A 144,179-nucleotide genomic window follows, 5' to 3' on the forward strand; every position below is an offset into this window, starting at 1 on the left:
GTGTGTAAAATAGATTACCTGAATTTGATTCCTGATGAAGAGGAACTTATTCATTTTAGAGCCATTTATATTAGTTTGTAATTCTGTGTTAATCAGTAAGTGGCATTGAGCATAACGCTTTGGACAAAATTCACATATTCATATTGTAAATATAGTAATTTCCTATATTTTGCAAACTTTTTGCTTGAATGTATTTTCCAGAATACGGGTTCATCAAGAGAAAAAACTTTTTGTGAATTTTAAATCCTAAATTTTTCGTAAATCACAAAAAATGAACAAATGTTTTGATACAGAAAATTCGAAAACACTTAAAATAAAACATAAAAATTATAATGTGTATTTATAACAAGAAAAGCTTATTTAGAACTAAGTTTTTTTATCTAGAACATGGATTAGGAATCTAATTATTTATCAATTTAAAAAGAAGGAACTAATGATTGAAATAACTCTCAATGTTGTTAGACTGGCTCTCATTCTAATGTTTGGAAATGTCTTCATACGCCACTAAGGGCGTTTTCCTCTTATTAACTGTTTCTTTTTGTCAAGTTAGTTAACTGTTTCATCTGAACTGATCATAATAGGGAAGTAACCCCACATATATGGTCAGGAGATATAGAGTACATCATGAGGATTAAGACTGCATAAGATCACGTGTCCAGAAATATTAATTTACGTGGCAAGAGGCACTTTCCTATTATGACCTATTCAGAAGCAGACAAAGAAGCAGTTCATAATAGAAGAGCGCTTCTAGTGGCGTATGAAGACACTTCCGAGAATGGGTTCCTTTACACTTTTAATACTGCTGACGTACTCTAACTCTTCTAGAATATTGCCGCAACATTAACTCAACCCCTTGTTATATATAATGTTTTTAAACTTTTATATTTCAACAAAAAATTCCAAAAATGTCATTTCAAAATAAATTGAAGGCTGGAGAGAAGAGATATCAGATACGAAAGTATCTGATATCTGTTAAAAATATCTTATGCAATCAGAAAACAAAACAAAATGTTGTTTCCTAGTTTAGTTGCTGTGCCTAATTACCTAAGTAACTTTTCCACATAAAAAATCACTTTCAAATATTTAGAATTCAAATTATTTGGAAAACATTTTTAGGAAAACATTTTTAGGAAACAAAAGTTCGTGGTAGAACCAATGGAAAATTACTCCTTTAAATTTTTATCTTTTTTAAGTGGTTGCACATTTCTTTCATGATAAAATCAACAATTTTTACAAAAGTTGTATTTATTATTTCGTAAAAAAGTATTTAAACTTATTGAATTTAAAGTTTAGTTTATCAACAGCCAACACAATTTAAAATAAAAAAAACTGCAAATGTGTGCAATTTTTTATCACACTCATAGACATAATTTACTTTCCAAAAATTAAACTTGGTTTAAAATCATGAATATGAAATTAAAGAAATTATTAACTAATGAAAGTTTAATTGCATCTGTTCCACAAAAAATAACTTATTATAGAATAACAGTCTTCTTATGCTTCTTAGAAGCAGTGATAAGTATTAGAAACATCCTGAAAAAGCAATTTTAAAAATAGAAATCTTTGATTTAGGTTTCTCGGAAATAAAGTGAAAAACGGAAAAGCGATCATTGTTAACACCCTCTGTTGCTTCCACTTCGGATGATAATTTTATCGTAAGGACGGTTGAGCAAGAAGTTCCTTACAACTCCTATCATTTCCTCTTTTTCTTCCTTCTTTCTAAAGAGAGGAGCAATTCAGAACACCTGTTGTCCATCGTCTGGAAGTGATTGCTGAGTACCACCCTTTTCAAAACAAGTGACAGTGTCACAAAAATAACCTGATTAAGATTTTGTCAAGCTCTAAATCATGACATAAAGCCGCATTCTATCTGTTTTATAGCTTTTGTGAGCTCTTTGAGAACACTCAATAGCAGCAAAATGATAAATTCTTATTTTTAAAACATATCATTTGTTTGGTATCGGTTTTTAATCCTTGTATACGGGGTATTTTGAAAAGAAAGTCTTTAATTTGCAGCTTTAGATTCCTGATAAGAAACAGAAAAAAATTAAGAGAAATAAATACCGACAATTGTGGTTGCAAATAACTATTTATACACGGAAAATTCTAAAACGCTATCAAATTCTGACCGGTACAATTAAAAAGGGGTGAATAACACAGTGAAATTTTCGAAGAATTAGAAAAAAATTTAATTTTCGTTAGTTTATTCCTTTAAGATTATTGTGCTATACTGAATTGATTTTCGCAAAAATTTTAAAATTATAGCATAATGCGTCGAGGGCGGTTCATGACACTGGACGTGTTGTGACGTGTATGAACAGCTTAGCTTGCGTGCTAAGTTGGTTAATGAATTTGCTTACTCCTATCAAAACATTTTAATAAAATATTATCAATTTGATTTTTTATTGTAATAGTTCGTTTAAATTATGTAATGAAAAGAATAAAGGATACATTCAATGAAAATAGTTAAAACTGCAACTTATTTAGCTGTAATAGAGTTTTATCTGTTTTTAATGAAGATCGCAAAGGGTTAATGACAGTTTTGAAATAAATTTTTTTAGCTTAAATAAACTAGTAATATAAGACTTATTAATATTTTTTTAACTCATAAAATCAGAACTGAAAATTTTCTGAATAAATAGAGACTTTTTATTTATGTGTCTATTAATTTATTCATGTCGTAAAGTTTCGATTTCCGGTTAAATTTAAATAAATTTTCCGTGGAGGGGTCAGAAAATAATTGAAACTTGTTATGACACGTAGCATCGAATTCCAGTTTACGTTCGAGAACTTCAACTAGATCATAAGAGCTCAAAATTTTGATTGACAATGAAATCCATTTTATTTTATTTTTATTACCATCATTGAACAACCCACCCAATTTTTGGATTTACGACTACTAATTTTCAACTCCATAGCCTTGTAATTTTGAACCCAATCCGGAAGACAAAGGAACTTCTGAATCAAGCATTGGGAGAAATTTGCCTTTGTGGAGGACTTTTTGATGAAACTAACCAGCATTTGCGTTACATGTAGAGGAAGATTACGAGGAACTCCCACTGTTAGCCTCACGGCAAGGGAATTCCAACCCATGATCCGTCTACCACTGAGAATATTTCACGTCAGCACTGTGATCGGTACAAGCCGGATGCGGAATTCGTATCGGCCAGCCATTGCCAGGATCGAACCCCGGTTCACCTCATTGGAAGGCGAACGCTCTATCCCCTGAGCCATCGCGGCTCAATGAAATCCACTTGACGATGAAGTAGCAATAAATCTACTTATAACAATCAAAAAATCATTGAAACTAGAATTTTCCTCCAAAGTAAAGCTCAAAATAAGCGGAAAATAGTCGTAAATTTAATTAGCGATAAATCTTTTGTCGATAATATTACCAAAAAATCTTATCGTAGTGTGTAGAAAACAATTGAAATCTCCATTGTCATCAGTCACAGAATTCTGGCAAACTGTAAAATTTGCAGTGTACAGAAATGGCTGAAATTGCAGTGTAAAGTATCGCTAATTTGGATGCATCCTCCAAAAAATCCATTTGATCGTTAAATTCATTTTTTTTGGTAAAATGTTTCATCGTAGTTTTTACAGTAAAAATTATTTAATTAGAGTGATTCAAGGACTTTACTGTAACTATTACTGTAAAAATGACAGTATATCATATTTTTTGTTCTGAAACTTGATCAGGTGAAAATGTATTTTGTGATAAAAAGTACTAGCATCATGAGTGCAATTTTTACAGTAATCTGATGCCGGTACTTTTCGGAACTAATCAAAAAGGGGCCAACTTGGAAGATTCCATTCCCTCACACATAGAATCAAATTAATAAGAAAAGTGGAATAAAAGGAACTTAATTTTTAATTTGAATCTTCAATATTTGAATAATCTCAAAAATTTATGAATGTGTCCGAAAGTCAAACAGAATTCTTTTTAACAATTTTATAGCAGCCAAAAAAAATACCAGATCTTACTATTTGTTTGCGGATGCAAACTTCATAAAAAAATCGGAACTGAAAGTATACACTTTGAGCCCTGTCATATTCTCAAGGGAACAAAATATGTGAGAAATATTTTCCATGTGATATGAGGGCAAATTTTATTTTCCTGTTTTTTTTTCTTTTCTTTTCAAAAAGAAGTTTCTTCCACATATTTTGTGGCGGCGTGGCAGGAATTTTTATACCCTTTTCTAACCAGTGACTAGAGAATCAACAAAATATGAGAACTAAAGTCTTTCACGAAAAAGAGAAGTTTTCTTTTTCTCAAAACTTTTATATTCTACCTACGCGGACAGGAAAAATAAGTTATGGTAAATGTTAGAAAATAAGATTTTTCAACGCATTTTTGAACTCACATTTAAAGAAACACCTTTTAGATTAGTGAGTTAAAGTTTCAGAAAATTAAGGTAAAAGCTGTTTAACGATAAAAGGTTTTTTGAATTTATTAAAAATACAATTTACACACTCTTTTTACTTGATTCAAATATAATGCATTGTCTAGGGAAACAATTTTACAACTGTGACACGCAATAAATTTTTTTAAAAAATATATATATAAGGATTTCATAAATTTATCCTGCATTTTTTTTCAACTTTATCTGCTTTCGTACATTTCTTCACGTTGTTTTTTAGCCATAGTTTCTATGTGCACCAAAAAGGCTCTGTGGTTTATACCCACACTAAAAAAAAATGGATACTCAAATTTCAGGCAACTTTCGTCGTTTCAGATGAAACCGTTTCCTAATATATGCTCCGAGCAAAATTTCACTTCTTCAAGAAAATAAATTTCGTCAAAATAAAGAAAAATTTCATCAATCTATTTTTTTTTAAATTAAAAAAAAAACTCATAACGCCTGATGTATATAAATTTTCTAATAATCCTCTTAACGTTGGGCACCATATAGGTGGGTCAGTATCACCAGAGCAACACACGACAGGACTGAAAGATAAACCATACCCTCGTCCGAAGAGAGTTTCGAACCCGGGATCTTTCTGGTGCGAGGCCAACTCCTTCACTACCACACATGTCGTTTTGTTTTATCACCACGTAATTATTAATCGTCTAGTTTTCATTCTAGTTTCGTCATTCCAATTAACAATTTCCCACAATGCACCATAATGATTTTCTGATTTTGCAGAAACATTTTCCTCTTATATTTGAGAGAACTCTTTTCGTCAAAAATAAAGTGATTTCGTGACGAAATTATTTTTGAAATTAATGAAATGCAGTTCAAGGCAACTAAATTGTCAGATGCAGCTAAATCGTCAAATGTGAGAGTTTTTTTTTTCTTTCTGAGTGTGCAAGCGCTTTGGCAATAATTTTGGTGAAATTAGCAATAAAATATTGTTTTATAATGTCATAAAATTTGGTAGTTTTACCATGATACCTTACTCTGTAAAAAAATAATTGCCACCAGTTTTGGTGTTGAGATAAACCAAACTTTTAACAGTGCATGTAATCTTATTTTTTTACTTTCTTCGATCTCTCCTGTTATAGTTTTTATTTATTTATTTATTTATTTATTTATTTATTTATTTATTTATTTATTTATTCATATTTTGTGTGTTTGTTTTTGTCAACACTTATTTTCATGCACATTAAAATTAATTTAATAACTTCAGAGAAAAAAAATTTCGTTTAAAAAACAAGCACGTTTTTAATATTATATTCACATTAATTCTTCCAAGCAATTGTTATTTTGTGAATTTTATATATTTTTTTATTCATAAGTACCCCTGGGTGCTTAAAAAAGCATTTGAAAGTTTTTTATACGTGAATGTATGTGTAGTGGTTTTATATTCTAGCTAGTTATACATTTTTAAGCACTGAACGGCAGTTAATGCACAAAATTATCTAAAATTCACAAAATAACAATTGCTTGAAAGAATTAAAGCGAATATATCATTAACAAGTGCGTGTTTTTTAAAAGAAATATTTTTGCACTGAAGATATTAAAGTGATTTAAATGCTCATAAAAATAAATTATGTTAATAAAAAAACGCACAAAAAATGAATAAGTAATAAAATAAAACTAAGTAATAAAATATAACAAGGAAGAAGTTAGTAAATAATATTACTAAATACACTGCAAAAAACTTAAATTTATCTCTACACCTAAAGCGGTGGTAACTACTTTTTTCTATAGTGTAAAGCATGGTATTAAAACAATTATTCGCTTGAATTTAGTCTTCAGCTTTGTATTTTTTTACTAAATATTTAGTAATAAGAACTATAATTAAAAAAACAAGAATTTCCGGTAAACCGTTACCGTATAAAAGGCAAAATTACCAAATGAATTACTCAAATACCATATATTTTAGTTATAGTTAGTTAGCTAGTATAGTTAGTTTTGTTATATTAATAAACTAAAATTATGGTTTCCTTTACTAGAAATGTCATAACGATACAATACGGTAATTTTACCAATTTTTTTCTCTCCTTGCAGACTGACAGAAAAAATTTATTTGTTAATAACTCAAAAAAATTTTTATTCATTTTGATCATGAAGATCTGAAACAATGAATGCTAAGTTATTTAAACTGAAATTGTATTTTCAAGAGAAAAACAGTTTCTTATTTACTTTCAATGTCTTTATAAAAAAAATTGTTTATTAATACTTCGAGTAAGATAATTGCAGCACGTCCAACTTCTTCTTTTGAATTTTCAAAGCGTTCTTACATTTCTTCCTCAAATTAGACATTGTGTTCGTAATTTTAAAATCCTTCAAAAGAGTTTTAAAGGAAATATTAAAAAAAACATATGTATTTCAAAATATTTATGAATTTATTTAGTTAAAAGTAAAAAATAATTATTTCCTTCAAATTCTGAAACTAATGTTGAAGGTATTATCACGTTATTTCTATAAGATTGTCTTCTTTTGTTTAAATTTTTTTTACTTCTGATTGATATCAATGTAAGTTTTTAAAAAAAAGTCAAAAAATAATGAAATATAATAACAATAAAAGCCGTCCGAAAATCGTTCATTATATTAATCATAATTCATATTTAACCTAAAAATTTCATTAATTACTTATATTTTCCGAGCCGTTTTAATTTTGGCAGTCATGTATGAACAACTTCTGAAAATTCTTATCCCATTTACTTACGATCATGTTTAATAACAAAAAAAAAATTAAAAAGATTAATTTTGATGGTTTAATTTATCAATTAGAAAACAAAAACAATAAAAATAGTCTGGAATTTTTCATTCTTATTGTATACTTTGTGTATTTGATACTCTTTGTAGGCATCATTTATCCATATAAAAAAAATAGAAAATGCCGCTTCAACAGATAAAGATCAGGTGCTATAACATAACAAACCTTTTTTTTTCAGGTAATAGTTTCTTATTCTATAAAAATCTTAGTCCTATTTATATAATAATAATTAAGAAATTTCCACCCTAACAACCTCTCTAACTTACCGCACTTGATGTTGAGGGAAGGGTAACTTCAAAACCATAAATATAACCCCAATGCAGATTTGGATTCTTCTGAAGATTTATTGCACATTTGGATTCTTCAGTTTTACCGTCATGTTTTATTTACAAAAAGTACTATATGGAATATAAGCTGGCCATTCCCATGAGATGGATCTTAAAATTCCCATGAGATATCTTCAAAAATACACGTTATTTCAAAAGTCAGAAAGTGACAGGTTAATTTAGAAAAAAGAAATCTATTCTCTGACATCAAATTCAACCCCACCGTAACCCTGTCTCCCAAGTGTGGTAGAGATTATCATGTTTAATGTCCTTTAAATATACCTTTTTAAGATTTCAAAGTTGCTCTTACCCCAACCCAAGGAATATTTCTTATAATTGAATACTTATTCCCTACTTTATATTTTGTATCTAATGTGTATTTCTAAAATTTTAGACAGCTCAATATCTTTTGAACACCCTGTATTATGAATATTAGTTTTAAAATGGCACTTTTTTTCTCTTGAATGTACAACGAAAACAGAAATATAAGTATACATTTACAATAAAAACATTGACAAACTATTTACCACAAACCGCATTAAAGCGTTTACTTATATTAACTGCTACATATAACGTGATTGTCGGAAAGGACAAAATTTGAAAGAAAATACCATAAATACAGCATAACGTTGAATGCAAAGTATGTAAAGCTTTTTCTCTAAATATCAATTTTTGTTTATTTTTCTTAATATCCTTTCAAGATTCGCATTCAAAATATATATTAAATTCAAATTCAATCATAGTTGAAGTGGAAAAAGAAATTGAACTTTTTCAAAAAATCCAAGAAATACCACAAATAAATCCGATTTCATTGAAAAAACTCTACCTCTCGTCGTCTAATAAAAATTCTATTCATGACAACGTGAAATATTTGCTTCCGATATTAAAATTCCAAAAGCTATTCCAGCAACATTACATTCTCAACCTAAACATTTTCTTCACTACTGTATCTTCTTGACGGAAATATTTAAAGGCATTGCAAATAATATAGGTCAAGATGCATAGCCATAAAAAGACAAATTTTGACGTTAGACCGGTGTTCGAAATGAAATTCCGATGCAACCTTAGAATGACAGCTTGTCGGGATTCAGAGCAAAAGCCTCATTTGCACATAGTTTTATATCCATGACAACTTTTGTTTTTGCGTGCATGGTATTACGTTATTTCAGTTTTTGTTCGCATTGTATTCGAAAGATATTATGTAAGTTAAAATATATTTGTATTTCGTTTGATTTTTTATTTTCTGTTAATGTAATTTAAATAAAGCATTAAAAAAATTCAAATAGTTTTAAAAAATCTAAAAATTAATAAAAGTATTTCGAAAGCAAAAATCTATATTCCTTGCAAATATATCCAATAATAATCTATAAAAATATGTATAATAGTAATATATAATATATAAAATGTATCGGTCCTTTTCTGCATGCTTGGTTCAAAGGATATATAATCTGGTACATTCAACTAAAACTACTCCTCCTTAATTCAATACAACTCTGCTTTTTTTTCCTTTAAGATAACTAAACTTCTGTAAAATACCGTATTTAAATGTAATATTCACATAGTTTTTGCTTGTAAAACTGTTTTTCTTTTTCTTAATAAAGCGTTGGACATAAAATAGAGTAATTTAGTCTCAAAACTGAATGTTGTGATAAATTAAGAATTAGTGGAAAATAAAGAATAGTCGTAAAAGAGAGTAATTTAGTAAAATTGATTAAAGTAGATCATTGCTAGTAAATTAGAAGCTCTAAAAATCGATTGAAGTTGAACAAAAATGATACTTTTAGAGCAAAATTTTGATAACTATGTCTTTTTGTATAAGTTAGACATGATGTTAGATAAATCATTTTAACAATTAAATCAGAGATTTAAGTAATACAGACTAAAATGATCAAAGGAAGATGATTAAATGTAATTATAACACTGATTTTGTCCAAAATCTGAACTTTTGGGTAAAATTACTAATAAAATTTCCAAATTGAGTTCGTGCTTCGAAAAAGGATTACTTTAGAGAAAATAAAATGCAAAATTCTGTGGAGCACTCTATACAGTTCAGGAAAAAACTGTAAAAAACCAATGAGTTTTGAATTAATGAGCAATAGTGTAGAAAGTCTGGCCCAAAATTCTAAATGAAAGTGCGTAGCTAATTCATGTCAGTACTTAGAACAATAAAAAAACGAAATATTCTAATAACACTTATGTATCATTCTAGGTGCATAAAATATAATTTTCAAAAATTTAATATAATTATTTAATATTGACTTAATTATTAAAATGAATTTGCGCAAGTCCTCAAAATATTTATATTTCAAAAAATATTTCGTTGAAATATAAAAGATAAAAAAACTTTCTATTTTATTACTTAGAACAATAAAAAGAACAAAGTGTCCCAAAAACACTTAGGTATATACTATGTGCATAAAGTATAATTTTCAAATATTTACAGATTAAATATGTTACATAAAAAAAAATTAATTACTTTATTATTAAAACTAATATGGCGCAAGTCTTCAAAATATTTATATCTCAAAAAATATTTCGTTTAATTATAAATGATAAAAAAAAAAGATTTTAACTTAAGAAATAAAAAATAAGATCGAGATCAGCACTTTTTTTCTCTTCTTCATTTAGCGAAGAAAACCTTTCAAAATTAATCAAAGAGAGCTTATAGGTGTGATTCGCTCAGAAATTTATTGGTTGGGATTTCTCAGCGGATTTTGTTCATGAAGATTGATGAAAACTACTCAGTCAGAGCCGAAGTTTGCAGCAAACTTGATGATGATATATGAGCTAGATATCTTGTCGAACTAAACTTTCATAAAATGCCTTCGATTTCCAACTCATCAGTCGAATAAACACTCTTAGAACTTTCATTCTAAAATTACGGTAAAATAACTGTCAGCAGTCTGTCCATCCAATTAACAATAAAGTTTAAAGTGAAGAACATTTTTTACTTTTACGGTTTTGAAACCATGTATAACTAGTACATTTAAAAAGTCATGAATACAAAACTATATGGTTTTTTAACCGTTTACAACCAGCATAGTATCGAAGCCATAAAAAAGAAATTTAATTGGACATTGGGGCTACGCTTTCACTTAGGTAATGGCAATTGGAGTTATGTTGTGGTTGAGTTGTACTTTATCAAATGAACCGAAGAATGTGGTTTAATTACTTTATCTAGTTGCTTCATCTATCGTAAGAGAAGAGAATTATCAGACTTTTTGTGTCAAGCAGCTTTATAGTGCTGCCATCTATGTTTAAATGTTAGTAACGTATTCAAGTAGCCCAGGGAGTGCGGGACTCTGGTAATTCTTCGTATGTTGAGGGGAATGAAGATAATTTTATGGTGACAGCACTGGGACTTGAACCTGCGTTCTGTGTCTCATTGAGATTGAGAGATTTCCCCCCCCCCTCCTCCTGGGCTGTAATAAGTACCCAATTGCAAAGAGCTAAGTGGCTTCCTTAATTGGATCTAGTTGGTGCGATAAAATTCTGGCTGTTGAACTGTATTAGGTGAAATCAGTTAATAAACGATTTTTCTCGCAGTTAACTGTTTGAATATCATCTTATTTATGGTTATTAAACTGTTTTGTTTGAATATATTAAAATAACAATTAAATAAATTGTTATTTAATTTTTTTCCGAATGCAGATGTTTTTATTGTATTACACAAAAATAGTTATTATGAAAATGAAATTATTTTTAATAAGAAGGTTACTATTATGATTAATCAAACATCAATAGATATTTTACTGCAAAATTTATTTTGAAATTAACTTTTTTTCACTTGCGTTATATTAAGTATATGTTAAAAATGTTTTTCAAAAATAAATTACTTTTTCTTAATACTAGCGTGATTTTTACGTGATTATTTAATGTGTTATAGCAATGTTTTATGAAAATTACTTTCTAGTAGCTTTTAATTATATTTATTAAGTAAATTAATTGCGTACCTGAATATAATGATTTCATAATATTTTAAAAATTCAAAGCAATTGGAAATCAGTTTTTAATGTAAACCGAATAAACATTAGCGGCTATTTGAGTAAAACAAAATATATTAAGGGCGGTTATTACAAACAATCTGTTCATAATTGCTATTGGAAGAAATAGTATTATTAAAGTCTTGTTGTTTATTTTTTTTATTTTTTGAAAAGATTATGCCTCAAAATTCCCTTTAAGATATTAAATTTGTAAAAAAAATATTACTTTCGAGACATGCATTCGAAATGTTTGTCGTTCCAAATCTTTATTTAGAATTTTTCTTTCATTCCCTTCTTTCCATAGCTGTAAATCCGCATGAAGACATAATGAATTTCACGTATATTTACTTTCCCAAAACCATACTCTTTTCCCTTCCAGTCAGCTTTTCATAAATTGAAAAAAAAAGCTATTCCCTACAACCGCAATGAGTTCAGCTCTCAAAGAGAACACCATTTTATCCTCATTTTAAACATAGAACACATAAATATATATTAAGGGTGGTTATTACACACACCCTGCTTTTCATTGTCATTGGATGAAATAATATTGCAGAAGTCTTGTAATTTTTTTTATCGTTTTTGAAAAGACTATGTCTCAAAATTCACTTCAAAGATATTAAATTTGCACAAAAAAAATACTTTCAAGACATGCATTCGAAATGTTTGTTGTTCCAAATCCTTATTTAGAATTTTTCTTTCATTCCTCTCTTTCTCAGCTGTAAGTCCCCATGAAGCCATATTGAATTTCACGCACGTTTGCTTTTCCAAGTGCCTTACTCGTTTTCCCTCCAGTCAGCTTTTTTCCACAATTGGAAAAAAAAAGTCTTTCCCCACAGCTTCAAGAGAAATATGTTTGATCCCTCCAATAGTTCCAGAAAACAGTTTCAAATTTGGTAACTCTAGAGTGATTTTAAAACTGAATTTCTGCAAAGGCGTTTATGGGAAAAGAATACAAACTGCTGTTCAAGCCATAATTTTGTAGAATTTGCGAATTACATTCGACACAGAACACAGCAACGGAGATGGAATCATAAAAAATTGTAGAAAATGTTAATGTTTTGATTCTAGAAAGCTTTAGTTGGCTGCATGGAAACTAATGCGGTTTTAAAAGTGTTCAAACTTATTAAAATGCACGCTTCATCTTCTTCAGATCACACATCATTTTTATTATCTTGACATCTATTATCTCTTGAACTAATCATCAAATTTAAAAATTATATTTCTCACAAACCTGTCAGTTCTCTTAAAGCTATTCGTGATTTTTCTGTATTCCGTGTTATTATCGCAAGTTTCAAAATTATAACTTCTGTCAGTTTTGAAACAAAAACAGTGTGAGAAATATTTTCTTTAAAAAAATGCTTCCTCTTGAAATTTCCAAATCTGTTTTTATTTTGCTTTTAATCTTATTAGAAGGTTAATATTTCAAAGCAATAATAATAAGCAATTATAATTTTTTATATAAGGTTAAAATTAATCTTATAAGAAGGTTATTAATAATTGCCCATAAATTAAAATGTGAATGATTTCACATTTTCAAAGCTGGAATTTAATATTTATATTTTTTATATATAAATCCTTTCTATAAGATCTTACCGTATTTTTAGTTTACTTTAGCAATAATGATTGAACCCCAAAAGAAACTAAATGATAGTTTAATTACACAAAGAACCAATCATATTTTCTGATGAAATGTAACACCAGGAATCTTTTTCAATACTAGTGGGTGTAAGAAAGCTGCCACAATTTTCAGTTTTCAGAAACACTAACATTTATAATCACAGTAAGATATCGTGCACATAAAAATCAGTAATGAATCATTAATTTAGAATGCGCATATCCTCGATTTCTTCAAGTAGAATTAGTTTGTCAATTAATGTAAACCACACATAAGTGTAGCATAGAGTAAATATTAAAATGAATTTGAATTAGGCTTAGCAGAATAGAATTGGGCACTTTATACAATTGACAGATATTTAAAAATATAATTCTTCTTCACAACTAAAAACCTCCATACATTTTATAATGGGGAGCTTTTGCTTCTGTAGATGTATAGTAGAGTGCTGAACATCAACAATCTCCAGCCATTTCGTATTTTATCGTAAGCAATCTACTAAAAAATTCCAAATTGGTGTTTTCGTAAGTGGAAATAATTCATAAATGGTGGGAATGCGCGTGAGTATTATATTAGCATTCTCAACTATTAAAACTTAGAATTAATAACACTCTTTAAAATGTCGCTTATGGAATGTGTGATTAAACTTTAACTTGAAATGAAGTGGTCTTTCGTAAATTTTCAGGTTTGTTCAATACCAAAATTCAGAGAGCTATAATATATCAGTTTTTTCAATGTTGATGCATGTGGTCCATTACAGCTGTGTTAGTAACTTGAAAAGACTATTGAGTTGTAGAGAAATAAATAAAACAGAACACTGCTTTAAAATTATTTAAAAATATTACATTTTTATTTTACGCATTTTTCTAAAGTAAAACAACGGATAAAAAATTACTTGAGAACAGAAATGAAACAACTGAAAGGTATCTTTTTCTGTTTTCAGAAGTTAACAAAAATGCATGACGAATTTTTAATAAAATTTACCATTCAAAATAAATTACAAAAAATAGTGATAAATAATTTGTCTGCAAGTGAAATTAATGCCGTGAAATGTTTACAAAAACTACTGTAAAAGGAAGCTACCTAGCTTTGACAAGAAATAGCTTGGCGCTTTTGGTAGTAATCAATATCCTTTAAAATGTCACAATTAAATTTTTTCAAACATGCAACCATCGCTACTGTAACACATTTACAAAATAACAAATTAACGTAACGCAGAACAGTTTAAGTATAACAAAATTTTGTACAATGGGCCAGAACTCACCTACTTATTATTACATTATATCCTTTGCTAGAGAATTTTGAGGGTTATTAGAGATTAAGGTTATTAGAGTTTAAGGTTAGGGTTATCAAATTCTTATGTGGTTAAGAGCAAAACATTATGTTCTATCTTAGAGACATTATTATTACCATCTAACGAAAGGAAATAATAGAAAAATCCATGGGATTTAAGTCTGTTGAACATCGGGGCCATTCATATGCTATAAGAAAATAAAGAAAATGCTTAGTGCTTTTAGAATTTCTGGAGGAAAATCCTACTGGATGGTTCAATTTTAAAACACGTTTGTTTTCAAATTGCGTTTGAAATGTGTTGCAATAAAAGTATTTAGTTTTGAACTTTTTTTCGAAAAACTAAATATCAGATATTTGCTTAAAAAAAAGAACTTTACATTGTCAAAGTCTATTAATGTTCTGTATGAAAGTTTTTAAAGTTCAGTATTTAAGTTTGTTTGCAACTTTTAAAGTTGATGTGCTTAAAAATTGTAACCAAAATGCATTTTTACTAAGAATTAAAATGCGTTCAAATTTATTAAATTTCTTATAAAGTAGCTAATCAATAACAGAACACATAATAACGTTTTTTAGGAAACTAAATATCTGCTACAATAAAGAAAGAATTCTGTTGGTACACATCTTGACTTTTTTTTTCCAAAATTGATAGGGGTAAATAAAAGCCATTTCGAAAGACAAACCCTTCAGGGCTAAAGGTGGCGTGGACATTCCTTACTTTCTTTCCCTTATCGAAACTCTTATACGGAACTAAGTTTTGTGTCAAAGTTCTTCATGCAATCACTATTCGGGCGTAAAAGCAATCATCTAAGGCATCTGCTCTGTAATTGGTTGCTATGTGTCACGTGACTTCAGGGCAACGTTTGCATTTATCTTTAAGAATTTCTACGTTTTAACACTTTAAAACAAATTTTATCCAAGTGCCTTGAAATGTTAGTTTTCTTGTTATCAATGAAAAGTTAATTATAAAAATACAAAGCATTTTGCGTGAAATTTTCAGTTGCAAATTCAATTTATTTTTCTAGTATTGAATTCAAAATCAATTTTTATTGTGTTCCAGTTTTATAAAAAAAAATCATCTTTTTTGAACATCTAAAATTGGTTTGATTTCCCATTTCAAGATCGTAATTCTTATCAAGCATAGCATACATGCATACAAAAAAACTTTTCGATGATTTTTTAATTAGTTGTGTAGAATTCGAAAACAAACTTAAAATTATTAGTTGAAATATACAATATTAAGAGTAAAATATGAACTTAAAAGTTTCACCACATTACGAAATGGATAATAATTATGTTCAAATTATCGATAGTTTGAGTTACTTATGATAGTTATGATAGTTAGACATACTACTATTACTTGAATTAGTATTTATGAATAACTGAGAGAGAAATACATTGTTATAAATAAATTAATGAATTAAATTTTATTCTAGTAATAAAATTTATTTGTTAATATAACATACGGAAATTCGATTAATGTGTTGTAAATAAATTATATTCATGAAGAACATCTATAGACATTTATTAATATCATAATAAAAAGTAAATTTTAACAACTAATGATGCAAAAATAAATTCATTATGGGAGTAATAAATATTTTTTTTATTTTTAACAAATATAAAACTACGTTAAGGATGTACTAAATAAATTTTCTACCTTAATAATACATAGAAAATTTATTAACCATGCGCTAAGAATTTAATTTAATTCTTTAATGTTGCAATAATTCTGAAAAAAGTCATTAACGCATGAAAATGTGCAAATAAACCAATAACTGTAATAAATACAAATTTGTTGTCATCAGGAAACTAGATTTATCGAGAAAAAAATAATGCAAACCTAAGCGCAGTAGATCAAAAAAGAATTGTAAAAATTGATTGTTCTAAAATTGTTGTTTCAAAATTGAATTGAAATTAACTTCTAACTATATCGTTATTTAAAGTCAGCATTTATGATAATAAAGACATTGAATAATAGGAAAAAAAGTTTAAAACGGGGATTATACTTTATTTAGATTTTCTACCTAGAATTTTCTTATCATTTCCAAAAAATGTCTCGTCTCAAAAGCTCTAGAGTCAAACCCCTATAGAAGTTTGCACCCCATTCTTGAGCAATCCACCTATACGGACATTGATGGTGCCCACAATGAAGTAACTATTAGAAAAGTTTATAAAAAATTTAATAAAAAAATAAAAACATGACAAAATATTTCATTTATTTTGACGAAATTCATTTTCTTGAAGAAGTGACGATAGTTATTTCATCACTTTGATGAAATATTCGCTTGAGGCATACACCAGGAAATGGTTTCATCAATAGTGAAGAAAATTTCGCAATTTTTGAGTATTTTTTACAGTGTGATGAAACTTTAATTCATTCAATAACTAGCCATACTATAATTTAAATATGATCATGAAACAGGCAAGAAACAAATCGGACTTGATATGTAAGGTATACTTGTTTTTAATTTAGCTTTCAGTACTGAACAATCAAAAGCATCTTATAAAAAAATCAATCGAAACAAATGAATAATATATTGTGAAAAAAGTACCCATAAATAAGCTTAAATAATATTTCTTAAGCAATTAATTTAAGTTTAATGTCCATTGCTTGCTTTAACTTATATACTATCAGCTGCATACACCTTCTTCGCACAGCGTGAACAAAAGAAGAAAGAAAACAAAAAATAAATCAGAACTCAGCAACACTACGAAATCATACTCATCACAACTGAAAGAAATATGCCCACACAATTGAAGAGCTAAGTGAAAGAACGAACCATGTAAGAAATATTTTAGGGATATTAATAAATCAAAGATAATAACATAAAGTGGTTACATCAATATGGGTATACTAAATGTAACAGAATCGTTTTTGCTCTAACTTTGATCTCAAAATAACTAATCCACATTAATTTTTAGTATGCTTTCATGATTTTTATTTCAAATTGGGCAGTGGTAAATTAAATAAGGCAAAGAATTATTAGTCCCGTCTTCTAATAAATTGGTAACAAAATAGTTCAGATAACAATATTTTTTCTTACCCTGATTATAGTCTCTCGGAGAGTATCACTTACTTGGTTTTCCCATTAAGTTCTTCAATTAATAAAGCTTAAAATAATATCAATTTTTAGTTTTTTTGCCCTTTCCGGTGACTTTACGTTACTAAATTAAGCGAAACTCATTTTTTTGGATCATCCCATCTTAATAGACCATAACTGTATTTAATACTAATAACTGTATTTAACATCACTTGGCATGATGCTATTGCTCGAGGCCAACTTATAATAGCCAAAATTTACAACTATCGAGTAATTTTATCCGGTACAAAACCCTTTCGAGGGGTCGTAAACCATTTATTTTTACATTATCGGTATTAAAATTGCTTAGTACAGTTGGTACAGTTTTAATAATTCCCTAATATGTCAATATAGTATTTTATAGCTATATTAGTATATTTGGTACTTATTATAAAACTTTTCATTCGAGTTTTGTGCGAAATATATTTATAATCAATGGCAGCAAATTAAAGCCGAAATTTTAAAAACAAATAGAATAGAATTATTCTAATGTAATATTGATAACGACTTTGAAGCTTGACCATTTCTTTATCTTACCTTTAATTTACTGTTTAAAACATTTATAAGTAGTTGTGAAAAAGAAGTTCTTTAAATTCTAATTCATTAAAATAATAATACACTTTCTTATAAAAGGAACTGAAATTTTTTTTTCTCAAACTACGGAGATCTTGTTGCATAATTCTTATCATAACTGTATTATTTACCATAATACATATTACCAAAATCAATTAAGCGTCTTTTGATTTATTATAATGATTTTCTACGGTTCTCCGAAATGATTTTCCGATTATCCTTTTCTCCATTAATTTTGCTTTTTAGCACATGACTATTTTTTGTTATTAATTATTAATTCATATTACCAACATTAATTAAGCATTGACGTCAATAGTAATATGGTGATTTTTTCACGATTCCTCTAAACGAATAAAAATCTTTTCTCCATTAACTTTGCTTTTTAGTGCACAGGTTAATTTTTTATTTCAACTAATACATATTATCAACATTAATTAAGCATCATGTCGTCAATAATTATATGGCAAAGTTTTATGGTTCCTCTACTTAACTAAGTTCCTTTACTAAATTAATTTTGCTTTTCAGTTCATAGCTCATTTTCTTCATTTCAATATCATATATCTATTAAACATCAGTTTCGTCACTCGCAGTTTGGCGATTTTTACGCTTCTCCTAAGCGAATCCCTAAACGAGAACCCTTTCTTCTATCAATTCTGCTTTTGAATACACAACTAATTTTGGTTTTCATTTCAATTGCAAGACCTTTCCCGTGCTTCGAATAAACCGTATGACAAATTTCATCACTTTCGATTGAATGGCTTAGGAATATATATATATATATATATATATATATATATATATATATATATATATATATATATATATATATATATATATATAACAGATCATAAATTGGATAATTAATAATAAAATTTTAGTATTCCCAAGTCAAAATTCATGCTAGTACCAGCAACCATAACAGGCTCGTTTCTTGCTATACCTTGCTATGTCAGCAAGGTATTCAAGCTATTATATACTGCACATTGCTAGCTAGCATCAAATTCTGCATATCGAGTTACCATAGCAATAGCACGATAAGTTATATACAAGTATCTTATCAAAACTTAACTCCGTCCAACCCCCCTCAAGTAGCATCCGGGTACATACAAGTATCTTATGCTAATTTGCTGTTAACGCTTCTTCCAAGGCATGGAGACACATTAACGTGCTATTGTATGATTTTTACTGCTTGCCTACGTAATATGTTTTGTAAGCAGCTTAGGCGGATATAGCATAACGCTCTATGCGTCAGTATGAATTGCTAATTTGTTGGACACGATTTTCCAAACATGAGTGGATAGGTACTTTAATGAATAATTGCGTCGTGTTAATACTTCTTAATTTAATAGGCTATGAAGACATTTTAAATAGGAACGGCATAATGTGCTAGTAAGAGGTTCTTACGTGCTACAAATAACTTGAATGCGAATAATATTAGATTTAATGTAATATTAAATTATATTCAATCTAACATTTCGACTTCTAAACTTTTTGTCCATTTCATTACTTAAAGACTGGGACGACTTTTTGGGAAGGAACACCTTATATTATTAATAAATAAAGATTTATTTGTGAAAGAAAACAGTAAGTTCTTCATGAAATATCCTTTCTCGTCAATGCAATTTTATACCAGAAAAGTAGGTGTTTTCTTTACTAGAGAGCGCTGCATTTTCTCTTTACCACCTATATTTCAGAGTTATTATCCGCTGTATTTTGAGACTATTTAGCTCAACTTGTTTGGTGCAACAACAGGTGTTTGAGAAGTAATAAAACTTTAAAAATTAGAATAAAATCTAAGCTTTAAAAACACTGATTACCTTATCAACAATATGCAAATTTCGAAACTTAAATCTAAATAAAAATTTGAAAAATGTACTTTTTCTAGCTATACTATAACTAAATACTAACTTTTACGTATGTAAGAACACAAGAAAAACTAATATTAATAATTAAGTCAATCAAAGCCAAATCGGCCTTTCCAAAAAAGCGAGTTCTTTTTAAATATATTTTTTTATTGGAAGCAAATTTATCTGTTTGGAAATATCCTATCCACACAATCAGCTGCAGTAACTGAAACTCGTGCAGGTAAGGTGATGTGGATATGGAATCTATAGTTTATTGAAAATTAATTCGAATCACGAACTATTATAGACTTTTAAAAAAATTTTAAACTACTGAATTGCAACTTCAAGTTCTTATACGTTTGGTTAGGATGTCATATTATATTGGTTCTGATGTAATCGACAGCTACTAGAATGAACGTCTTAGTCGTTTCAGAGGTATTTATAATTTAATAGCTTTTTTTTATAAAACTAAGTAAGTTTAGTAATTTATAGCTACATGAAATATAAATAAGTTCGGGTACCCGGATCTCGTCGAAAATTTTGATCTTTTGGTGATGCTTCTGTATAATGCATCCGGTTTGCACCGAAAACCGAGCAGAAAAGTATCCTTAGCTGGTTTCGCTCCCTGCTGGCACCGACCACAAAGCTGTCAAAAGGGATCGTGTACACAATATGCGAAAAATTCGCCTAAGCAAAAGTAGAGATGCGATTGTAAACCTGGTTGGTTGAATGTATTTACTTGCAAAAATTTCGGCAGTTAGTGTCTCGTTCTCATCTCCGAATTTATTGCTTTTGTGTTTTTTTTTAATTCAGTTTGAATGGAACTTTAAATATTCTCAGTGGTCGTACAGAGACTTGGGGTTAGAATGCTTTTGCCATCGGTCTAACAGTGGGACTTTCTCGTGGCTTTCCTCTGCATGCTATGCAAAGACGAGTTTTTAAAAAAAAGTTGCCAAAAACCAGAGGAAATTGGCAATAAGAAAGGCAAGTTAGTCCCAATGCTTGATCTAGAAGTTCACTTGTCTTCGTGGCTGGATTCAAAATCAGAAGACTGCAGAGTTGAACATTGACAGTAATAAACACAAAAATGGGTGGGTCTTTAACACCTCTCATAATGCAAAATAAAACAATAATGATATCTAAGAACATTTTGCAAGTCAAATCGGGGTTCGTCCTTTTTCGGAAAATTTTAATCTACGATAAAAAAAAGACAAAAAAACAGGGTCTTATTTTTAAGATATTGAAGTGGACTCCACTCAACCACCCCCAGGGGAGGGAGGAGATTTAAAGGATAAGCTCTGTAATTGAATTCCTCATTTGATATGATATTACGAGTGTATTTTTCGATTTTTGTGTCGATGTGTTCTCGCGGTATTTGACCGTTTCCATACCTTTTCTTTTTTTTATCTTGTCTTTAATCGACTAACCCAAACCATTTTATATTAAATTAACTATTAAATAAACAATGTAAAAAAACAATTATACACATTGTTGCTAACACGACAAAATTTATTCTTACATAAAATATCGAAACAAGCTGTAACATTTTTCGTATGCTTTAACAATGTAAACTTTTACTTTAACAATATGCCATAAGCAATTGTTACTTCGATTGATTAAATGCTTTGTCATTTCTTCTCAAAAAAATTCTTGACTGAAGGCAACATTGAAGTTCGCATGAAAATTGTAAGTAGTATTATTTTAATGATATTTTTATTTATTTTCTTTTTCCTTTTTTGTAAATTAAGCGTCTTTTCTTCACAGCTTATTAATAAAAGTCATTTAATAGAATAAAGAAAACTTAACCTCTATTGCCTTGGTGTCCCAGTATTAGAACACATTTTTAAATTGCACTATATTCCTTACTTGAAAGATTTTTTCTTTAATTTATTTCGCAGTGCAAATTAAGACTCTTCATAATCAATTAAGTGCTTTTAGCTAAAAAAAAGTTCTCATTTTGCTTAATTATAGCCAGTATGTCCTATAATTAGTTCACTTATAAATTAGTTTGATCACGGGCCGAAAGTTATAATATTTCATATTAAAAAAAACTTATATATAAGGCAATTGAACTAACCAGTCATTGATTTTTATATGCCCAATTCCTAGTTACGGGCTAGTAGGGTCGATATCATTATACATAACATTTCTGGAAAATGTGCAATTCTATCGCTCAGTATTTCATTAAATGTATCCTGCATTTTTGCATGGCTTTGACCAAACAACATTGATTTAAAAAGAAATAAAATTAAATAAGAAATGCAAATTTTTACAATACAGTATTTGCAGTTACTGATATAAATTGACTAGTTTTATTCGTACCATGAAAACAGAATTGGAAATAAGTACTTAATAAGTACCTCTTAAAAAATGATCAAAAAGTAGTCAAATGAACCCACCAAATTTTTTGACGGAGGGAATCTATGTCCGGTATCCGGGCTAAATGATCCATCCTATCACCTGTGTTCTATCCCCTGAGTCGCTTGATTAAAATAAAAAAAAGGTTTTCACAAATGAAATAGGCTCAAAATTTCAAATCTAATTAATTATCTTACAACAAACTCTTTAGCAAAAAAGTAGGTGTCACAAATTAATGTTCCAGCATAAAAAGAGTGTTTTATAATTGGATCATTTTCATATTTCCCCAACAACTCTGTTGTATAGTGGGCATGATTAAAATTTCCCAAACACTCCATCGTTTTATATTGAATCAAGATCACATATCAATATCATAGTCGATTTAAATGACATGTCACAAATAGTTACACGAAGTACAGTTATCTTCAAAACATGGCAGACATCGGGTAATAAAGTGACCAGGTAATGAAGTTTAAATTGCATAGTAAACAGAGTTTAAAATAATAGAATAAAAATTTAAAATCAGATAACATAACAGATCATAAATTGGGTAATTATTAATAATAATAAAATTTAAGGATTCCCAAGTCAAAAGTGTCGTGCTAGAAATAGCAATAGTAACAACAAGAATGAGCTAGTTTCTGCTATGTATTGTTATGACTACAATCTTATGTCTGCAAGATTAGTATATGCTTCACAATGCTAACCTGCATGAAGTGCTAAAAAGCTAGTCTATATAGCATAAGCATGATAAGCTATATACGAGCATCTTATGCTTATTTTCTGTTTAAGCTTTAACCAAATAGAGAAGTAGACACATTAACGAATTATTATATGCTTGAAAAATAAGCTATGAAAAATTTTTTGGTATGAACTGCCAGCATGATGCGCAATAATTTAATTACTGCTAATACAAGAACTAATGAAATATTCAATAACATTACATAAAATATTATATTCAATAATACATAATATTACATAAAATATTATTATAATCAATAATACATAATATTGCATTCAATACTACATAATATTATACTCAATAATACATACTATTATATTCAATAATACATAATATCAAATTCAATAATGTTATTCAGAATATTAAATAATATTCTATCCAACAATTTGACTTTTAAAATTATCCTCCACTTGATTACTTAACAATTGGGACCACTCTTTCAGAGAAGGAGACCCTCATAGTATTAAGCCAAATTTGAACTGAAAAAAGATTGAGTTTTTTTCTAAATATAGCAACCATATTGCCTTTTTAAACAATCTCTCTATAAGTATCTAAAACAATTGTACGCTTCAAACATATCAGAATAACTCAATATTACTAATATGTTATGAAATGGAGCAGATTTGAACTCAGAAATGATATTATTTATTTTATTGGAAGCGAAATTATTTGTTTGAAAATATCGCCTTTCAAAATAAGCTGCAGACGGCAGCTGGTAGGAAAAAACCACACGAATGAAACATTTTAGATTTTTAAAATAATAAGAAAAAAAATAGCAGCCGAGCTTTATGTAACGATGAACTAAACACATTCTTTAATTTGTTTTTGGAATTTTAGCTGCATAGATGAAACCAATTTCGTTTCCATGACAAAATGGGTAAAGAAAAGGAACCAGGACGAGGATAATGTTGCAGTCACAAGTAGCAAGTCAACTGTTCAATGGGGAATCCATCGAAGTAGGCGTTTTCAAATCGAAGGGAAAGTTTCTATCAAGGGAGGATGAGGTGGAGGGTTAAGGTAGAGGTGGTGGATACTCAGCTCAAACTTTACATAGTCTCGCGTTGATTGCGGTTGAAGCTCGGTCTGTAACTGTAAGTTACGGTGACTGTAGCACCCGGAGTAGATGCTCGGCTTGTACGTTGCAATGCTGTTGCGTCTGTGGAGGAGGTGGTGAAATCTCTGCTGAAACGTTGCGTAGCCTCGCATAGATTGCGGTTGTTTGGTCAGCCTGTCGATGTGTATGCGAGGCTGCGTAACGCTTGAGTCGAGCATCCACCACCTCTACCACTGGTGTTACAGAATTGTAACGTACATGCCGATCATTAACTCTGGGCTCAACAAACCCCTTCACTTACAGGTTGCAGGCCGAGCTTCAACTGTAGTCGATACGAGGCTACGCTGGCTGTTGCTTCCATAGCTGAAGCTTGGCATTTACGTTGCAATGCGGTAGCATCCGTAGGGGAGGGGTGTATGCTAAGCTAAACGTTACGTAGTCTCGCATCGATTGCTGTTGAAGCCTGGTCTGTAACTGTAAGTTACGGTGACTGTAGTGCCCGGAGAAGAAGCTCGGCTTGTACGTTGCAACGCTGTTGCGTCTGTGGGGGAGGGGATGAGTGCTAAGCTCAAAAGTTGCGTAGCCTCGCATTGATTGCTTGCTGTTTGCTCAGCCTGTTGAAGTCTTTGCGAGGCTACGTAATGCTTGAGTCGAGCATCCACCACCTCTACCACGGGAGTTGCAGAATTGTAACGTACAAGCCGATCATCAACTCCGGGCTCCACAGCTCCTTCACTTACAGTTATATGCAGAGCTTCAACCGCAGTCGGTACGAGGCTTCACAGGCTGTAGCTTCCAGGGGTGAAGCTTGGCTTTTACGTTGCAATGCGGTAGCATCCGTGGGGGTGGGGTGTATGCTAAGCTAAACGTTACGTAGTCTCGCATCGATTGCGGTTGACGCCTGGTCTGTAACTGTAAGTTACGGTGACTGTAGCGCCCGGAGAAGAAGCTCGGCTTGTACGCTGCAACGCTGTCGCGTCTGTGGGGGAGGGGGGGAGGGCTAAGCTCAAACGTTGCGTAGCCTCGCATTGATTGCTTGCTGTTTGCTCAGCCTGTTGAAGTCATTGCGAGGCTACGTGATGCTTGAGTCGAGCATCCACCACCTCTACCACGGGTGTTACAGAATTGTAACGTACAAGCCGATCATCAACTCCGGGCTCCACAGCTCCCTTCACTTACAGTTACAGGCTGAGCTTCAACTGTAGTCGATACGAGGCTACGCTGGCTGTTGCTTCCATAGCTGAAGCTTGGCTTTTACGTTGCAATGCGGTAGCATCCGTGGGGGGGGAGGTGTATGCTCAGCTAAACGTTATGTAGTCTCGCATCGATTGCGGTTGATGCCTGGTCTGTAACTGTAAGTTACGGTGACTGTAGCGCCCGGAGAAGAAGCTCGGCTTGTACATTGCAAAGCTGTCGCGTCTGTGGGGGAGAGGGTGAATGCTAAGCTCAAACGTTGCGTAGCCTCGCATTGATTGCTTGCTGTTTGCTCAGCCTGTTGAAGTCTTTGCGAGGCTACGTGATGCTTGAGTCGAGCATCCACCACCTCTACCACGGGTGTTACAGAATTGTAACGTACAAGCCGATCATCAACTCCGGGCTCCACAGCCCCTTCACTTACAGTTACAGGCCGAGCTTCAACTGTAGTAGATACGAGGCTACGCTGGCTGTTGCTTCCATAGCTGAAGCTTGGCTTTTACGTTGCAATGCGGTAGCATCCGTAGGGGAGGGGTGTATGCTAAGCTAAACGTTACGTAGTCTCGCATCGATTGCGGTTGAAGCCTGGTCTGTAACTGTAAGTTACGGTGACTGTAGCGCCCGGAGAAGAAGCTCGGCTTGTATATTGCAAAGCTGTCGCGTCTGTGGGGGAGAGGGTGAATGCTAAGCTCAAACGTTGCGTAGCCTCGCATTGATTGCTTGCTGTTTGCTCAGCCTGTTGAAGTCTTTGCGAGGCTACGTAATGCTTGAGTCGAGCATCCACCACCTCTACCACGGGTGTTACAGAATTGTAACGTACAAGCCGATCATCAACTCCGGGCTCCACAGCTCCCTTCACTTACAGTTACAGGCCGAGCTTCAACTGTAGTCGATACGAGGCTACGCTGGCTGTTGCTTCCATAGCTGAAGCTTGAATTTTATGTTGCAATGCTGTAGCATCCGTGGGGGTGGGGTGTATGCTCAGCTAAACGTTACGTAGTCTCGCATCGATTGCGGTTGAAGCCTGGTCTGTAACTGTAAGTTACGGTGACTGTAGTGCCCGGAGAAGAAGCTCGGCTTGTACGTTGCAACGCTGTTGCGTCTGTGGGGGAGGGGATGAGTGCTAAGCTCAAAAGTTGCGTAGCCTCGCATTGATTGCTTGCTGTTTGCTCAGCCTGTTGAAGTCTTTGCGAGGCTACGTAATGCTTGAGTCGAGCATCCACCACCTCTACCACGGGAGTTGCAGAATTGTAACGTACAAGCCGATCATCAACTCCGGGCTCCACAGCTCCCTTCACTTACAGTTACAGGCCGAGCTTCAACTGTAGTCGATACGAGGCTACGCTGGCTGTTGCTTCCATAGCTGAAGCTTGGCTTTTACGTTGCAATGCTGTAGCATCCGCGGGGGGTGTATGCTCAGCTAAACGTTACGTAGTCTCGCATCGATTGCGGTTGATGCCTTGTCTGTAACTATAAGTTAGGTGACTGTAGCGCCCGGAGAAGAAGCTCGGCTTGTACGTTGCAACGCTGTTGCGTCTGTGGGGGAGGGGTGAATGCTAAGTTCAAACGTTGCGTAGCCTCGCATTGATTGCTTGCTGTTTGCTCAGCCTGTTGAAGTCTTTGCGAGGCTACGTGATGCTTGAGTCGAGCATCCACCACCTCTACCACGGGTGTTACAGAATTGTAACGTACAAGCCGATCATCAACTCCGGGCTCCACCGCCCCCTTCACTTATAGTTACAGGCCGAGCTTCGGCTGTAGTCGATCCGAGGCTACGTTGGCTGTTGCTTCCATAGCTGAAGCTTGAATTTTATGTTGCAATGCTGTAGCATCCGTGGGGGTGGGGTGTATGCTCAGCTAAACGTTACGTAGTCTCGCATCGATTGCGGTTGAAGCCTGGTCTGTAACTGTAAGTTACGGTGACTGTAGCGCCCGGAGAAGAAGCTCGGCTTGTACGTTGCAACGCTGTTGCGTCTGTGGGGGAGGGGGTGAATGCTAAGCTCAAACGTTGCGTAGCCTCGCATTGATTGCTTGCTGTTTGCTCAGCCTGTTGAAGTCTTTGCGAGGCTACGTGATGCTTGAGTCGAGCATCCACCACCTCTACCACGGGTGTTACAGAATTGTAACGTACAAGCCGATCACGCTGGTATCCACAGCGAAGTCTGTTGAGCAAATGCTTCCTGAAGAGTTTAAAGTTTTACAAGTGCCCAGTACCCAAGTGAATTATGAAACCCAAGTGCTGAATATAACTCAAGGGAATGACGAATCTTCATGTGACGAACCTCAAGGGGATGAGGAACTTCAAGTGTTGAATGAAGTCCAAGTGCCTTGTGATGAAACAGAAGTGTTGGATATGCCTCAAGTGTTGGTTTAATCAGAAGTGTTGCATATGCCTCAAGTGTTGGTTGAATCAATAGTCTTTGATATGCCTCAAGTGTTGGTAGAATCTCAAGAGCCCCTAGGCGTGTGTTTTAACTTGGATTTTTCACTCATTGCACCAAAGGAGGATCAAGAATGGGATACATCTGATACTTTTTAAGCAATTTTTCGGAATCTTTGCATTGGATTTACGAGTAGTTGTGAAACACTGTAGGAAAAGACAGTATCCATTTAATCCGGAAACACCATTGGATTTATCAGCAGAAAACAAACAAACAAACAAAGGACACGCATATGTAATGTAAATATTGTATAGTATTGATGGTATTATATTGTATTGTAAATTTGAATGTATTGTATTATAATATAAGTAAATAAAATCCTCTGGGGTATATTTTTTTCACAACTGTTTGTTATTCTTTAAGATTTCATTTCTTGTGACATGGCCAAACTGAATGTCATAACACTTTGTGGACAATCAGAATGGCGTACGCCTTAACACTTCCTCCTTTTTCGCGTATAAAAGGGGATTCAGAGCCAATCCATTTCATATTCCTCATGAGGAGTTTTTTATTAGATTCTACTGAGATTTTTTTTCCCTTCAAGATCGCAGAAATACAATAGCGATAGCTGTGTGAAACATAATGTTTATTTTATAACCGTCGTTGAACAGCAGACCCAATTTTATTGGTTTATGATCATATATGGCAACGTTACTTTTAAAAAGTAACGAGTAAAAGTACAAGTATTTTTAAAAAAAGTAATGAGTAAAAAGTTCTTATTTTAAAAAGTAACGAGTAAAGAGTACAAGCAAAAGTACAAGTACGAAACAAAAAAAGTAACGATTTAAAAGTGCATTTCTAGGAAATCGAAGATTCAAAGTAACCTATAATTTTATTGAATATTATTCTTATGCTCTTTAATGTTTTTGCAAAATTGTTGTTATTTATTTAATTATTTTTAATTTTGAAAGTTGTGGACATTAATTTAGTTTGAAATTCGGACGAATATTATAATATAATTTTATAATATAATCGTATAGTATAATTTTAAAATCAAATATAATTTTAAAATCAAATTTTTTGGATTTGCACGAAAAAGAAATTTTAACTATTGATTTTAATTTTTAGTTTATTATTTTCATTTATTCAAATTACCATTGATTTAAAATTGTTTTACTCTATAGAAACGCGTTTTAAAAGCACAAACATAAACAAAGCAAAAACGGGGTTTCATATAGCTTTGTGATCTTTGAGCTAGTAAAAAATAATTGCATGTGCAGTATAAGTTGAAACAGAACAGTCTACAATTTTATTTGTAACAATGGCTAATGCTGAAGTCATGCGAGAAAATCATTTTCCGAAAATTTCTGCCTAACGGAATAATTAAAATTTGTAAACGAATTTTAGTATCAGCGGCTAAATTAATACCTTCGAGTTTTCAAGAGTTAAAATAGTAATTATAATAGTTTTCAATAGCACAAATAGTTCTGAAGTTCTTAGAGATTTGACTGGGCTTTGTTTGACAAGGTCGGGCATAAACATAATTTTAGTAAAAAATGTACTAGGTAAAAACGTATTTAGTAAATAATGCATTAAGACAAAAATGTATTATTAGTGAGTTCAAACGAAAATTGAAAAACGTAATAACAAAATCCAACATTTTTTATTTAAAATGTATAAAATAAATGCATAAAACTCGAAAATGAATGAAAATGACTTGCTAATTAATATTTTTATTCATTTTGCAAAATAATTGCATTTTGAAAGTGGTGTCACTGAGTCTGCTGCGAGAATTTCTCAGAACGCGCTTAGCCACGCTGAATAAGCCCTCCACGGGAGCACTAGAAGGTACTGTAGTATTATACTTCACATATAATTTTTTTGCGATCGGATATCGATTCAAAATTGATATGCTTTCCGTTTCGACATTTGAGCTCATGTATGCCATAAATTCTTCTGTCGCTGGTGATTGGCATGATGTTTTCAGCTTTAGAAAATTTAAATTCCCTGGGGTTTTTTTTCTGTTACGTTATTAGTTATAGCAGGGTGTTCAGCTTGGACAGTTCTTTCTAATTTTTTTTTATAGCCTCCTCCCTAGCTTATTCTTCCGACCAATTAAATTTGATGCAAGGTACCAGACCTGCAGCAAACAATATATCGTCCTGCGATTTCACATCGCGAAACCTTTCGCAGTTCAAAAGAGCCGTCTTTTCCCTTTCAGGAGTGACAATTTTCAAAGGTCAAGGTATTTAAACACGAAGTTAGCAGTGAATACATATACAGATGGATGACAAAATAATACGAACACCTGTGAAAAAGTGTGACTTATTTTACACCTGCAGTACAGCCGCGCCACCTGCAACAGAAGTCTGCTACCTAGTGAGCGTGAAGAGGAAGCTATCAGTCTCTCAACATTTGTCACCTGTGTTGCATGAGTTTATCTAACTAGCTTTTAGAAGGTGAAATGTCTGACCTGTCAGAATTCCAAAGAGGGATGATTGTTGGGGCGCGTTTAAGTGGAGCATCGGTGACAGAAACAGCAAACCTTTTGGGGTTTTCAAGAAGTACTGTATCAGCCGTTATGACAGCATACATGAAAGAAGGTAAGACGAAGTCTTCAAAGCAAAACAGTGGTCGAAAGTCAAAGCTTGAGGATAGGGATAGACGTGTCTTGCAGCGCGTAGTAGCTCGAAAACACAAGCAATCGTTATCCGAGATAACATCAGACAAGAACAGTCATCTTCAGGACCCCGTTTCAACAAGAACTGTTCAAAGAGAACTTCATGAAGCGAACATTTATGGGTGAGTGGCAATTCGTAAACCCTTGGTGACAGCAACCAATGCTTTCAAGCGCAGTCAGTGATGTAGAGGTCACAAAGACTGGTCCCCACAGCAGTGGCAGTAGGTAATATGGCCCGATGAATCATCCTTCACCTTATTTCAGACCACCGGACGCGTTTATGTCTGGAGATCACCTAAAGAAGCGTTTGATCCTGAATGCCTCTGACCAACTGAGAAATATGGAGGTGGCTCCATTATGGTTGGGGGTGCAATATCTTGGCATGGTCTTGAGCCACTAGAACGTCTGCATGGGAGAATCAAATCTAATGACTATTTAAAAGTTCCAGCGGATTATGTTCATCCTTTTGTACAGACTGTATTCCCTGGAGAGCGACCGACTTTTCAAGTCGACAACGCACCTATCCACACCGCTAGGTACGTTCAAACATGGTTCGAAGAGCATGACAATGAAGTTGAGCATCTCGCCTGGCCCCCTCAGTTTCCGGACTTAAATATTATTGAACATTTGTGGCAATATATGGAGTCTAAACTTCGTTCCCGATTCCCAACTCCTTCAAATTTTTTGGAATTAGAGGCCGCTTTGCAAGAGAAATGGCTTAATATTCCTTTAAACGTTGTCCATGACCTTTATGCATCGATCCCACGTCGTATTAAATCTGTAATTCAATCAAAGGGTGGTCCAACTCCCTATTGATAAAGATTTTCTGATATTTCACAGGTGTTCGTATTATTTTGTCACCCATCTGTATATTGCACATTAATTTTATAAATTAAAAAAAACATAAGCATTTATTTTTAATTTAATCTTATTTTTTTTCAGAAACCTTACCGAGTTTTAGAAAAAAGTAACGATTTCATTGGACATTTCCGTTACATATACTTGTACTTTTTCCCTAAAAAAGTAACGAAAGTACAAGTAAAAGTACTAAATTTAAAAAGTAACGAAGTGCAAGTAAAAGTACGTACTTTTTACTTGTTCCGGCGGTACAAGTAACGAAAGTAAAAGTACTGCCATATATGGGTACTATGCACTACTGGAATTATGGCAAATGGCGCAGTTTTGATAAGAATTCTACAACGGCTTTTCCTTTGTTTCAAAAAATATTTTTCCAGTGGTAGCAAATGTATGGTGTATTAATATTATAATGAATTTAGAAAATTCATTAAATTATTAATTAATGAATACTTAAAAAGCTCTTGAAATTAGAATTAAAGGAATTTTTTACACCACTACTTATGAATATTTTAAACTGTAAATTATAGGTCAGATAGAGAAATGGTCATGCTCCGAAGTCGTTATCAAGTTTTTGAAGAATTCTGCTATTTTTTTGCTTTGTTCTTTATTTATTTAAAAAAAAATTCGTATTTAGTTTGCTGCTATAGGCAAATGAGTTTCGTACGAAACTAAAATATTGAAGCATTATACCATAAGTACCATATATACTAATACAAGCTTAAAGTATTATACTGATAATTTCGTTCCTCGAATGGGATAAGTACCAAAGAAAATTTATTGTGGTAAATTTTAACTATCATGGGTTGACCACGAGTAATAGCATCATGCCAAGCGATGCTAAATACAGTTAATCTCCATTCGAAACACGATAAACGAGTTTTGCTTAGTTTAACAACAAAGTCATCGTAAAATGCGACTGATAATAATGAATAAAAATTATTTAAATTATTTTAGCTTTATTAATTAAAAAACTTAGTGGGAAAACCAAGTAAGTGACATAATCAGTGAGGGTGTAATCAGAATACAGAAAAAAATGGTATCCGAACTATTTTATTACCAATTTATTAGAAGGCGGGACAAATAATTCTTTACCTTATTTTATTTACCACTGCCTAATTTGAAATAAAAATCATACAAGCATACTGAAGTATGTCAAGATTAAAGTGAAGGCAGAAACGATACTGTTACATTAAAATACCCGTATTGATTCAACCGATTTATGTTATTTTCTCTGATTCATTAATTCCCTTTAAAAATATCACTTACCACTCTTCCGTATCTCTTCCATTAAGCTCTTCCATAGTGTCTGTACGTCTTTCAGTTTTGAGCAAGATATCGTTGTGTTTCTCAGTACTGATTTATTGATTCTCTTCTTTTCTTTCTTTTTTTTATTTATCCCTTGCAAAGAACGAGTATTCATTTAGTATTTTATAAAATAGGAATTTCAGTTTTGAATTCGATACTTACTAAATTTATTTTTAGTAAGATTCTTCTTTATATTATTGTATTTGTATTATTATAACTTCCTTTATTCTTTGTTTATATTCAGTGAAAAATTGTATTCATTTGTTTGTTATTTAACCTTTTCACGTGAAGCTAATTAATAAAGCATTCGATGTATAGCTAACTAAGTGAATAATATTATGTTAAATAATATTCTTTTTTAAAACAAAAATATTTAAATCTTGTAGACGTTACATGCGTCGTTTATGTTCAGAGATATAAACGAGTTGTAAAAAAAATCTTTTTCAGAAAGCAAATTAAATTTTGCAATACATTTGGTCAGAAAATTGCATTATATTCCATAATTCTATTGCATTGAGTTCATTCCTGTTTTCAGGTTCTGCGAACTATTTCAAATTTTACTATTTCGTAAGTTGATAGAATATATATTTTCTTATCGAAAGTCAAGAAAATCAGGTTTTTAGGAATGGAATTCTTTATTCTCAACTTTATTCTCTGGAGTAGGTAGAGCAGGAAACGTGAGAAAAATATTTGTTTCCTGATATTAAAGTTTGTGTTTTCGTTTCGTTACTTCCAGAATAAGCCCGTTTGCACGTTTTATTTGAACGTGGCAAGAATATTTTTTCTTGATTTTAGAATACCCATCTAATTTATAACAAAATAAAAAAGGCTTTTAAATTTAACCAAATAAATCTAATCTTAAAAAGAAAGAAGCAACCCTATAAAAAGTATATACCTTATTTAGAGAGTTTAATCATAAAAATAATGCTTCAATAAACAAAAGTCAAAATTGATCCATGCTAACAAGCAAATCCTTAAAAAAAGCGAAGTTTTGTCCGTATTCTAATTAAATTTTGTATTTAAATTATCTTACGAGATTTGAAACAGAAATTTATGATTAATTTAGTGGTTAAGATCATAAACTAAATATTTCATTCAAACTTTCTATTTAAAATATTCAAATCATCGCTTTGGTAACTATTTCTATGGAGTTAATCAAAGATAAAAGTAATCTACACTTTTTACTTGGAAAGAATCAATGAGCTCCAATATCACTAATTCCGAAAATATTTTAGCAACGCCCAAAAATCAAAGGCTAAAATCAAAATCTGCCCATCGACCAAAGGAAATTAACTTAGTTTTATATGCATTCTTTATAGTAGTGTTACTGTAATAACATCTTAAAATTTTTTGATTCCATAAAACTAGATAGCATCCACGAGTACTGATATATTCTGATTAATTATTTCGATGATTTAATGTGAAATAATTATGCACGTATGCAATAATTTTAATAATTATTATCTAATTTGAAATTCATTTGGAAAGTAACAGTTTTCATTTTGATGTGCTGTAAAAACATATCTCAGTATTTATATTAGTATTTTTTGTACCTACAAAATACAGTTCATATTAACACAGCACCAGTGGTATCATTTACCACAACTAATTAAGCATCATTGGCAAGAACAATACTAGTTCGGCAATATTTTCACGGTCCCCGTGTCGAATAAATACCGTTTTTCGCATCCTCTTTCAAATGTTAAGGAAAGAGATTGATTACATTATGGAAAAATGAATAATACTGGCCCACTTCACTCTTGATCAAATAATAACCATATTCGCTCTTCGAAGGAAAAGTATGTAAAAAAAATACATGAAAATAACTACATCAATAATCACAAATTTTCTTGTTTCATTCGGTGTTCAATAATAACAGAAACAAAGTACTAAAGTTAAAATAACAAGTTAAGAAAAATGTCACTTGTCACTAAGTTTAAGTCACAACTTATTCACAATTTAAAGTCATTTAAGTTGAGAACCTCAAATTGCAAATAACAGTTTAATAACATAAAAAAAAATAACCGAACTAAACAGTCTTTTAAAGTTTGTTATTGGATTTTCATTGTGCTGTATGAGTTTATACCAATAAATTAACTAAAACTTTCATATTGGTAAAAATAGTGATCTCTAATTATTAAAAAATTAAGATATTGATCACTCTAATGAATCATTAAAGCATTATGCACGTAAATTTAAAAAGGGATATTAAATAGTTGAAAACTGTTATTTGGTTACAAAAGTAAGAAAAAGCCCGAGGGAGGATCATCGATGAAAAAAGGAAGAAATGGATAAATTCAAAGATTGCTTTACATGAGATATAATACAAGCTTTTCTTTTCTTAATTTTTTAATTAATGAACATAAACTTCAAAGAATTTCCTCAATTACGAATTATACTCATACCCGGGTGCAAAGCCTCCTCTTTGTTTCCATTCACCAACCCCTAAGATCGTTTTGAAACATTTTTTGTTTCTTGAAACAAAACAGTTTTTATCATTCAAAAGTTAAAATTATTCACTTAATCTAAATTATCTGAAAATTATTCTGTTTGCTTAATTTCCTGCTTTCCACTTCTTAAGTCTACACAATTCACTTATGACTCTGCTAAGGTTTATTTATGAAAATAAATTGTCTTTCCTTGTCTTTATTAAAGTAGCATTTTAAACTAAAGCCGTAATTTCATAACATTTTGCTCGGTTATCATTCCAACTTGATCTACAGTTTTACTTTTCAAATTTTTATTCAGTTTTGAATTGCCATAAAAATTCGTTATGTTTTAGCTAAACAGTATATTTAATAATAATGCGAATTTTTTCCTAGTAATGTACTTGTTAGTTTAAATTCTTATTTTGAATGTATAGTTTTACATAAAATTAATAGAAGGAAATGTCACTTACTGTTTCATAATTTAAAATTGTCAAAATGTTCAATATTAAATTCAAAGCCATAAATTTATAATAATAATCAAAATCAAAAATAAATACCTTTTAATTGTTATTTTAATTTAAATTGATTATACCTCAACAAAATAACTTATATTTAACTGACAAAGCTCATGAACTTTTGCATCACACAGAAAAGAAGCACTATTCGAAATGAAAGTAATGACTTTAATAAAATATACCTCATGACTAGATGCATCACTCAACAAAATAAGTTCCATTTAGTCATACATTAGTGAGACGCAACTTAAATTGATATTACCTCATGACCTTCAGCATACCACAACAAAATAAGACTTATGTACTATGAAATTAAGGGGGCACAACTTAAATTGACAATGCACGTAACCTTCTACATCGCACAACAAAATAAGTGCTAGAATGAAATTAATTAGACACAACTTTATTTATCTACGCCTCATGATCTACTACCCAACACAACAAGTTAAGTCTTATTAAGTTTGTGATTATAGGGACACAACTTTAAGTGACTATGCATCATGGCTTTCTACATCAAACAACATAATAAGTCTTATTTAGTAAGAAATTAAGGAGACAAAACTTAAATTGTTTACGTCTCATGACCTTCTGGATCACACAAAAAAAAGTCTTATTTAGTATGAAATTAGTGAGACACAACTTGAATTGTCTATGCCGCATTACCTTCTATATCACACAGCAATATAAGTTCTATTTTGTTTGAAATTTATGAGACACAATATGAATTGTCTATGAAATAAGTTGTCTACAAATTGTCAGTAAAATACAGCAAAATAAGTTAGATTTATTCTGCCAATTTTTAATTTTAAGAGGGGGTCTATTTTGAAAAGTCAAATTCAATCATCTGAGAATTTTAGTTTTCAAAACCATAGTTATGTGATGACAATAAAAAAAAACACTAAACACAGACAGAAAGGATTGTACTAATTTTGAACAATAATATTGTAAGATTATAACTAAAAAAGATGTGTGTGACATGGTAAACTCACAAGAATTAGAGATAGAAACAAATTAATAATTAATTCATTTTAACAAAATTACATATTAATTGGCTGAAATAGAGGTAGTAAAAGCATTGATTTAAAAAAGCCGAATTGCCCAGTAGGCTCGTCGAGTTATAAAAAAATGAGAGATTAGAGTCTAGAAGAAAACAAAAATCCATCCATAATGTAAATACTCATTCAAAAAAGTGGCAAAAAGCATTCTTGTGAGTCTACTGCTATCGGTGCTAACTATTTCATGCTACTCACCCAACAGATGTTGCTGCCTCTTGGTAGCATTGGTGCAACCTGCTTGGTATCATTGCTGCTTGGTAACATTGCTTGGTAGCATTCCAATTGGTGAAGATAAATAAACGTTCATAAAAAAGGATGTCTTCATTTTATTTTCCTTCGATAGGTTTCGTAGGATTCGATAGGACTCTCTTTATTACACAATATCATAACAAACAACATCACAATATCTTCCTGTATGAAAATAGCACAACTTTTCCTACGGCATTTTACATATAACGCAAAGGAAGGAAAGCACACCTCTAATCAAATTTCGAACTCACTTTCCCATTTTTTTGTCAATCGTGCTCCTTCAAGCCATGTAATGCGCTAAAAATCAGCATTACCGACAAAACAATCAAGAAAGAAAAGAGGGAAGTTCTGCAACTAAACCCTCAAAATATTATTTATTGACAAGATGAAAAAATTTACGAAATAAACTAAAATAATAAGTATATATTATAACACGTGACATAAATTACTCCTCCGTAGGAAAAGGAGAAACAAGAAATCGAAGCACGATATCAGAGCAAAAAGGACATCTTTACGCTTTCCGTTTAGGTAGTGTTGATGAGCTCACATGCTGTGAAAAATATCACATAAGATGAGGGAACCAAAGGATATATTTGTGCTTTGAGTAATAGGGACACAGCTGTAGAACGCTGAGGAGAAAACACGGGGTTTCGTCTTAGGCAAAATATTGGTTATAATCACAAGGATAAACACCGGGGTTTATTAACGGAGGAAAGTGACCTTTCAAACATTAACTCCTATTTCAACCAAACTGACTGATTGCAAGTGGCTGTTCAGGCAAATTAGAGTTGGAGATCTTGTTTAGCTGGAAGAAAGATCCCAGAGAGGGTTTCGGTTTACAAAGGATGCTTACGAAGTAGAGTAACTATAAAATTCAGAATGGATATCTTTTAGTAAATGAGGCACTGCATGACATAAAAAAAGAGCAAAATAAAATGTAGATAATGAGCAATAATAATGTATAATTTAAACATAAAATAAAATGTATAATGAAGAAAGATTCATATTGCACAGTTTAAAATATAAAGTATCAAGATGTTCCTAGTTAATAATATATGTAAAATGAATAATAAAATGATAAAACGCAGCAAAGGTTAGCAGATAAAATATAATAACAATATGTAAATGTTATAGATAATTAATAATAAAATATGCAAAAGTTGAACACAGCCATGGTAATTTAAACAAATTAAGAACAATTTTATAAATGAAAATTAATGAAGTTAAGTCAAAACGCTAAAAATTAAATCAATTTAAAGTTAAATAGCAAAAGTAAAACCTATTAAAAACAAAATTAAAAAGATTAAAACCCTGTGATAAGAACATTATCACATTTATGTTTCAAGTTTATTTCTTAGAAGCATTTGTTTACCCAAAAGAATACGCTTCTTGCTGCAAACGTAAATAAGTTAGCCCCAAAAGAATTGAATTCTAAGCTATTGGAGGATATTGTTGTTACCGAAACGTTCCAAATATTTATTGTAACATTTTTACGTTTTCTCTAAATTTTTGATTTTACAACTCACAGTTAAGCAAAAAATTTCTAGCATTTAGTTAGGATTTTTTTTCTATAGTACAGCTTGCTGTTGCGCCATCTATTAGTATTCTCAGCCTCACATCTGCAATCAAAATAAAATATTTTTTTCAAAAAATTTCCTATCGAATGTAACGATTCTAAGTTTCTATCATTGAATCATTAATGACAGCGTGAATAAATTATGTTAGGTTTATGGAAGCTAGTATTTTTAAAACTCAAAAGGAACTTTTTTAAAGTAAGAAATTCTTCTTGTTTTTATTTTGCGCAGATTCTGGCAATTTTAATAAAATAATAGCTAATAAATAGATAATTGCTAAATTCACATATAAATTAGCATTTACTCTATACCATTATAAGCATTTTTTTCACAAAATAGCATTTTTAGCTTACTAAGTATCTTTAGTTCGTAAAACAGTTTTGCATTATTATTCATTAGCTTAGGGTGTTTTAATGCGCAAAAGTAGGAAAAGTAGGAGGTATAAGAGGATAAAAATAAGTTGCTGAGAAATACCTTCAGTAAATTGAACTTTTTAGAAGCTACACTGTTCTGAGAAAAACTGGCTTAATAACAATTTATTTTATTGTATTTTTGGCGTATTCAAGAAAAGTTTATTAACCATAAATAAAATGATATTTAAACTGTTAACTGTGATTGCAGCTGGGTACATGACATATTATACCCGAGAAGGCTAATATGTCAATCTCATAACAGACAGAATGGGGTTAGAAACCTAGGATTAAAACAATAATATTTCCTTTTATCCCTTCAACACATTAATAGTTTCCAATGTTCTGAACTCCCTCATTTGTGATCCTGGACTATCAGAATACGATATTCTTTTCACGCATATATGGCAGCACCATAAAGCTGCTTAACACAAAAAAAGTTTAGTTCTTCCCACCTCTTACAATACATGTAACAAGCAGATAAACTAATTAAACCACCCTCTATGGTTAATTTGAAAATATTCATTTGATGAAACACAACTCAATCGCAACTTGACTCCAATGACCATTATCTAACGAATATCTTAGCTCCAAAGCCCAGTTAAAATAATTTTTTATAGTTTTGAAGCCAAGCTAGTTGTAATTAACTATATTAGTTGTAAATAGTTTCAAAACTATAAGGGTTAAAAAAAATAGTCTTTACCGTAAACATAACGGCTAATTCGATAGACAGACTGCTACTGGTTATTTTACCGTAAGTTATGAATGAAAACTTCGCAAATGTATAATGCGCGTATAATATGCTTACAAATCACTCATAAGTGAAAATCAATTTCAATAAATGCCAATAAAATGAAATTCGATATCGCGGTCCAGACATTTTCTATTATTGCATGTATTTTTGAATTTTTAAATATCATTTTGCTTCAACTTATTTCTAATAAAATTTAGAATGAATAGTGCACTTAAGTACTTTCTAAAAGTCTAGTACTTTTTAAAAGTATCGTAAAAGAGCAAAAATAAAATTTGAACAAAATATAGTCATAATTCTATTAAATGCACGTGAGCCAAAATTCGAAGCGAAAAAAGAATTCTTCAGTTGCTCTTAAGACTTTTTTACCTGAGGTTCCCAATCTCATTAAAACTATACTTAAGATTTTTTAGTAACAATAGTCTTTTTCAATACCTATGGAATTTGAAGAGGATTTAACACCTGAAAAGTCCTCATTTTATGGATTAAAACTTGAAAGTAAATATTTATTATTTAAATTTATTAATTAATATTTATTAAAATTAATTATAATTATAATTTTAATAATAAATTTTTTGAAATTAGTATTTATTAATTAAATTGAATTTTAAAATATAAGGAACAGCCAAAATGAGTGTAAATTATATAAAAATTCTATCGAGTGATTTTGGGGATTTTTTTCCCGATTTTTAGCTCAATAACTACCTTTTCCCAAGAAAATTATTTATTCTGTTGTAGTAAAACTGTTTTTTAAACTTTTATGTTTTTTTTAATATATTTTTTAAAAGAAATTGTATAGGGTTTTTGGTGAAAGTTGTTGTAAGGATAGTTTCTTCATCTGATTTTCTTGCTGATTCAAATTCCTTTTAGTAAAAGAAAGGTGTATTAAACTACGAAGTGTAGAGAAAACGTAGAAAAATTACAGAACAATGAAAAAAGGAAAAAAAGAAAAATAATAATAAAAAAATTTTAAAAATTCCGAAAAAAGGAAAATAAATTAATAAAACTCCAGATAATAAAAGATATTAGCCATATAAGGGTTATCTTTTTATCAGCTCACACGATTATATCCGCAAAAAAGAGCGCTTCCTGATATTGTATCAATATAGCCAAAGCAAAACTTATCAATACAATAGTGTGAGGAGCACTCAAAAAAATTTACAACACATAAAATAGAACACATTAAGTAAAAATATCACATAGAAACAGAAAATAAAATATAAAGAAAAAACAGAACAAAACATAAAACAAAATCTATAAAACGAGTAGCGAATTCAAATGAACTAACATGAACGGCTATATTAATACAATATTAGAAAGCACTCCAGTTGGAGGATTTAATAGTGTGAGCTGATGAAAAGATTATGTCTCTTATTTTCCGGAATTTTATTTCTTTTTTCCTTTTTTTTCTGATTTTTACTTTTATTATTATTATTTTTATTATTATTTTTCTTTTTCCCTTTTTTCATTGTCCTGTAATTTTTTCTTGTTTTCTCTACATTTTGAACTTATTTTATGAGTTCTATTTACTAGCAGCTTATGAGCAGTAAATAAGACTTATTATTTTTCTTAATTTTCTTCGTTTTATTTCTTTTTGTCCGTTTTGTATTTATATATATATATATATATATATATATATATATATATATATATATATATATATATATATATATATATATATATATATATATATATATATATATATATATATATATATATATATATATATATATATATATATATATATATATATATATATATATATATATATATATATATATATATATATATAAAGCTGGTATTGGCATCGCTACGAAAGCTGGCATTGGCATCGCTGTTGGTGGCTGCTCTTTCCAGCACCTCTTGTAAACTGCTGATAAATTTTTGTTTTCTTTTGTCTTTTCAGTTTCCTTTGAGTCATACTGCTTTACAAGCTAGTGCTTTAATGTGCCATTACCGCACACACATTCCTATCCGAAATATGCTTATTTATGTCCCCTCTACCTACCTTTACATTTTTGACATATATTTTAGGACCACCCTGTATATATGTAGCATAATAGATAAATGCAAAAAGGATATATATATATAAATATATCAAAATATCGTGAAATATCGACATTTTGAAAAATATTCTCGTAAGAAAGAAATAAGAAATATTAAGTAAGAAATTAGTAAGTAATATTAGTAATTAATATTAGTAAGAAATATTCTCCTTAGAACATTGCGTCTTACAATGTTTACTGATCATGTAATAGTTATTCACAATAATAACATCGCTATCAGTTAATTGATTGTTTAATATCGGATATGATAATATCGTAAAAGTTATCGATAGCGATAATTACCTCGGACAGTAATATCCACTCATTATGAACATCAATAAATATCGGACACGTTATCGGGAGTTCTGATGACTTAAACTTTGATTACGAAAATATTAATGAGAGTTAAAAAGTATATTTGTTGAATTGCGAAATATATCTGATACGTTCGAAAATATATCGCCATATTAAAATTCCTAATTGGCCATCAACACATATATCCCTTACTGTTTTTAGAAGCAATTCAGATCTTGCCTTAAATTATGCAATCATCTGATAATGAACACAGAATAGAGTTATGATATTTTCTGAAATAGCACCATATCAAAAAACTAAATATAAGAAAAATATATCAATCATAAATATTCATATTTTATTATCACGCGCAGAAATTATATAATCCATCATCATTTATTTTTAAAATAAAATCTTTCTTTCATCAAAATGGAATTAAATTTCGCAATCTTTTATCTCCGCAACGAATAATGGTTCACAACTTAATGAATATTAATTAGCTTCATTAGTAAGAATACTGAATTACTAAATCATTGATTAAACAATTTTCTCTCTGAAATATTTTCAGAGTTTTATATTTTCTCAAAATTAAGAGAAAAAATGTCATTATAACTGCGTAATCATGAAAAATCTAATGTAAGACCAATCTATTATTTTGTGGGTTTCCTCTTTATTGTTAATTATGTTTTCTTTCTTTTAGTTCTAATTATATGCCACTAAAATATATAGATAAAATATAGAAAGTTGAAGGGTTTATAATAAGTTTATTTGCTAATGATCTTTCAAATGTAAGAAAGAATTATAAATATTTTTGAATTAAAAACGATATTTATAATTGATTTGTTGATTTCAGAGAGGCAAAAATTGTGATTTGAAAGATTATAATAAATTAACTTCTTTTTAGAAGGAAAATACGCAGAATCAAAAAACAGATCTGTGTATTTGTCGTAATTTAATTTTTAGTTATAGTTCACGTCGAGCAGCCTACCCATTTTTAAGATTATGACTGTCAGTGCTTACTTCCGTTGCCTTGTAATTTTAAACTTAGAAGAGAAAGGAACTCCTGAATCTAGCATACGGATATGCTGGTCTTCATTGAGGACTTTATTATGGAACTAACCCGCATTTGCGTAATATGATGAGGAAAACCACGGAAACCTCCCGAGGTTCGCCCGACAGTTAGGGGGTTCTAATCCATGATCCGTCTATCAAAGTAAAAATCTTGCTATGGTCGTTGCAAGACGGAAACAAAATTCGTAGGACAATTGAAGAGATCGGTTCTTTACAAACTGTCGCTGTCATTTTTCCATGTTTAAGGACAAGTAAAAAAGTCTCCAACATTTACTAAACAGCTAGACGCCACTTACATTCATTGCAGCGAATTCACATACTTTTTTGCTAATTAGACATAGCATGATTTATAGTTCAATTTTTTTTCAGCAGAAGTCAGCATCAGCTGAGAATAAAGTCATGGGGGCTCAGGAAATGGAACATTCGCCTCCCAATGAGGTGACCTAGGTTCGAATCCCAACCGTTGCTAGGTTCGAATCCCAACCGTTTCGAATCCCAACCGTATTCCGCACCCATCTCACACCAACCACAGTGTTGACGTAAAATATCCTCAGTCGTTGATGGATCATGGGTTAGAATCCCTGTGCTATTGGTCAACCGGTGGGAGGTTTTCTTAGTTTTCCTGTTCATGAAATGCAAATACGGGATAGTTCCATCAAAAAGTCCTCCACGAAAGCTAATTTGCTCCAATGCTTGATCCAGGAATTACCTTTCCTTATGGATTGAGTTCAAAATTACAAGGCCACAGAGTTGAACATTGGTAGTCGTGTGCTCAAAATTAAGTCGGCTGTTCACCAATAGTTATGAAATGAAAAAAATGAGCTCAGAGAAGTGAAGAGCTATTTTAAATTGTCTTATTACAGGTTTTTTTTGCAATAAGCCAAACAAGTGCTGTCTGATTGAGTAGTTCTTCACACTTTTTCTCACTAACTTGAAGGCATTTAAACTGACTATAATTAGAATAAAAAATAACAAGCTAATTATAAAATTTTGATGGACTAATCTGATAGTGTATTCGCACACTAGTACTACTTTGGTGCAATACAAGAAGCCATATTTTAAAATTAGCCAACAGCATGTACTGCAGTGCTCAAAATGAAAACGGACCACCCTAAATAATTGATCTAATGATCAAATCTTCATGCTTTAAGACTCAACCTTAATGGTCAGAAAGGGTGACCTTAAATGTGCTAAATAATTAGAGTAGACGATAATTAATGTTACGAAATCAGATTCGTACATTCTCTGAACGAACCTTTTTTCGACAGACTCGGATTTCTGACTCCCAAAATATGGTCCTTATAGTTTAGTTAGTAAAGCTGTCCAAAGTTTAGACCCCTTTATATTAATTTTACTTATTGCGTATTTCACCTGATCTTACGAACTTTTTCAGAGTAATGAAAAAATTTTGCTCTCAATTTATAAAATGATAATTCTAAGCAAAATATAACTTGTACAACTATTTATTATTTTTATTATTTTATTTAATAACAATCAAATTTTTATTTTTCCTTGAAATGTAAGGTAAACAATTTCTTGTATCATTTTAAATAATATAATTTTATTTGTCAAAATGTAACATTTGAGCAAAATCGGTCAAATCGTTGCTGAGAAATCGAATTTAAGAAATAAGGCTTTTTTGAAATTAGATTTCTCAGGAATTATTCAACCAATTTCCCCCAAATTTTACATCTTGCCATTCAAAATACAATCTTTAAAATGATGAAAAAATTTTATAAATTACAATTTTTCGACTGTTATTAAATAAAATAATAAATATTTACTAAAAGTTATATTCTACATAAAATTATGTTGAACAAACAAGTTTTATAATTGAGTGCAAAATTTTTTTAAATCGTTTGAAAAGTTTGTGAGATAAGGCGAAATATGCAAAAGTAAAATGAACATTAAGGGGTCCAAAATTTAGACCCCTTTATACCCGCTCTCCTGACCAAGCTTTATTACCTTGTGCACAGTAAATTGTATTAATTGATATAAGTCAACAAAAAAACTGTAAAGAGATCCAGAAATTAACAAAGAAAATAAACAATAGTGAGATTGAGAGTCTGTCTGTACACACTGGTATGCCCTCGTACCAGTTCTTATAATTTAATAACATTTTTTATTTCCTTCCTAAAGTGAAAGTGACTCGATAAATGCATTTCCAACTTTTAAAGCTTTCAATATTTTTTCTCTATAAGGAATGATGTATCATATTCTAGAATTCGTAAAATGAGTATAATGAAGAAAAGTTATTTATGCTTTTACTTCTTCCGAAACAAACATTTTTTTTTTTAGATTTTCCATTTCAATTTATTTTGAATTATAGTTATTTCAAGGAAAAGTCGAAAGCGGGCCATCTTAAGCAAAGATGTGAATTCCCAGAAGAAAATTCTTCATGGTAGGCATTTACTTTTGACTGAGTTAATATAGGTTTTCAATAGACTCCATTTATTCGTAATCACAGAATGTACGGAATTTCAATACTTTAAGAATATATATCATCCTAAAATGGAAAACACTTTTTACAGAAAAAATACTTTTTCCAAAAAATTAATAAAATGGGAAAAATAAATTTTTCTCATAAGATTTTTTTACTAAGAGAATGAAATTAAATATTTGAAAGTGAGATTCGGAAAACGTGAAGCTTTGAAGACTGTATGCTTCCTCTAAGGAATAAAATAAAAAATTCTAAGTCAGTAGTTACTCAAAATTAAGTATTACTCAACTTTGGTGTAAGGAAATGCAGATTATTAAAATACTTTATTAAAATTTGCATTATTAAACTATTTCCGCAGCCGGATTTCAATGAAAGTTGTAAAAGTTTGAATGTACCTTTAATCAATAATATTTATGAGAAAAAAATTTTTTTAATCATTTAGTTTTGCATATGAAATTATTGAAATATTGACAGCTTCCAAATAACTGAAGAACTACGAAGTGTAACACTCTCAGAAATAGAAAAAATCTCTCAAAAATCTCAATTTTGATAATTCAGTAACTCTTGAGTAGTTTTTCGTCATTTTTGACTATCATTTTACTAGAAATCACAAGATTTTTGATGAAACACGGATATTTTTGATGAAACACGGACTGTCCAATATTTGACGAAACTGCTTCCTCACTTTTTTTCTAATGCATTCTTAAAGTTTTCAATTATTTATAATCTGATTTTAAAACCATTTGCACTACTTAACAGGATGGTACAGAAATTAGTGCGCTTTCTAGTTAAGCTGTAGTTATCAGGTCTCGAATCCTAGTCATACCAAAGTGCTTCTTTGCCTATACGCCTTTGAATTTTAATCATATATTCCAATCAATTGTGTTACTGCTGCACATGTGTTATTTACTTTAACGCTTTGGACGAAATTCGTATCCTCGAATAATTGTCCATTGTAGTTTTCTTAATTTGAAGAAATGTAAACCTCGGAACATTTCTAATAAATAATTATGTAAAAAAAAGGAGAAAACATTGAGTATCGATATATTTTATACAGTGCAGTAGTATTATTTCGTTTAGATAATGTGCAAATCATTCGTTATATCAAGGCCGAACTAGATCGGTAACTTAACTGTTACGTGTTAGGCTGTCTCATTCCACTCAAATGGGCTACTAAATTTGAGTCAATGAAACAAAATTTCGTATATTAGTTCGGTAACGTCCTGTATGTAAGCAACTGCTTAAGATGTGTTTGAACTTCAACAATGCTTCTGGTTATATCTGTACAAAGCTAATTCATGAAATGGGATATTTGCTTTAAATTACAAAATAGGATTTATAATTTATTAATATCTTTCAATTTAGTTTTAAAAATTTGCGGGAAATTTCAAAACCTAAACTATTAATATTTTCACAAATTAGTGATATTCTTTTCATTTCTGTATCTTTACCTCTCTATCATAATAATAAGATCAATGAAAACTTTTAAAGTAATAATGAAAATTTGAAACAAGTATTATTTTGTTTATAAATAATTATTCTATTGAATAATTTTAAAAGCACAATACCACTCTTTGCTGCAAATTTCAATTTGTCCATTCAAAACTTCTAATGATAACTATTCATCTAATATTTCATCTAATAAGGCTTAAATAAATTGTACGCACAAAATGAATGGTGTACCTTTTGTCCACAAGAAAATATCCCAAACACATAGAAAAAACAACCCTCTTGGTAAAATTAAAACATCAATTGGGTATAATATGAAAAAAACACAACTACTTCGATTTAGTAGGAACAACATATGACGCAATGCTAAACGAATGGAATTCAGTTGTTGTTTATTTAGTTATTGTTATTAGTAGTTGTTGTTATTTGTTTTAGTTGTTGTTGTTTATTTAGTTGTATTTAGTTTCAATAACTTTTCTTTATAATGCAATAAAATCTGGCGAGCAGCTATTTAAACGATCGAACACTTCGTTTGTTTATTTGTGGCTTGAAGTTAGGCTCGCAGAAAATGCCGTTCATGGGTTAAATTTAGTAGGAACAACACAACCTGTGACGTAGGCTATATTATACCCAATTAAGTTCGATTCCTAATTTCTCTTATTCTTTTGTACTCAAGGTTACTAGAACTCATTTCGTAACCTTGAGAATTAAATTGTTATCTAACGTTGTTGTTGTTGTTTTTATATTGTCCATTCAGTGCTAAATATTTCATTATTTAACCACGACAAGTTGGCGGGTGGTACAAAAGCTTAGCGGAAGAGTTCACTTTTTATAGGAGAGGAAAACAAAATATGAGAGCATTTATTTTGGCGGGAATTCTATAGAATTAATTCTATAGAAATTCTATAAAAAGCTCTCTAAGTAAGTTAAACTCTTAATTCACTTTTTTTTTCTTCAATACACCAAAAAAATTGTCTACATTCACTTTCCCCAGATCCTCCGTTTCTCCTTCGCTTAGGCCTTTTTTGACTTTAAATCGCTGGAATAAACTCGACCGATTCACTTTAAGCCCACTTTGCTTTGCACCTGTCTACTTGTCATGGTTAAATAATAACATAAATTATTTTGTTCAAGGTTAGTAGTGCCCCCTGGATCACTAAACTTGAGATGTTACTACTTATTAAAATTAGGCTTGAGCTATAATTCTTAAGGAAAATCTATTTGAACCTCATCTCACCACTTTCAGAAAAGTTTCTCCTAGCTCAATGGGCCATTGCGCCCTCTAGTAACACTTAAAGGAAACTATTAGTTGATACAGCAGTTATGAATAGTGGACACTATATGGTTATAATTTAATATCTCTGTCTCATTTTTGTTTATTTCTGTGAGATTATATCAAGAACGACGATGATATGAAGAAATAAAATACTTCTCTGATTGTGGTTAGCTTTAAAGTTACGTTTTCCTGCTTCATATTAATAAAAATTATTGATAGAATGACCTAGGAAGGAAACGTCTTAATATACTTAAGTATATATCAGAAAGAAACTGGGGTGCTGATGCCTCGACCCTTAGGAGCACCTACATCACTCTTTCACGGCCTATTCTAGAATATGGATTCCCTATCTACAGTTGTGCTTCCCATACAAATTTGCAAAAACTAGAGAGTATCCAACTCAGCGCTGCGCGGATCATCACTGGCCTCCGAAATTCCTGTCCTGGTGATACTGTACTGTTTGAGGCTGACCTGCAACCTTTGAGCCTCCGAAGAAGGGCATGCATGGTAAAATATTACAGCAAACTCTATAGTTTTGGATCACAAAACAGGGCTTCGGATTTACTAACGAAGTGGTAACATAGTCAAAGGCTCAAGCGAAACAGCCCTTTCAGCCAAGTATTTTCGTCCAACATAACTTTTGGAAACGTGGAACAGCACTTCCTCAAGCAGAGCATGTACCCTGCGAAAGGTCTTTCGGAGGTGTCTTTCCACACCGATCTCCCGGTGGCTGTCAACAAGCAAAATGATCACCCTTCAGTTCTTAGACAAGCAGCACTTGAGAGAATCTACACTATCCCAACGGAGACTGTTCAAATATATACGGATGGAAGCAAGGACGAAGACAATCACACCGGGAGTGGGATCTTCATCAAATCTACGATGAGTGAAATCAAGATCCAGAAAAGGAATCCCGACCACTGCTCCGTTTTTCGGAGCGAGCTTATCGCCATCGATGATGGACTTGCCTCAATACTATCTCCTTCAATTCCGAAAGAGATTTGGATCCTTACCGACAGTAGAAGCGCGGTTCAGCACTTGGCTAGCTGGCACAGAGTGAGAGACAATACCAGCAAGAACATCTTTTGTAAACTTTTACACCTCTCCAAATATTGTCGAATTCATGTACAATGGATACCCTCACACGTAGATATATCAGGCAATGAAATGGCAGATAGTCTTGCCAAGGCAGGTGCAGCTGAGGCCACTGCGCCTCCAGTATCTCTTACATCCTCAGAGCTCTTCTCCATTGCTAAAGCCAAAAATCAATCAGCATGGCTCACTCCACCCAGTCGCAATTGGTACCAGGGTACCAGACCGGGTAGCTGTTTGACAGCTGACAAAGACCGTCAGTCTCAAACCGCCATCACACGTCTCCACTGTGGACACCTGAAATCACTGAGGTACTCTGGAGGAGAAAAGTGCTTTGCCCTCTGTACCAAGTGCTCTTCGGCCCAGGCATCCCCTAAACATCTACTGGACTGCCTCGGTCTTTTAAAACAAGACCTAATTGAAAGACCCTTACTTGTTTTAGACTTTTTGAAGGTGAACAATCTCATGGACCTTGTCTAGCTAGGCTAGAAATGGGGATTTGAAAGAAGAAGATTGATAGAATAAAGATTTATTTCAATGTTTCGAAATTTTTAAATATTGTTTTCATTATGTGAAAACATATAATTTTCTAATCAATTTCTAATCTTTCATTTCTGAGTTTAGTTCTATTATACTTAAAGAATTGCTTCTATCATACTTTTATTTACTCCTGTTATCTTATTATATCTTATTCTGCCATATAATAAATTCTACTAAAACAGAGAAAAGAAAATATCTGCATTAATAACTCTTTTCTGAATACAACTTTTAGTTTAAAAGAGGTGATGGTGCAAATCAGACATATAAATATGTATTTTATTAAATATTGAAATTAATTCATGAACAAAAAGGGGAATTCAAAAGGGGGAAAAATTAAAATATTTAAAATAAATCGTAATTTAAATTTTCTTTTGTCTTTAATATTCCACGGCATCCTTAAAGAACTAACAGCTAAGTATTTCATAGAACTGAAACAAAACAAGTAACCAAATGATTACAAAGAGCTTCGTAAATTCAATCAAAAACAATAAAAGTAAACGATAAACTCAGTAATCTAAGTACTAGTAGTTAAACTTTTTGTCGCAGCGTGGCGCTAAAACCATCTGGGCCAATGTGAAAAAAACGCGTTTCCTTTTCATATGCTCTAACATTAGATTGGAAACTGTATAAACTTCTCTGTGAATATAAGTAAAATGGTTACTATCTAGTTCAGTCTCGGTTATCCTTAAAAATTTATTTTTTGCAAATAAAGCATTTAAGTTTAAAAAATAAATCATTAAAACTATGCGAATAGTGGTAAAATTGCTTTAGTTTTATTATTATAGCATAAATCATTCAATGATAGAAAATTATTCAATACAAACCAACAACATACTTTTCGTATTATACTTATAAAGGACATTTATATTGCCTTATAGAAACATCAAAGGAGCACGTGCCAAATTAAAAAGGCAAATAAAGAGCCCATAAAATCGTATTAAGTTGTTGCCTTGGTTTCATTCAATTTACAAACGCTACAGTAAGGAGAACGAAAAACACTTAATTGAAAGCAATCTTTTACCACTTTCATCAAGTAAGGTGATTTGTATTCCCTTTATCCTTATAATAAAGATTTCTAGAAAGAAATTTAATTAGGTGATAAAATATAATTAATTATTAGTCAGTTGTCCTTCGATTTTCAACGCACCTGTACTTCAAAGTCCATATTTAATTAAACCTTAACAACAAAATAAATTCAGACTACACGGTAATAATTTATTTCTACGATTAGCTGAATTAAATGACTTATTTAGGAAAGAGCTAATAAAAAAATCTTGAAATACTGTTTCTGCTCTCTTTTTCTTAAATTCTTAATTTTTTGAGTACTTTGAGATACTTTGTCACAAATTCTTTCAATTATTAAAATAATAAAGTATAATTATATAATTCAGTAGTTCTTAGTCATAAAAAAAACTGAAACAAAAATATATTTGTGATAAAGTTTTAAACTACAAAAATGGAAAAATTCCCTCCAAACAGCTGCCTCGTAAGTGCCTTATTCAAAACTTCGTCAATATATACTATATATAAACTATAATACTTAAGGGCAATCCACTCTGACATCATCATGACGCTTTTCTACAAGTTCCTCCTGGCCCAGCGGACCTCTGCACCTTCTAGCAACACTTAGTTGATGCATTGTATATATGGTTAGTTGATTTAGTTAACGCATTAGATTGATATAGTTGACGGTCTACAGTTATAATTCTGTATATCGCAAATAAGGGACACCATGTCTATTTATTTCTAAAATTGAGTTGTTACCAATCCATGTTGTATATTTTCCCTTCTATCTTTTTGTAAGAACACTATGTCCTGTCAGGAAATGACGAAGTTAGGCAGTTTTTTGTTAGTTTTATAGTATTTTTTTCATCATATTATCCAAATTCTGTTTCCCATCTAGTGGTTCTATGCACTTCCACTTCGACTTTTAAGATTACGGTTTATAGTCTTCCTCTGACGTTGCTGTTGGTTTCGTTTGTTATTCTTGGGGGCAGTCGTGGGGTATTGTTGTTTGCGGTAACTTACCACCAACCGCTGAAACTGCTCCCGAACTGACTGCATGGTAATGCCTCCTTGACCATACATGTCAGTGCATCCACTTTAATTTCTTTTTCATATTTTTCCTTTTTTATCATAAGGTTGTTGATTCCTGTAGTCCCCTTCACTAGGTGATACTTAGTACGTCATTTAGTATGTTATTTCGTGGATTTTTACGTTCTCTCCATCTGTGTTGTTCCTTTTAGTTCTCGTACGAGGTAATATTTTATTTTATTTCATCTTAAAAAATTTTTCTTCAAATAGTCTCCCAGTTATGATATTAGCAGATGGGAGCTATCACAACTTGGAATTTTATATTTTATAATTTTTTTCTTCAATTTCCATTATATATATATATATATATATATATATATATATATATATATATATATATATATATATATATATATATATATATATATATATATATATATATATATATATATATATATATATATATATATATAGTTCAAACTATATATATATATATATATATATATATATATAGTTCAAAATGAAGATAAAACAAAGGAAAATTATAGACATATCAAAAAGAGGGGGGGGAGGAATAATAATTTAAAAAAATAACAAACAACTGATAAATGAAAAAAAAGGGATTAAATTTTTTTTAAAAAAACCGAAAAAGAAAAGGAAGAAAAAAAGATATAATCTTTTCATCAGCCCACACGATTATATCCGCAAAAAAGAGTGCTTTCTGATATTGTATCAATATAGCCAAAGCAAAAAATATATTAATACAATAGGGTGAGGAGCACTCAAAAAATTTTTTTACAAAAATTACAACAATTAAAATAAAACACAATAAGTAAAAATAAGGGATACAACAATTAAAATAAAACACAATAAGTTAAAATAGCACGCAAAAACAGAAAATAAAATAAAAGAAAAAGAAAAAACAGTATAAAACAGAAACTATAAAGCGAGTAGCGAAATCAGATGTACTTACATGAACGGTAATTTTTCAAGAAAGATTAATTAAAAATGTTTTCGCAACAAGATTGCCAAGATTACAAAATATGAAAACAGAAGCGCAAATTGTGTGTAACTAGAGGTACATATATATATATATATATATATATATATATATATATATATATATATATATATATATATATATATATATATATATATATAATATTATCAGCATCAATTGAAATTGGTAGTATATTAAAACATTCCATTTACTGACATTTTCAGTCGGGACTTTTATTAGCACTGTCAGATGACGGGAAAGAAAGGGAGAGAGAATAAAACTGAAGGAAACGACTTAATGGAAAGTAAATACTTTTAAGAAAAGGAAAATTTCAGAAGATTTTTTTCTTCCTTTTAGTTTGACGGAAATATTTGCCCCAAAAGAATACTCTCTGAGACAGAGTGAAACAAAAGAAAATGGTAGGATTTGAAAAGATATCGGACAAGAGAGATTTGGAATTGCATCTGTCTGCCCAGCACACTAACACCATTCTGTGAAGCATATGTCAGGTGAGATCACATCGGCTTATGGATGGAAGAGGTAAATGTTAGGTATGGGGATGATTTTTTTTTTTTTTTTTTTTTTTTTTTTGCAGTATGAGACCAACAAAAAATTTATGAATCCCACCCTTTTCTTTTGTTTGTTTTGCTTTGCGTGAGAGAGACTATTTCAAAATAAAAATTTATATTGAATTTTAAACTATAGCTCTGATTAACAATTTTATCACGAAATGTAATCAAACTTTTAAGAGAAGCGGGACAAATTTTCTACAGTTTATAAAAAATAAGTTTCATTTTTTTTGTACAATTGAATATGCACAAAACAATTTTCGTCTGACAATTTTTAAAAGGAAATTTAGAATAAAAGCCTTTCTTAAAATTTAGGGGTTTTTTTTCATTTTGGTGAACAGAATGTATCATGACTTGAAATAATCTCTTTATTTTTATTTTCTACCATAATATTACTTTTCAAATTTTCAACATTTTTGTTCAACAAAACCTTTAATTCAAAACTGCATATTTTTATTTTTATTTTTTCAAAAATAATATTGAAATTCGTACATTTGTTTTTATTTAATTACATTTATATTTGATTGCTAGTTATTATTTTTATCAAATTTATCTTTTATATTCCAAATTTCTTATAGTTACATTATATAGTTTTTGAAATATCTATTTTATTTAAATAACTACTATGCGTATTGTTAAACTATCGGAATATCTGGACTTTTCGTACGAGATAAAATTATAAGTAAATTAGTATTGAATCGTTAGAAATCAATACAACGAAATCATACCCAAAACCTAAAGATATAAAGATATAAAGTTACACAATTAACAAAATTAACATGACTAGGAGGCTTCACCCCCTGCTCGCTGCCGCTCGCCAACCCCCGGAAATGCTTTCGCAGTTCATTTCGGATTGCTTCGCATTCCGACGCTCGCTCATTGGATACGTTCTTAACGTCTAGCTTTTGTATACTTTTTTGAACACTGAAGTTCCGAAAACTTTTCACTGTAGAAAATTATAAACCTGTGCATTTCAATATTAATTTGAAATTGCAAACAGTTCACATATTTTTCTTAATCACATTATTCTGAATTTCAGTTGTTGAGAAAAGTAACTGTTGTAAGTTTTGTTTTAAAGTCTTTCCCACCAGAGGGCTAAAACCATGTGTTGTAAAACAATATGAAATAGTACTGAACGCCGGATGTAAAGCATCGGCTTCGATGAAGATAATTTTGTGAGAATTTTTTGAATTCATCCGATTAGACATATGATGCCCACTACGTGCTCTTGTACGCCGAAGCCTATCAATTAAAACGTATTAGCGTTTTATATAATATAGATTAGCCATATGATGCTCACTACGTGCTCTTGCGCGCCGAAGCCAGCAATTAAAATTTAAAACTGTTGCCAATACGAGAAAAGAAATATCATCGGTTTTATTGATACATACGTATTAGCGTTTTATATAATATAGATTCCTTAATTTGCTTTTATTTATCGTTAATTGTTACTTTTCCCGAAAACTTAACGTTATTGAAGTGAAAAAAACATCTTTTCAAAAATTCATCAGCTCAAAATAAAGATTGACTATATTCAGCGCGTTTTCCCTTTGTACTCGATACCAACTCAGCTGTGGTATATTTTGTCTACTAAAAGTAGACAAAGCATACCACAAGCAAACTATTTTCTCCGGTTTTTCCCTTTAAAGAACTGCAAAAAAACACATTACCACTGCTCCTGTATTAGGTTACGTAAATCATTGCCATAGCTCTACGGTAAAAATTAGTTCCCATAGAGCTAGAAGCGCATTACATTTTACCATATCCTCGTAGTTTTGACCGTACTTTTTTTCTCAGTACATTATTGCCATCAATAATTGTATGGATATTTCTTTCGGTCCCCTGGAGGGGATTACTTAGGCACCTTTTCGCTAATAATTTTACCTTTTAATCTATAACTTCTTTCTTGCATTCAATTAATATTGATAGAATTTTAGATTTCTAAAAACGTGTTAAAAAAACGCAACTATAAACGAAACAAGTGATCTCAAATAGCTTAAAAATATTAACTCGACGGCGTAGTCCTTTTATGCCGTCCACCCTTGTGCACGCCGTTGACCATGACCATATATATATATATATATATATATATATATAACAAGAAAATCGACGCACCAAAAACGCATTAAGACGCGCAAAATCGACGTTCGATCAGGCTGGAATGATGCCGACTGGGAACGTATAGTCTTTAGCGACCAATCCCGCTTCCGACTGTGTCCTGACGATCATCGAAGGCGTGTTTGGAGACGCACAGGGCAGAGGGGGGATCCTGCCTTCACTATTGCACGCCACACCGGCCCTCAACAAGGCATTATGGTCTGGGGTGCCATTTCCTTTGACAGCCGGACCCCTTTGGTCGTCATTGGAGGTACACTTACTGCACAGCGGTACGTCGACGACATCCTAAGACCTGTTTTGCTACCGTTCCTTTTGCAGCTCCCAGGGCTGGTTTTTCAGCAGGGCAATGCCAGACCACATACGGCACGTTTTGCTATGAACTGTCTGCAAGCTTGTCAAACTCTTCCTTGGCCTGCTAGATCACAAGATCTCTCTCCCATCGAGCATGTCTGGGATATGATGGGAAGGCGATAGCATCTGGCACGGGATGTTGATGATCTTGTTCGACAATTGTATCGAATTTGGCAGGAAATACCGCAAGAGACCATCCGGGAGCTTTATCGGTCTATGCCATGCCGTGTGGCATCTTGTATCCAGGCTGGAGGCGGGTCAACACCTTATTGAACTTGTTACTGTAACTCTGCAATAAATTATTCAATTGTTCTGAAATTTTAATCAGTTACTATTCTGCACATTGTCTTCCTATCCACCATCTTTCGTTTCAATCGGACAACTCCTTCTTGGTGCGTCGATTTTTTTGTTATAGAATATATATATATATATATATATATATATATATATATATATATATATATATATATATATATATATATATATATATATATATATATATATATATATATATATATATATATATATATATATATAGCAATGCTTCTTCTGTTTGGTAGGTAACTTCCTCTATGTAAAGAGTGATTGAAACTGTCTACTACGCTTAGTCATTGCTTCTTGTTCTGTTTTACCAAAGTAAACTTACGAAAAAAGAGTTTTTAATAATTACCAATGCGGATTCCAGAAAGGAAAAACAACGACTGACCAATTGCGTGCTATCAGGCAGATCTTGGAGAAAACCAAAGAGTATAACATTGACACATACCACTTATTTATTGACTTTAAAGCTGCCTACGACAGCATCAACCGAGGAAAACTACTTGAGGCTATGTTGGAGTTTAACATCCCAAAGAAGCTAATCAGTCTCACAAGAATGACACTCAAAAGAGTTTCGTGCGGAATAAAAATCTCGTCAAGTCTCTCTGAACCATTCTTCACCGAAAAAGGCCTGAGACAGGGTGATTCCCTTTCTTTCCCGCTATTTAACATAGCTTTGGAAAAGGCCATTAGAGACTCTGGTATCAACACAAATGGAACAATCTTACAAAGAACTGTCCAACTACTCGCTTTTGCTGATGATATTGAAATAGTTGGAAGAACAAAACGCTCAGTCATTGACGCTTTTGTAGCGCTTGAGAGTGCGGCGAAGGAGATGGGACTATTTATAAATGCAGACAAAACCAAGTTTTTGATCGCAACAAATAAAACTCCTGATCGATCTCCTCTGGAGATAATGACTTACTCTTTTGAAACTGCTAACCAGTTCAAGTACTTAGGAACCTTGATCTCTAGCTACAACAACCTGAAAATCGAAATAAATAACAGAATTTTCATGGCTAACAGAAGTTTCTACGGCCTCAGAAACCAACTCAAATCCAAGTTCATCAGTGTGAAGACAAAGTTAAACATCTACAAAACTTTAATCAGGTCTAGAGTTACGTATGGAAGTGAGTGCTGGACCCTAAACAAAACAGAGGAAGAAAAACTGCTAATTTTTGAAAGAAAAATTTTGAGGAAAATCTTTGGATCTCTTCAAGAGAATAACGTAAGGAGAATTCTTTACAACCACGAAATTTACAAAAAATATGACAAATTCGGTGGGACCGACATTGTGAGAACTATTAAAGCATCCCGCATTAGGTGACTGGGCCATCTCTTCAGAAATTCTGATGCCGTCCCTGCCAAAAAAGTGACTTTTTCCACAATTGAAGGGACGAGACGTAGGGGACGACCACCTACAAGATGGATAGACGACGTTGAAAAGGACCTCGAGCTATTTAGAGTCAACCGATGGCGGGCCGTCGCACCGGATAGGGCCAGATGGAGGAAAATCTGCGAGTCAGCCTTGGCCTGTGAAAGGCTGTTGCGCTTGTGAAGAAGAAGAAGAAGAATCTACAAAATATACCACAATCAAGTAATTTTCTTTATTTTGGAGGACCGTAAAAATAATATTTCCACTGCGAAATAAAAAAAATATTTAGATTAAATCGTAATTTGTTTAGAAAACTGTAGTTTTGTCTCATTAAATTACGACATTCTAAATGAATTAACAGCTAAGCAATTAAAATAATAAATTAAATTAAAACCAAGATTGCAAGTTACATTAATGTATTCTAAAATAGTAAAACTAAATTATATAATTATGGTCTAACTGGTAGTTACGATTTATACCTTATGTGGGTAGTTACGATTTATACTTATTGTGGGACAGTAAACATTTCGGGAAAAAAATTTTGCTATTTCAACAAGCATTTTTTTTTTTTTTTTTGAAATAATAAGTCGTATTTTTTTCCTTTACATGCCTTAAATAACCTTTGTGATATTTCCTTCCAAATTTAATTCTCTGCTATAAACATGTTTTTAGTTCGGAATATTGTTCCAAATTACAAAGTTGAAACTAAAAATGGTATATCTTAATTGTAAAGTATATAAGTTTTACCATGACAATATTTTTAAATAGTTTTAAAATATACTCTTTAAAAAAATAAGCTAAATATAACTAATTAATGGAGTTTGTTATAACCAATTGCTTTAATTGCCCCAATATTACGCGTACCAAGTTTTGAACGAAATATCAAATTGGATACCTGCAAATGACGTCATCGAAGGTAAATTTATCAATTCAGAAGCCAATTAGGTTCAACACCCTCACACAACGTCGCTTACTGGTATCCAATTAAATCTGATTTAAATCACATGGTTGGGCATTATTACTTCATTTCTTCTTAAGTTGCAAGTGCAAAACTTTAGTTTCAGAATAAACAGGAAATTCTATCCAGAGTAATGACGAATTTACCCTAGAATATCTAAGATTTCGAATTAATAATATAATAATACATTTTTCTGCAAAAAAAGAATTCGAGAAAGTAAAGTTTTTAGATATATTACTGCAAACATTAAGAAAATGACAAATGAGTTGAAATTTTTCCTTTTTTCCATTTCTAACAAACACCAACGAATCTTTTATTCAGCAACAGCATTTATGCAGTAGCATGCGTCATTTATTTTAATAATCTTGACTAAACATTTGGATGAAATTATGGTAATACTACTTTTGGGAAAATGGAGCAAACAAAAGCCAGGAGAAAAATACTTAATTTGTTTCTTGAAGTAACTAATTTTTTTATGAGGAGTAGAAGAAGTGAAGATTTGTAAAAAAAAATACTGTAGGGAGATAATAAAAAGGAAGCATTTTCTTCATTTATTTGTGATAAAATTATAAATTTCAACTTTCGAACAAAAAATTACCATTTATATATTTTTTTATTAAAAGATTAAAAGTATATTAGAAAATACTTAATTTTTTTTATCCTATGAGAGATTCGTTTTACAAACGAGATACCTCAAAATGCCAGCTTATACGTATATAATTGTACTTGATATGTAAGTACTTAGAAATGTAGGATTTACTACGTTTTCTGAAAGAAAAAGTCTTTTTTTCTCACTGAACTTCAGCCAACAATTTACTGTATAGACTATATGAGACTGCTTTTAGCTGCATGTTATACTATTTCATCTGAAATATTTACCCAAACTTCTGTTTAATTTATTCTAAGACTTCTTTTTTTTCTAGTATTGTTATTTTGCGTATATTTAAATCTTTTCTCTTTCAACAGCGTCCTCTTTTGAAAAATTTTGTTACTAATTTCAAAATAAGGTGTCTCTGGTGACTGAAGCAAAACTCAGCCATTTACTACTTACTTATTGTCACATTCCATTTTACTAAGTCTTCAAATTGCCAGTCAATCTTTAATTGTTTACTCAATAAATAAATAAACTGACACATTTTTTTTATTTTTCAAAACACCTTTATTTTCATTTTTTATAAAATAAAAAATGTTTCACGTAGTTTATTTATTTCAACATCTTAAGCTCTATATAGCTATTCATGATTTGACCATGTTTTTAATAGCATATAATATGCTATAGGAATAAAGGATTTTTTCCTGGCACAAAGAATTTCTTAATAAAATTATACATATAATTGGCTGTATTTTTCTTTAAAAAAGTAACCATCAAAAACCAATCAAACTTTTAAGTACTCAAAAAAATCTTTCAACAGCTTCACTCTAATTTTCTTTCGAGTAATTTATTAAGATTCCTGCGAATGATTTTATATTCAATTCTGTCACATTCTTGATACTGAGTCTGTTGATTCGTGCTCAGATGCTTGTACGTTGGGACGAAGATTTTGTGGTAATGATAAACTAGTATCTTCTTTTTCTGTTTCATTTGATATGTTCCTACAAAAATAATAATAAAATTAAATTATGAATATAAATTAAATTATGAATCGAAATTAAATTATGAATCGAAATTAAATTATTAAATGAGTAAGTGCAAACTTTTTTGTTAAATTCATAATGCACCCCGAGAAAAATATGATCACAATGACCAGAATATGGTTAATTTAACCATATTCTGCAACCAATCAGCGTTCAACATCAGGATGTGGATCTTCAGGTATACAGAGCGCTCTCTACTGGCCTGCAAAGTTTTAACTCATTTTTGGGAAAACGAAACACCTTTAAACAAATCAATTAAATGATGTTTGATAGTTTCATGATCTTAAAGAAAGTGTTTAATCTTTCTTTGCGATAGGAGATAGACGCTGATTTTCACTTATGCTAAATATTATTGTCGGTCCCTCTAACATCTAAAAGTTTGAAAATTTATTTAAAAGTTTGAAAAATGACATCAACTAAACACTTCTAAAGTTACGAAATAGTTCTCTGAGTATTCCTTGAGAAATTCAATACAATATCTAAAACTGAAAGTGTCTCTTTCATTTTTGTAGTATAATGTGCGTATATGTACTTGCACTAATGTACTGGCACTCAGGATACCAGTACTCCTCACGGTAAAATCCATTTTAACCAAAACATGCTACGAAACGAAAATTTAATATATCGTATAATATTTTACTGAAAAATAGATTTTAGATACCATAATTTGATTCGGAATTCGTTATAGTATTGTAGTATCTTAAAACATGATACCATCCAAATTTACTGAAACTTTATTAAGATGTTAAATTAAACCATAGTTTTCTTAAATCAATAGTAAAGAAATTTATTTACTCTGTAATAAAACTACTCTTGGTGTTAAGCTATGCTTCAGAGTAATATTATGTTTCAACAAGACCTTAAATTTCTTACATTTGTATTCGTTTTAATCGTCTACAAACCAATATATTATTCTAGTTTCTAAAGGAAACGATAAACAGTATTAATAGATTATACCACGCTTTGTGCATTATGAAATTTTTGTTAGACTTTATTATAATTTTGAAGTAATTTTTAAACAACATAATGAATTTCAGTTACACTGTTTGAAATTTTCGTAACCATAATTTGGAGTCAAATTGAAAAATATAGGTTAGGAATGGTAGGAATAGGTTAGGAAAAATATAGGAAAAATATTATTAGAACCGGATAGGTTTGCATTCTTTGCTTATATAAATCAATCCTCCTAAGTTGAAAACTACAAATGAAAAGTTACCAACATGCGCTAAGCCTAACAGACGTATTCCACTCTTATATGGGCCTTTACGAAACTAGAGAAAAATAAACAAATTCTAAACAGGCATTTAGAAATATTGTATTTCAAAATATTTTATTTAGAAATATTGTATTTAGAAATGCTGTATTTAGAAATTTTGTATTCAGAAATATTGTATTTAGAAGTATATATATCCAACCTTTCAGGTTTTGGAGATGCTCTCTCTACTACGCTGGTTGCTGCTGCTGATGCACTTGCTTCTGTGTAAGACGGAGGAGGATCTGTTGGTGTTGAACACTGTACCGCAATGCTCCCTGCCATTAGATGTCTGCTAATTCCTGACAGAAAGTACATATTATTTATGAAATAAATGACAGCCTTTTCTAATTCAAGCTCACTGATATGAAAATGATTATCAACGGCATAAAATCAAATTCAAATGTAGAAACAAGAAAGAAAATCAAAGAAAATAACATGAGAACTTTAGATTAAATTTGAAGCCGTTTAGTAACAGAATTAGTGTTGGAAAATCAATTCATAGTATTTTAATAGACAAATTAAACCAATATGTTTAATGATTCTTTGATACAAATTAGAAATCAAAATTGAAGATATTATGTTACTAGAAATAAAATATTCTTCGCATATAGTAAAAATTTTATTATTTCGGTGCAATGTCACTTTTATTTATTAGTTTATGTTAGTTTAATAAACAAAATACCTTTATATAATATAAAAAATATAATGAAAAGGGTTTTCGGTGCATTCTTATTAGCTAGAAAATCACATGATACCAGTTTTCCTCGCATAAAAATACAAAGTTCTTTGTTTGTCATCTGCGTAAATTTAAAAAATAAATTTATGTAAGTATTCTCCACCTGTAAAATGTTTATTTATCCAGCGGATGCAATATTTATTTATCATACGCTTTTAGCATTATCAGCCATTATTACATTTTAGATTTCAATTATTATTCCAAATTAAAAGCGTAAAACTAAAAGCTGTATTTCTTTATTATAACGTAATAATGACGAAAATATTCAACTCGGTACTTGAACGTATTAACAGTTTTAAAATTGTAAAGCGATAAATAGGTTATATTTACTTTCATTACACACTTCGTGTAAAACTGCGTCTAGTCAACAAATGTGAATAAAATTGCGATTACAAAATTGTAAAACATTATTAAGAATTAAATTTTCGCATGTTTATTTAATAATCTTTTTGACTTAAAGCATTTAGCGAATTTTTTAAGTAAACAAAATTCGAATATAAATTTATTTTTAAAAATTGTCGATGAAGTTACAATTGTGACGGAGCGAAATTATTAGGACTTAAGTAATAAGTGAAGATTGTGATAATAAAAATTAATCCTTTTAGAATCTCTCACTTGATTATTTTTTAACTTATTTACAACAATCATCTAGAAGAAATTATTGAGACAACCGTGGGGCTTTGTGAACAATGAGAGAAGGGGACAAACCCCCTAGTTATTAAGATAGCAAAATCTTATAATAGGGAGGAGTGTCATAATATCAGTAAACGGAGGAAAAGATTAATATTTAATCAAACTCTCATATATCAAACACTCTTAATAATTATTTCTATATACTGTTCATGTATGCACAGTAAGAAGAATATATTAAATAAAGTTTGTTGTTGTTGCTGTTCATTTACGTCGCACTAGAGCTGCACAATGGGCTATTGGCGACGGTCTGGGAAACATCCCTGAGGATGATCCGAAGACATGCCATCACAATTTTGATCCTCTGCAGAGAGGATGGCACCCCCGCTTCGGTAGCCCGATGACCTGCACGCGAAGTTGAGCACTTTACGGTAGAACAGTTTAACGAGGACCAAAACCGCACACCCTCGGTCCCTACGCAGGCTGATCCAAGTTGTCACCCACCCGCACACTGATCATAGCCAGTGATGCTTGACGTCGGTGATCTGCTGGGAACCGTGTCTTAACAATCAGTCCACTGCGGGACATATTAAATAAAGGAATTCCTCATGAACATTATATCATTTTAAGATTATACAAAATTTGAAAAATTCATTTTCAAATCAAAAGGTAAAAATAACCAGATAACATTTTATAATATTTTTTATCTCTTTAAACTGCTGAAGGATGATGTATATTGATAAATTGTGTCAATACAATAACTGGAAATGAAATATTAACAAATTAATTTTTTTTAAATATGTTCAAAAATTTAACATCCTATTAAGAAGTGAAAACTGAGTTTGATCTAAATAAGAATCTAAACTTTACTAAATAATGAAATATCTCACTCTCCAGTTTCATAAATGTCATATCCCTTCCCAATCAAAGCAAAATCTACAAAATTTCCTATCGCAAAATAATCTTTCAAACTCTCTATAATACTCTACCAGATCAATGCAAAAGAATCATTTAACGCAGCAAGATTGTAAACCTCAGCAAATAATTTGTAAATTTCACTTAATTTGTAGATAAATATTTAATTTTTTAGCCATGTACAAAGATTAAAATATATAATTTTGTGAAACTTCAGTTTTTTCAATACTATTAAGCAGATAGAGTTTTTCAAACTAATAAACTTATTATTGTTTTACGAAAATTAAATAAATTTCTCAGTATTTTAGTCAGTTTAAATTTTTTTAAATTTCCATTTTTCTGAAATTAAGCACAAAATGAAGACATTTTTCCTAAATTTAAAATTAAAAGTCTTCGAAAGAAATAAGAATGCAATGCGGGTTACGAAATTTTAAGAACAAATGACAACTTTTCTATTTTTTCCTTTGACACTGTAAAAAACTTTTGTTGCATTGTTGCAACAATTTTTAGTGTTGAGGAAACCAAAAATTTTTACTGTGCATGTTGTCATATTTTTTATTTACTTTTTCCTTTCTATAGTTTTGTTTATTAATTTTTGTTCGTTTGTTTACTGACAACACATTTTTTCATGCTCATTAGAATCGATTAAATGACTTCATTACAAAAAGATTTCGTTAAAAAAATAAGCATATTTTTCGCAATAATTCTTTCAAACAATTATTATTCTTTCAATTTTACATAATTTGTTGCAAGATAACTGCAGTTCTATATTTAAAAATGTATTTTGTTAACCTCATCAGCAAAATACGTCATACGCTAATCATACGCCAGAGTTTTGTACAGTGCAATGATTAAATTTTGTGAAAAATGTAACGAAAATATTTATCATAATATTTATTTTATTTTATATTTTATAACCGTCGTTGAACAGCTGACCCAATTTTGAGTTCACGCCTACCAATGTTCAACGCTGCAACCTTGTAATTTTGAACCCAATCCAGAAGACAAGAGAACTCTAGGATCAAATATTGGGAGAAGTGTTGCCTTCTTGGATTATTTTTTGATGGAACTAATCCGCACTTGTGTAACATGGAGAGGAAAACCACAAAAATCTCCAACGGTTAGTCTGACGGCAAGGGGACTTTGACCCACGATCCGTCTACCAGCAAAGATATATTACGTCAGTACAGTGGACGGTGCGAATCTGTTGCGGAATTCGTATCGACCAGCCATTGCTGAGATTTGAACCCGGTTCACCTAATCGGAAGGCCAATGCTCGATTCCCTGAGCCACCACAGCTCTCATAATATTTTTTATAGCCGTCGTTGAGCAGCCGATCCAATTGTTTGGATTTACGACTACTAATGTTCAACTCAGTAGCCTTGTAATTTTGAACCCAATACAGAAGACAAGGGAACTCCTGGAAATATTGGGTGAAATTTGCCTTCGAGGAGGACTTTTTGATGGAACTAACCAGCATTTGCGTTACATGGAGAGGAAGACCACGAGAACCTCCCACGATTAGCCTGACGGCAAGGGGACTCTAACCCACTATCCGACTTCCACTGAGGATATTTCACATCTGCACTGTGGTCGGTGCAAGCTAGACGTATCGACCAGCCATCGCCGGGATTGAACCCCGGTTCTCCTTATTGGAAGGCGAACGCTCTATCCCCTGAGCCATCGCGGCTCTCATAATATTTACTGTAGTTGTTCCATTGAGCATTAAAGAAAAAAGTACCTCTTTGTGAATTCATGGGTACTGCATATATGTGTTCTGGTTGTTCTACGCCTAGTAGAACATGAGAGGAATCCAAAGGTGTCGTCACTATAGACGATTGACATGGAAAAGAATATACATTAGCCATACCACTTGTCGTGCTACTACAGTGCAAAGCATAGAGAGGACCTGCAAAATCAATTTTGAGACATAAACAAATAAGGCATAGGTTGCTAAAATGTTTGATGGTATTAAAAAAAAACTATACTTTAAACATACTATAACTTAACACTTCTTTAAAAATTATCAATAATAATAATGAAAACTCATGCTAAAAAATTTGCATGCTGTACATTTATTAAATATTAAAATCTTCTTGAGATAGTTTAAACATTTAATAAACTTGATTAAGTATACAGCAAACCACATTTTTTTTATTTTAAAAATGATGCATCTGCACTGGATTTAACATCAGAGTTGTAAACACCAAGAAAAAAAACTTTTTTCAAAAGAACCAACTGTAAATCATTTACCAGGAGTCTCTTGTAAAATTACACTGAATTAAAAACAGTAACTTTCAGTAAATAAATAGAAAAATAATTTCAGGTAAGTCGGTTATTTTACAGAAATAAGGATAAAAATCCCTGTAAGCATCTCTTAGACTTTTGGCATTTTCGGGTTGTGAAACATTAGAAAGATTTCCATATCCCTGATTAGAGAATATTTGTATAGTTTGATAGAAATAATGTTTGTATAGAAATCGATATAGTTTTTTTACACGAGGCATCGAACACAGACCAGAGCCGTCTACCCACCACATCGCATGGGTGACTTATTACCTATAAAATAAATAACCTATGAAATAAATGCCTAAGAAATTAATTACCTATGGAATAAATAATGAAACATTGAAATATCTGAAAGAAAGACACCTTAGAGAAACGCAAACGAAAAAGTTATTTTTGGTAATAATATAAAGGAGAAACTCAGTTATATGCGTTTAAAAAAACCTAAGGTAATTGAACGAAGCTTGTTTTTTTTCTATATTTTTTACAGAAATGTCTGACGGTGCAGAGTTAATTAAGTGTGGTTATTTGTAAGTTTTGTTGTTTTTCACCTGTACTTCAAAAACATTGATTTTAAAGATGCGGTTAAATTTTAAAATAATAAAATAATAAATAATAAACTTATTATTATTATTATTATTTTAATTATTATTATCATTTTAATTATTATTATCATTTCAATAATAAATAACTAAAATAATAAAATATTAAATAAGAATATACGTAATTTATTTATTTTTTAAACAAATGAGCTTTTCTCAAAAACTTTGCAAACTACTTTTTTTTCCTTTTTTAATAACTTTTTGGCAAATAAACTAACGTTTTTTTCAATTATAAAACTCCATCCATTAATTAAAACAGCATTAAATTGTCGACAGTTGCTAACACATTAACATATTTTTGACCATCGTTGGTTCTTTAGTTCACAAATGTCAGCGGCAAATTATTTCTTTATGTGGGATAATTAAAAGAATATTCCAACTATTGGTTAGCTCTCAAATCTTGTGCCAGCTGTATAATTAATAATATTACGAGTAATAGCTGTATTTTTATTTGCAATATTATGCTGTTTCTTTTAAATTTTAAGCTTTTTAAACTTTTCGACTCTCTATTAATCATATAGTCATACAAAAATGCTGAATGATTCGCTGAATCACTCAATTAGTAGTAATTAATAAAATATTAATAGAAAATAGTAATGGCATTAAATAAAATAAACAAATACTTAGATAATTGGAATAATTAATAATTGTAAAAATATACTTAAACTTTAGGATTTAAATCCTTCTTTGTAACGTAAGTTTACTGTTTTTCACTTTTAATGTTTTATTCAAAATTATCATTGATATTAATTAGAGTATTGATTGATATGAGTTTAACATAGTAATTAATATTATTTTAACATATTGATTGATATTATTTTAACATTGATACTAGTTTAAGGTAGTTATAGAGTTACAATCTGCATCTTCAAAATTATCCGAAAGAAAAAGATATCTGAATCGTTTACTACACTTCGTGCCAAACTTCTCACAATTTTCACTTTTTTTTTCTCCTCTTCTGTCATTTTATTTGTATCTCTATGTGATATGCTACGGCTCGTTTTTTTACTTTCTTATGCAAATTATAAGGTTTGCCGGCAAAATACTCGAAATTTGGATAAATTATCGATCGAAAACAAAAAATAACTTTTTTACAGAGATTCAAATCCCAATAAAAAAAATTAGTTTTAGTTTTTTTTCAAACTTCTTTACTGGAAATAACTTCCTTGAAGGCAAACCGTGATTTCATCAAAAACTGTACTGTTTATTTGGCAAATAATAGCATAAACAGCTTTATAACAACGCCAAGTACACTGTTAGAAATTTCATTCTAAAATTACGGCAAAATGAACGGCAGCAGTATATCCATCCAATTAACCATAAACTTTACTGTTAAGGACATTTTTTACTTTTATGGTTTTGAAACCGTTGCGATTTTGATCCTCTACAGAGGGGATGGCTCCTCCTCGTTGGTAGCCCGACGTCCAGCGTGCGAAATCGAGCACTTTATGGTAAAACAGTTTAGTGAGGTATAACTTTGGGATTCCGGAAGGTAAAAATACCTTGACGATGAACCTCTTTTAAACCCGAGGGAAAATTTTTGTTTCATTTCTTTTGGGTAAAATGCGACTTGTTATCAAATAACAATTCCTTACTTTGCAGATTGATCGATTCTAACATCTTTAGATAAAGGAACTCTAATATTATTAAGCTACAGATCCTTGTTTGAAATGAAAGGAAATGAAAGTGAAAAGTTAAGTGTAAAACAATCCAGCAGTTTACATAAAATGAAATAAAACTTACCGCCATTAAGTGAAGCATGATGCCTTCGATATGGAACGCATCTTCTACATATGAGACAAGAAACAAGTGTGACAAATATAATGACCACCATCGAGCCGAGGGCAGATCCCAAGAGCACAGATTGACTAGAATTAGAAGTATTATTTGAATTTAAAAACATTTTTTTTCACTCTAATGCAAGAATTATAATTTATATTAAAGTCCAATAGTTAATAGGTAAGAATCATATTCTTTTATTGGTTCTTATTCAATGTCCTGTATAACGCATACTAATTTAGAGTTCAAATTTTAATATTTTTAATTTTAAATATTTTTTATAAATTATTTTATATTTTTTAAATAAACCTATATTGGCATGTTGTCGTTCTAAATAATTTATTTTGTTTTTTACATGCATTTAATAACACTCTTTTTTTATTTTCTGGATGCTTTTAAAAAATATTTCTGTAATATCAATAACTATTAATATTCCGGATGTTTTTTAAGAATATTTTACAGCACCAATAAATATTTACTTTAAAATAGTTAATAATGTACTTACAGATTTAATTTCTTTATTTTCATCTTTTCATTTCTCTAATATTCCAAATACTTTTTAAGAATACTTTTATGGCATCAGTAAATATTTAATTTAAAATATTTTAATAATGCACTTACAGATTTGTTTTCCTTATTTCCATCTTTACTTCTCTTTTATTTTCTGGTTGTTGTTTTTTTAAGAATATTTTAATAGTATCAGTAAATATTTATTTTAAAATATTTTAATAATGCAGTTACCGATTTGGTCTTCTTATTTTCATCTTTACTTCTATAATGTTTCGTATTTTCGTATTTATATTTTTAGCCACTTAAACGCATACTAATCCTGAAATAAATACCTTTGTAAGTCAAAGGAAATCTTATGAAAATAGAATTAAAATCAATAGTATTTCTTGAATATTTTTATAATGCATTTTCTATGACTTTCTATGACCTTTGTGCTCAAAATAGACCACCTTCGCACTCCATACTGTATTACTGTCTCCTAGCCTAATCATCTGTAGAGTCATACATCAGTTACGGCTTTCTTAACAATTTTGTGTAAAGTGGCAATGTTTCGAAAAATGTTGCCGACTCTGTAAAGATTGAAAACAAAAGTAACTGAGAAGAGAAAGGAGGAGAGAGAGGAAGGGAGAGGAGGCCGAAGCTAGAGACAATAGTAGAGGTTGAACGCTCTTCCGAGCAGGACTATTTTTGTCGTCGCTGATATGTTTCAGATGGATATTTCTTATATATGTTTAGTTTAGATATGTGATGTGCTGCATTACCTTAATAAAAAAAATCAAGCAGCCGAAGCTCTTTGTGACAATTTAGATGAGGTGTTATAATTTTAATAGATCATAATATATCCACCCTGTCACGACGAGGGGGGGAAGAAAGTTTATTGACTCTCTCCAACAATTTTGTGTAAAGTGGCAATGTTTCGAAAAATGTTGCCGACTCTGTAAAGATTGAAAACAAAAGTAACTGAGAAGAGAAAGGAGGAGAGAGAGGAAGGGAGAGGAGGCCGAAGCTAGAGACAATAGTAGAGGTTGAACGCTCTTCCGAGCAGGACTATTTTTGTCGTCGCTGATATGTTTCAGATGGATATTTCTTATATATGTTTAGTTTAGATATGTGATGTGCTGCATTACCTTAATAAAAAAAATCAAGCAGCCAAAGCTCTTTGTGACAATTTAGATGAGGTGTTATAATTTTAATAGATCATAATATATCCATCCTGTCACGACGAGGGGGGGAAGAAAGTTTATTGACTCTCTCCAACAATTTTGTGTAAAGTGGCAATGTTTCGAAAAATGTTGCCGACTCTGTAAAGATTGAAAACAAAAGTAACTGAGAAGAGAAAGGAGGAGAGAGAGGAAGGGAGAGGAGGCCGAAGCTAGAGACAATAGTAGAGGTTGAACGCTCTTCCGAGCAGGACTATTTTTGTCGTCGCTGATATGTTTCAGATGGATATTTCTTATATATGTTTAGTTTAGATATGTGATGTGCTGCATTACCTTAATAAAAAAAATCAAGCAGCCGAAGCTCTTTGTGACAATTTAGATGAGGTGTTATAATTTTAATAGATCATAATATATCCATCCTGTCACGACGAGGGGGGGAAGAAAGTTTATTGACTCTCTCCAACAATTTTGTGTAAAGTGGCAATGTTTCGAAAAATGTTGCCGACTCTGTAAAGATTGAAAACAAAAGTAACTGAGAAGAGAAAGGAGGAGAGAGAGGAAGGGAGAGGAGGCCGAAGCTAGAGACAATAGTAGAGGTTGAACGCTCTTCCGAGCAGGACTATTTTTGTCGTCGCTGATATGTTTCAGATGGATATTTCTTATATATGTTTAGTTTAGATATGTGATGTGCTGCATTACCTTAATAAAAAAAATCAAGCAGCCGAAGCTCTTTGTGACAATTTAGATGAGGTGTTATAATTTTAATAGATCATAATATATCCATCCTGTCACGACGAGGGGGGGAAGAAAGTTTATTGACTCTCTCCAACAATTTTGTGTAAAGTGGCAATGTTTCGAAAAATGTTGCCGACTCTGTAAAGATTGAAAACAAAAGTAACTGAGAAGAGAAAGGAGGAGAGAGAGGAAGGGAGAGGAGGCCGAAGCTAGAGACAATAGTAGAGGTTGAACGCTCTTCCGAGCAGGACTATTTTTGTCGTCGCTGATATGTTTCAGATGGATATTTCTTATATATGTTTAGTTTAGATATGTGATGTGCTGCATTACCTTAATAAAAAAAATCAAGCAGCCGAAGCTCTTTGTGACAATTTAGATGAGGTGTTATAATTTTAATAGATCATAATATATCCATCCTGTCACGACGAGGGGGGAAAGAAAGTTTATTGACTCTCTCCAACAATTTTGTGTAAAGTGGCAATGTTTCGAAAAATGTTGCCGACTCTGTAAAGATTGAAAACAAAAGTAACTGAGAAGAGAAAGGAGGAGAGAGAGGAAGGGAGAGGAGGCCGAAGCTAGAGACAATAGTAGAGGTTGAACGCTCTTCCGAGCAGGACTATTTTTGTCGTCGCTGATATGTTTCAGATGGATATTTCTTATATATGTTTAGTTTAGATATGTGATGTGCTGCATTACCTTAATAAAAAAAATCAAGCAGCCGAAGCTCTTTGTGACAATTTAGATGAGGTGTTATAATTTTAATAGATCATAATATATCCATCCTGTCACGACGAGGGGGGGAAGAAAGTTTATTGACTCTCTCCAACAATTTTGTGTAAAGTGGCAATGTTTCGAAAAATGTTGCCGACTCTGTAAAGATTGAAAACAAAAGTAACTGAGAAGAGAAAGGAGGAGAGAGAGGAAGGGAGAGGAGGCCGAAGCTAGAGACAATAGTAGAGGTTGAACGCTCTTCCGAGCAGGACTATTTTTGTCGTCGCTGATATGTTTCAGATGGATATTTCTTATATATGTTTAGTTTAGATATGTGATGTGCTGCATTACCTTAATAAAAAAAATCAAGCAGCCGAAGCTCTTTGTGACAATTTAGATGAGGTGTTATAATTTTAATAGATCATAATATATCCATCCTGTCACGACGAGGGGGGGAAGAAAGTTTATTGACTCTCTCCAACAATTTTGTGTAAAGTGGCAATGTTTCGAAAAATGTTGCCGACTCTGTAAAGATTGAAAACAAAAGTAACTGAGAAGAGAAAGGAGGAGAGAGAGGAAGGGAGAGGAGGCCGAAGCTAGAGACAATAGTAGAGGTTGAACGCTCTTCCGAGCAGGACTATTTTTGTCGTCGCTGATATGTTTCAGGTGGATATTTCTTATATATGTTTAGTTTAGATATGTGATGTGCTGCATTACCTTAATAAAAAAAATCAAGCAGCCGAAGCTCTTTGTGACAATTTAGATGAGGTGTTATAATTTTAATAGATCATAATATATATATGCATCCTGTCACGACGAGGGGGGGAAGAAAGTTTATTGACTCTCTCCAACAATTTTGTGTAAAGTGGCAATGTTTCGAAAAATGTTGCCGACTCTCCCCAACAATTTTGTGTAAAGTGGCAATGTTTCGAAAAAGGGTGCCGACTCTCCCCAACAATTTTGTGTAAAGTGGCAATGTTTCGAAAAATGTTGCCGATTCTCTCCAACAATTTTGTGTAATGTGGCAATGTTTCAAAAAAGTTTGCCGACTCTCTCCAACAATTTTGACGCATTTGAGCCCCGTTAGATGACCTCAAATTATTGTATCAGAGCTTATATCACAACTCGGTGAATAACAGACATCATAAAAAATTCTAAAACCGTTCTAACAATGTCAACATAAACGAACTCTGTTAAATACTCTCTCCAAAATCTCTTGGACCTTAAATAAACTAAATTCATTTCAAAATACTTTTTGAAATTAAAATCACGTAATACTCCTGGAATCGGTTTTATAAGAATTTAAAACAACTCTACACTCTTAGAACAAATTCAAATGAAACATGCATACTTAACTTATTTAGCTTAACTGCATCCATTAAATTTCGCGAACGTCTCCTATCGCAATCCAATTTTAAAAAAGCTCATTTTGCCTTCCAAAATTCTTCCTATTGACTTAGAAACCCTCATTAAACAACGGATCAAACTTGCATAAAATGTTTGCGCAATTCCTTTAGAGCTCTAATGGAAAATATCTCTTTGAATCAGCTTCAAAGAGAAGCAATAAAACAAATTAAAACATTTTTATCGCCAAAGCATCATTATTCTACTACCTGCTTAGAATCATTAAAAGAAAATCTTGCATGCTAATTTAATGTATAAAATACTTTCTTTCGGCATATTCAATTTATAAAAAAAGAATTAAGGAACAAGATATAGTTTAAAATTATGCTTTTGTGTAACGAACTTCAGTAATTACATAAGGAAACATTTTTTAAAAAAAATTTCTTAATAAAACTTAAACCAAACATTCTATTTTTTTTTAACTATTGCGTTTTCCTATTTAAATCCTCAAATAATAACTAAATCTTAAAAAGTATGAATGCTACTGCATTTTCTATGATTCCAAATTTTTGCAAAATAAAATTAATAATATTAACAAAAAAAATATCTAAAATAATGACTGTTCTAAACAGCTTTTATTGCTCTTAGAGCAATTTATAAATTCTTTTAAAAAATTATCTTTACTGATAAAAACTTAAAACAACCATTTATTTTTAACAATTGCATTTTCCCATTTAAATCCTAGAAGTAATTTAATCTTAAAATGAGCACTACAGCATTTTCCATGAATTCAAAATTACGCAAAATAAAATTAAAAAAGTTACACTAAAAAAAATATCAAAATTAGTGGCTATTTTAAACCGATCTTGTATCTTGTTAGAACAAATGATAATTTTTTAAGAAATTTTCTTTCTTTATAAAAAAAAACCTTAAGGCAATCCTCTCTATTCCTATTTAAATCCTATTTAAGTTCCACAAATCATAGCTAAATTTTTTAAGTATGAGTACTTCTGCATTTTCTATAATTTCAAATTTATACAAAATGAAATTAAAGGAAAGCTATTCTAAAAATAATATTGCACACGAAATTATCTTTGGGTGACGTTAGGGACTCTAAACGTTAGGGGCTCTAAACGTTAAAACGCTCTACTAATCGAAGTATTGGGCCGATATTTCTCAGGTTGTGGCCTCCCCTTTATTTTAGGGGTGAAAAATTCGAATTCGTCGAAAAAAAATTTTATTTATTCAAGAACGTTGTTTGCGTCTGATTTCTCAATTTAAAATATTGTCTGCGCTAATTAATTAGCATATTTGATATCACCCCCTTTAATCATTAAGATTGAGTCCTAGAACATGAAGATCCAAACACTAAATCAAAAGATATTCAGGGTGGTCCGATTTTATTTTACTCACTGTGCATATGAATTCGCTGCACGTTTTTTGTGTTACATTTTGTGTTTTATTCTGTATTTTCTTGAATTTTTATTTTCTATTTTTGCTTGGTTTGTTTTACTTTGCATTTTTTGCTTAATTTATTCTATTTTCGCCTCAATTTTTTTTTAGTTCTCCTGAAACTATTGTATTGACTTATTTCGATTTGGCTATATTAATACAATATTAGTAAGCAGTCTTTTTCGCTGATATAATCGTGTCAGCTGAAGAGGAAATTACATCTTTTCCTATTTAGTTTTCAGCCTTTTTAATTAATCTATTAATTTTCTAAATTTACATTTTTCAATATATATATATATATATATATATATATATATATATATATATATATATATATATATATATATATATATCAGGGCTCGAAAAACCGCCCGTCCGCCCGTCCTCGGTGGTCAAAAATTCCCCACGGACAACGAATTTCTCGAATCCGACGTCCGCGCGGACGGCCATTTTCCCGTTAATGTTCGTGATACAATTTCGATTTTTGTTATTAGAATTGATGTTTTCTCTGTCTGGGAGTACTGCAGCTGTTGAAAGGGGCTTTTCAGCCATGAACTTACACAAAAGGGGCTTTTCAGCCATGAACTTACACAAAAGGGGCTTTTCAGCCATGAACTTACACAAAAACACATTACGTACTGGTCTTAAACAATAAGTGTTAAACGCAATTATGAACATCTACCTAAATGAAAAAACCTTTTCAGATTTCCGTGCAGAAACCTCTGTAAATCATTGGCTTGATTGTGGAACTGGCAAACGTCATATTTGATTCATTTAAAAAACGCAGTACGCTCGGATAAATTGACATTCCAGATAACTTGACTTTTGTCATTTAAATTATTTCATAAAAGAAATACTAGGTTACTACAAGTAACCTAGTATTTCTTTTGCTACTGTATAATGTAATCCTAGTATTTGTAATCCTAGTAACTACTAATTCATTGTGCAATTTATATATATGTTTGTAATAAATAAAAGAAAATTATATTTTTATTTATTTAGAAGCTACTGGTTAGTTTCAAAGGAGGACGGGTACATCGTGGAACAAGCCGTCCTCGGGGACGGGTAAAATTTCTGAGTTTTTTCGAGCCCTGATATATATATATATACATATATATATATATATATATATATATATATATATATATATATATATATATATATATATATATATATATATATATATATATATATATATATATATATATATATATATATATATATATATATATATATATATATATATATATATATATATATATATATATATATATATATATATATATATATATATATTGTGGAACTTCTAAAGTTAAATTAGCGTAAATAAAAGTAAGTCATACCTAATTCCTGAACCTGAATGGTGATCTCGTCTTGTGCAGCAGTACTTGTATGTGACCGTGCCACAACAATACACAACTTTACTATTACCCACACGTGGGCAGTTGAACCCTGTATTCCATTTTCCAAAAATGTCTGTGTAACCAGAGCAGAAATCTACTCCCAGCACTGCAAAATAATACAATTTTTCAGTGTATTGTCTTAATCACATAAAAGAAATTTATAAAACTTCCAAAATATATTTATATAAATTATGAAGGATCATTTACTTTTTAAATTATCTATAGGTTAATAAGTTATATGTTCTATACCAACTGCACTATTAAAAACATTTAGATTTTATCCCATGTCTCAAAAAAAACGAAACATCTAATTTAGAATTAATAGTGGACGCCTGTAAGCCGCATCTCACTTTCATTTTATTTATTAGGAAGAGGCACATTCATGCAGTACAAAGGAGAGATTCACAAGGAGATAAATTTTCTGATAAACTTATCTTACTGTATGGTAAGGATATTTTTAATAAAAAAACATGATTTTGGTTAATACAACTAAAATATGCGATATTTAATTCATTCATTTGGCAATTTTTCGGTTCATACGGTAACAGTTAACCGGAAACTCTGGTGTTCAAAATTATCGTTCTTCTTGCTACACATTTAGTAAAAATACTTTACTGAAAAGTAAATTTAAATGAATAAATCATTTTCATACCATGCTTTAAGATATCATGATAAAATCATCAAATTTTACCATATTTACTAATTTTTCAGGCATATTATAAAGCGATATTTTAATCTTAACGTTACCAAAATCATTACCAAAGCTTTTTGGTTAAAATTACCGAGATTTTTGGCTTTTCCGTAGAGCCAGAAACATGGTAAATTTTACCATGTTTTGATAGTTCTGATCATATTTTTTTTCTCAGTACGCGAAGAGTATAAAATAGCCCTAATGCTTTAAAATCTTAGCCTAGGAACCATGGTGGGAGGTCTCGTGGTTTTCCTCACCATGTAACGCAAATGTGAGTCAATTCTATCAAAAAGTTCTCCAGGGGGGCTAGTTTGCCCCAATGCTTGTTTCAGGAGTTACCTTTTCTTCTGGGTTGAGTTCAAAATTAGAAGGCATTGGAATTGAACATTGATAGTCGTAAGCGAAGAATTGGATTGGCTGTCCAGCACTGGTTGTAAAATAAAATAAAAAGAATATCCTTGCCTGAATGTCCATACTTAACGCAATATCAGAGTACTCAACCTCCTACTTGCAGACCAACAAGCAAGTTATGTCACATTTTTCTTCTTTTTTACTTAACATAACACCTATTCCCATAGAACGGTTGAAAGTACAAATAATGTAAATTATTAGTTGGTGTCTGTTTTATTATACCATGTTATACCTTAATTTTTTATTCTCTTAACTTAAATATATTCCCATTCAAGAGAAACAATGGTTGAGAACACAAATAATTTAAATCATGATTTGTTGTATGCTTTATTATACCGCATTATACTTCATTTGTCCTCTGCTTCCGTTATCATTAACTTAATCCCACACGAATGAAACAACGGTTGATGGCATAAATAATTTAAATTATACGTCATTGTCTACTTTATTATACCAAGTTATACCTTATTTTTTTCTCTTTCACCTAACTTGCCTATTCACCTACTAGAGAATACAATTGTTGAAAGCACAAGTAATTTAAATAATAAGTTGTTACCGGCTTTATTGTATCAAATTATACCTCAATTTTCCCTGAACATAAACCTATATTCTCATACAACGGTTGAAAGCACAAATAATTTAAGTTATAAGTTGATGTCTGCTTTATTGAAACATCGTTCAAAAGTAACCCTTCGTGCTTAAAATAACACGCATTCGTTCATGAACAATAATTTCGTGCCAAAAATTATCCAGAACACTGTAAAATAAAATAAATAATAGACGTAAATCAGTTGAATAATTTGTGCCTAACAATATTTCTCGATAACTTTTATCCACCATCTTTGAAACCAATAGCAAGGAAGACGGGAAAGGAAACATTTAAATGAAGTTTGATTCCTTTATGTAACTTTTTGATTTGTCAACCAATCACCTTTCTCTTCTTTCTGGCAATTAAACAAGTTTTGACGGTTTCTATCGTCTCATCCACAATAGTGCGTTTTTCTTTTTTCTTTTCTTAAATACACATTTGCTTGACCCTAATTCGCGCAAAGATGCTAGAAGGGTTTCTTTAAAACTAATCAATACGAAATATCCTGTTTGTTGGTGATTTGATATATAACTAATTACAATTTCTGAAAGTATTTAAAAATTTACTGTAACCATAACAATTTAACTATATTATCTTTATTGTATTTATTTTTAGAAAAGTTTCACATTTTTTCACAAAGTTTTTCACAGCCTTCATTTTAAATAAATTGTTAAATTAATGGCTTAATTAACTTGAGTTAATACTTAACTGACTAATCTCTAAACTAACTTTCCAAACTATTTTGAGTGAAAATTACACAAGCCTGCGAAATTGAACTTTTTGAAAAATACAAGACAAGTTATTGTTGATTTATATGTTATTTGATGTGCTGATTTCGAAAATGACCTTCATTTTCCCCAATCACATCAGGATTTTTTATAAAATCGATATTAATGTTTTTACTAAAATCCTATTTGGAAAGGAATTCTCTCAAATAATTTTGCATGCACTATCTGGTAACTGTTCTCTTCATTCATTTTGATCTATGTAAAATTTAATCTTGTGAAAGAAAATTGATTTGTGAGCTATCAGCTAATTTTTTATAGGTTAAAATGAATAAAAAATACTGTTACCAGACAGCAGAAGTCACCTCTGGTCAAGAGAAAAACAATAAGTTCTTTGTGTTCAAACTTTTTACATCAGTTTCTAGAAGAAAATCACCAACATACCATTTTAATTTGTTTTTATTGAGATAATTTACGTAAAATTGATGATTAACCAAGAATAACAAATATTGTGTATGTGTATATGAAAGTTTGAAACAAAAAACAAAACAAATAAAACAAGCAAAAAAAAATAAGAAAAGTTTCTATTTAAGTATATACTCGCTTTCCTCTAAAACTTATTTTTGATGATCTTCTTTTATGCTTAATCTCAGCTTTATCCCGAGCTGTCATCCAGCTGTAGTCAGCGAGCATGTTCTTGTCCCATCTTCCTTGATGTTTGCGCTAAATATCTCTGATATCTTGATGGAACCTTTCCCCTTGTTCTTCGCTAACTGCTCCTAAATTTTCAGGGAATAAGTCGACATGTGAGTGAAGGAAATGCATTTTACACTCATGGAGCAACCCAACGTTTTAAATTTGTCCAGCATTTTCATTACAACTTCCTTATAATCAGGATCCTTGTAATTAGCTAGAAATTCACTGACGACATCTTTGAAAGCAACCCACGCTTCTTTTTCCGTTTCTGTCATGTTAGTCTCAAATTCTTTATCCTTCATGAGTTTACGGATATCTGGACCAACAAATATTCCTTCTTTCAACTTAGCTTGGGATAAAAATGAAAACTTTTTGCGCGGGTATTTGAAACAATTGCCATCTTTTGGAACAGCCTTGACAGACTACTTCATTACACCTAATTTTATATATAGTGGAGGTAATAATACTCTTTTCGGATCAACTAAGCTGTTTCGAATTACGTTCTTGGTGCCTGGGGGGTTAAGATTTTGTCTTTTCGGCCATTCTTTTTTGACCCAATGTTGAGTCTTGTCACGGCTGTCCCACTCACAAATGAAACATGGGTACTTTATAAATCCCCTTATTAACCGAGAAGCATGGAGATAACTTTCAAATCACCGCAAATGTTCTAACTGTGGTCGATATATTTTATTTCGTTCAGGGCGAGAGCCAGGTTTAGATATTAGTCTTTGATTTTTTCGGTTATACCCACGAACATGGCAGGAACAAAAATAACAATAATCAAAGTGGTTTTGGGGCTCTCTCCACGTCATAGGAATTCCAAATCTTAAAGCAGTCTTCTTTCCTTGATGCCATAAGCGTAGATCATTGAGACACTGAACACAAACTTTATGAGGTACCCAAGATTTGTCCTGTTCTCCGAGTTTCACGTCAAAATATGCCAGATAAAGTTGTCTTACACACTCTGAAATGCTCCTCATGCGATTTTTAACTACACTATATTCGCCGCATGTATAACAAAAGTCATCTGGGAAATTTTCACAATGTCTTGAACTCAAAGCCATGTTTCACGAAACGCACAGAAAAAAGCAAACTTTAAAATGACTCCCTATTACGCTTGCTAGTGTTTCTGAGAGGTCAGCGGACCTAGATAAGGATTCTCGCGACGCTATTGGTAGAGAGAGATTGCTACAGAGAGAGGGACGGTGACAGGAAGTAGTGATTGAGGGGTACTTTTGTAGATTTGACTAAAGTAGAATGCTGGTCAGTCAAGAAGGGAAGAAATTCAAAAACAAAATTTTTTTTATGGTAAATGTTCATAAAAATTCCAGTAAAATTGAATTTTTCTAAAAAACGTGACGTGATGGACATTTTTCATTATTATTTTCCATTTCAGCACCAAAAAATACATTAAGTTCAGCTATCAGACCCCTTGTATTTTTTTCATCGCAGGCCTGTGTTATTACTACGCGCACATACTAGCTATTGATTTAAATTAACTATGAGGTTGAATTAATTATTTCAAAAAACGAGATTCAAAATTAAATTTTCGGTTTTCCCTTTCTAATCAATAAACTTACTATTTTCACAAAAATATTCACATATTAATATAGTTTAACATTTTTAGCCTCCTACTAGTATTATTTTAAGCGAATAATACTTTAAACATAATATTAATAATATTTAAACCAATAACATGTTCCATATAAGTTTTTATAAGATATACATTTTAGTCTGAAAATTGTATTTTATTTTTATATCTTGCAAGCAAAAGTATGGGATAAGAAAATAATCCTCAATAAATGAGGTAAAATAATCTTTGAGGTTATACCATAATCCTCACAAAGGAAACAAAGATATTTCGTCGAAAATAAGATGAAACTCTATAAGGATTTGAAGAACAGCCGCCCATTGTTTGTTTTATTTCGATGTTAAATTTAAAAAGTAAAAAACAATGCTAAATTATGTATTTACAGCAGGGAATTTTCAGCATTATCTAAGAAAATGTAAAAGGCATTTGGAAAAAATGCGTAACTCAGTATTTTATAATGTAAATAAAATTAGATGTTTATTTCAAAACAATATATTTTATGGAATATTCTCTGGAGTACTTTCGAAATAAATACTATTATAAAATTTAAACTTCATATACGTAAGAATAAAATTTTAAAAAATGCGAATTCAACAACTCAAAATAAAAGTAGGCGGAAGGCATTTAAAAAGATGCTTTTTAAAATCCATGGAATGAAATAATTTAATTTAATGTAACTACAGGAATATTACATATCATTTGAATGATTCAGATTTCTGAGGTCTACATCATTCGACTTGGAATGTCACCACATTTTTATTTCTTATTATAAAATGAAAGGAGGAAGATAAGGTAAAATTGTCTACAGCTACATATCCACAATCTATAGCTTCATTTATTATTGGCTTCATAAATGCAGCTGTAATTGAATAAAAATACATCTGCACAGATGCATTATTTCTTTCATATTTTCAACTACATGCAAGGAAAATCAACTGCAATAATGGACAATGGCTGAAACTATTGCCAAAGGTAACGTGTATGGAACGGCAGTGATATTTTTTATTAAAAAAAATCATGGATCTCACTAGAGAATAATTAAACAGTTTGTTAAAAAAAAATTCCTTAAGAATTTAAACAATTAAAAAAAACTTACATTAAATAAACAAATAGAGGGAAACTGAAATTAAAGACCAATTTTATTCATAGATTAATAAGCAGAACTTATTTTAAGAAAAAGTATGAAGTTAAATTAAACAAATTTTGTCAAGAATATTTTTGCAGCACACCAGTTTCACTTATAAAGCCTGGTCAAAACCTCAATAAAAAGCAAAAACAAGGAAACAAAACTCAAAATATTTGTTACACGTGTTTTATGAATATTACTTTTTCAGCGAAGTCAAAATATTTTTACCAAATGTTTAAAATAAACTGTCAATTTGCTTACACAATATGTTTATAACGCATGGGTGAAGAAATTTTGTAACGAACTGACAAACAATTTAGTCTCATTTAATATTTCTGCAAAATAGTATACAAATGAGATTTTTTAATCTCGATATATAATCAGTCTCGAAGCATAATCAATCTCGATACATAGTCAATCTCGATATATCAATAATCGTATAATAATGTAGAGCCGTAATCTTCCTTAACCTTGATAAGCAAATTGATTGCATTGATACAGTGAGAAACAAATTATGGTCTAAACTAACAGAATACGCTAAAATTTACCGTAGTTCTAGATCTAATAGAAACACCAAAAAATTCCGTAATGTTTATCAAATCAATGTGACAAAGAATTTCCTAAAAAATTAACAATAAAATGCTATTTTATTACGTTAGACAAAATTTGCGAAATATGGTAATATTTGATAACTGTAGCATGATACGTTAGAGCATAGCATAAAAACTAGTTCAGTTAAATTTACCTTTCAGTTTTGTAATTTTTACTGAATGTGGTAATAAGAACTACAATTCTGAAAACTAGAATTTCTGGAAACCAGAAATTTTGGTTTCTGATTCTGGTAATCAGAATTTCTGGTAAACCGATACCATATCAGCGGAAAGGTACGAAATGAATGGTTTAAGTACCGTGTATTGTGTTCTCATTCACCAAAATTATGGATTTTTTACTAGAATCGACATTAGGATAGAATACGGTTGTAATTTTACTCGAATTTCTTCTCCGTATATTGCTTCACTTTAATATCATAGTGCGTAAGCAATTGATTCAAGGTGATTAAAAATGTAAAACACTATTCAAGTAAGAAAAGCAAAGATTGATGTCATTTAGTTTCATTTAAAAAAAAAACAATAAAAAGTTGTAAATTCATGAAAACCTACCTTCATGATCATGACTTGATAGCTCTTTAACATCGATATCACCCATTATTTATGCAATGAGAACTAATCTTTCTAACCAGTAAAACTCTGCAATTGTATTTATTTTCATTTCTTCATTGCCTTATGCATTGATATTTCACAAGATATAGAAACATTTTTTTCATTCTCTATTCCTTAAAATAAATATTTTGAAAACTTTGTAATGAATTTTGGGTTCTTATTTTAAAACTCTAGAATAAAAAGTATATTTTGAATTTAAATTTCAAACGTTATAAATTATTTAAACCTTAAAAACAGAAATTCTTGCTTTTTGAAATTCTTGTAAAACATAAAATAATATCTCTTTTTGCAATTTTCTTTTTTATTCCTTCCTTCTTTATTGAAAACAGTAGCATCTGAAAAGAAAAAAAACACTAATTAAATATAAATGAGAACTAAATATTTAGCATGAATCTTAATTGTAAGTAACATTTAAAAAACATTATTTTTTTAATAAAAATAACATTTAACACTTAAAACGCATGATTGATAACGCATTATAAATATTAATATTGATACATAAGATTTCTATTTTGTTTTTTTTATTACAGATGCTGCTAGTCAATTTTACCTGAAATTAAAAATATTATAACAATGCTGCAAAAATTGAATTTCAGAAGAAACATTTCTTTGCGCTTTTATTTGTTATTTATACAAAATATTAAAATATTCCAAAATGTCGTTTGATAAATGTACTAATAAATGAATTATCAAAGTTCATAATGAAATTAATTTAATCCTTTTAAGTATAGCTTTACAAATTGTTTATGATTAATAAAAAATGTCTTTTAACATTAAATAAAGTCACACTACTTTACTTTTTTACTGTCAAAATATTCCTTTCCAACAGCAAAAGTTACTGTAAAAACAAATAGTCAGTTTTCTTGTAAATACGTAGCTTTTGAAAAATATGCAAAAAATTCACGAGCAAATATTATTATAGGTCGTAACCCTAATGAGCTTAAATTATTTGTTGTTATTAGACTAGAACGTCATTCTCAAATATTTGCAATTTATTTGAAAGTTAGTTACTACTCTAGAATACGTTACATAAACAAAAGTAAAGTTAAAACTGAATGAAAACATTTTTATCATCTACGTTTAAAAATTATTACAATCTAGTTAATAAAATTGATCAATTTTTAAAATATTACAAAACATTTTGTTTTCCATTTTAATAACTTTTTAAACCAAGTTAAATTTTAAACCAATTACTTGAACTAATTTAACCGAAACGAAATTGAACTATTAAGTACATTGTTAAAATACATTAACATTTAAAATAAAATGGATTCTTATTTATAAAATGCAAATCTAAGCTTAAAATATAGAATATGGTTTTTATGTATTTTAATGTGAGCGAAAATAATGCATTTCACTAAGTTTATTTCCTTTTTTACAACTATCCTTTTTTTACGATTTTATAAATATGAGAGAAAAGAATTTTTTTATCTTTTTACGCCATAGAATCATAAATTTAAAATAGATGTGTTTACACTTCCTAGTATATATTTGCTTATTCCAAAAAGAGATTCAATTTACAGTCAGAAATAACTTAAAAAACTAAATCTATTCGTGTTCGTAGTTTTCTCAGTTTCATTCCTTTTGAAAAATATTTAAGATTTCGATATGTACTTTTTATTCCCAAAAGTGTAGTAAAAATATTTTTGGAATTCGGATGGTGCGAAGTTTCTGATATAAAACCTTACACGATGGAGAAAAATAAATGATTCGTATTTTCCCGCTTTCCCATTTTACGAAACGGAAATATGATTCAATGATTTATCCTTTATTTTTTTTTATAGCCTTTGCTTTTAAAATTCACTTTGAACAAACAATTCAGTTTAATTTTGTTTTAAGTATTTCATGATTAAATCAAGTAAAAGCGATTTTTTTTTTGTATCAGTTAACGAATATTTATTTTCTTGATCTTTTAAATTATACATCCAATTTAACAATAAATAAATCTCATTTACTTAAATAAAAAAAAATTTTTACCTTCAGAACAATTATACTAAATTATAAAATAGCACATGGAGGAAAAAAATCTGTGGTAAAATTACGGTATTGGATGGTAATGACATGGCTGGAATATAAAACCAAAACTCTGGTTATGAAAGCAAAAAATTCGATATATATAAACTATATCTATTCATTTAGTAATTTTTCCGGTTATATGGTAATAGTTTGCCGTAATTTCTAGTTTTCAAAATTAGAGTTCTTATTACTTCACTTTTAATAACAAAATACAAAGCTTAAAAGTAAATGTAACTGAATAAAGGGTTTTCTACCTTACTCTAAGCTGTCATGATAAAATTACCAAATTTTACCACGTTTACCAAATTTTTTCACATATTAAAACACTATATTTTACGTTTTTTACCAAACCCATTACCAAAGTGAGTAAGTTAAAATTATTGGACTTTTTAGGGTTCCTCTACAGCCTGAAACATGGTAAATTTTACTATATTCGGGTAGTTTGATTTTTTTCTCTCATTGCAGAATTATGGATGACGTAATTTCAAAGTATAGAAGTTGTGTTAAAAAAGAGTAACTTAAAATCTTCATCAGTTAGATATTCTTTCCTTAACACTAGGTTGCCTAAAGAAAATCTTTTTGACTGTTTTTAAACTGCTTTTTTCATTTGCAAAAAATATACAAATAATAATGCATAAATTAATATTTTCTTTCCAAGTGAAGTAAATTTTTTTATTGTTAATATTTACTAATAACTTGTTATATAAATGTAAATAATATTAAAAATATTAAAAATTATTTAAGCAAAATTTATTTACACATTAGTTTCTTTCAAAATGCAGTCATTTTGACTGCTTTTGGGCAATATAGGTATATACTAAGTTTCAGTCTTTCTAGTGTTAATATTATTGTAATATTTTATATAATAATTTTTCAATAGATTTTAATCTGATTTTAAAATCAAAAGGAGGCTTTGGTTCGTTTTATCCTCATTTATAATTAATTTTTTGAAATGAAAATTTTCATAAATAGTTATTAAAGCACATAGCTTCGATTTTATTAATAATTATTAAGACTAACTTTAAAATATTTTAAACATCGTCTTAAATTATTAAACATCGTAATTATATAAAACAGTTAAATCTCTAAACTTTTTAATTTAAATAGTTGAAATATAAAATTGTTTACGAACTGGACTTGGTAGATAGGGTGGAAGTAAGTGCGCTCGTAAATGCTGTTGTAAAAGTCAACGAAGGGAATTGATGATCATTTATTACCTACCTACATGTATTTATTCGAAAAGAGAGCTAAGCAGCACTTCTAGTTTATTTAGAGCTCACAGATATTGCGATTCTTGTCTAGTACTTGACTTTCCTCATAACGGGCGAAAAGGGAACAATATTTTGTTTCCTAAGGACTCTAGATTTACCTTAGGCAAGATACCTTTCTCGCTATTAGATTTTGTATATATTATAAGGCTGAAGTTATTATAGTAATAAATGTCTCCTGCACAAATGATTAGTTGATTTTTCTGGATTTCCCTTTAAAAATCAAATATTGTATGCAATTGTTCAGGATCAAATATTGTATGTAATTGGGTCAAAATATTAAAATAAGAATCCCGAACAATGAAATAATTTCTTCTAAAAAATTTTTATTAAGTCTATGACTTTAGACTAAACCTTAGAGCATCAGAAAAGTATTGAATGATTGTGTTTGTAAAATTTTAACGCATGGATGTTTGATAGCTTCAGCAGTTTTAAGGAATAATCGTAGAAGTTATAGTTAAATACAAAGTATACTTCATATTATAATTCAAAACAAATGTTAGACGTAAGACAAAATTAGTGAGATACTTAAATCAGAATCGTACAGTGTATAAAAACTTTGAAAAAATGAACTCTCTGAAAAAAATTTTATCTAATAAATGAAATTTCTCGCAAAGAGACTGAATCTTAATAGCTCTAAAGTCTTATCTCAAATATGTTAATTAATTACGTAGGTAGTTTTAAATGAAAAAATACAAAATTTAGTTGAAATCAGTCGAATTTTATGTTATCCAATTTTAAAAAAAGTCGTATACTTAAAATTTGATTTCTGGAGAACTGATCAACCTACTTCAGTCTTTTTTTTATTATTTTTCTTTTGAATTACACGCTTTTGAAATAAAACAAAAATCGCGACTACCACCTCCATATTTTCAGGATAAAAAATTATAATCCGTCAAAAAAAGTGTGTTTACTCAGAAAAAATATGTGTTCGTAACATAAAATATCATTTGCACTAATTTAAGGCATATCTCATTATCTAAGGTAATGCATATTCATATACAGCTGCATATTTAAAGTTAGGCCCTCTAAACATTAAAATTAAGTGTAAACACAATAATTGGGTCAAAAGTTATTCAGGGTGTTCACTCTTTATAATAATTCTGCGCACTATACATCTGTGTTCAAAGAAAATAACCCAATTTAAAAATATGCCCACTACAGAAATTAATTTTATACGTACCTAGTGATAAAGCTGAGACAAAAATGTAAATTCGAGTACTTATTTAAAATATATTCCATAAAGTTTATGATAGTTTCAGTTTCTAAGAGTTATGTTATGACAATACAATTCAAACTTAAAAAATATTTTATAGTTTAACGTCTTTTTTTCTAATAAAAAAATGTAATTATGATATTCGTCTACCCATGCCTACTATTTGCTAGAAGAAGTTTTCACTTTCTTCAATGACAAAAATTATATTAAAAAAGATTTTATATAAAATCTTATTATCGAAGAAATGTTTCAAAATAAAGAGAAGAAAATAAACTCATCCATAGTATGTAACAGGAAATAATTATCATAATGACTTTCATTTTAAGTCTTTTTTTTTAAAGTTTCATTCATTAGTTTTATTATGGAAATTTATTTTATCCCGACTAAGAAAATGCGGGAATTTTTTTGACACATTTCGGCAGAATTCCATGAATTGTCTTTGTAAAGGAAAAATTTGCAAAAAATGTCTTATAAACTGAGTCAAAAAATATCTCACTATTTAATGAATATTAATTAGAATTAAACAAGAGAAGGTCACATCTGATTAATTAATTAGGTATCTTTCTTAAATCAGATAAAGGTTGTCACTATCAAAAATATTTTTTTCAAAAAAACTCTATTTGATTTTTTTAATAAAATTATCTTTCTATTGAATACATTAAATATTCTTTTTGTTCTGAAAGAGGAAATTTTTTACTAATCTTTTCATTTCTCTATTTTTTTCAAAAAATTTTTAAAAAATGCTAACATTAATATTAATAACGATAAGATGAAGGAAGATAATTCCTAATTTCAAGTATATGGTTTCGTATTCATTTCCATCGTACAGAACAACAATCCTTTATTTAATTTGTTGCTTGGGTATTTTCTTAACTTTTTTGACGTGGAATACGCATTACTGTCACACACTATTATATAATAAATGTGTATGTTAGCTCTAGGATCCACAATTGCTCAGTGGTTAAGACACTGAATTGTCATTGTGAAAAAACCGTGGTTCAATCCTCGGAAGCAATTTGAAGTCCCCATAGCTTCAGATCGATGGGTGCCAGCTTGTCTTGGACATAAAGATGGCTAGTGCGCAGTGCTAAACACATTGCTGCAATAATGCTCTTTTGTAAAGAAATTATAAAGCCTAAGCCTCCAATTTTTCTTGGCACACAATGGGTTGTTGTGTGAATGCTTCACTTAGTTAAATCTACGTTCAAATTTAAAATGTCTAATATGTTTGTACATGTAGTTTAAACGAATCAATTTTCAATTTTTATTCTAATTCTATAAGTTATAAGTTGTAATTAACTTTATTGTTATCCAAACTACGCGAAATAGGAACGATTAATTAAAATTAGGAAATCTATAAATATCAAAAGAATCTTCGTTGCTATGTTTACATTTAACTGATTTAGGTTTCGTTTTTCCCCCAGCCGAAAGAAACTAAACTACGCTGAAAAGGCTCATATTATCCATCTGCTGATTTAGTTCTTTAAATATTAAAACATTTTAGTTTTGTTCAGTTGTAAAAAAAATAATTGTAAAATAATACTATAAATAACTTCTTGACGAGAAACATACGTTTTATCAAAAAGTCACTGTCTATTATAAATATAATAGTTAAAATAACTTGATAAAATTATCATAATATAGCATTCATAAATAACATAAATAAGATGATGCATAACAACCATGAAATATATAGTTATTTAGCAATATTTTTGCACTTAATAAATACTTTGAACAGTTGAGATAAAAGAAAACAAAGAGACAAAGATAAAAAAAACGAGATAAAGAGAAAGTTGAGATAAAAATGAGATGAAAAGAACTCACTCCTGTAATTTTGAGATACCGCCAATTAATAATACGTTGTCGATGACTTCATGTTAAAATTACGAAAAAAAACTTTATTCCGTGTCTTTTCGGTACATTTTGAAGCATAATAAGAAGAAAATGTTATCCGTACACCGCAACCTTCAAAATTTAACTAAGAACTTACCTGCTTTATATTCTTTTAAAAAATTAAAATTTTGTGATTCAAATGTAATACCGTGTAGTATCTAATTCAAAACAAAAGTATAAAATGCGTGCCTTGTATGCATAATCCTCAAACAAGTTAAAAGTATTTTAATTCCGCTTGGCAAAATATTAAAAAAAAAATTGGTATTTTATTTCGGTACTAACTTAAACTACAATGGGAAGAGTGAAATAAGCTTATTTATTACCTAGACCTACTTTTAAAAGAAAAATCCACTTTATTCTGCTTTTAAAAAGGAAAAATCAATTCAAAATCTCTGTACTTATCTCTTGAACTATATTAGCCGCATTTCACTTAAAGTAGATATTATTTTTTAAAACAACTATATTTTTTAAAGTACAGAAATATTTCAATCTACCTATAAACCTTCTAAAACTAAGTTCAGAGTTTGATAAACTCTATTCTTAAACACAGTTTATCAAAATATTCCTTTTGGATAATTAAAAAGAATACTTCTGGGTCATTTTTATGTATTTGGTGGATTTGATAAAAATTTCTTTTTCTCTTCCTTCCTTCAGAGAAATAATAAACTTTGAACACTGCGAAACATTTTATTTAATAACTCAAAGTGAATTTCTGACATTATAATATGAACGATTGCGTGTTGTTTGCAGTAGTGCATGCTTCATAATCTGATTTTTAAGTTTACATTTATTTATTTTTCTTCTATTAAATTCTCCGCAATTCAAATTGCTTTTAAAATTGAAATGCTTTTTCTGAAATGAAATAAATTCCAAGAGAGCTTAAGATGGAATAAAACAGTTTTACAACAGATTAAAATTCCAAAATGATTCCTACGAGAACTGTTTTGATTAAAATTCTGTTAACCAAATTTTTATTTTTTTGAATCATTAATTATTTTTTATTGCATTTCTCAGTCATGCAATAATAAAATTTAAAAGCGTAAAAAGTACTTCAAATTCTTTACTGAGAAAAATTTAAATTTGGAATTAATAGTTTTAACCCGAACAAGGCATTTTTTAATGTAATTATTAATCGAAATATTTTTTTAAAGATTCGCTTATTAATTAATTATTTTATGAACAAATTAATATAATATTAATTTGATGAAATCTATGGATAAATCATTTTTTTTATTTTGTAGAATGTCACATATTTAATGAAATAATTTTAATGTTTTATTCAAAACTTTATTTCTCAGTATAAAGAAATTCTCATTTCAGCTCAACTAGATGCCTTAAATAACATCCTCATAGGTAAATCATGTCGACTAGCCTGTGTAGAAGTCAGGGAACTAGCCTTGCATCAGAAAGGTTCTGAGTTCGAATCCCGGGTAAAGCATGGATGTTCTTTCCTACTCTGTAACTATCTGTCCTTTCTGTGGGAGCAACGTTGGCCCACCTTATATGGTGACTCTGAAAGAGTGGTCAACAAATATGCCCTTCAGATGCCCAGGTGGCCATTGGGAAGAAAAGGTAAATCATGGCATTTGTAGATTTAAAAGCTAATCAGGATCAACACACACGCGTGATGTCGCTTACAAGTACCCAATTAAATCTTATTTAAATCATATAACCACTTCACGTCTTAGAGTTGCAAGTACCAAATGCAAAATATTTCTATTTTCAACCTAGTATGCTTTTACTTTTTTTTGCCATTAAAAACTTTTCAAATCCCTTTTCGTTTTCACTTTAAAAGCTTTGATTACCATTTCAACTTTCTAAACAACTTACATTGTTTCGAAGCTAAAATTTTAAATTAATTTAAATATTATCCTCTACACAAATACTCATTCAATAAATGTGTTTAAAATCTATGAGCAAAAAAATCCCTCCACAAATTTTTTTGTCTTTAAATCATTTTTTTTTTGCCTCATAATTTTCAGGGCATTGAATCTAAGAGCCCTAAAACAGGTTTATACTAATTCATCAAATGATTCCGATTATTTTTTATTAGATAGATTTAATTTAGATACGTTTTTTAAAACTTTCAAACAAGTAATCTGTAAATTTATTATTTTTAAAAACTATAATTTACCATGACGAAAAACTTTTTACATCTTTTAAATTCTGAAGTCTTTATGAAGTCTTTAGTAAATGAAATTCAATATTTTGAATATTGCATCTTCAAAAAGTACATAATGATAGTATAAGAGTCGAATACTTTTTTCACAAATGTTTAGGTATTTATTTTTTAATGAAAATTTTAAAATGTAAGACATGCCAGAAATCCTTTAAATCTTTCAGAAACTCGTACAAAATTTCAAAGATTTCGAAATTTTGCATTCTCCTATCTTCGTTTTATATAATCTATATGTCTTTTATTAAAATAGTTGCAATTTAACTTTATTTTTATTTTTTATTAGTTAATTTAAACAATTACTGAAATTTTCAGAGTTGTCCTATTCATTTTTTACCCTATTTAATAAATTATCCATATGCAATATAAGTACTTATTTCACATGAAGCATATTTACATGAATTTATGTTAATTAACTGTGAGTTTTTTCGTGTAAAGCAACTTTCTTAAGCGTACCATAAGATATATATAATATCCTTCAAGAATGCTATTAAACATTACATTTTAAAATATTCACGAAACATAGATGTCTAAACATACGGGTAAAAAATTTTAATTCGCACGAACTTTTTATCAATACAATATTGAAAATATTTGAATATTGTAACGGAAAAAATAACATTTTTATGATAGAATTTGTGATTCCAAATTTGAATAATAAATGAATATTTTAAAAATAATGTGTATGAAATTGCTTTTGCATAAACCAGTGGTTGCGTTCAAATTTTTCTTTAATTATTACTGAGGAATACATTTTTATTTGTTTTCTGTTTGATACAATACCTAATCTTGGATATATTCACGTCACTGATTTCAAATCTGAAATTGGCTTATCTCTCCAAGCTATCGATATTTTAAATAACATTTTTAGTCCATTTTTTGTCAAAATTTACGAGTTTAAAAGCTTTTTATATAGCACATGAAGTTGCATAAATGTTGCGACAAACTTCTAGTGTATTTAGTACACATCATCAGGATTAAAATAGCATAGTAATTCATATCTGAAAATGTTTTCATACGCCACTAGGGGCGTTTTCCGATTACGAATTGTTTCTTTTGTCAAGCTAGTTAACTGCTTCTTCTGAACAGCTCATAATGCGGAAGTAACCCTATATATAGGGTCAGATCATATAGGGAGGCAACATCGACATTTACAGGCATGAGATATTATGCAGTTTTGATCCTGAGGATTTGCCCTAACTTTCCTAGAATTTTGTCGCAACATTTACGTTATCCTCTGTTATATATAAAATTTTTAAATGTGCGCATTTCGACTAAAAATAGACTAAAAATGTCATTTTAAAAAAATCTGTAGCTTTAAAGTCAAAACTAATTTCAGATTTGAAATTCCCACACACAAATTAGAGAAGATCAATTATTTGCCTAAATGCAACAAAAAAATGGTTCCCCAATGTAATCAATGATATATAGTTTTTTTTTTCAATACAGTGTTATCGCGTGTCAAAGTTAGTCCTATAATTCTCATAAAAATAGTTAATAATTTATTATGAAACTCTGCCACGAAATGGTACCTTTTATTCTTCGCGATCATTTTCGAAAAGTAAAGTTTGAAGATAGCTCGAAGAACAATTCTGAAACTTTAAAAATATCTTTGAGATCTTCTGTGTCTCCTCCCACTTCAATTTGCGTTAGTATAGATTTCCAATAACTTTTATTCACAGCACGAAGTATCTAGAAATTCAATAATCTGGAAGAGACTTCCTCGGATGTACAACTACGAAAAGTCACAAATACCTCCCTCCATTAAATTTTCCCGATGAAAGAAAGAAAATATTAGAGGTTAGCGCGAAACGACTTTTTGTTCTTTGCTGTTATCAACAAAATGATCTTCTTTTTTTTTACCTCTTCGATATTAGAAAAAGAAATAAAAAAATGAGAATGGTTTGGAATATTTTGAAATATGAACTGTGGAACAAAATGAGTATTCATTGACGATAAATGGAGTATGGAATTTTTAGTTTTAGATGCAGTGACGAGAATAAAATTCGATTTTATGTTTTAATGATAAATTGTCTTTGCGGTCTTGATAATGGGTTTTTCCGACTGGAAGAAATTATTAGATTTTAATAAAGCATCTACATTCGATGTGAACAATTTCAATGCAATAACTTTTGGTATTGGGCAGTTTTAAATAAATTCAGTTTTACCACGAATGTTACTTGTAGGTTTTTAAACTACTCACCAAATCGTCTACATTTTTATATTTGATGGAGTATTTAGAAATATTCATTTTTATTGGTATTTGCAAATAACAAAATATAGCATTATTGGTTATAATGAAACATTGAAACGAGGAAATTTTAAAAAGAAATTGATAAGTCAGTTTGAAGCTGTTTCATCAACCGCTCACTTTTTTGCCACAGAAGTAGAAATTATAAGATTTTAACAAAGTCTCCTTTAAAAACTTACGTAATAACAGATTTAAAAAAATAATCCATTGAAGCTTTATTATTAGTTATTTTGCCAGTTTTTCTGTTTTTTTTAAGAAATACACCCTAAAAAGTCTTAAAAAGATTTTTCATTTTTTTACTCGATCGTACATTAAAAGATACGCATTTTCGTGAATATTTGCAAATAATTGAATATAGCTTTATATGAAACTATTCCAAAATTTAATACAACTACCATTTTTAAAAGAAAATGAAGAAAAAAACGTCAGGTTTATTGAAATTTTATATATTTTGCGATTCGTCAAAATTGAGCAAAATTACGTTGCATGCATGCTATAACGTAGAGCCCCGAAAAACGGGACAAAATGCTTGACCATGGTTGAGTGATGCGTGCTCAGAAGGAGCAGGATAGGGGGGGGGAGGGAGTTACTCTTTATAAGTGTGCTTGAATATCGACTTTTTTTATTATACACGTTTTGGGAGCCGGGGTATCCTGGTTGGTAGGGCAATGGACCCATGTCCAAGAGGTCATGGGTTCGATCCCCGCCGGCCGAGTGGTGTAATCATGGGTTCAATCCCCGTGTAGTAAATTCTGACTGATGCACGTTAAATCTGTCGAGTCACAAAATCCTCTACGGTCCCATAATAATTCATACCTATGGAGATGCTGATCCTGGCGTTTTCTTGTCTTCTGGATTGGTTCAACATAGCAAGACTACGATGTTGAACATTGGTAGTCGTAAGCCCAAAATTGAGTCAGCTGTTCAACGATGGTTATAAAATAAAATAAAATATACACGTTTTGAGCCGTGGTGGTTCAGGAGATAGAGTGTTCGCCTTTACATAATGGGAAACCGGGTTCGAATCCCAGCGATGTCTGACCAATATGAATTCCACACTCAGCTCGGTTCATAAGAATTCCACTAACATTCTAGAAGAGCGAAGACTAAATTGACCCATACTGATCCCCAGCACGGATCAATTTAGTAGTCTGATGTAATGAACATAAACTGCGCAGTGGAGTAAATGAGAAAGATGTCACTATGTTCGGACTACTAAGTTGCGCAGTGGGGGGGAATATGAAAGATATCATTACGTTTGGACTACTAAAGGATCAAATTGCTTGTTTATGGTAACCCCTGCAGAGTCTCTCTTTTAGGAAGTATTGACTCGGCTCGCGCCGACCACAGTGCTGACGAAAAATATCCTCAGTGGTATACGTTTTATTGGCTAGAGTTTCCTTGCCGTCAGGCTAATCTTGGAAGGTTTCCATGGTTTTCCTTTCCATGTAACAAAAATTCTAGTTAGTTCTATCAAAAAGTATTCCAAGAAAGCAAATTTCTCCCAATACTTGATTTAGGAGTTCCCTTGTCCTTAAGGTTTGGTTCAAAATGACAAGGCTATGCAGTTGAGCATCGTTAGTCATAAACTCAAAATTGAATCAGCTGTTCAACGATGGTGTTAAAATAAAATAAAATATGCCCCTTTGGCTTCCATTGGTTTTGTTTGCGTCCAGTTGTAGCTCACAGTCAAAGTGGTTTTACTTAAGTGGGACACAGAGTAGTAGTAATTTAATCAGATATTGAGTTTATATTTTTGTAGCTTGAAGATATTTAGTTTCATAGAGGCTTTTATTTCCAGTAAATTATAACTGGATGTAGTTATAATAACATTTATAAAGGAAAAAAAATCGAAAAAACAATAACGAACAGTTCCGAAAAAATACTTCCTAGTGGTTTTGCTTTATCAATCCTACTCTTCTGTGGCCATAGAAACAAGACTATAATTTCAATTTACAAATCGTGAAATTTGAAATTTGTTTTCGCAATACAAAGTTTAATCACTAGAAATGGTGGGTATTGAACCATAATAACTTTTAAATTAGTCGTGGCCTTATACATGGTGTCATGATGAACCATGTTACCATGCAGACTAAACCATCTTAAATATAGTTACATTAATCAACTTAAACAAAAATAATTTCAATTTAATACTTAATTAAAATTGCAGCAAATATGCATGCTGTTATGGTTCAAGGTAGCAATATTATGATTCAACATTGAACTGATTCTTGAGAGTAGGTGATTTAAAAAACATCCGGCCGCTAATACTTGGAAAATGTCCACTTTTCAAACATGAAATACGTTGCCTTTTAAGTTAAAAAATTCCATATTTTTGACTCCATATTTTAAATTTTTTCTGGATTTTGGATTTTATATATTTTCAGTAGAATTTATAATATTTATAATTAATTTAAAAGTTCCGCAGACAATAGTGTATATATATTTGAATCCTGTTAATAAGGATAGCAAATTTATAATGAAAAATAAATCAACTTAAATTCTAAACATATATTTAGGAAAACGTGCATAATATAAATTTCCACAGAGCACATTTGACATAAACAGAACATTTTACAAAGTACTCATTTATCATTTATTATTCAAACTTCATTTTATCTATTAATTCGAAACGTTATTAAGCTTTAATTTTTGCAATAACAAAATATTTACGAAAGGAAATGTCAATTAGAATCTAGTTCGTTTGATTGCACTGAATAAACTAAACTTAACTCAGACAGTATATTTTTTTCTTCCAAATATACCTAATTTACGAACTCCGACAGCTTGGAAGAAATGTTACAGACAATATAATACCTTAACATATACAATACTACTTTTCAGCGCTACGTGCCCGGACTCAGCAATTGTGCTTCTGTCCGAGCGCTTAGATGTTCGATAAATTAACTTCTAAGGCCCTGCAAATTATTCTGACGGTGTTCCCGGAGCTGTAGGATTGTATCGGATCACGTATTATACAGCTTAAGCAACTACGGTGGGAGGAAGAAATAGGAGAGGTCGTAAATTTTTATCGTAAACGTAAGTCATTTCAAGAATAAGAAGATGAGTGCAAAGAAGAGTTCTGAACTTACGACTCTTTTGGGAAAACGAAGGCTGTACGCTATGCATTTTCCTTAACTAAAATCAGTTTTTTTTATCAAAGAAAAGAAGTCGAATTTAAAGAAGTAAAATTAGAATTCATGGAAGTAAAATTATAATTTTAAAAAATATAAGCAGTGTGTTAGTATTTTTTTTTCTTTCGACAGTTCGATAAAGAAAAATATTTGCCGAAGTTATTATTCACTTTAAGTTTGAAATCAATTTGACTTCTTTTTAAAAAATATTGATGTTGAAAAATTTTTAAGATAAGACCTTGATGAATATAACTTTTTCGTAGCTGTTTTTTTTTTCGAAACTACGCGTCTTGATAGCATTATCATATAAATACAAGCCCAACCAACTAAGTATACCCTTTTGTCATTTTTCCTTTTTTTAGCATCAGAACTTATACACCCTTCATAAGACCTTGATAATATAGATCTTCATAGAACTTTATGGACCTTCTTAAGATAAGATCTTGATGAATTTAACTTTTTCGTGGCTGTTCTTTTTCCAAAACTACGTGTCTTAATAGCATTATCATATAAATACAAGTTCCACCAACTCAGTATACCCTTTTGTCATTTTTCCTTTTTTAGCATCAGAACTTATACACCCTTCATAAGGCCTTGATAATATAGACCTTCATAGAATTCATAGAACTTTATAGACCTTCTTAAGATAAGACCTTGATAAATTTAACTTTTTCGTAGCTGTTTTTTTCCCCGAAACTACGCGTCTTGGTAGCATTATCATATAAATACAAGCCCCACCATCTTATTATACTCTTTTATCATTCTTCCTTTTTTTAACACCAGAACTTATACACCCTTCATAATTTCGCTTTATTTTGTTACGTTACTTTAAAAACGTTTGGGGCTACACGGTCTGAAATCTGAGGGGGGTTCAGAATTTATATATTAATCATCCGCATCGTCCAGTAGAACAAAGAAACACGTCAGACAGATCGCAGAGTACATACTGCGTACGTGGTTCAAAGAGTTTCTAATGATAATTAAGATTAATTAATCCCACTCCTCTGCGTACCGAATTCTCTAACAAAGAAACTGAAAAACCTGTGGTTCCAACACCATCTTGAACCTAATGCATGGGATCCATGTTTTTGTAAGAAGCTTCAAATAGCTGGGTAACTGTCTTCCTAAATGTCTCACTGAAGCTTGCGCAGCGAAGGCTGGTTATTCTGGCTTTTCACAGGTTTGTACACATTCCAGACACATTAATGTGTCTGGAATGTATATAAACGTGTAATTATAATAAAATTTCTAATTTAAGAATTTGCATCTTCATTGGAATTCTAAATTTTATAGCATAGTGAACTGTTAAAGAAAAAAAAAAAAAAAAAAAAAAAGTTTTTAAAAGTCTGAAATAAGTTAAATTATCATAATAAATTTTAAATGTATCTGTATGTTTTAATGTCCTGGATATGTAGGATTTTTGGAACTATTTCTTACGTTGAAGTTCTCTTCTTTTTTAAAGAAACAATTTTTACAAAAAAATAATAATTTCCCTCAATACTTTATCCCTTATAATATTTTATTGTATGAAAATTGGTATAAAAGACTTTAGTATTAATTATATGTACATTGTAAATAATACCGGACTGAAATACGGTAAAAGGTTCTGTCATCTTACGGAGTGCATCATCCGGAAATTTCATTTTACATTAAGATTCATTTTTCCCGTAAAATTTTAAACAGTCATTTTTATATTAATTTTTATTCAATTTGAGTGATTCAATGATTTTGTAATTAATATTACCGTAATTTTTATGGTTTGACGGTAAGTTTTACTGTAAACCATTAAGCATCAAAGAATTATACAGAAACATCTAAAATTTACCATGATAATTTAACTTATTAGTTTTTACATCAGATTTTTTTTCAATCAAATTTTAAAGTAAAAATGGATTTTAAGTTAAAAAAAAGTACCGGCACCCTACATATGTTCAATTTAATCTATTTTCAATTTATCTTAAAATAATTTGTGTGAAATATATATTGAATCCATAATTTGTGAAATATGGTCTAAAAATAAATCATAAATCATAATCTAAAAATTTATATTTTTGCCGTAAGATACTATACCGTTATTTTTACACTGATATTTATTTAGAGAAATTCAGCGATTTTATGGTAATTATTACCGTAATTTTAACGTTAACTTTATCCGAAAATTTTTACAGTGTAGAGTAATGAGAACTCTTAATTCAGGAAGCAAAAACGCATTTCTGTAACTCAACAAATATTAATAAAAATTAATTACTAAAAATTAACTATTAAAACATTAATAAAAATTAATTAATAAAACATAATAAATTAATAAATAATTGAAATAATTAATAAAATTGATGAAAATTAAAAATAAATAATTACTAAAATTAGTAATTAAAAATTATTCAATAAAAATTAATAATATTTATTATTAAAATATTTAACAATAAATTTTTAACTTATAATTAAAAATTAACATTTTTATTAGTTAGTATCACGCTCAGAAACCAAATTTACTTACAATTCAAACAAAATATTTTCAGTTTTAAATATCTGGCATGGAATTCATTAGGATTAACATGAAAATAATACATTATTTTAATTTAAACATCAGTATATTAATTAAAAACAAAAAAAAATCTTTTTTCTTTTAATTTTATCTTTATATGTACCATTAGATGAAATTTTATGTCTTGTAATAAAGTGTACTACAACATTCTTTTTTAATAAAAAGAAAAAAACTGAATTCTTTCATTAATGTTCTAGACTTCTTTATTCTCCTCGCGTGAGTTCCGATAACCAAAATTTTTGCCCAGGCGGTATTCCATTCAAGACATTAACTAAAGAATGCAATTAAGTTTCCGAGATAATTGTCTACTTCGATACTTTTAATTACACCTTTTCTGAGGTACATTGCTCCACCAAATCCAATTATACACTTATAATCTTAGAAAATTTTACTTAAAATCCAAGACAGCTAATTTGATGGTCGAGAAATTCTTGGCATGATTTTGAAAATTCTTTCTCTCGCTTATAGTAAATATTTGAGATGGGTTTAGTTTTATTTTATAATACCAATGTGGGGTATGACTAAATTACTATATACGACTAAATTAGTTTTGTTTCAACATATTAGGTAGTAAAATTGTATAATATTTATCATGCGGCTATAGATATAGTTTTTTTTAACTTGAGTCGTTTAAAGAAGACGATGAATTGGTAATGGAGCTTGATGTAATTCAAGCTAAGAATTAGCAGAAACAAAAATTAATATAACCATTTACGAAAAAAAATTAAAAATAGTTTTTAAAAATAGTAAACAGCTTTGTCCAGAATATATATGGTCTCTAAAATATATAAGTTAAAAATTAAAAACCATTATAAAATTCAAACTTGTACATATTTTTATTATTTCTTTAACTAACTTATACACGTTTTAAAACAAACTTGGATGTAACTTGTATTAAATATTCTGAAAAACGTTAAAAATACATTATAATTTTTTTTAATAAATTCTTCCTGTAAGAGAGCATATATTAACACATGTGGGATGAAGAATTGAGGAGATTTAAAATTAAACATAAGTAAGCATTGGCATTAGTCATAAACAAGCACATATTTTCGGTGAGCTAGTGTGTGTAGACACACGATGGTGGCGATAGTGTAGACGCATTCTCACTGACCCCATATAAATTTCAATGTAACAAATATTAATTGGTTACAAATGTAACACGTTTGATGCATTTTATTCTGTAATGAAAATAATTTTGTTGGATGATAAACCTTTAGAATTAGAGTATTTAATATTAAGTGAGCATTTTAGCACGAAACTTTTAATTCACTCTCTAAATGCTTTAAAAGAATTAAAAGCAGATGCTTAATCAAGTTTGCTAAAAAATATAATTCAATATTGATAAATAAAAGAAGAATTTTTTCCATATATTAAACTAAAACATAATATCAGTGAGCGTCTCTCCCTTCTTCTCTTTTGCATGTTCTTTTCATAGCTCCAGTAAGAAAGATTTCGCTATACCATGTACTCTGTCTGTTGTCCGTTCGGACCATTCGTGCTAAAACTACGGTTATTAAAATTGATTCGACTTAAAAGTGATTCATTGCTTTCATATAAAACAAATTTAATAATGATTTTCAAATGCATTGATTTGCGTTTGAAATGCATTTCTTAGTGTAGTGAAAAGCTCAATTAGAATTTCTATTTTAAATTTATTGTAATACCTTTCTTTGTCGCCTGGACAGGACTTTCCTCTTGGCGACGAATTCTTTGTATTTATGTGTTTGTTTTTGTTCCCAATAAAGTTTGTTTTCGATTTTTAAAAAAAATATTAAAATATGTCAATATTTATTCTCAAGGAAGGTTTCGATTGAAATTGATTTCATTTTGGATTTATATATATAATAGAACTCCGCTTTCAAATTTGCCCATTTCGTACGTTATCCCGCTTCCTACGTCATTGTCTGCTGATCCGTGACCGATAATGTTAAATTATCCCGGATTTTACGTTAGCCTTCTTTTAAAAAAATCCCAATTCATGCTTTTTTCCAACAGATAAAAATCATTTTTCTCTACAAAGATCGAGGAAACTTTCTGAGATTCTTCTGCTTCTCTGGCATTTTTTCTATTCTAAACTATTGTCCTTGTATGAGACAAGAAATCCCCCTAGAGTCAAAATCAGAAGGGGGTGGGATGGGCAATGCATAGGACGTTAAACAAGGTGGACAAGAATGGTTAAAGGAAGTATGGGAATTTTTTCCAGAGAACTTCAACCCTTGAATCTTGGAATAACCCAATCATTTACAGAGGGTTGCACTAGACAACTAGGCAATCATTTATTTTTCTTGATTCCGGTGACATGCAAAATGCTTCTAAAGCAAATATAAATGTTCTGGAAGCTCTGAATTTGAATTCTACATTGTTGGGTTTTGTCGACTAAAATACATTACAAATTGGTTTAATTAAGTTTCTCGGGGTTAATTGATTCTCTGTATCCAACGGGAACATTGACTCTTCGGAATAAAATTGCGTGGCTGAAATTCTTCCAAAGTGAATGGCGCGTATGTTGACTGCAACTCACATCGCACAACTTTTCAGTTACTTCTGATTTAAGGCCTTCTCCCGATGATAGTAATGAAAACTATGAATATCAGCAAAAAATATCGGAGGATTAACTAAAAACTGATCAGGAATTTGAAAACATAGAAACTCTACAACATTTGCGAACGTAAACCAAAAAGCATTTTTGAAAACAATAGTAAGTGTTGCGAGAAATATTTGATATTTGATTCTAAAAACAAAGATTACACATTTTTCAGTAGTTTATTGATGTATGCGAGTGTCTGTCGATTTTTGAAAAATATGCAATGATTTTTTTTTTATCCCGAATTTACGTTATTCCAGTTCGTGCGCTTTTTGTCCGACGGAAAAGGTAAAATCGGGATTCGACTGCATATCTAATATTACTACTAATAAATTTTAATAAATTACTTATTAAATTATCGAGCTTCTTCACACTAGTCCCAAAGCTTGTCCATATTAACCCCATATATCCCCGAGTGTGGAGAAAAACAGCCTTTTTTTCAATAAAAAAAAATATTATGAAAAAACTAAACAAATGCTTTATTCCACATATCGGAATGTAGGTAATTGTTCAAATTGTTAAAAATATATACTTCAATTTCTATTAAAGATGCTGCATCCGGTGACAATATTGTAAATATTTCAATGGTGCCTTTGATGTATAATAAATCAAATTAGCAACTTCGTCGAAATTAAACTGTGCACTTGATTGTTATTACTAATCATGCGAGTCAATGAATTTCATTTGTAATGTTATTTTCAAGAAATGGACTAAACTGTTATAAACTTACTTAAGTTTAAAAAAAATACGCAAATCTAAAACAGTAAAAAATATATTTTAAAGCTAAGCAAATTTTAAAGGGTATTTTTCAAATTAAACGGAAGCAAAGAAAGCCAACTATTTTATGAATTTAAGAAATAACAAAAATTAGCGGAGGTCTCTATTTTTTGATGATTCGTAGGCTTGTACCATACTTAGATAACCGAAAAGTACCCTTTAATAAAATAATTTAGATTCAATAGAGCTCTACGAGAAATAAAAGAGAGTATAATAAAGCAGGGTTCGTGATTTTTTTGATTGTTTTAAAAAAAATCAAAAGAATCAGATTTTTTTGATTTAAATCGGATTATTTTGATTTAAATCAGATTTTTTTGATTTTTATTCAAATACGCTGTAAGAACTTTAATTTATGATTAAAAAAAATTATAAATGTTTAATCAAATTAACTTAATTTTAAAACTATATTGTAACAATATTTTAGAAGCTCTAACTAAAATAATTTTTCATTATAATACATGGCTTTGAATGCATAGCAACCATTTTGAAACAAATGCATGATTAAAATTTAAAGACTAGATGAAATAGAGAATTTAAAGAATACTTCAGGGGTCTGTCTGGGTTTTTCTGAGAGGTACCTTTTTTGTGAAAATTAAAAATTATATTAAAAAGTCCACACAAATATGGTAAAAATATGGATTTATTGTTTCTTACGAGACACAAAAATAAAATTTTAAGAAAAAGTATTTTGTGTGATTATTCTATCATTTTTCCTAAAGTTGAATTTGTAAAGGTACCGGCTTGGACAGACCCCTGTGCTTTAACTATTAAAACAAAGTTTCAGTTAGCAAACCATAACTTTAATTTAAAATTGTGATTTCTTTTTTTTTTTCTCTTGATTTTTAACATGACAAAAAAAATGTAGCAGACTGTGTTTATAAATGTAGTCATTCATCAAAAAATAAATATTTAATCTATATATTTTTATATTAAAATATTCATTTTTAATTCTATATCAAAATAGATAAGTTAAGCTAAAAAAAAAATAAGAAAATCTATGTATTCATTGGAATTTTTTTTCGCAAAATTTCTTTATAGAAAATCAGATACTGTCAAAGATACTGTAAACATATTATGAGAAAAAAATACCAGTTAATAACCCTACTGCATCAAATAAACTTCGAAAGAGTTTGAAAGGGAAGAATGACACTATATTAGGAAAAAAACATCTGAATTCATCAGCCCTTTTTTTTTTCTGTTTTTGGCATATTAGGGTAATTTCTTTTTAATATAACCTCAAGCTTCAGAAATATACATTTTCCACCAATAAAATATGATATAGATTTTAATTCACGCTTTTTCATTCAAAAGGTAGAATTTTAATTAACATTATTTGTATTATTTTTTGAAAAAAATTCATGTTTATTAATTACTTTCTACAACTATGCAAGTCTATATTAAGACAGTATTAAATGTTTACTTTAATCTGTACTTTCAATCTCAAGAATCAAAATATTTTTAAAAATGTAATTTCAAATGTGTTGGAATTTAACACACACCAAGAAAGTAATTTCGTTAACTAAAATTAATTAATGCAGCAATTTATTTAAATTAAATTTTAATGCTAAGAAAAGAAAATAATAAAAGCATCAAAAATTTAAAACATTGTTTTTTAACTTTTAAAATCAATATATATAGATAAAAAAATTAGTTGATTTAAATCAATGATTTTTTTAAAAAAATCATTCGATTTAAATCATGATTTAAATCGTGATTTAAATCAAGCTGATTTAAATCAACGAACCCTGTAATAAAGTAAATGAGTAATTATGTTTAAAAATTAAAATCGGCTTAATTGCAAATGAAAACATCTTGCCATCCAGTTATAATAAACTTTTATCTTAAAGCCTAGACGAAAGATGTTTGCTAATAAGAACTCTTCTTCTCTTATTTTTAAGACAACCTTACTCTGTTACTTATATGGAAAGATAGTTTTTTGACAAGTTTGTAAAATTGTAAAATGTATATATATATATATATATATATATATATATATATATATATATATATATATATATATATATATATATATATATATACATATATATATATATATATATATATATATATATATATATATATATATATATATATATATATATATATATATATATATATATATATATATACATATATATATATATATATATATATATATATATATATATATATATATATATATATATATATATATATATATATATATATATATATATATATATATATATATATATATATATATATATATATATATATATATATATATATATATATATATATATATATATATATATATATATATATATATATATATATATATACATATATATATACATATTATATTTTGATTTTAAAAGTAAGCAATTTACTAGTTGTGATATTCTTTATACCTGTCATTTTCTTTTTTAGTAAATTATACCATATCACATATTCTACTGTAAAATACTCCTGACAAAAGTACGGTAAGAAATACTGACACCCTGAAGGCTGGAACTTATTACTGTAAAATCCATTTACACCATAAAATTTTGCAAATCAAATCGCAATTTACTTTATGCGTTAACAAAAAATTACACTTTGACTCTCCTTTTATAATCATCATCCTTATAAAAATATCCAAGCGTTTTATAAAATTAAAACAAAGCAAGCAATCAAGAAATTATAATGAGTTTCGTATATTAAATTAATAATAATAAAAAAACAATTATCTCTCTGTCAAACTAGTGAAATTTGTTACTACATAAGGATATTACGATCAATGATACCATTTTCCTACGCTTTAAAATTTAAAAAAAAATGCATTAAGCTTTTTACATCCTATACACTGTAGGAAATTTCACAGAAAGATGTTTAACTAACAATTTATTTAATTATTATCTTACGGTATTCAAACGATCTAAAAAAAGATTATGTTCGAACTTTTATAGGTGAAAAAATCTTTTTTGACTGTTTTCATAGTTAAACAGCGTGAGTTTTATTCGCACCAACTAGGACCACCTTGTAAAGCCCCTTAGCTACTTGCAGCTGGGTATATGCTATAACCGTGAGACTAATCTGTCAATCTTATGACCGGCTAGACGAGGTAACAAATCCTAGCATTGACACCACAATATTTCCTCCAACAGCAGTAGTCCCCAGTGTCCTTCACTACCCAATTGTTGACCCTGGACTATTAAAATACAAAACTCACATTCTCGCATGAATGGCAGCCCGATATAGCTGCTAAAAGCAAAAAAAATCCAATATTTCTCATATCTCACGAAAGATGCACCACCAGATAAACTAATTAAAACACATTTCATGGTTTACACATTTAAACTCATTTCACCTACAATTTAACTTGTCCATTGCTTAACGAAAATCCTAACATAACCTAACTCCAATATTAGGCCAGCAAGTTAAAATTTAAAGGTTTTAAAACCAATACTAGTTGCTAATTGCTAGAAAGCAGAATGTTTTTGTATTCACAATGTTTTAATCATATCACTTATAAACGGTTTCAAAACCGTAAAGAAATATTTTTAACCATACACTTTACAGTTAACTGGATTAATAGACAGCTGCCGGTTATTTTACCGTAATTTTAGAACGAAAATTTTAACAATGTACAGCGAAAACTCTTTGCTTACTTGCTTACTTATCCTCTACGTGCCTTGGGCACTTAAGGCCTCTAGCATATCCCTCCAACGCCTCCTGTCTTTAGCAATAGATCTTGCTTCCTCCCAGCCAGATATTCCACATTCTTTTAATTCGCCCAAAAACATGCGCTGGATGGTAAGTCTGGGTCTTCCTCTTGTTCTCTTACCATCAGGGGCCCATGTAAGAGCAACAGATGAAATTTTTTCTTTGGGCATTCTAAGGATATGTCCGAGCCAGCTCCATCTTCGTTTTTTAATTTCATCTTCGATTGTTTTTATTTTAGCTTTCTTTAATAGATTTTGATTTGATACTTTGTAAGGCCAGAAAATTTTAAAAATAAATCTTAAACATTTGTTTTGAAAGGTTTCTAATTTTTGTATTTCGATCTTAGTCTGTTTCCAGGTTTCTGCGCCATATAATAGTACTGCTCTAACAATAGCTTTGTAAACAACTATTTTTGTCTTTATTTCAATATTTGACTCTCTCCAAAATTTATGTAATCCCTTAAAACATGTTCTTGCTTTGATTATTCTCTGTCTAATATCTTCACTACTTCCACCTTTTTTATCTACAATAGAACCTAAATAGCTAAATGACTCTATGTCATCTATTTCGTGATTTTCGATTTTAATTTTGTCATTTTTCTTTTGATTTATTCTCATTACTTTAGTTTTCTTCTTGTTCATGAATAAACCTACACTATTTGAATATTTGTTGAATTTGTCTGTTTTAAGTTGAAGGTCTGTACATTTGGATGAAATAAGTACGATGTCATCAGCAAAATCAAGGTCTTCTAAAGTAGTTGTGAAATTCCACCTTATTCCTCTTTTTTCATCTTTCAAGCTGTTTCGCATAATCCAGTCTATCACCAGTATAAATAAAAATCCCGATAAAACACATCCTTGTCTCACGCCAGTTTTTACTAAAAAGAATTCAGTTAATTCGCCATTTACTTCTATACATGCTTTGCTGTTATCATACATATCTTTGATTATGTTAATATATTTTTCTGGTATATTATAAAGTGATAAAATTTCCCATAATTTCTCTCTCTTAACTGAATCAAAGGCTTTACTGAAATCAATAAAGTTTAAATATAAAGAGGTGTTAAATTCTAAGCTTTGCTCAATGATATTTCTAAGTGTGAAAATTTGCTGCATTGTTCCACTTCCACTGCGGAAACCTGCCTGATCTTCTCTTAAAATTCCATAAATTTCATGTTTTAGTCTATTCAAAATTATTCTTCCAAATATTTTTCCCGGTATGGAAAGTAGGCTAATGCCCCTCCAATTTTCGCATTTTGTTAGATCGCCTTTCTTGGGAATTTTCACTATTACTGCTTCTTTCCATTGTTCTGGTATTCTTTCATTTCTCCTGATTTCATTGAAGAGCTTTTGCAACTGTCTTGTAGCGGTTTCAAAATCTGCCTTAAGCATCTCTACCACGATTCCGTCTCTCCCTGCAGCCTTCTTTGGTTTTGTGGCCCTCAGGGCACTCTGTACCTCATCCAGCGAGATATCTTCCAAAGAAAAATCTACAGTAGATGCTACATTTAATGTAACATTTGGGAGTTGCTCAGAATTTTCAACATGGTGTGCGTTAAGCGTATCTTCAAAATATTTTCTCCATCTTTCTTCGATCCTCTTATCCGTAGTAAGTAACTTATTGTTTTTGTCTCGTACTGCACATTGCGAATTTCGTTTATTTCCTTTTATTTGTTTCACTTTCTGATAGAAAGAAACTCTTTAATGCGAAAACTCTTTAATGCGTTTTAATGATTTCTATTAAGTATGATTAAAAAAAGATTTTGCATTTTTAAATTTTTTATGCATATATATGAATAGTTGACCACGATTTTTAATGAATGGAGGAAATGACTTTCCTTAAGAGAATAGATTCCTGATAAGGTACTTTTATTACTACGCATAAATTTGATTTGATTTTTTCTCGATTTTAGAATCAAGAGTCAATCATAAATTTGCAGTGTTTAAAACGCTAGAGAAAAAGCTTCACTGATTATAGCAACAACAAAAAAAGAGTCTAAAGGTATATAAGTCAAGAAATACTTATTGCGAAAATACCTATATATTTTTAAAATCGGAAGAAAAAAATTTGAAAGCCATACATCTATAGAAATATTCAAGCGTGTGATGTTTTTTTTATAATATAAAAACCCTTAAAATGTAGTGCGAAGGGGGGAAGGAAATATCTGAAATGAAGGATTAAAATTGCAACGATCCGTCTACCTCTCTTAAATGACCGGTCGATGCTGACAACACGTTGGATCAAATAGGTTTTCAGGCGAATGAGCAAAGAAAATGCCTGACAACAGCAATCTCACTTTTAGGTGAGAGCGCATGCTAGCAGCAATGCTGAAAGAAGTTTTTCAGGATTTAAAAGTTTGATAGGATAGTTGCTAGTTTTTTGTGATTTCCATTTAGGGTTAAAATGCTTTAAACAACATAAGAGCGGTTCTTTAAAACTTGATATATACATAAGTAATGTGAATTCCAAGACACATATAACAAATAATTTATTATACAAATTATTTGTTAATCCTATCCCTAATAACTACCCTTAATATACAATTATAGAATCTTCCTCAAAATTAAATAAGGTATGCACAAGGCGAGGAATTAAATACGGTATGCGGTAAAAGGTCGAAAAATAATGTTTAAGCATGGAAAAAAGCAAAAACAATATTGAACTGTTAAATTACTAGCAAAAAAGGGGTGTACAAAACATCACAACCAGTTTAAATGACTGAAACATTTCGGAAGATTTTCTAAGAGTCGCTACTCATTTCCTTTCTGTTTCAACAAACAATTGGAGTTTAGATGATTTCAGTGCTTAATTCAGTAGTTATTCGTTGGATATCGATATCGTTTTGGTTTTTTCACCACTTAAATATTAATTTATGACCTTAATTCTGTTTGCTTTTCTGACTAAGTTTTGACAAAGATTCAAAAAATAATTTTTTTCATTTCTTCATTTTTCATGGACAGTTTCATGTGATTTTAAAAATTTCATCAAAATCTATTTAGTTGTGAATGAACTAAATATTTATTTAAATAAAACTAAATTCTAATTTTGAAAAACGATGATAAAATTTTTTTAACTTCAACAATGTGATATGTATATTTTATGATAAGTTAATCTAAAAACACTATTTTTATTCTTTTTGAGGGGGGGTGGATTTGGATTAGATTGGATACCCACAATAAGTGAAATATTGATCAGAATAATCAAGTCAGAAGAGAAGACAAACATTAAAACCTTTTGCCATTAATGTTATTTTCATCATTTTATATGCACACTATAAAAGAATTCCGAATAAAGTCAATGTAAAAAGTACTTTCATCCTGAGTGCATCATCCGTAAAATATTGAAACGTGATTCTTACTGTATTCATTTAAATACATAGATTCTGAGATTTTGGAGTAAATATTACTGTGAAAATTAAGGTTAAAATGAATTTTACGGTAAAAAATACCGACACTCAGGGTACAAGTACTTCGCACTGTAATTATATCTGGAATTTTTTACAATTATACTTTGACTTATTTCTGGAACTGGGAATAAAAATATATGAGCGAAAATTATTTAAAAACTTTATCCAAACTTTTATCCAAAGGCAATTCTGTGCAAAATGTAATTTTATGAACTATATACTATTTTTTTATTATTATTTATTTCGATAATGGTGTAAAACATTATTACTCAGAAACTATTTGCTTGGTTTTATAAAAATTATGGATTTTACCATTGAACATTTCAAACCAAATAAGAAATTTTCGCAAAAGTTATATTTTGCGTGATTTCTAGTAAATTAAGTGAAAATTAGATCATCAAGTTTTATAATTGTGAGGAAATATATTTTCAGAGTTGTAACGAAATTCTAAATTAATAAAATTAACATTTAATTGACCATACTTAAGACCGTTATTCTGCGCTTCCTGTGCGATACTTTAGACGGCTCTTCTATATAAAATTTCTGTAAAAAGCACTGCCTCCCTGAGTGCAGCATATATAAAATCCAGCGCAACTTTTTTTAAATAAAATTACAAAAAACTGATTCAGATGTAAAAAAAATCACATAAGAAAAGTAATAAACATGTAAAATAATCTGGAACATAGATAAAAAAAATATTTTTGAAACGCAGAATAATGTAATTTTGTATCGCATTATATTAGATAATAGAAAAAGTACAGATTTTACTTAATTTTACGCCTATTTAAAAAAAATTCAATTCTGATGAAAAAAAATTCGACAAACTTGTAAATAAAGGAATATTACAAATGAAACTAAGCAAAAGTTACATATCTACTGTAATTTTAACTGGACTATACTAGATCATTCAGAACATAAATAATGAAAACATTTTTGAAACGCAGAATTATAATATCTATCGAATAATTTTTATCGTAAAACATTGGATAACTTGAAAAGGTAAAATTTTTTCTAAAGCTGACGAGTATTTTAAAAACTTTAATTAAAGAAATTTACATAAAACTATAAATAAAGGATTATTACTATAATCATTATTTTGACAAACATTTTTGTCATGAAATCAAGTGGCTTTTAACAACTCTTAGAAATTTGAATAAATTACTTGCTCACTCGTTTGCTATTTCAGTACATTCTGGGAGTTCTCCAGCATTTTTTACCTATTATTAAATTTCTTACTCTCATTTACGGGATGGTTCAGTAGCTCGTCAATCAGGTTTCCCGATGTATATTCCTGACAACTACTAAAGGGCAATTTCATGTTGTATTGTATTTCCTAATCTGTGTTAATTGATAAGTTGATTAAAGAGTTGTGCTTTTGACAAAATTAGTGTCTATAAGTGAGGATAGTATTTTTCTCAATTCCATGCATTGTTCGCTGGAAGCCTTTTTCAGGAAGCAGTTTTGTTCATAACGAAAAAATAGAAAAATATGCAATAAATAGGAATGAATAAGTATCCTTTTTTATGGTGCTTTTTTAACCGATAGAAAAATTTTACATTTAAAGATTTAAAACAAGAAGAGCAGTTAAACATTTAAACTTTATTTTAAGAGCATGCAAGCAATTATAATTTTTAGGATGAGATATTTTTGAAACCTCATAGAAGAACACTATAAAAGATATTATGTTTTGGATGTTGACTTGCTCTTTCAGTTCTTTACCAATGTTTCAAAGAAACATTGCCATCTGTATCAAAAATAAGTTATTGCCTGAAACAGTCAAGAAAAATAATAACAAAAACTGTACGCTATAAACGGATCATTAAGTATAGATATCCGAATGTTGCTACGCCGATTATTGAGCAAGAAATGAGAAGAAAAGAATCTTCGTTCCATGCAACAGATCTGATATCATAAACTATTGGAACTGGTGTATTTCTCTCATTTCTTGTATTTGGTATGATTACATGATTTTCTTTTATACTAAAAACAGTTTATAAAGGTAATTTCTATTATTTTTATAAAATGCAGATAGTGTTATATTTGATATAAATAATTAAGCAAATTTTCACTATTTTTTGAAGAAAAAAAATTTATAATAACGTAAGTTATGTTCATAAAGGTGAAAAAATTACTAATTTAAAACTAACATAAGTAGACTCTTAAATTTTCTTCGGATCTAAGTATAGATATCCGATTGTTTCTGCGTCAATTATTGCGAAACGAATGAGAGAAAAAGAGTTCGCTCCAATGCAATAGATCTGATGTCTTAAACTATTGGAACTAGTGAATTAATGTAATTTCTTACATTTATTACTACATCTATTTCTTTTCTACTTAAAACAATTTATAAAGGTAATTTGTATTATTTTTATAAAATTTATCTAGTGTTATATTTGATATAAATAATCTCTCTCTCTCTCTCTCTCTCTCTCTCTCTCTCTCTCTCTCTCTCTCTATATATATATATATATATATATATATATATATATATATATATATATATATATATATATATATATATATATATATATATATATATATATATATATAAATATATATATATATATATATATATATATATATATATATATATATATATATATATATATATATATATATATATATATATATATATATATATATATATATATATATATATATATATATATATATATATATATATATATATATATATATATATATATATATATATATATATATATATATATATATATATATTTCTCTTTTCTCTTACACGGCGATAAAAAGAAGCCTCATTACAACTCTCCGAATGGCAACGCTGGAAAATCGACCAATGATTGCCGCTTAAAAATGTCACATGCCAAATCTAGCTGAGATGGCTCAACATATAGCGCTTTCAAAAATGGAAACTGAAATAACCAGAAAGAGCATAAGCTAGGCAGAAGTGAGTAGTCTTTGTCGATAGATCTCTATTTTGGTATTTTGTCGAAAGCGCTTTTTTTCACGAATTTATGTATTACGAATTTATTTGACGATTTTTGATTTATATCAAGAATTTTTTTTTTTTATTATTGTTATTTGTTATTCATAGAAAAATGAGTCTCAGTCGTGCTGTTACGATTTAAGATTCTATACTATAGCACATTTCTAATAGGTTTATGAAATTACATGTCATTTATTTGAATTCAAATTTATTTTAATGACTTACTATTTGCTAAAAAGATGTAATTTTTTTTTAAAAAAAGTTGTTATATGTATTTGAATGATTGTTTTGGATTCTTAGAATTTTGTGCATTTGCAATGTACCTAAGTTAGTAGCGAGCGAGGTGAGCTTGATTTGCGAAGCAAACTATATAAGATTGCGTAGCAATTTTCGGGGGTTGGCGAGCGTCAGCGAGCAGGGGGCGTAGCCCACTAGTATCTTTATATTTGTCAAACCTAAAACGAAAATGGTAGTACGTATAATTTTCATAGTAAGCTCCTATCACTACCGAAAATTCTCCCTATGTTTTTCTAAAGTAATTATATAGGTATTTATATTTATGATAAAATAGGTATCACCATAGAGCTATTTATGATAAAAACATTTAGAAACAGCAATATTATTTATCAATACTATGTTATACAAGAGACTATTTTTCTTCAAAATGAAATTTCCGCTTGAGATTGTTGTAAATGATGGTATGATGCCGACGGGAACGTTAAATAGAAAAACACCATTTGAAATACTTTAACAACACAAAATAGGTTTTAAATTCATAAGCACTAGACATAATTAAAATAGCAATTGAAACACCTTTATCTTGTAAATTATTATCTACTGTCGAATTGTTTCAAATAATTTTTACATTTTATCATATGAAGGTTTGGTGATTTCCACATTATTACCGTTTTTATCTTCTTCGTCTTCCTCAGAATTTATTGCTGTGTTGTCTTTATTTTTCACCCTGTCTAAAATATCCGTTTCGATTAATGTTTCTGTGGTTGCAGCCTCAGAATCAATAAAAAGAAAAACATTGATCAATACTTCATCATTAATTTCGTGGTTCTCCCTAAGCTGTACCCATATTTTTTTAAGTTCTTATAAAGGAATGTCATCCTCGTCATTCCGCACTTTCCGAATTCTCCGCGCTGACTATCAATCCAGCTTCAGCAAAACTGTTACGAATAATTCGATCGATCTGTAGCATCATAGTTCCATGGCTTAGAACTTTCTGTTATGCTTTCTCGTAAATTGATTTTTGACATGGATTCCTGTATGAAATGCAAAAAAAAAAAATGGAGAGGGATTTTACCGCTTTCTCTTAAAGTTAAGTGACTGCGAAAATCAATTCAAAGTCATTTCCCCATAAAATGCGTTAACTAGTTTGAAATGTTCCGAAAAGTTTTGGGAAATAGGGAAAGTGGGGGTTAAAGAAAAGTTCCTTAAATAGAGAATTCACTTCGCTATTTGGAAGTCATTTTACGTAGAAATTTACAAATTGTTCTTGGTTCCCAGAAAAAATCGCAAAATAGAGTAATTCACAAAATAGAAGTCCGACTGTAATTTAAAACTAATATAAGTAGAATCTTAAATTTCCTCCGAATCTAAGTATAGATATCTGAGTGTTTCTACGTTAATTATTGAGAAAAGAATGTGGAAAAAAAAACGTTCATTCCATACAATAGATCTGATATCTTAATCTATTGGAACTGGGTAATTTATCTCATTTCTTAGATTTATTAATGGAAAATTATGATATATTTTTTCTTTTTCTACTAAAAACAATTTATAAAAGCACGTTTTATTTATTTATTTTTTTTAAATGTAGCTATTGTTACATTTGATAAAAAAAAATTAGGTGAACATCCACTTTTTTTTAGAAAAAAAATTATAATAGCGTAAATTATGCGCATAAATATATAAAAAGTAATAATTTAAAATTGTTATAAGTAGACTCTTAAGGGAAAAAGCAAAAATTTACTAGTTTCAAACTTTCTTACACGTATTTCTTTACTAGATATCAAAAATTAAACTGTAAGAGAAAGTCATTTGTTCTTTTTATTTTCTTTTGGAGGAACGTGTTGCATTTTTTGCTTGAAATTTAAAAAGAAAATTGATGGAGAGTTTAGAGTTTGCTTCGTTAAAAGTTATGAAATTTAACGACAAACTGATTTTTCAGAGTAATTGAAGATTTTGATTTAACTAATAAATCATTGTATACTATTTAAAATTTCGGAGAAAAAATTATTAAATAGCAATTTATTTAATTGTTATTTTACCATATTCCAACGAAACCGTCAAATAACCATAAATAAAATGGTATTCAAATTATTAACTGTAAGAGAAACATTTTAATAACAGCTTTTGCGTAATATGGTAAAACAGCCAGAATTTTATCGCACCAACTAGAACCACCTATGAAGCCACTTATTTCCTTGCAGACGGGTACATATTATAGCAGAGAAGGCTAATCTGTCAATTTCATGACTTACAGAACGCGAATTTGAGTCCCAATTTTGACATTATAATATTTTCTTTATTTCCTTCAACACAGGAAAAGTTTCTAGTGTCCTGCACTCACCAATTTGTAACCCCCCGGCTATTGAAGTACGATACTCTTATTCACGTATAGATTGCAGCAGCATAAAGCTGCTGAACTACTTCCAATGTCTAGACAAATTTCTAAATTACGGTTTTTGGAACCATGTTCATTTCAAATGTTAAAGATCCGTACAATTTTGTATCCAGGATTTTTTAAACATACCAGTTGTAAACGGTTTCAAAACCGTAAATGTAAAGTTTACGGTTTTGTAAAGTTTGAGTAAAGTTGTTTGAGTAAAGTTTACGGCATGGAATGCTCCATGCCGTAAACTTTATAGTTAATTGGATGCTGCCTGTTATTTTACCATAATTTCAGACTGAAAATTTGAACAGTGTTCCACTATTACACACAATAAAAAATCGTCGATCTAAGATTTAAAAAATAATTTTATCTTTCAAAAATACGTCAAAATGTCTATATGTTTTCTAAAAATTTTGTGTGTTGAAAAGAAATATGAAACTGTTTCATAATAAATATTAAAAATTTCATAGCTGCATTTCAGGCAGTATAAATGTATTAGAGTGGTTTAAATCTTCTTGGAGAAAGGTATGAAATTAAATGTCCCACGAGTTAATTGTGAGCTAGAATTTTTTTAGAATACATAATCGGTTTTTATTCATATTTATTTATAAGTAAATTTTGTGTAAAATATTAAAATAAAAATTTTATGATCTACAACTTTCCAGAAGACAAAAAAAGGAGAAAATAATTATATTTTTATCGCACCAGATCGAAAAAAAAATGCACTTTCAAAAGATGTGAACTGATACTTTTTACCGTAAAATCCATTTTCACCGGAGTTTCTCACAATTTATACCGAACGTAAAAATTATTAATTCAATGATTTTAATACCGTATTTTTTATTTTATTGATCAAAATTATTGTTCGTTTTTACCAAGAATGTCATTACCATACGACACAATAATTTTATCCGAATTTTTTTCCGTGGTCTAAAAATATATTTCAAAGCAAAATTTAAAAAAGAAAAGAAAATGCTTAGTAAATGGAAATAATAAAAATAATTAATTTTTCAAAGTTTTTTAACTTGTTTCTTTCACAGTTTTTCATGGTTTTTTCTAATTTTATTGTTTTTAATAGATCATGTTCCTTTAATATTGTATTATGTTTATGTTTTTACTACTTTTTTATTCAATCAATTTAGAGAGTTCGTAAACATGTCATCACCAGCTGTGGTTATAAAACATTCGTTTATTCCATCAAGTCTTTTATTAAGACGATATTTTCGGTAAGAAAAAGAAGTTGATATTTAAGTGACATTTGAAAAAAAAGATGCTAAGTGACATTTTGGAATCAATCATTTTACAAAGTTAACAAACATTTTATGATGAACTAAGATTACAAAACCATAAAATATATTTCCATGTCTTTTATTAAAGCAAATTTTAGTCCTAAAAATGTTTGTTGCATCTGAGTGTAACGTTTGAGTAAAGAATGGGATAAGAGACGTTTAAAAACAAATAATTTGCAAAATTTACTATCAACTGTGATTACAAAACTGTAACTTTTTAGCCTAGTTTTTTGATATTAGGAACTAGAATGAAAACATTCAATCTACTTTATATGATTTTAGAATAATCTACCTTATTTGGTTTTAATCATGGAATCATATGGAAAAAAAATTAAACAATAATCTACTTTTGGCCAAATGGGATAAAAATTCATTTATTAGCTGAAGTATAAAAAATTTAAATAAAATTTATTCACCGCAACAGAAAATTCCTTTTTTATAGATTTATAGTTTTACAACAATATATCAGTAATAATACACTGTATAATATTTTCTTGAAATCCAAAGTTTAGTTAAGATAAATTAAAATTTAAAAAAATTTCTTCTAATACTGGTAGAAAATTTAAAAACGATTACTAAAGCGCATCTGTAATCGTTTGATAAAAAATTATTTTATTTTTTTCACCTTGGAATAAAATATAACATATTATCAAGACAGTTTTTGCAGTATTAACTATTTTATAAAAATGACTTGTACTTAATGCAAAATTTCGAAGCATATTTTTACAGTCACATAAACGAAAATTATTCAAAATCTTTTTAAGCCAATCTTTGCTCTTCAATGTCAGACTGGAAAAATAGACGTCATATTTATAGTGAAGATAGCTGTTATAAGCCATTTATAATTTAATATGATTAATATTTCGAAACCGAAGCTTAAAATCTATCTGTGTACAAAATTTAAGCTCAATTGGCGAGTAACACTTTTTGGATACCTTCCTTTGTAATAAATTTTCTTATTTGTTCTAAAATTATTTTATGTTGGATAATAAGACATACAAAAACTTAATTTCTACTCTTTTTTCATAATTTTAAAATTATAAAGCGAGACCATTTTTATTTCAGCAAATAAAATTAAAATCCATCTTTCAAATCTTTTTTTTTTCAAGCAAATTTGTCTAAAATTAGACACAATATGATTGTTTGAATAAAAAAGAGCATAAAGAGCTAAAAAAAATTAAATGAATGGAAAATATTGAAACAACAAACAATGCGCTTGGAAAGATGCTTAAAAACATAGTTTATAAACTCGTTTCTATAAACTCTTTTCTAACTTCATTATCTTAGTTTTTTCATCATAATTTGCTGTTTTTTAGAATAAATAATGAATAACCAAAAAAATTATAACACACTTGATAAAATGTCTAAAAACAAAATTTATAAACTTGTTAAAAACTTTGCAACATATCTTACAATAGTTCAATATTTTTAGATAAAAATAATGATTAATAAAAAAAAAATACTACAATGCTTTTAATAAAATGCTTAAAAACGCAGTTTATAAGCTTGTTTAAACTATGCAACACTATATCTTACATTGATTAGTGTTTGTTAAAATTTTATAAAAACATTTCGAATTTTTTTTTTTTAAATTAACATCCCAGTTCTTGATGTTAGGTCCTGTCTGCTTTTTAATAATTTAACATTTCCATTAAGACGTCAAATTTAAGCAATGATATTTAAAAATATATATGACAGAAACAGCTGTCTCAATTAATTAGTAAAATGCACAATATGTAATAATTTTGCTTATTATATAAAATATTACTTATTGAATAAAACATTACATATTGAATAATTTTGGTGTATAGTTTAGTGAGAAGTAAACTAAAGTTTTTTACGATGCATGTAGTCGCAATTTTTGTTCACTTTTTCACTGTTAAAATTTTATTTATTTATTTATTTAATTATTTATTTATTCCCTTTTTGCTTGTTTCTTTACTGACAACACATATTTTCATGCGCTTTTAAATCAATTAATGACTTTATAGGAAAAATTTTCCATTTAAATAACAAGCACATTTTGTAGTAATACATTAATACTATATCTTTCAAACCATCTTTATATTGTCAATTTCATGTACTTTTTCACACCAAAACAACAGTTGTTTACTAAAAAAAGTGCATGTACTTTACAATAACACCGAAAATAGCGGCAACTATACACCAAAATGTTTTACATTGTATGAAAATAGAATTTCATATATTACTAATCATTTTTACTTCATTAAGCATGGAAATTTTTGGTTAAAAACTTGGTTTATAAACCCATATTCAATTACGCAACATTGTCTTATTTAAAGTTCAATGTTTATAAAAATTTAATATAAGAATTTCAAAATTGCCTTTGTCATATTTCGACTCTTCCTTTTACAGGTTTAAATTTCACTTTAAGCATTGCAAAATACTTTATAACTGTTGATTTCGTCAATCTTAATTTTAATTGTCTAATCTTAATTGTCTAATTTAAAGTTCAATGTTTATAGAAATTTAATATAAACATTTCAAAATTCTCTTTGTTATATTTCGACTCTTCGTTTTACAGGTTTCAATTTCCCTTTAAGCATTGCAAAATACTTCATAACAGTTGATTTCGTCAATCTTAATTTTAATTGTCTAATCTTAATTGTCTAATTTAAAGTTCAATGTTTATAGAAATTTAATATAAACATTTCAAAATTCTCTTTGTTGTATTTCGACTCTTCCTTTTACAGGTTTAAATTTCCCTTTAAGCATTGCGAAATACTTTATAACAGTTGATTTCGTCAATCTTAATTTTAAATGTGATGATCTAAATTCTTTTCCTATTATCGAGAAGATAGGAATATAAATGCTTACTTGTTTCCCTTAATATTGTCTGCCCTATTGTACCAAGTACATCCGTAGGACTTTTCGACTTGGTGCAAACAGGAGCTTTCCTGTTATGTCCCGATACAGCTTTTGTTTGAGTATAAAGAAGCAATACTGTTCCGATAGACAAGACCGCAACCTGTAAACGAGCATCGGAAGCATGTGACTCTAGGTCCACCAATGGCCGACTCCGCATCCCGTAACCATGACAACCATGTTCTTACTGCGGAATAAGTAGAAGTGAAAGGGATGCCCGGGAGCAGATGATTCCTTGATACGGGAAATGTTAGTTACCAGTGTTCTCTATCTCTTACTGATGGGATCATTTTCCTGACTGGCAATTTTGATATATCTAAAGGAGAATTGGACCATTAGAAATGCATATTTCAGAGAAAATAGATACGCTGTAAACAGAACAGGATAGTTATTTCTCTTATGAATTTCTTATCATGTAGGAGTATTTATAAGAGAGGGATAAAAGTTTGGATATTTTCTTGAAGCATATATGTTTAAAAGTTTTTTCTGACATAAAAATAATAAAGTCCATGCAAAAAATAACATATTTTTATCTGCAGAAAGTCTTCATATTGACTATTCTAATTATCATCAAACCACGAAGTTCAGATCTCTTAAAACTAGTTGTTAAATATTATGAATTACACCACTAATCTCTGATATTTCTTGCTATCAATTTGAAAAACAATCTCAACAAAAATGCAAAGAAAATATTAAGATTAAATTTAGTAACAGTTTAACATTGTAAAACTAAAATGCAAGCTCATGAATTAATCAAATTCACGAATACGGATTGAAATTCATTTTTTGCAGGAAATAAATTCAAATGACTAGAGTTAAGCAAAATATCATATAAAGCAGCAAAGAAAGTATAATTGTACTGAAATTCTGTAATTAAATAGACTTATCTGTAACTTTTGTTAAATATTTCTGTATGGAAATTGCATTGGTAATTAATTTCACTTAAAAAAGAAGAAAAGATTATAAACATAAGAGAATTTAATTATTAATAAGAAATCTTGCTTTGAATTGATTCGCATGTTTATAAACAAGTATGTATAAGTACGTTGATTACTAAGCATGAAAATGAAATAGAGGGAAAATCTTTTCAATAGATTTGACCACGTTAGATAAAAGATAGTATACAAAATCCACATGAAATATGCTTTTTATTTATATTTTCAAGCATTTGATTTTAAAACAATCACCCAAAAGATCACCAAAAAAAATTTCACCCATTGAACAACAACGTTTACCTTCTTATCAAGCACATTAATAAACTAAATCAATTTGCAATCAAAAATATTAAAACTATTAGAGACGTTTTATAAAGGTGACATTATAAAGCTGGAAATATCACATACTTTTAGCCTTATATTATATTTTAGACCTCTTCACATTTAAAGGTAAATCTAATTCACTTCTGGTCGATTAATAATTTACTTCATTACAAATTTTTATTAAAATATGCTTCTAAAAAATTAATATTTGATTCATTTGACGTATTTAAATTGATAATGAATTCTCTATTTATAATATTAATTTATAAACATTCTGAGCCTTAGGGTTTTGAACTCAATGAAAGATTATAAGTTCAAATATCTTTCAATGATGTTTTTTATAGAGTTCAACATACAACATATATTTTGAATTTAAAAGATATCGAAACATAATTCGAACTTACTTACATTTTTCTTAAAGTTTATAAAAATTTGTAAATCGCTAAATATAATCACTAGAAAAATGCAATATTGAAACTCTCAATTACTCCAATCCACGTTTAAAGAAAGTAAAATTTATCCTATTATAGTCAGAACGTAAATCTCATCGAATGAAATTCAGATCATAAAATGTAACAAAGACTATACAACCAATAGCATTAGGCAAATGCTGTACATGACATGACTTTAACAAATGATGTTCTGAACATAATATTAATCAAATGATATTTAGAGCACAGAACTTGTCACATAATATTTATAACAGTTCTGTTCTTGATTTAGAAAATACTTATGAGTAAAAAACAATACAGGAATTTGAAAGTAAGATTTAGAAATAAAGTGTTTCGATAGGAACAAATAAACAATTAAAAAAAAACAATTACAGCAAAGTTGTTGTTGTTACTTTGTAATTATTTCTGTAGTGGTTTTTTACGAGGCTGACATTTTACCTTTGACTACGAGATTGAAGATAAACTCTGCTGGATATTTTAATAAATTGACGAGCCTTGTTGGTTCTAATAGAACTTCTAACTATAAATTAAAATTGAACAAGCAACTACCGTTTAAAGAGAGACACCACCAATTGATGATATGAAGAAACGTGGTTTTATGAATTCTAAAATAATATTTTTGTTGAATATAGAGAATGTTGCTACTAACATTTATGAAAAGTAGCGTGGAAGGATTAAGAATTGCATAGCAACTCATGACCGGAAATATCATTTCACGCCGTTAACAGCGCTTCTCTATTATGAACATATTAGTCTTTTATCCGATTGTATGCTTTCTAATTATTGTCAAAAATTTCGTTCAAAAAGGCTCAGAAATAGCTGTTTTATCGTAATTAGTTATTTGGCGGCTACCTCGCCAAGCTCAGTAATTCATTAAATTATGATAATACAGCTGTTTCTTGAGTTTATTTGAATGTAATCTTTTGCTGTAATTATTAGAAAGCAAACAATTAACATGAAATTACGATAACTTAGATAAATAAAAGTACCAAAGGCACATGAACAATAATTTATTTTGTAACCGACGTTGAACTACAGATCCAATTCTAGGTTTATGACTATCGATGTTCAGCTCTGTAGCCTTGTAATTTTTAACCTAACTTAGAAAATAAGGGAACTCAAGCACTGGGACAAATTAACCTTCGTGGTAGACTTTTTTATTGGAATGAAATCGCGTTTGTGTTCCATTGAGAGGAAAACCGCAAATACCTTCCACTATACCGTCTATCACTATACCATACCACCTCCCACTATACTATACCGTTCACTATACTCATATACCGTCTACCAGTGAGGTTATTCTACATCAGCACTATGGTCGGAGAAGCTGGACGCGAAATTCATATTACGCAGTCACCGCTGGAATTCGAACCTATTTCACGCATTGCAATACGAATGTTCTATCCTCTAAGCCACCGCGACTCTCAATAGCAATGTGTTCATAATAAAAAAAGCACCACTAACGGGTAGATTACATTTTCGGTCATGGCTCAATAAAAGAAAACAATACCCTCTCTATTATGCAATTTTTAATTATATTATTTACTTCTCCTAGAAGTTTGTCGCTACATTTATGGGACACTCTGTATATCGAAATTGCAATATTTTAAACATTTTATAAATATACATATATTTATTTGCAATTAAAGTAGTTAAAGTTGCGTAACTAAAAGGCTATTTAAAATATAAAAAAAACAGATGCAATGGATACAATTTCTTTATAGCTGCAAAAATCAAAAACACTTTTTAAAATGTATATTTTTATGTCTTATAACGTTAAATTTTAAAAAGGACTTGCAATTTGTGTACAAGAATATAACTCATTTTTATCGTAATATCAAACTCAACCATACATTTTAAGCATATTCGAAGTGGCCCATTCAATCTTATTTGTAGTGGAATTTTCATAATTGAAAATAAAATGAGATGAAATTAGCATTATGTGAAAACAATGTAATTAAAAGTTAAGTTTCTTTTTTTCAATATTTGTAGAAGGAAAAAGTCCTTGCTCAAGTATAAGAAGAAAAAAGATGTTTAATAAGTAGGAAAAAAATGCTTAATAAGATGTATCTCAAAGGTCAGCAGAACGTCGACGGCTTTATTTGCCCGCATTTGCGAAAGCTGTTTAACTTCCTGTTGTTTCCTGGCACTTCCATATTTGTCTTGGGGACGATTCATTGAACGGAACTGATCAGACTTCCTGTCAACCGAAAAGAAAATTGCCGAAGTTTGGGATCACTTGAAGGCTCTTTTCAAATCGCTTATGGAAAAACTTTCCACACACTTCAGATTAAAGAAGAAAAAGTTTTTCCATTTGATGAGTAGTTGTACGTCAACTTTTTATTTTGTTATTAACTTTTCGTCAACTCTTTGCAATGAAATGTATTAAAAAGAAAATTAATATTATATGTGAGAAACCTGTTTCCTTCTTTGAGAATAAATAGGTCATAATAAATCTTGTTCAACAAACTGGGGGAAAAACAGTTATTTTTCGATTGCAACCTCAAGTCGTTTGTTCAATACTCTAATTAGCTAGCTAATGTTTAAAATCACAATGGCAGCATATCATGACAGCCTATCAAAATTAAGTAGTGAACCTTGACAAATGGTATCAAAATATTAAATCAAAGTTTTCTACGATGATTGAAAAATACTATGATAATTAAAAAGGACTGAACTATAGCAAATAGTGCAGTGAGAGAAAAGGTATGGTCAAAACTACCAGAATATGGTTAAATTTACCAAATTTCTGGCTTTATGAGATTACCAAAATGCTTAGTAATTTTAACCAAATCACATTGAAAATGATTTTGGTTAAATCAACTATAAAATATAGAATTAAAATACCTGATAAAAAATTGAGTAAATCTGGCAACATTTGAAAATTTTATCGTTATTTCTTACAGCATAGCAAGAAAACCATTTATTTCTATTTTTACGTATTTACTTTTCAGTTTTGCATTTCTTATATTTCTAATATTTGGTAATAAGAACTATAGTTATAAGAAGTTATAAATTCTGTCCAAAATGCTTAATGTGCAGTCAAGATTAAATATTTCTGAGAGAGCAGCTACAAAAACGCTTCAAATATGTAGAAAAGATATTATATTTTTCAATATCTCGATACGTAAAAGCAAAAATCTTAATATCTTTTGAATGGATTTACTGATTAGCAGGACGCTTTTTTTTTCTTGTTACTAATTGCTGACGTTTATAGCTTAATTTTGCGATATTTTTCATCTCTCTACGTCTATTTGTTCACAAGCAATATTAAAAACATATTTTCAATTGTTTTAATTTAAGTTATTATAAAAACAGCATCATTACAAAATTTTTAGAAAGTAAAAGCAGAACGAAATTTTAAATTATTGATCCAAACGGTATTTCAATTCGAGACATTTAAATTTATAATAAATTTACTCTAATGTAAATATTTTTGTTGTCAAATATTAATAATAATTATTTTTAAGGTATTTTTAAACACACATTTTTAATTCTTTAACTGTATATTATTATCTTTTAAATGAAATAAGTTATCTGCAAGAGAGTTGGTATCTCGATAATGATTGGTTATTAAAACGAAGCATTTGTTTACGTTAGCAACTGTTATTTTCATTCTGTTTAGAATAAACCAAGTCAGTCAAGTATCATTTCTCTTAAATGACCCATTCTATATTCTTTCACAATGATTCTTCACAAGTATTTAAATTCTTTCACTATACATTTTCTACTTAACACATAGACAGGCACGAAGCCAAATAGAACATAAACAAACTATTTATGCATCGCAGTTGCCAGATTCACAAAACAAAAATGTATCAGAATTACAATAAATGCTTCAACAAATAATAAATTTAATTTAAATAAGAGACGTAGCCGGGAAAATATACTTCAACAAATTCGATGTGCGATACGTCGCTGTATTTAATTTAATTCACGTTAAATAACATTCCAACTTATGGGGGAAAACTTAGCTTAACTTTAAAACGCCATTTCTTTTTTCTTTTTTTTTTTTTTTTTTTTTATTTAAACCACTTAAAACTCCTCATGCACCACAAAGTATAGCATGAGGCTTACAGTTGTAAAACGCCATTTTTATAAACGCTTTTTTTCTTTTTTTTTAACGAACGCTGATGTCATAGGTCACATGTCTACGTATCAGTGATCCTCTTTCTCTTGAAGTGCAAGTACCCAATTGTTTTCCAATCTTTAGACTTAAACGTTTTTAAAACTAGATTTATTACCTATTTAATGAAACTGCTAAAAAGTCTACTTTAATTACCAATTAAACCGGTCATATTAATGTAGACTGGTTTTAACCCCTTAGCGCAAAATTTTTTATACATATTTGGCACACTTTTTTCATTACTTTGTCACTTACAATCGTACAAAACTTACAAAATCAATTACTGATAAATTTTTGAATATGAAGAAAAGAATTTCAAACTACTACTTTCTTTTCTAAATTTCATATTTTAGTACAAATATAATTCCCATATTCTAACAGGTTTCTTAATAACCAACTTGGCTGTTTTTTATAACTAAAAAAAACCAAAATATATTTTTACTTGTAATTATGGCATCAAAGAAAACATATATATAAAGGAATCACTAGTGTCTAGTTTGAGTCAAAGGGTTAACTGTTTAACTTTAATACTAATTTGTTTAGTTATGCTGTCTTTTAGCTCTTCAATAACACCATTAAAAAAATTTTATTATAATTTTTTTGCTTCAAAATGTATTACTTTACTGTTTTTAGATTTGAGTATTTTTATAATTTAAAGTAGCTAAGTTCGTTTCAATTGAAGTTAGTTTCATTTACGGCGACAAAAACCTCGCAAATAAAATTCATTAGTTCGCAATCGAGCATTTTAATTGATAAAACAATTATAATTAATAATTTGAAATAAGTGCATATTTATTTTAATGAAGATTGACACATTTTGATTTTAAGTTTGCTAATCTGTTTTATTATCCATCAAAAGAACAAGTGCTCTAATTACCATTTTTTCAGTTTAAGATATTACTGCATGGTATACTGAACATTTTAATAACAAATTCACCACGATACCCATTTTCGTCAAATCTGAAAAATACCCAAAAATGCCAACTGTCCGAAAGTGCGAACATATAAATAGCAATCTTATGCAATATAAATTCCAACATACATATTGTCTTGAATTTGGACTGTACGATTCCAAATCTCAAATGTTTGAAATTCTACTTAATTCAAAAAGATTAGCGGCTTGTTCCTGGAAACGGCAAGTATGCAACAGAAAAATTTAACTTTTTAGTGTAAAGATGAAACTATTTTTATCAAAAAATGAATTTGAATGATAGTTCTTAACTAAGTATAACAATTCTCCTACGATATTGAAGATTCACCTACATTTTAAGTAAATTGTGTTTTATTTTACATTGATAGAAACTTTATTCTTTACATTTCACACCGATAATTAGTGCATAATTAAAATCATTTTTATAAAAAAAATTAGAATAATGGAAGCTTATGGATAAATGTGATTATTTATTTAAAAAGGGTATTAGTTTTTGAAATCAATAAAAAAAACAAAAGATTATGTTACATTAATGGAATTTATTTCATTTCTAAAATTAAGTTTGTAAGACAAAACATTGAGCAAAATCATAATCTTGAAAAAAGGATTTTGTAAAGCTTACTATTTATTTTTTGATATTTTTCATACTTTATTCTTAAAACAACGATGGCTTAGTTGTAATTCAAAAAAAATCTATATAAATATCTAAATTTAGAGGCATTGCATTACTAAGTGATCTGTGGATGAATTTGCAGATCAATGAATGGAGTATGAATGGGTCCTCTTCGTAAAACGGGCTGTGACTTGTGTGTGGCTGAAGTCGTATCCTTGGCCATTGATGGTGCCACTGAAAAAACAGGAAACGCACCCTCTTCCTTAAGAATTCGCTTGATTTCCCAAGCAGGCTTGCTAATATTGGCAAGTGGCATAAGTAACAGCAACTAAAATTTCTACTTTTTTTTCACTTTATTGATTTGTAAAATCCCATTATTCAGTTGAAGCAACATTTTTGATTGTAGAAAAATTTAACGAGATTCTTATTAAACTGAACAACTGTAAAACTCTCTACGTGTTGTCTTAGGGCTAGAAAAATGTAATAGTAAATCTATTTATTTTGTAAATAAATGTTGAAGGAAGGCCTTCGGAGGAAGAAAAAAAACTAAATTTCTTCCAACTGTTTGCGGCTGCTGACTTTAAGGAAAATATTCAAATTCGTTTTCAGAATATCCAAAAACCTTTTTCATTTCCTTTCCACGTCAAACAATAGTAAATTTATTATCTTTAAAGGCGCCAAAATTCCTTTTGCAGTACGCTCCATTTATTTCAATACTCCCCTTTAAATCCTCCAGAAAGCGATATGCATATAAAATACTAAATCTACTCCCACTGGGAACATCAATGATCTCTAGAGGCGCAACTTAAAGGCAAACGATATTTGTCTCAATTAGTTATCTGCACTCTCGCAAGCGCCACCAGGTGGCAGACTCACTCTCTGAATTCTGATAAATGACTACCTTTTGATAGGAAAGTGTAGAATAATGATGATTTTCTTAACGATCGGCGTTTAAGGAAATTAATGATTTTACTGAATACCGGAATTGTATTACCAACTTCAATTTGATATTAATTGTCATTTGTTTAAGGGAAAGTTATTTTAAAAATTCTTTCCGAATAAATTAAATAGTTTTAGCTGAAAATAAGAAAATATTTAGCAAAATCTGCATGAAAGAGTACCTAACATAAAACTTTTGAGCTGTCGATTTATTTTGTTAAAATAAAAATTACTTTACAACTACGCGAGTTTATTTTTCTTAAAATTATGTTTCCAAACATAACTCTGTTTAAGTGAAACTCAATAATTTTAACTTTTGTAGTTATAATGGGAAAAAAGGAATATGTATTGAAAAAAGAATCAACTGTAAAATAAATAAAAATAGCTTCAATAAAAGTAGTTTATGGGGGAAAACAAGTATTAAAAAAAGTTTCAAAGACCTGTATTCAAGCTCTTCAAAAAGCAACCGAAAATAATAGGCATTCGTTTTTTCTGAAAAAAATTATATTTAATTATGTTATACCTTTATATATTTAATAAATAACTGTTTCCCATTAAATAAATCTTTCTTGTGTCTTACAAACAACACTTAAGATAGCATGATAACAATAAAAAATCATTTATTATTTGTTAGTATTTTAATTTACTAAATAAAAGCATTATTGATTTTTTCTGAAATAAATTCAAATTATTTAAATTACACATCGTATTAATGTCCAAGATTTAACCAACTAACATTATTTTTAAATAGTAATATAAATTACAACTACGAAATTTATTTAAAAGTTTTAATTACCAACCTCACGCAGAATTAAAAAAAATCAATTTACATAGCAGTCAGAAAAGTATACGAGTCAATTCCCAGGGTGCAACGACGTCCACGTCTTAGCTTATTGCATACTTCGCGCACTAGCTCTCAGCTGGATTTTTAAGAAATCTACATACTGCGCTTGCGCAGAAGGCTATTTGTCAAAATGTCAACGTCGATGCACACTAAAAACAATCTAAATCTCTTTAAACAATCTAAATTACTACTGTTGAAAACAAATATGTCTTTAGATAAAAATGTCTTCACATGGCACAACTAACAACTTTCGTCTGAAATTCAGCTTGAGGATAAGGATCCAAATTTCAAAAATCATATTTTTTATCTATCTGCTATTTTATCATATTATTATCCCGTTTTTTATCTATTAAAGTTCTGTTTTTATTTATCTCGCTCCGAATCGCAACATAAATTAAGGGAAGAGTAAATGAAGGTTCTAAGTGACATTATATGACACAAATTAGTTTAAATTTTATATTTATAGAATAAGATATAACGCTTGAAACATGCCTTTAATCTTCAAGTTTCTTAAGTCTCCAAGTTCCCCAATTGGAGAAATCTATAAATCATTAAAACATATTTTAATTGATCGCATCATAGCACTCGCTCTCGTGGCGTTTTAACTTGTTGCAAAAAAAGGAGAAGTTTTCTGTTTTAACTCTCTGAATTTTAGCAAAAGAAAATAGAACCTTCTTAAATCTGCTTCTAAAACCCTCAGAGATTCTCATTTAGAACTTTTATCCATTGGGAAATGCGAAATTTAAAGTTAAAATTGCGTAGTTAAAATAAAATTTTCCCGCAAGAAATCTCAATATTTGAAATGTCACAGTATCTTCTCCCATCAAGCTGTTCGATTATAATAAGCTACTTCATGATTACTTTTGAAAAACTTAAAATCCTTCACAAAATCTATTTCAGGATTTAACAAATTTGTAAGTAAAATACAATATTATATAAAATAACATTATTGGTTTTCTTTAAGACTGAGCAACAATTTTGTTAATTGTAAAACACAAACAACTACTGAGTTTTTCACTATGATTTCTTCATTTGACTAAAGCGATTTTAAAAAGAATTTATCATTCTGTAATCGTGTTTTAAAGGCATATCTGAAAAACATATAAGGAAACACGCTTCCAAAACATATATTCGTTTTTATTTCTAAACAGAAAATGGCAACTTCTAGATAATTTTTAGAGCGACAACAATTTTAAATTGTTTGTCATTTGATGGATGTGCATTTTTATCTCTTTAAAAGCAAAAAAATACAGTTCTTTTCATCATTTGCCTCCGATATCAATTTTTTTTTTCTTTTGAAGAAAGAAAAATTTTAATCTGGGTTTTTTTTTCCAACTTAAACTTTATACAAATATTTGCAAAATGCCTTTAAAATACAATTGGGATTTTTTGTTGTTAATATTTCTACTGATAATAAATATTTTAAAATTTCCCTTAAAACGCATGTGTTTAACCATTTTTTTTCTGTTACTAATTTTATATGATGGAATATTTTTGTCATATCTAGTATCGTTTTGATTTTATGTCGTACATGATATAGAAATAAAGTTATATCAAAAATTTAAAAAAATTATATAAATGTGAGTACTTTTCCATAAAATTACAATTTGTAAAAACCATGGCTGTGAAAAAACTAACAATTTCTCATAGTGCCATGAAATAACATACTTAAGGTAAATACTCCTCTCATATTTTGATGATAATTAAATACCAATTTCTGGTGTAACCTTGCTCTGCTTTTAAACGCGTTAAAAATGTATAATAATAGTGCAAGCTTCCTCTTCTTTTTGGTGTCTTTAAAACACCTATTTTTGATGTAACTTAGAATGATATTTGGAGCTTATAAAAACACCAAAATATGGTGTCAGCTTGCAAATAAATACCAAATTTTGGTGTAACATGATACGGCATTCTTTACAGTGTATAATAATAAAAAACTAAATAAAATATGGCAATTAATGAAAATTATCCATAAATGGTTAGAAGAATCATATGCGGAATTACTTTCTCCATTTTACAGTATCATTTATTTTGCTAAATTTTACTTTCAGTAAAAATTAGAATATAATTGAAAAATTAACATGAAATATAGCAATTAATAAAAATTTCTTAGAAGTGGTTAGAAGAATCAATCACTATCCCGTTCAATGCTTAGAAGAATTATTTGCTATTTTAAATTTTACTTTCAATAAAAAATAGACTATGGAAAATTAAAATAAAATATGACCATTAATAAAAATAACTTAGAAGTAATTAAAAGAATCAATCACAGAATCCTTTTCTATGCTTGTTTTCTTAACTTTTACTTTCCATGAAGAATGAAGTAAAATAACTATATGAAAACGGTGCAACGAGAAAACGATTTAACGAATAAAAATGCTGCATGTAAAACAATTATTTGTAGACCTGTCACGCCCTGTTAAAGTACTGTATTTTATCTATTCTTTCATATTTTCGTTAAGAAATAAAGTAAAATGTAGATTCGAAATACTGAAGTCTAACAATTTAGAACCCTAAGAAAAATGTTTCAAATTAAAAATCAATCATAGACAAAATCATAGTACTTCAACATTAAACAACTAATATTTCAGCAACCGTAAAGCGTGAGATTTAACAAAGCAGTTATATTTTTTTACAAATCTCAATGGGAAATTTTATAAAAATTAGGTTTAATTTTTAATTAGTATGAATACATGGTTGTAAAATATAGAATGTTCAATTATTAAAATAGAAGAATAAGGTTTTTAATGTACGTAAAAGCATTTGGATATTTATATAACAATTATCTTTAATATTATGAAATTTTTGACTATTTATTTATTTATTTGAATTTTCATAAAAAATAGCACGTAATTTAAACAATACATTTTTAGTTAATATCTTTTGTTTTATTACTCCCAATAAAAGCAGCGAATGTAATTTAAAACAAATATAAACATTATAATTAATTTTAAACACACCAAAAAAAGCAACAAATCACACAACTACAAATGTCGATTTCTATGTTTTTTCGCCACTTTTTATTTCTCAACAATAGAAAAAGGAGGCAGTCGAGTATAAACAATTAGATAAATAAATTGTCTTATTTAAAAAATTATCATTAAAACATGAGGCACATATTTTAAGATGTATTTTAATTTTTGATTTGTTGACATCATGACGGACTTAAATTTTAATTCGAAATAGAATTACCTACATTCCACATTAGCAATCTAAAAAAATGCTCAAAATGAGAAATTTAACTCATTGATGTTAGAAATTTGGCTTTAAGCCAACAAAAAGTCATTTTCTTTGGAAAACTCTATAAGTTATAGCATTTGTTACTATTAAATAAACAGACCTGTTTTATCAAATAAATTCCCCTTCTTATCTTTCTAAAATGATTATCATTTGCTGGCAAAATTCCCAAACAAAAGTAATCATACTCAAAAACATGGATATGCGTGAAAATTTTAGAACAACTATTTTTACACAAAAAAGTAGATAAAATATGCAACATGATGAATTTTAAATATTTTTACTAAACGTCAACTTTATTAAATAAGTATTTTCAGAATAATATCTTCGCTCTTTATGCATTTAAGATCAGCAAAATGTAGGTTTTCAAAAAAAATTATAATTTTGCCAACGTTTTGAAGGTTCATGTATTATAAAATAGCATTTGAACCTTGATTATAATTTTTTCAAATTATAACGGCATATGCAAAATTTATGATGAAAAAAATACTTATCATTTGCTACAATGCTTCAAAATTTAATTTTCAAATAAATACGAAAATACACCGTTTTTTATAAGGTTGCCAGTTATCTGGATATAAATATGATAACATTTTTTTTTCCAAATCATTTAAGTGGGATGCTTTCATGATCATCCTGGTGCTACAACCCTAGTAGAACATTGGCCACTCTTAAGATTACAGACCATTTTTTCCATTGGTCATTTTTTTTTACTTTAGCCACTTTCCTGCAGGTGATAATTATGTAAAATTTCATGTTCTCTTCAATTTGTTTTCTTTCCATCTACTTCAGAATCTTCCTCTAAATCTTGACCTTCTTGGTTTTCCGTTTATTAATTATTTTACATTTCTTTCCCAGTCTATTTTCAGAATGTGTCCAAACCATTGGATTCTTTTTATTCTAATATTTGTAACAAAGTATGGTTCATTATATTTACCATAAATCTCTATATTTTTTTAACTAACATTCTAATTTCTTACTTCACAAATTACGACGAACATCTTCATTAAAATTGTTGTTTTCCATATGCTCAAAAAGAGCATAATTGTGATTCGTTTAAGTCTCAGATCCATATAACATAATTGGTTGAATCATCCGTAAAATCCTAGAATAGTACACCGCTTGGCGACATTTAGAAATCTCGCAAAGTTGACAATTATTACCTGGATCACCGTTGTCTTTTATTATTAGAAAACAATTTAAGTTATTACAAATTTATTAAAAAAAGCTTAATAAAATAAAATAAAAAGTTATTTATATTACAACAACATATCTCCCCGGAATATCTTCCAGAAACTTAGCTTGGCGAGATTTCAAAAAATTGCCAAAGCTTGGGCTATTCTAGAATCCACCCGAATCATCTTTTATTACGTAAAAATTCTAGGTTTAATGTTTATATTTCTAAATATTAACAGTTTTTGAAAAGCATAATGACATCTGTTTCCAGCCTACATCCTAGCTTTCTCTCATTAATTTCGGTAATTAGCGACTCCAGTTATTTAAATTCTGTTACTTTTTTAGCTTTCAGCTCTGTTTAATCAAAAAGGAGATCAACTGAGAATCTTTTGCACGTTTCTAATAGTTATTCATCCTTTATTTCTTTTTCTAGGATAGCAAAAGTTTTATTATAGCATCATCGATAGTTTTCGCGACATTTAATAGTAACGTCACTAAATGAGTTTTTTAATAGCATCTATATATATATTTCTCTTACACGGAGACAAAAAAAAGCCTCATTACAACTCCCCGAATAGCAACGCTAGAAAATCGACCAATGATTACCACTAAAAATGCCACATGCCAAATCTAGCTGAGGTGGCTCAACATATAGCGCTTTTAAAAACGGAAACGGAAATAACCACAGAGAGCATTCTCACCAAATGTCAGCTATCACACTATCAGCTGCGACAATCTCATACTATTAAGCTTGGCAGAAGTGAGTAGTCTTTGTCGATAGATCTCTATTTCAGTATTTTGTCAAAAGCGCTTTTTTTCACGAATTTATATATTACGAATTTATTTGACGATTAATTATAGCCAAAATTTTAACCTTTTTAAAGAGATATCAGTTTTAGAAATTTTATCTTAAGATTTTATACTATAGTACATTTTTAATAGGTTTAACGAATTACATTTCATTTATTTGAATTCAAATTTATTTTAATGACTTAGTATTTACTAAAAAGATGTCATTTTTTAGAAGAAAAAAAAGTTGTTATATGGATTTGAATGATTGTCTTGAATTCTTAGAATTTTGTGCATTTGCAATATACCTAAGTTAGTAGTGAGCGAAGCGAGCTTGGTTTGCGAAACAAACCATATAAGATTGCGTAGCATTTTTCGGGGGTTGGCGAGCGTTCGCGAGCAGGGGGCGCAGCCCACTAGTATAAATAAGTAATCAGCATCTTACAAGGACAAGTTAGAGCCCCTGAATTAGAGATGCCGAGTCGTCCACCATTTCGGAACAAGGACTTTCAGCAATGCGGAAGAGTCACAAGATTTGGCAATTTATCGCTACAAACGATGCTAACCTCAACTGATAATTCCTAAAGAAACGCGTGTTTACGTACATTGATTTACATTGTTTTTAGGAAACTTTCTTTTTTAATACTTGAACAAATTTCATTGAAAAAATTACTATTAATATTATTTACAATAAAAATATTATTCATTACTAGATAGACATTATAAACATTTTTTGTTCATTAATAATTATAAAATTTTAAAAAAAATTAAGCAAATGGAGAAGAATCAGTAAATTTATATTTGCATTTGGTTTAAGCTCTTATAAAATTGATCCTGGTTTTGAACAACTTATCCATTTCAGTCTTTTTCGAGGAATTTTTAAAATTTGGAATAGTAGCAGACCTTAATTTTTTAATACTATTTTATCTATTTACTTTAAGTTAAGATTCTACAAAATTAACCTGCGAGAAAATTTTAAATACTGTTTTATATTTTCAAACTTGAATTAAGTCACATTAAAAGATTCATAGTTTAAATTTTGTAAAATTACTCCCCTTAACTTTTCTACAATAAAAACTAATTATTTCAATAATTTAATGCAAGAATTTAATGGGGGAAGAACACATTTATAGATCCAAAAACGCATGAAAGATCACACGTTACATATATTTCTTATTATAAATGTAAACAAACCGTTTGAACTTTAAGCAATATATTACTATTCAAGTAATAAAAAAAAAGTTACTATTAAGTAGTGAAAATAAATAAATAAGCCAGGGTAAAAAAGCTAACTATCTGATACATTAGCGAATCAAAATGAAATATAATCAAAAGCAAATATTTATTTTTAACAAAACAAAAGGAAATACTTAAAAGTGAATGCAAAACTTGGAGATTCTGAGAAAAGTATTTATTTATCCAATTTCTTGCCTTTATTTATTTGATTTTATAGCACACAAACTTTTCAAAATTGCTAAATAAATTATTAACTGTTGTTTAAAAGTCATATTTTAAATAAATATTTAATTAAAAAATGCAATTTTCAATGAAAATTCTTATCTTTGATACATAGTTTGAACTGAACAATTCAAGTAACCCCGAAAAGTTATTCGCTTATTAATTTTTAAAGAAACACAAAAAAAACAAGCATTCAGAAACAAATTCTAACAGCTTAAGATCGTTTATATACTACATACAAAAATAAATAAATTCAATAAATTATAAATAAATATTTTTCTCACATACGCGAGCTAAGGCTGCCAATTATATCTTCTGCAATTTATTACCCATTTCCTTTTTCTTTGATGGAGATCTTAAAAATAGAAAGCTTTTTTTTAAAACTGTTTGCCCAATTTATCACTGTACAATTACCCATATCAATAATTTTAAGTATCTAAGTGGGCTTCAAACTCCTAGCTAACACTACGTAACTAGAGAACTTGTTTGCTCCATAATGGCGGATAGTTCAGCTTCCATTATAGAGGAACAGGCACTGATTTAATGTTAGCACTACGTCGTCAGAGAAAAAGTATAAAACGGATAAGCCAGACAATAACCGTTAATATTTTTAAAAAATATTAATATAGGAAATACCGGCTAGTGAAAATCGGGAAACAGCCTTCACATTCATTTCAGATTATGATCATATTTAATCCGATTATTATTAAAAAATTCACGTCTTTTGTCAAACGTTATAAGAAATGCACATTGAGAAAATTGTCCGATATTCCCTGCACTAATGTTTTTTAAAGCTAAGGGCTCTTGCCTGGTTAACACTTGCCCAGTATTATTTCCACTATTTTTTCTTTTTTTTTCTTTTTTTTTGATAAAGTGCCATTGCTCGATTTTCTCTAAAATCTACTTACGTAAAGTGACGGTGAATTGAAGGGCTAATCTAAACACCAATTCCAAGGTAACTTTTTAAATGATGACGCAGTTTATTTCCTAATTAAAGTCCTCCTTAATCCTTGTAAAAAGCTGATTGCGTTTATATGCACTTTAACTGTGTGAATTATAACTTTGACTAACACGGCATTTAAATAAATTAAAAATGTATTTTCAAAGATTAATGAATTTGTTGTGAATTTTTAGTTGCTTTGAACTTTTAGTTGCTTAGTTGTTAATTTACTCCCACCATAAATTTCGAGAAGAATTTTAACTTCCGAATTGTATGCTCTGCCTATATTCATAAATAATTAAAATAAAATAACAAATATTTGATCCTGAGGCAACAACAAAAAAATTAAAAGAATCTGGGAGCTAAATTTAATTCAAGTGTATTGATGCCAACTATAACAAGACAATGAGAAAAATAAATTTTAAATCTGTTCTTTTTCGAGATTACTCTTGCTGTTAGGAACCGCTTCAAGCGATTGAAATAAATAGGAAAACTGATATTTTGCTATTATGATAGATTTGTTAAGGGGTCCTCAAAAGTGGGCAAAGAGCCAATTGCAATTGCTGATGCCCGGACGTAAAATATCTTACGGTTCCTTTCGGGAATTTTCTGTCATTGTAATTAATGTGGCAACACTGTTAGAATAGCCGAGAGACTATTTATTTGAAAACAAATTCGACCAAAATAAATAGTTTCTCTTTTCCGTAATATTATAAATGATCTCAATTTTACACCCGTCGGCATCATACCATCATTTACAACAATCTCAAGCGGAAATTTCATTTTGAAGAAAAATAGTGATCTCGTATAACATGGTATTGATAAATAATATTGATGTTTTTAAATGCTTCTATCATAAATAGCTCTATGGTGATACCTATTTTACGATAAATACCTATATAATTACTTTAGAAAAACATAGGGAGAATTTTCGGTAGTGATAGGAGCTTACTATGAAAATTATACGTACTGCCATTTTCGTATTAGATTTGACAAATATAAAGATATTATCCCTTTAATTTTACTTGAAAAACGTAGTTTTTGACATTTTTCTTTAATTTCTTTTATGTTTAGTTTTTCTTCCTTTAGTTTGTTTATGGCAGAAATAGGTCGAATTCGGATTGCAATAAAATGCATATAAATTTAACTTCGATCACTTTTGAATCATTTGTAACGCCATCAGAAACTGAGTCCTGTTAAAGTTTGAGCACCTTGTTTTATTAGAAAGTGGTCAAAATCTTGAGAGGCAGATATAATTCATATTTAATCAGTTAGTATATTAAAAGTTGTCAACAATATTGAAACTTGTATTGTCACCAGACACAAAGCTTTAGGTAAGATTTAAGCACTCTAGTTCCACTGAAAGTCGTCGAGATTTTGATTAGTTTTAATTTCCATTTGACGAAAAACTGGCAATAAATTCTACTTAGAAGCAGGAAGGGATTTGATTACTATTATCAGAAAGTGTAAAGATTCAGAAGATTCCAGTTAGCTCAAAATTATTGTGGAAATAAATTTCTATTGAAAGATTCTACTCTTCATGGACACATTTTTAACAAGTGATTTAATAAAAACGTAGCATTTTTTTCGCAGTTTTATTAAACAGATGACAAGATGTATTTCAGTTATAACGATTTTATACTTGGCTGCCCAATCAAACCTTGTTAACACTTGGGCGAAATTGAAAGTCGTTTATAACAAATTTATCGTCGTTTTATAACTTTTTTCTTAGTTTGTTTTCGTGTTTACGATATACCTTTTAACGAAAACACTTTAACATCTTAAGGACATGGGAAAATTGCTTAATTTTCATTGCATCGAATTTCAAATTAACAAACAGGACAAACATTCGAATTAAAGATAAAATTTAGAATCAATAGGATATCTAGGGGAATTAACATTAGTCTGCAATAACCAGTGTCTCGAATTATCCATTTTCGAATTAAAAAGAAATGACTGTGCCATTAAGAAGTTTATATAAGTCTTATTGGGAAATAATTAATCCATTGAAATAATTAAATTCTTTAACATAACAATGCTTGACAATTGCTAAGGAACAACTAATTTATGCAAAGCAGCATTCCCGACAGCCCACCAATAACAGTAAAATCAAGCTCAGAGGAAGTGGTAAAAAAGGGCCCGTCATCTATATAAAAGACAGTGTATACAAGCTCATTATTCATTCGAAAACTCATACTGTTAGGTGCTTAGCCAATATAGAGCCGTAAGTTGTTGAAGAACTTATTTCTTTGAACTTTAAGGTGTTGTTGCAATAACTAAGTGCAAAGTTTCAGCAAGATATAATTTGAGTGCTTACGATCGGGAACGAGCAGTTGGACAACTGGAAGCGACTTAACACTAGATTGCCCAAGGAAGTCATTTTGACTGCTTTCTAATTTCAATTAGAAAAACAATGATGACACAATTTCTTTGAATTTTGTGACTTTTGTACAGCATATAATTTTTTTATTGTTAATATTTACTAATAACTTGTTATACGAGGGTTGCTATTTATATTTCTGGCCTTGGCAACAGTAAGTGTTGTTAGGCGACCGCAGACGATTTTAATCGAAAGTTTGATATTTTTAAACATAAATTCAGCAGACGATTTACCATTATAGCTTCATTTGAATTGTTGACAGTAAATTGAAAAGTTCTTCTCTTTCAAAAAATGGAATTGAATCGTGAACATTTTCGTGCCATTATTTTTCATAACTTTCGACGTGGATTGTCAAGACAAGAGTGCTTCGATGAACTTAATTCTTTATTCAGCGATAAAGCGTCATCCTACAGCACAGTAAAAAATTGGTATAACGAATTTAATCGTGGTCGATGTTCGATCCAGGACGAATCCCGCGCAGGTCGTCCAAAATCCGTTGTTGTGCCAGAAAAGATCGATGCTGTGCGTGAACTGATAAGGCAAGATCGTCATGTGACATACCGTGAGATAGAGGCGTCTTTGGACATTAGTATGACTACCATCAATAAAATATTGCATAAACATTTGAGCGTAAAAAAAATTTGTTCGCGTTGGATCCCGCATAATCTGACAAACGCTCAAAAAAAGGCTCGTGTCGATTGGTGCAAGGAAATGTTGGAAAAATACGTTCAAGGTACATCAAAGGCTGTGTATAACATCTACACAGGTGACGAATCATGGATCTATGCATATGAGCCGGAAACAAAACAGCAATCAACTGTATGGGTCTTCCAAGACGAGGCAAAACCAACAAAAGTTGTTCGAGGAAGAAGCACATCGAAACAAATGATTGCCTGTTTCTTCGGCATTAACGGTCATGTGGCAACAGTGGCGTTAGAGCAAAGAAGGACGGTCAATTCTGAATGGTACACGACCATTTGTTTGCCAGAAGTCATCGGAGAAATTCGAAAAAAGCAGAACAGGCGAATCATTCTTCATCATGACAATGCGAGCTCTCACACATCGACTCAAACAAAGGCATTTCTGACGGAGCGAAAGATCGAACTGATTGGTCATCCGCCGTACAGCCCTGATTTGGCACCCAATGACTTCTTCTTATTCCCACACATCAAAAATAAATTACGTGGACAACGATTTTCGACACCCGAAGAAGCGGTTGATGCATTCAAAACGCATGTTTTGGAGTTACCTCAATCGGACTGGAAAAAGTGCTTTGAAATTTGGTTCAAACGCATGCAAAAGTGCATCATCATGGTGAATATTTTGAAAAACAATAAAACCAATTTCGATCCTACATGTTTGTTCTTTCATTATTAGGCCAGAAATATAAATAGCAACCCTCGTATAACTGAAAATAATACAAAAATACTAAAAATTTATTTTAAGCAAATTTCTTTATGCATTAGTTATTCTTTCACAATGCAGTCATTTTGACTGCTTTTGGGCAATATAGGTATTTTCGTCTTTCTAGTGTTAAAGTGTCACCACTGTGGCAACAGTAATGAGGGTTCCTTGGGGTATTCATCCACTTTTCCTTCAAGGTTAATATCTTCCTTACCTGTACTATGCATGATTCTTTATCGCCTTGCGAGATCATCGCCAACAAAACCAATTATTTTTATTTTTTGAAATGCCGGATGCTATTTAGGAAAAGTATGAAATAATCGTTCTGATGAGGTTATTATGTAAATGATGTGCATGTTACTGTGAATGACCGAAATCGGTGGTTGTTGACTTTCACCGGTGAATGTTGACAATCAAATTAGTCGATTTGGTGAATGTCCGAAATATTTACTACATCCGATTTGATATTAATTTATTCGTGGATATAATTACATTTATTCGATATTTTAATACTTACTGACGATAGATTAGAACAAACATCAGTGTTTGGAGTATCGGGCAAATATATACCGAGCAATGGCACTTGACTTTAAAAAAAACATCAGTGTAGTGTATACCGGGCAAATGTATACCGGGCAAATGTATACCGGGCAGTGGCACTTGACCTTAAAAAAAACATCAGTGTAGGGTATACCGGGCAAATGTATACCGGGCAGTGGCACTGAACCTTAAAAAAACATCAGTGTAGGATATACCGGGCAATGGCACTTGACCTTAAAAAAACATCAGTGTAGGATATACCGGGCAAATTTATATCGGGCAATGGCACTTAACCAGACCTAGTATGACTAGACCTTTGGTAAATATATACTAGGTCTAGTGACACTTTTACTATAGCTTAAATATTTAAAAAAAATTTAAACAAAGCGTTTGAATCAATTTTAAACTGATAACGAAATCATTGCTTTAAAATTAAAAAAAAAAAATAGTAATAAAAACTGCGCCAGATAAGAGTAATTGAAGTAGTTGCTTCAAACAGCGCATGTGCGGGAAAAAAAATTTTAAAGAAATTTCCAGGTGCATCTAAAAGTGGATGAATATCCCAAGACATCAGTAATGAGAGTGCCAAAAAGTGTCATCTCGCGATTAAAAAAGGGACAATATCATCCAAAGCCACTCTTATTCTTCATTTAACAGCATAAATAACAGATGCAAAACATGCATTAGTGTCCGATGCAATCATACATCTTATTGAGATTCTCATACTACATTTTTCATTCTGGCAAGAAGACGATTTTTGTGACTATTTGGAAATCGTCTAAGAAGGAGCATATTTTGCATATTTAACTTTCGTATTTTTCAATATGACAATATCTGTACCGTTTTACATTATAATAAATGCACATTGTCTCCACAAAATTGTACTCTGCTTCATTTTTTCAATCAATGTCTATAATTAGTTATTCCGAAAAATGTGACTGTTCTTTAGCAATTGCCAATCAATATTTAAATTATATATTCAAAAAACCTAATGTTATCCTTTAAAACATTTTTAAAGTATCATTTACGGTTCAAATTGTAACAAAACTTAATAAAGTTTAATCCTAAATCGAAAGCCATTCTCCACACAAGCTGTTCTAATTGGAAAAAAATTCCGATTTTTAGTATAACTGACTATAATTGCACCTATTACCCGCCATGAAAATTTCAGGATCCTAGCACAAAGGGTTCTAAAGTTACAAGACAGACGTACAGACACTCAAATTCTTCCTTTTATTATCACAGTATTTTATTATTTTATTAAATAATAGTTACGTGAAATGGAAAGTGGAGTAAAAGCAAAAACTAAAATGTGTACAGATATTGTAAATAAAGACTATAAAAAGAAGAAAGATATGACTTACCGAAACACAATACTTTTAACTCTGACAACTGGAAATGTTTATTTATTTATTTTTTTTTTTTTTTACATTGCTCTCAATTCGTATTCTAAATTTTTATCTATGCAATCTGTTCATTTTTAAATTTCAAGAAAAAAAATCTACCATACCGCATTTGAATTTTGGTTAAAGTTATTGTCCTTTATCCAACTACGTAAATTAACTTAGTTCTTATCTCATGGAAAATATATCCATGCAATTAGTAGATGTTCATTTAAATAGAATTTGTTCTAAGGAGCTGGAATGTTGCCAAATGAAATTACATTCAGATGCCTTTGTGGAACTTTATGTTACTGGCACTGGAAGTGGGAGAGCAATAATTATGATGTGAATTAACTCATTCATTTGAACTATAAAGGAAGTTAATTAACTCACATATTATTACAGAAACTACGAGAAGTTTAATTCCCAAAATACGGTGTTAAATTTGGCAAATTTATTATTAGCTGAATTTTAAAACATAATCTCCTAGGCATTCAAAAATGTTTTAAAAATTCAAAAAAAAATGGAAATGTGTTAAAGCATTGCATGAAACACTTTATTGTCCAAAATACTAAATCAATGCCTCTTAAACTAATTTTAGTAAGGACCATTAAAAAATATTCGAAAAAGAGTTACGCCACGCAAAATATATTGTATACAATTGTTAGAATATCCATAAGTTACTTGTAAATTTTTGACCAAATTTAAGTCCCCATTTCCCTCCACGAGTTGCATCCCAATCTTAATAAAAATTATTACGAATACACAACAAAAATGATTGCTTAAGACTTACGCACTTTTTTTACGCACCACTAAAAATGGTGACAATTACTTTATTTTAAAGTGGGGCACCACAAATGTTCTATTGCACTACATGGTGTAAAATTTCAACCACCATTTTTTGCCTTCAGTAGACCTAAATTTTATTATAATAGTAAAATAAGAGAGGCATAAGAGCCAGTAAATGTATTACTACAATACTATAAGAATACAATTAAGTAAGAATCATTCATTTAAATAAATATATACACTAATTTTCGAAATAAAATTTGTTTGCAAATCAAACATACAGAGAGAGATTACAATGAAGTTTTTACAGCATAAGAAAGGCTTCAAGCAAGCATTGCGTCAAATCATAGAAATTATAATCTTCACTTCGTTTGCGGATGCGAATTTCGTCTAAAGTATTCCACTTCATGCAATTAATTGACTAACATAATTATTTCGAAAATGCAACATAAAACTAAGAAAGTACGAGTGAGGGAATACTCAGTCAATACAAAACATTACACCATTGACAAGTGAACGTACTAAACCCTGGACCATCTCGCCAAACAGTTTTAACAATTTTAAAATAAAATATAAAAATTTATTGGGGATATCACAGAGTGCATTAAGATGCCACGCAAAGTATTACACTCGAAATAAGTTAGAATGAGGTCTAATTTAATAGGAAATATGATTTAATAAACAAATCGAAAATACTTGATTAGCAAAATGTTAAGTCTCTTAAGGGAGAGCTCGCTTTTAACGAGCAAATCCCAGTTTTCGTGAGCAATATTTTTATGATTTATAAAATTTCTACATACTTCCACCTAGGTTAGCTAATCCCTACTGAAAACATTTGTTCAACGTTTTAGAAGACAATTGAGTCATGAATTCAACAAGCAATTGAATTTCTTTTGGAAAGCAAGGTTGGTGATCTTTTTCGAGCCAAGAGTCTCATCAGAAGAACAATATCACATCAAAGAGACAATTAGACAGTCCATAGCAAAATAACTCACTTTTTTTGTACTGAGCAGAAATTACTAAAAAATAAATATTTTATCTATAATTTAATAATTATTTACTAGGTATGTATGAACTTTTGCAATTGTTTTCACGAACCCGTTTTTTACGAATATTTGGTTATAATGAGGAAATATTGCTGTCCCATCTCGCTCTACAAAAGTGAATTCGAATGTAAACTGTTTCATAAAAATATTCAACAGCTCACATTTTCTTAAAACTCACTCGATTTGGTGAAATTTGAAAAAATGGCTGATAAATAATGGCATATCATATCTCAATGATTGTTGAATCGTCAAAAATGGAGATTTAATTTCTGAAAGTACAACTTCTGTTCTAAGTTTCAGTATTTTATCAGTCTTAGAACATTCTAAAAAAATATTTACACAAATATAAAACTCTTCGAAAACTGCATGACTTTGTCATTGAAAAAGATTTAGGTCTGAAAAGGAATTAAAGATCTAAAAAATACTTTCGGACCTTTAAAAGAATGTTTTAATTCAAGAAAGTAGTAGGGTATTCCGAAACGTCTAACACATGTCTCAAATTCCTATTAAGTTTCTAGCTATGTTCCTTATTTCTTCGTATCGCTTCGAATTGATTTCTTTTGAACTAGTTTCGAAAGTAGATCCAAACCTAT

General features: G+C 29.7%; 1 protein-coding gene across 1 annotated transcript; it reads right to left on the minus strand.

Moving 5' to 3' along the window:
• Nucleotides 1-59,498: 59,498 nt before the first annotated feature.
• On the minus strand, nt 59,499-119,597 carry LOC107452552 (uncharacterized). The gene is made up of 7 exons (XM_071177476.2): nt 119,234-119,597; nt 82,506-82,900; nt 75,457-75,622; nt 68,166-68,290; nt 65,276-65,443; nt 61,414-61,552; nt 59,499-59,956 (listed from the first exon to the last, which is right to left on the minus strand). The coding sequence occupies exons 2-7, from the start codon at nt 82,549-82,551 to the stop codon at nt 59,842-59,844; spliced, it is 759 nt and encodes a 252-aa protein (XP_071033577.1). The 5' UTR covers nt 82,552-82,900; nt 119,234-119,597; the 3' UTR covers nt 59,499-59,841.
• Between the last annotated feature and the right edge of the window lie 24,582 nt (nt 119,598-144,179).

The sequence above is a fragment of the Parasteatoda tepidariorum genome, chromosome 2 (assembly GCF_982258835.1).
Source record: "Parasteatoda tepidariorum strain Cologne lab strain chromosome 2, Ptep-v5.0, whole genome shotgun sequence".
In the NCBI taxonomy this organism is placed as follows: Eukaryota; Metazoa; Arthropoda; class Arachnida; order Araneae; family Theridiidae; genus Parasteatoda; species Parasteatoda tepidariorum.

Bases quoted from the DNA above. Each gene is read 5' to 3' on its own strand.
- LOC107452552 (XM_071177476.2), bottom strand. From the start codon at position 82,551: ATGGGTGATATCGATGTTAAAGAGCTATCAAGTCATGATCATGAAG. The intron at 75,623-82,505 runs GTAGGTTTTCAT...ATTATTTTGCAG, and splicing joins ATCAAGTCATGATCATGAAG to TGCTGGGAGTAGATTTCTGC. The intron at 59,957-61,413 runs GTTGGATATATA...TTATTTTTGTAG, and splicing joins GCATCTCCAAAACCTGAAAG to GAACATATCAAATGAAACAG.